Here is a 132,438-nt window from a genome sequence, read left to right on the forward strand (position 1 = left end):
GAGCAAGATTCCACTAAGGAGAGTGGCGAAAATAGCTATAGTATGAAAATAGCTATAGTATGCTATGGATAAAGATTCGGTCAAGTATAATTAGGTCAAGTAATGTTCAGTGGCCTTAGATTCATGTCATATGTATTGTATAATAATTTATGGTTGAGATTCATTTAAATTATATATTCATTTCAATAATAAAAATAACAAAAGTGATAATTATTTTTATTTTTTAATACTATCAAATAAAACAATTAAGTGTACCCTAATTAATATTTTCAAGAAAAAAAATAAGACTGACAGAAATATGTGGACTTCCCGATTTTTTTATCTGTCAAACCTCGTACTTGTATTGGATTTTTTATATTATACTAATTTTAAAGAATCCGACATTTTTGAAAAATCTAAATAAATATATTTTTATAATTATTTGAAAACCTCCAGCTAAGTATTTTTTAAAAAAATAAAATTGTATTATCATGTTCTTTAGTTAAATTATTATTTAGAACTCAATTATGTTTTTAAAATTTGTCTATTCTTGGAGATTACTTCAGAATTTGGAGAAAATATGTGTGAAAATTACTCACGATCAAGTTTGTCGGGTAAAAAGTCAGAAAGTTCGTATATTCTCGTCAATCTTAACTTCTTTTTCTTGAAAATATTGGCTTGGGTGCACATAATTGCTTTATTTGATAGTTTTAAAAAATAAAAAAGTTAATAACTTTTTTGTTTTTATTATTATAATTAATGAGTGTATAATTTGAATGGATCTCAACCATAAATTATTATATAGTACACACGGCATAAATTATAAGGTCATTAAATATTACTTAACTTAAGTATACTTGACCGAATCTTTATTTGGTTGCTATAGTATACAATTAATTCAAAGTTATATATTTATAACATTTAATTTAAATTAATAATTTATTATTATATACAATTTTCCTGTTTATATAATAGTATACGTCTAAAATAATAAAAATAACCCCACAATATAATATATGATATTAAAGGCGCAGAAAGGGCAAAATATTTTCAGTTCCATTTGGTTTCAAAGCTGCGTTCTCTCCGTATTACACAAATTGAAAAGAAAGCTTTGACGCCGACGCAACAATGGCGGACGATGATTATGATATGGACGGAGGGTTAGTGCCGCCGTCCTTAATTGCTTTTATCTTGTTGAAATTTGATGTTTGTTTGGTTTTATTATGTGTAATATCAATTGATTTGCCTATTGAGTATGAACTTTTTTAGGGTTTAGGGTTAGGGTTTATGGAAAAACTTATTTTGGGGGTTTGTTTGATTTTACTGGTTCGTTGTTTAGCTTGTGGTCTAGGCTAGGGTTTTGCTAATTTGTGTTTTAGCCTTTTAGGTTTTTTTTTTTTTGAGTTTTTCCTACTGTATCTGGCTAAATAGTTGTTTTTGATGAATGATTGTTTTGGCTCTTCAGTAGATTTTGATGTTCCTTTAAGCATGGGAGAACTTTCGGGCTTATTCTTAGTCTATGATTGTTGATTTTTCTGTTTGAAGTGGTGAGGACCTAAAGTAAACTAGTAAAGGTGTCCCTTTTATGAAAGTTTAAGCTTTTAGAGAAACAAGGCAGTTCAGACAACTCAAAATGGTAACAGGGGTGGAAGAATTTCTAGTTTGGGTTTTATCGTCACAAACTAACAAAATCGTGTTGACATGAGTTAAGCTTAAACTGGAAAAATAGTCAGTGAAGATTCATGTAGCCGACCTCAACTTGTTTGGGATTGAGGTGTAGTTTTTGTACTTCCGTTTGCATGGTGCAAAAGAAAAGAAGTTAGACCCACATGTGAGGAGCATATTCCATATCCAAATAAACAAGTTGAAACTTCTCCACCATTTTAAGATTTTAAATGATGCGATTCAAACTATCTAACGACAATGATCTATATATACCTGGAAAAGTATTCTTAGCATGACCTTGTAGAATATGGTGGAGAAATACCCTTTAAGCATTAGGTAGAATGAGGTTGCTCAATAACTGCTTCGCGCCAAGTTCAACTTGTGTGGATTGCTGCTTTTAGTAGATCACTTGCATTGATATAGAGATTATTGTGAACCTTGGCTAGTTAGTTATTTAACTAGCTGCATATTGGAGTTATTTCACATGAAGAACCTTCCATCTCTTTCTTTCTCTTCTTTATTCTTGTTTTATCCCTTCTACGAATTTCTTATATGACCAATGCCCCACTCGCTAAATAGGTGTAAAGAAAAGCTACCTGAAAAAAGCAAGAATTGGAGAGGATGATCAGCTGTGCTTGAAGGTCATTTAGCACTGATGTTACTAGTGTCCTTTTTTTGCTCAAGAAATGCTTTGTATTACTAATACGACAGAGTGTTCAAATATATTTAAACATCTGAGTATTTCAAAATTGCAGCAAACCTTCTCAGTGTATATATTGCTTTCTGAAGTGCATGCTTGTATAAACTCAGCAGCTTTTTACTTTTTTGGTTTCAAGCTTTCCCTAGATCACTATATGCATTGGGTAGGGTATTGACCTTTCCTAGTAGCTATTTTTGTGGTTAAACTCGTTGGTGACTTGGTTTATCTTTTTGTGGTTTTTTCCCTTGGTGTTTATGAATATAATTTACATTTGATTTTGGTAAATGTCATTGGATATTGTACCTATTAGGCATCTTATCTGTTACATTTGTGCAGATACGTGGACGAGCCAATGGATCCTGAACCTGATGTAAGATGATTTATCTTATTTGTAATCCTCATTATTAGTATGTTTATGCAGGATAAGTATATGATGAAGTATTTTTCGTTATTGTGCTTAACCGACAGGAAGGAGCAGAGATTGAAGAAGATAATGGCAACAATGACGACATACCAGATCCCCTGATGGGTGAAGGTGAGGAAAAAACAGAGCAGCAAGAACCTGTGGAACGACCTCGTAAAACATCAAAGTTTATGACAAAATATGAACGTGCGAGAATCCTGGGAACTCGTGCACTCCAGATCAGGTCATTTTGCTTTTTCCTCAATTCTGCTTTTGACAAGGCCTTACTGTATAGTTTGATAACTCGTAAGAGATGCAATAGATATGTTCTCTGACTTGGTGAGTTGTTTTTTCCTCGAGCAGCATGAATGCACCTGTGATGGTTGAGCTGGAAGGAGAAACTGACCCACTTGAGGTAAGCCTTTTTTTTAAAATGCAGATTGTGCAACATGTCTATTTGGTGAAGTTTGTAGATTGACTGATATCTTTTTTGTCGAAATTCATTTGTGCTAAAAGATTGCAATGAAAGAGCTCCGAGAGAGGAAGATACCATTCACAATTCGCCGTTACTTGCCTGATGGAAGGCAAGACTATCTTCGTCTTTAAGCATCTGTTACTATATCTTCCTCTTTCCTTCCCTCATCCTATTCTTGTCGTTTCTCGCTTAAAATTAATTTCATCTTGTGTTTTATTAGTTATGAAGATTGGGGAGTTGATGAATTGATTGTTGAGGATTCATGGAAGAGACAAGTCGGAGGAACTTGACAGCGGAAGTCCCTCTTTGCTTGTTACTGCAGACTTATTAGGAATGTTATCCGTCGTTTCTGATTGTCTTACTCTGCTGAATTGTTGCTGACTTAATATTACTATGAATATATTTTGGAAAACTCAAGTGATTAGTCGTATGGGCTGTTTCTTTTAGTACAAGTATGGGCACCGAGTTTGGTACGCCTTGCAAACGCAACGGAGATGATTGCCAGTTGGGTCCTAAGACTCCACAAGTTTGTTAAACACCTTTTAAGCAGTTCTTTTGTTTTAGTAGTTTCTTTCTCAAGTCTTTAGAGATGCATTAATCAGGTTGTTGCTGAAATCCCAAAGGTTTTTTATTTTTTTTGCTAAAGCTTCGTATCGCGCTAGCTTGCTTGGCTTGTGCTCATTGCAGTCATAGTAGTACTTTCCTGTCACCCCTTTAAAACTTTGATGAAATGCAACATAACATGTTGTAGCTGCCCCCTCAAAAATTAGAGTCACTGTTAGTCACAGTTTAACATAATTTCCATTTTAAGTTTAATTGTCCATGTAGATGTCTTTATTACTATGGTGTTTATGCTGGCTTGTGCATATTCAAAATACTACTACTAGAATAGAACACACCAGACATTCTGTGAGAATTCTGACTCGGCCACTATACATTTTATCTTGTCCTCAGTTGATATATACATTCTTCAAATATTTAAGCTTATTTAAAGTTGAGCACACATGTGTTCTACGTGACATACAAATTAGTTTGAGTGTATCTCACATGTATTATCATATAAAGCGTCATGGAGGAGCATTTAATTGTTTTTGAACGAATTAAAAAGAAAAGTGTATTACATTAATTGAGAAAAAGAGAATAGTTAATAGATAGACAATCCCTCAAATTTGAAGCAGAACTAACAAAGCTTAAAACTCAAACAAAAACCTAACAAATTTCATAAAAATGTGAATGAAATAGTAGTAATATTTTCTTCTCAACAACTGCATTTTGTTACCAATCAATTTTTTAGAGATGCATTCACCAAATTGTTGCTAAAATCCCAAAGGTTTTTTGCTAAAGCTTCGTTTCGCGCTAGCTTGCTTGGCTTGTACTCATTGCAGTCATAGTAGTACTTTCCAGTCACCCCTTTTAAACTTGGATGAAGTGCAACATAACATGTTGTAGCTGCCCCCTGAAAAATTCGTAACGGAAAATTATATTGTATATAATGTCATGATTTCACATATATTAGATATTGAATCCCTTTAACACCTTCACGTATTACTCTTTTTTTAAAATGTTTTGAATACGATTAGTGAAAATCCTGGCTCAGCCACTGGAATTCATTTTTTACCTGTGGGACATTCTTCCACAGGATACAAGTGAAAGCCCTAAAAATTCCTGTCAAACAAAATCCAAGTGATTAAAAAATTATAATATATCACGTTGGACCTCTCCTTAATGGGCCCTACAGAGCGCGATCCGAATTGTAATCCAAAAAAATAAATATTGTGAAATGTTTAATACATACTCATCAAAAGAGCAGAATGCCTCATGAGGGGAGTCATAATTAGTCCTGGATGAACTGAATTGACAGTTATATTTGCTCCCTCTTCCTGTATTTGATGATATGAAATAATTAACAGTTTAAACTTTTAGATGAGACAGTTCACAGAGGGTCTAATAAACATCGAGTTTAGTTAATTACCTGTAAACGGCGCGAAAGTTCATTGGCATGTAATATGTTTGCTAATTTGGATTGAGCATATGCTAGTTTGTTTTGATAACTATTCAAAAAAAAAAAACAATAGATAGTAAGTGAATATATTATTAATAGGTTAGTATCTGTGTTGCTCTGACTCTTTAAAAATCGTGCAAGTGTGTATCAGATCCTCTTAAAAGTAGTCTTTTTTGATGGATTTTGATACTGAAACGACAATATTTTTATAGAGTCTGAGCAACGTAGAACGGTTATATACCTGTTTTTTTTGTTTATCTTTTGAAATCTTATTCCTCCTTTGTAAGGGCAAATATGAGCTACTGATGATAAGTTCACAATTCTACCCTCAACACCACTAGATTTTGATGTTTCCTTCATTTTGTCTAGTAGAAGATTAGTCAAGTAGAAATGACCTGAAAAATCCATTTAAAAAAATGAGTTTCTTTTAGAGGTTTGCTAACTACGACAACGTTTATGAAAGTCTTTCATTTGCTTCTCTTCAATAGAATTTTGAGTTTTTTTATATTCTTCTTCTGATGATCGATTCAACCTCTGATGAATAATGAGCATAACAACCCTATTGTTCTGAATGAGTGTGATAAGATTTTCGAGACATTACTATTTTACTATGTTCAACTCTACGTACATACACTTCTATCTATAAAGTAACAGAGTTAGACAGAGTATATATATATATATACCTAGATGATTTGTTGCGAATTGCATCTCAACGCCGTCTTCTGAGAGTTGAAATGGACAGAACATAATACCTGCATTGTTTCTGTTTTTTTTTTTATTTGCAAAAGTCTCATTAGACAAATATGTTCTGTTTTTTTCCAAAACTAAGAACTCAATTATAACGCGAACAAAGAGATGTAGCAAATTACATTAAGATGTTGAGAGGAAGATCAAGTGCTTTGAAATTATCAGCAAATGACTTGACAGATCTAATTGAGCTCAAGTCAAGCTTCTCAACATCGATACGAGCATTTTTGTTGTTCTTGAGAATGGATTGTTTAGCCTCATTCGCGACCTCCATATTACGTGCTGCAATAATAACATGAACATTCCTCATTGCTAAAACTCTTGATGTTTCCAAACCAATGCCACTCGCGCCTCCTGTTTAAACGAATCTCAAAGTATGATACAAGAATTTGGATGGAACAACGTCTTTCGTGGACAATGTGGATGAGATTATAAAGAAGATCGTCATGAGTATAACAAGTCAACAACATATCCAGTGAAGTTCAATCTCGAGTAAAATGTAAAATAACACATAACATAATGTTTGGACAATGTGGATGAGATTATAAAGAAGATTGTCATAAGTACAGCAAGTCAATAACAACATACCCAGTGAAGTTCAGTCTCAATTAAAAGGTAAAAATAACACATAACATAATGTTTGTTGATAAAAACTATGGTGTTTAATTACCTTCTGAGATTGTATTTCTTGATGTAATTATTCATTTTCTGCTGAAAGTGTAAATCTTTCTTTTCTTAGATCCTATGTTCATATTCCTCATACAACAGAAAATGTAATTTTTAATTGTTCAAGAGTTGGTTCGTTAAAAGTTTTAGCGATCCTGAATGTAATAATATATACTCAATAGTTTGTAAATATACTTACAGCAATAAATATTACTGTTAAAAGAAAAATATAGTAGAGGACAAAAAGTCAAATAATATTTTCATATGGATATATTAAATCTTGAATATTCTTAACGAAATTTTTAATTTCGACACTACTAGATCTATTCATTAATAAATAAAAAGAATTCAAAGATTTAATCAAATACATATATTATTTTCCCAATTCTTTTTATCACCAAAAGAAAAATCTAAAATCCCAGCTAAAGCCCTTTTTGTATCTATTTTATGCTTGCTATTAGATACTATTTAATATCTAAAATATTTATTCAAAAATTAATAAATAATATACCTCTATTATTTATTATTTCTTAAAATATATGTCAATTCAAAATCGTAAAAAGTATATTAGAGGACAAAAAATAAAAAAAATAACTATTAAATTAGAAACATCACAAAGTTCTTTGAGAATCTTTGTCTAGACAAACTTTAAGACTGCTGAGTTCCAACACATAGGGAAGTTTGTTTGGCCCCTCAAATTAAAGTCTCCAAATTGAAAATAATAAAACAAAAAAAATAAGAAAAGTCTAATATAAAATATTCAATTTAAGTTGGCTGTAGGTGAACTAATTAAAGAGTGTAGCTTTAATAGAACTTTGCATCCAAACACGGCCTTATTTATTAGTAATAAATTAACATGCATACGTCAATATCATTATGAGGTCAAATACATTATTTGATATTATCTAATAAATACAGTAACCTACATTTGCGGGGCAATTATTTTTTCTAAGAGAATTCAAAATACGAAAAATTAAATTTTATGATTTTTTTTGTAAAGTTAAAAAAAAAATTTGTGTATATTTAAAAAATTATACAATGCTATCTGTTAACACTCCTTCTACAAGAAAATTAAATACCGCATATTATTGAAAACTTGAGTTATTTTACCTCGAGGATTAACTATCATTTAATATATTTTTCTCTTTATTTTTGTCTATTTAACCAAATTTCTAAAATCAGCTTAGTTTGAAAAGAACTCTAATTATTTATTTATTTTTGAAGCAGTTTGTGTTTAACAAATAAATTTTAAAAATATTTTTGAGCAATCATTACTTATTAGCATCTAGCCAAGCTTTTTAAAGAGTCCGGAGCCTATAGGATACAAAATATGAACAAAAATTTCAAAACGTCTGCAGCGATTTTACTTTTTTCGGTGGAGTAAATCGCTGTTGATGCAGCGATTTTGTCGTTTTTGTTAATATAAAATTTTATATATCGTTTTGAATTTTTCATTAATATTTTGTACCCTTTTGGCTCCGGACTCGCTTTTTAAAAGTGTTTGGGGAGGAAACTAATTTTTTTAAAAAAAAATTAATACTTTCTGAGAAAAATAAACACGTTTAACCTTCTAAAAGATTGACCAACACATTAAGTCAGAATCAAAATCAAATCAACCAAATACGAGGGAATGAAAATATCCCGGTCCATGAATGTGTATGCTCTAGTCCAAAAAATGGCGATCGATTAACAAAAAGAATCACACATAAATACAGATGAACTCCTTATAAACCTCGAACAATGTTCCTCCCTTTAAGTTAAGTCAAGAACCTAATTTGACACAGAAATCACCCCATTACGAATTATCCAACCCTTTCCTTTACTAATAAACCTAATATAAGTACGAAATACTTCTTACACCGAACTTTATCATTTTTTAACAGTATATAAATCTCGAACAATCTTCCTCCCTTTAAGTTAAGTGAAAAACTAATTTGACACATAAATCACACCGTTACGAATTATCCAACCCTTCTCTTTACTAATAAACCTAATATAAGTACGAAATACTTCTTATATCGAACTGTATCATTTTATTATCAGTATATAAATCTTGAACAATCTTCCTCCCTTTAAGTTAAGTAAAAACCTAATTTAACATATAAATCACACACTTAGGAATTATCCAACCATTCCCTTTACTAATAAACCTAATATAAGTATGAAATACTTTATGCATCGAACTGTATCCTTTTTTATCAGTGTATATAACTTAAAAATGATAGTATATATGGTAAAAACCTGTGACTATGGCTGTGAGATTAGAACCATCAATGCCATGAGTAACTTGCTCAGCAGTAGAAGCTGATCCAAAACCACTTGGACCTGGTTTTCCTGTTATTGACCTCAACATATTTCAAAAATAAAAATTTAACACAAAAAAAAAAATTCAAAGAAAGGAAAAAATTTAGAGTAGAAGAGAGACAAGCAAAAGCAAATTTTGTTCAAAATATATATTTAGAGATGTAATGAATCTTTTTTTTGTGTGTGTGGTGTGGGGGGATGGGGGGGGGGGGGTATGGGAACATATATAGATAAATATCATATAAAGTGTTATTTTAATATTAAAACGGACCGTGGTGCAATAATAATTGAAATATTTTATTTTTAGCTAGAGATTTTAAGTTCGATTCTTAGGTATGGAAATAATCATGTTGGAAGCGTCACCCAGCGAAAAGGCCCTACAGTGCGTGATTGGTGACGGAGACACCTTATAACAAAATTATATTATTTAGGGGAAAAAGTCTGAAATATATTTGAATTTTAATCAAAATTGTTGCTACGATACCAAACTTTGAAAAAAAGACATTTCACCCCTGCACTATTGAATAGTATATTTTAAAGGTATATATGTGTGTCCATGTGAACATAAAAATATACATAATTATAAATAGTAATGTGTCCACATAGGCACATATATATCTTTAAAATACAATATTAAATAGTTCAAGAGGGTAAAAGGTCCTCCATAAAATTTGATATCATAATAGTAAAATTATATTTTTTTCAGACCCTTTTTCCTATTATTTATATATGGTTAATATAATTTTTTTAGATATATACAGTAGATGTTGAACCTCTTCGGGTACTTCATGTGTCTATTTCCTCAGATTTTAAACTCCTTTATTGAAAATTTTTATTTCGCCACTGTGCACGATCCAGATTTAGTCAAGGCAAACTCCGAAGATATGACGGAAAACCAAAATAAGTGTTTTTTATTCTTAATTTTCTTTAAAAAAAATAATTTTTTTTTTTAAAAAAAAAAAGTAGTTGATGGTAGTGAATTGTGATGTAGAAGATCACGTTTAAATTTAATGTGTAAGTCGGTGACTGCCTCTAATTATTTTCACCAACCTCTCAACTGTTTTCTTGGCTTTTGGGTTCATATAAATAAGATTATAATTTTATTTATAATAATTATAATTTAATATGATTTTTTAGGAATATAGTTTATAAGGGTGAAAAGGTAGGGTCTTTTTTATAATACATATCTTGAAAATGTTTGAATTAAATGATAATATGATTAATTAAAGAACTCAAAGACAAATTATTTTCTCAATTTTATCAAAATAAAAGTTACAAATTAAACTAGAAAGTAAAAATAAAAATAATTAATTATTATAAAGACAAAAACTTAATTACGATCTATAGTGTAAAACATTAATTAATATCTTTCGTAAAAAATTTATAACATCACACGTATCCGTTCAATCTATGCCTGAAATCCCAGAGACACATTTATACTATACTAAGGTTCTATTATCCCCTGAACTTGCTTTAGAAGTAATTTTCTACCCCTTTTTGACCTACGTGGCACTAGCTTATGAAAAAAAGTCACCAATGTTTGGCCCACAAGATAGCGCCACGTAGATCAAAAAGGGGTAGAAAATTATTAATAAAATAAGTTCAGGGAGGTAATAAGATCTTAGCATAGTATAAGTGTGTTTCTGAGATTTCGGGCGTAGATTGAGGAGTTACTTGTGCATTATCCTTTTTATTAATTATAAAATGGTCCATATTAATAACAAAAATCTTACCAATGCCATTTTCAACGTAGTCATTTTCATACGATGAATGTTTCCTAATTTATATATATCCTTTTCTTACCCATCCTGAAAAAAAATTAGGATGGATCGTAATTTTATTAATAAAACAATATGTATTACTCCATATATATATCATATAGTATTATAACTGAGATGAAGTTTTACTATAAGCCAGGTCGGACTGGTTTAAATCTAACCTAATCAATTTAATAAAAATCTGGCTCAACACTAAAAACGTATAGGATTGATGGGACCCAGAAAAGGGAGTTTGAGCAAAACACAAGGTTAGGTCTGATAGGCCAACTCAAATGTGAAATGGTACACAGTCAAGCATCGACCTGACTAACCTAATTATATCTCTTAATGAGTTAGGGGTTGGATCGATCACCCGATCACCCCCTTTTCCACCTCAACACCCTAATGAGTTTGGCCTGAACCAACTCGAAACAGATAAAGGCTCTCTTTTATGGAGCCAGGCCAAATCTCTCTCCTCCCTCGCCCCACCGAACCCACCCATTAGAGGCATAGCTATAATCATCCTAGAGTGCTCAACTGGACATTATTCGTCAAAAGATTATATTATATTATATATATATATATATATATATGTCAAATTCTACATTTAAAATATTGGAATGAAGAAGTTTTGAGTTTAAACCTCAAATAGCATAATGTTTTTTATTTTATTTTGACAATTATACACTATTATTTTCGAACATCACTAATAATATTTCTGACTCTGTCACTGTCAATAAATATGTCCCCGTTGACACCCTAACTTTATGGTGCTCATTATAAATTATAAAACATATATGTATGGGCAAATTAAATGTAATTTTCATTGTGAAATGTAATAAATATACAGTTATGGCTATGCAATAAATGAAAAAAAAACATAAACTTATGGGTTCAAGTTATTACTATGTATTCTTTTTATTTTAATTTTTGTGTCTTACTTTATTACAAAGAAAAAAAAAATTCCTCCATCTTCAAATAATTATCGTATTTTTCATCACATACCTACAAAATAACAATACGAGGATTTTTGTAAGAATTTCAATAATGAAATAATTTAAAATTGAAGTCGAATTTTATTTAGATATTATTAATAAACACTTATTTTAATTAAAATTTGAAAAGTTCAAATTCTATAACCAAACACCTAATTAAATCAAATACTTTTGACATCCCATTAACTTTGTCAAACAAGCTAATTAAATATCCTTAAATTTGAAACTTCATAATCAATTATCAAAATAATTATTTTATAACCACATAATAAATATTGGGCGTTGGTGATAAAGGAACTGATTTTATTTATTATATCTATAAGTACTACTAGCATTATTATAACACAAATTTGGCAAAATGGGCAGCATCTATAAATGTTGTGTAAATTATTACACCACTTTTCAATAAATAAATTTAAAAAAAACTATCATATATATCATGTTCATAGAAATAAATTTTTGACAATACAAGCTAGCCAGTATTAAATTCTAATTACCAAATCTATCAATATGCACATGCTTTGTAATATTAGTCACATGAAATTATAACCAAAAAGTAGTAATCTATGAACCACCATCTAAGGTTATACACGTTTTTGCTTTTTAATCGAGGGTCGATCGAAGATAATTTTTATATTCTTACGAAGTAAACGTAGAATTTATACATATTATATTTTTTTCAAATTTGACTATTTATTTTATAGTAGTCTTTTCATTTATCTGTGCATCCACGTTATGCCTTTTTTTAAGATTTCATTTTATGAAATTATACTGAGTATATTTATTATTTTTAAAAAAAAAATATTACATGAGGGGTAGGGGAAAGGAGACGGTTGTGGAGATTACAAAATGAAATTAAATTCTCACCAATAAAGTAAAAATTTGTATCATGTTATAAATGTATATTAACGTTCTAAATATTTGCTATTATCTCCTATTTTTTCCTAATTTTAAGTAGGTAACCAATTTAAATCTATTCATATAAATGTGTGCCTAATAACATATAGGGGAGGCAAGTAAAGTCTATTTCTAGGATAATTTTGTTGAAAAATCAACAATTTGAATTTTTATTATATGGATATTCAAACAAGGAAATAATACACTTATAAGATAGTGACATAAAAGAATGACTTTAATAGGATTCAGTATTGTTATTAAAGGTTATCAATGGTTATAGTAAAAAATATAATTATGAGGCTAATAGGATTAGAAGACGTACGACATCAAGGAATTTTCTCAAAGTCTTAATCACTAGACTAAATGTTTAACTTATGTAAAGAGATGTCAATTTATATACATGTAATTTTGCGATAAAGAGGTATCACATGACACCCCTTGATCACCACGACAAAAGCAATTTTTAGCGGCAATAAATAAAATACATGAATAAAAAGTGTTAAAGTCTTTATCGGCATTAGTTAAGTGTCATTAGATCTAATGTCGCTAAATAAAACACATGAAAGATCAATTGTTTACCACACATGCGCTTAGATTGGATAGGGGTAAAAAACAATGTGTTGTCTTGATGTTCGTTCATGTGTAACAATCGTAGTATTACTTCTGTAATTTATTGTCTTTCGCTCTTTGCTACCATTATTTTATTGTAATTTTTATTATATCATTATATGTTGTCTTATTATTATCTCTTATTTTTTATATATTTATTACTTTTTTTATTTTTAAATTAAAAATCTATCGAAAAATAATTCCCTCTATCTTTGAAATAAAGATAAAATTTATTATCTTCTATCTTCTTGGTAACACTCTATGTACTACAGAAAATATTTTTAGACAAATAAAATAAATAAAAATATTAATTTAAAAATTACAATATAAATTCTATAAAATTTTAAACAAAGAATGGGCGAATTAATAAAGGATTTAAATCAGTCGATACAAATGGCTTAAAGAATATCTACTTCTAGTCCAATTTCATTAATTATTCTGCAAAACAAAAAATATTTTTTTAAAAAAATATAGTTGATCATTTTATTATTTGACCCCAAATATTGCATATATAAATTTAAAAAATGGAAATGAGGAAAATAATTATCAAAAAAAAAAATTAGTACTTCAATATAAATAAATTATTAGACAAGACATACTAATTTTAAAAAATATCTAAAACATTAATCAATATGTAATTTATTAATATTAGCTTTTTTGTTCTCCTCAAACTTTCTTAAAAATTGTCATCATTTGAGATTTAAAAATACTGATATAAAACTCTATTAAAAAGAAGATAATTTTCAAAAAAAAAATAATTAATAAGTATAGTTACGTTTTAAAATTTATTTTGAACCATAAAAAATATACTAATTTAAGATATATAATTTAGATTTAGTAAATAATTATTTTTGTGAAGTATAAAAAATTATAATTTTGATTAAAATTAATTAATAAGTATATTTTAGATTTTAAAAATAATTATTTATTTTGACCTATAAAAGAATATCGATAATTAATTAGCTCAACTGTATCCCTCGAACATTACAAAATTATTAATTGATGTGGTGGTCCTGGAAAACAAACATTATATTTGAGTTATTTTTATGTGTCACGATCGGAATGAAGTCAGTCAAAATTTGAAAAATAAATACACGAATTAGTGGAAGGGGGTTTGATATCTATAATGTATATCTAAAAAATAATTTTAATCATTATTTTTCATCGAAGGGATTCAGAGGAACCCCCTAAATATATGTAGCCTCCTCTGTCACGATAATACTGAAAAATATCATTAACATTTAATGTTTATATTAAATTAAGTAATTTAATTTTAAGAGTTATAAGTTAAAAGTAAAAATACATATCACTAAAATTTATCCAAATAATTAAGTAACTTCATTTTCATCCATCTTGGTCCAATATTAGGAATAATGTCCAAGTACCCCCTCAACCTATGCCCGAAATTTTAGAGACACACTTATACTATACTAAGGTCCTATTACCTTTCTGAACTTACTTTATTAATAATTTTTTACCCCTTTTTAGCTTACGTGGCACTATCTTGTGGGCCCAACGATGGTTGACTTTTTTTTCGAACTAGTGCCACGTAGGCTAAAAAGGGGTAAAAAATTACATATAAAATAAGTTCAGGGGGTAATAGGACCTTAGTATAGTATAAGTGTGTCTCTGGGATTTCGGGCATAGGTTGAGAGGGTACTTGGATATTTTCCCCCAATATTATATATAGTTTCACTAATATTCAATATTTTAAACATTTTTTTTACTGAGATATAAATTACTAGTGAGGTTCCATTTGAATTAGTTGATTAAAAGTTGTTGATAAGACATCAAGAGTTGAAATTGATTAAACAAATAAATAACGGAAAAGGTTTAAAAATATCCTTAAATTATTCGAAATAGCTTATATCTATCCTTAAGTAATATTTCGTTTCAAAATTTACCCTTTCATTAAATTATTGGGTCAAAAGTATTCTTCTTATTAACGAAAAGTTGTTAAAAGTCACGTAAATGTCACATGAAATGAACTTGGGCCGTAGGTTTGTCCTATCCTTTGTGTGATCTGGGCTTATTGCTTTGGGCTTTCATGCTCATCTTTGTAGGAAAAAATGAAAGAAGATGAATTTGGCACTTCATGACAATTTGAACCAATAAATTGTACAAAATAGAAATAAAGTAAAAATTACGTAAAATCTCATAGTATTAAGAGCTAATTACATCATATTCTCTATTATTTCTAAAATTACAAAAAGTTCTTAAAAATGATGGGATCTCGGATACATTGGGACATGTGTGGAAACATAGCTCACGGATGTATTCGAGAGGAGAGAGATGTATCTAAGAAAAGAGAGATGTATGATGTATCTGAGAGGGGACATGAATGTATCCGGGAGAGAATTTTTTAATTTTTTTTAAATTGTAAATTTTTTTTAGAGATAATGATAAAATAAGATATGTATTTAGACAATTTTTCCTTGAAAAAATGTCATGATATGTAATTTCTCTCTTTCTTTCTATATATATAGAGATATGTTTTTTCCATCTTCAATTCATCCCTTGTATATATTGTTTATACAACTTTAATATATCAAATATATGAATTATGTATAAATTAGCATCTTAAACAAAATAAAAAGACATGTTAATTCGATACATGTTATTTAACAATATATAATGTTATACACAATTCAATTTGTAATATTAATAAAATATTACATTTGGATTTCAAATGAAAACGGAAAAAAAAATGGTTCATGTATTAAAAAACAGGGATAATTGTATAGAATGACAAATTAATAATATAAAATAAATATAGTAGCTACCGTTTGATTTAGTTGTGTCCCATTGCAAACTGTTTGTCAATTTCTCTCTCCCTCATATTCTCGCTCGTCACTCTAACTCTCTCGCTCGCTTTTTGTCGCTAGCCTCTCTCGCTTTATACAATAGAATTGTATAAATTGTATTTCTAATTGTATAAAGCGAGAAAAAATTGTATATACACATACAAATACATATATTTTTGTTTTATACACTTATAATTATACAATAAAAGTGCTCCCCTGCCCAAGTCTCTTTTGCCTTTCTCTCTTTTTCGTTTTATACAAATTCAAATTGTATGTAATTTCTCTCTTTTTCGTTTTATACAATTCGATTCAAATTGTATATTTTCTGCCCAAGTCTCTTTTGCCTTTCTCTTTTTCTCATTTTATACAAATTCAAATTGTATATAATCGTCCTATACACTTATAATTATACAATTCGTTTTATATACTTTGTTATATACACTTCGTTTTATACAATTCTCTGCCCAAGTCTCTTTATCTTTCTCGTTTTATACATTTCGTCTTATACAATTCTCTTCAATTGTATATGTGTAGCGAATTATACAGTTTTTATGTTTGCTATGGAGCACAATTAAGCAAACTTTGCTATAGCATACAAATATAAATTTTATGTTTGCTATATGTGAAAGTTGTCCTAAAAAATATCATTCATTTGTTCGTATATCTCTCAATTCAACGCACACAAATTTTACTATATCAATAGTTATTTTGACTTTTATATATATATATATATATATATATATATATATATATATATATATATATATATATATACACTAATGTACATAAAACATATAATGAACGTATCGTAATAAGTTTGATCATGATAATTATAAATAAATAAAAATACACAAAAAAATGTATAAAATGAATTTTATTTTTATATACATTATAGTATGAATGTACACCTGAATAAACAAATATATGATCAAATATATCCATCTGAATACATGTCTATTTCGCACTAAATTTTTATATTCATCATATACACTAAATATATGCATAAACATATGATGCACACCTAGTAATAAATTTAAAACATTGCAACTGAATACACAAACAAAATATACAGAACAAATAGTGGATACATTATAATGCAATGAAGGTATTACATAATTTTTTGACTGTGATTTAAATTAAAATTAGTTGGGATGGCTCTCATAATTATCATTGAATTTCAACGGGAGAGGGTGGGGGTTGTATCTATGAGTGGAGGAGTGTGTGATAAAATTATCATGGTTATACACTTTATATACATCATTGTATGTATACACCCAATGTATATAAGGTGTATAAATATTGCATAATGGATATAAATTATGCATATTTAGCGAAGGAAGGGCTAGTGATGGAAGCGAATCTAGAATTTCTAAAATAAAAATGTATTAGGTGGAAATTGATCTCTGGTCAAGGTAATAATTAAATATTAAATTAAGTGCACAATTTAACATTCTTGTAGTATGATGAAACAAATAATATTATATTTATTGATAAAAATATACATAAAATATCTCGAAATATAATGATCGATCAAGGCAAGGAAATAATAATAGAAATAAAAATATACAGTTATAACTAATACTTCAGAAATGAGGAAACAAAACACTCGATTGATTACCTAGAAACTAATTATTCTAATTTTTCAATTTTCTTATCGTCCTATCAAGGATGATATTCTCGGGGAACTGAAAATGCGTCATATCTTGCCTAATCACCCACTCTAATACTTCTTAAACCTAATTGCTATCCCTCCACAAACCCTTGACGACCAACTTCTCACGCTTCCACATCTCCTCTTTAGATGTGTATATAAACTATCTCAATCTTACTTTCCGCATCTTAGCCTTCACGAGGCCCATTTTTACCTCTCTTGATGATAAATCTTCATTAACTGATACTAGGAACCGATTAGGTAAAAGAAGAAGCATGACATGAGATAAACGACAAACAAAATTTCAATAATGTATTACTACTCGATCCCTCTTAATAACCTCAGACATTCATCTTTATATCCATATCTTTGCATACTCATCTTTCGAATATGAGATTTTTCGACTAACCAACACCGTTACCACCGAAATAATTAACCATGTTCACCATGTGGGGGAAAAAATAAAATTATTTGTATGTAAAGTAAAAAGACAAAAAAAGGTCTACTTGTAATCCAGTCGATATACAACTCATCTCTTTAACGGTGTCGGCCATTTTTCTCTCTTTAAACCCCAATTTCTCCGGCCGATCAGTTCTCCTCTTTGTTGATCTCATTTTTCGATTCTCTGATCACTTTACAGATCCGATTTCGAGTCACTTCCGAATCGGATCCGGGTCAGATGGCGGCATCACGGAGGCTACGAGATCTTCAAGCTCAACCGGGGAACAAGATCTGTGTTGATTGTTCTCAGAAGAATCCTCAATGGGCTTCAGTTTCGTATGGAGTTTTTATGTGCTTGGAATGCTCCGGTAAGCATCGGGGACTTGGGGTACATATCTCGTTTGTCCGATCTGTTACCATGGATTCATGGTCTGAGATCCAGATCCGGAAAATGGAGCTTGGTGGTAACGAGAGTTTCAACAAATTCGTTTTACAGTATGGGATTCCGAAGGAAACTGATATTGTTACCAAATACAATACAAAAGCTGCTACTGTTTATCGTGACAGGATCCAATCCCTAGCTGAGGGGAAACCCTGGAGAGACCCGCCGGTTGTTAAGGAAGTTCTGAGGGGATCGGCTAGTAATAATGGTAGTAGACCACCGTTGAGCAGCGGCGCAAGCGGTGGTGGCAGTAGGAATGGTGGATGGGATAGTTGGGATAATAATGATGATGGAGGGTTTAGTGGTAGTAATACTAAGGATATTCGGAGGAATCAGACGGTGGGAGATTTTAGGAGTGGCGGTAGTAGTGGTGGTGCACCAGCTAGGTCGAGGTCGACTGCTGATATCTCAAAGGAGCAGTATGAGGCGTCAGCGGCGAATAAAGATAGCTTTTTTGCGAGGAAAATGGCTGAGAATGAGTCCCGGCCTGATGGGCTTCCGCCTTCTCAAGGAGGGAAGTATGTTGGGTTTGGATCAAATCCTGCCCCAATGCCTAGGAATAACATGAATCAGCAAGGAGATGTTTTTTCTGCTGTTACTCAGGTTATTTACCTTCCCTTACATTTTACATGTTGTGATTTGATTGAACAAAAGTTATATATTATACTAGTGATAGTTGAAAAGTAATCCGAGTAAGAGACATCTGATTAAAGTTAGAACTGCGAATAGTTAATGAATTTGTACAAAATGTGCCAATCATTTTGAGATATATGGAAAGAGTGCCGTATATGTTGGGACATAGATATCTTGTGGTTATGCATGTAAGAGTGAACTGCGTGTACCTGTTCTGCTGTGTTGTTTTATGTCTAGTTTCTTATAGCTGATTGAGTTGCGATGTGGCATGTGTAGGGATTTGGTAGGTTATCTATGATAGCTGCAACGGCAGCACAGTCAGCTGCAAGTGTGGTTCAAGTGGGGACAAAGGAGTTGACTTCTAAGGTAATTTGATTCGACTTCTGGATTTAAAATTAATGGTTATGTAATTGTGTTCTACTTTACATACACATACTGTTTTTAGTTCTCGAGATATGTCTTGATTCCCTTTTTTGGGTCAAGCAAGCCTCTCTTGCCACTAGCCAGCTCTACTTTATAAGGTGCTCTGTTTCTAACTTTCTCTGTTTCAATTTCGGTGGCCATATTTGTTCTTGTCGTCTAGTTTGTGACAATACCTCGTAATTAGACTTTACTAAGAAAAGGACATCCTTGTGTTCTTCCCATACTATCTTATTTGGTACTAATTGCTGTTTTTGGAAGCTATCTATCATCTGCAGAAAGAGGATCATTTCCTCCATTTCCCTATCATTTCATTCGTTTATAAAAGCAAACTTAATGACTGAGATCTGAATAATTATGATTAAGACTTTCATTAAGTGCAAACAAATGAAGCTCCAGTATTATTAGGTGAAGTCTTGAAAGTGGGGAAGTATACCAAGGGCACTAGAGAAATATGGGGACTTATGCAAAGATCTCTGGTTGATGTGACTGTTGATAGAAGAAGAGTAGAAAATGGAGTAAATAAGTTATCCAAAATGGACAATAGGATATCCATGTAGTTAGACGATCTGCATGGACTCAACCCAAAAACCAGCCAAAAAATTTTTTATGCAAAGAGCTCTGGTTGATGTAACTGTTGATAGGAGAAGAGTAGAAAATGGAGTATATAAGTTTTCCAAAAATGGACAACGGGATATCCATGTAGTTGGACGATCTGCATGGACTCAAACCTAACACCAGCCAACAAAATTTGTATGGCCAATAAAGCCATAGTTAGACAATCTTTATGTTGGCCGTAGTTAGCTTGTAATGGTCAATCTGCACAATTCAAGTCCATAGTTAGACGGTCTTTATGTTGGCCGTACACACTACAATCAGCCACCTTTATTCAGGCTTTGAGCCGATTAGCTTTGTGATGCTCAAATATGTGAACATATAATTTCTTAATTAGTTAGGTCGTTGTATGTGAATATCCACTAGGATTTTCTTTAATTTTAAAGGTTGCAGAGTGAGGTATCAGATATTTAATTCTATACAGTGACCATGTAAATATTTCACTCAGTTTATTAGTTCTAGGGCTGAAGACAAACTACCTCCCGCAGAGATTTACGCAGTCTTCTGCTATTTCATGTAAACTGGGTTAGTGCTGTTTTCTATATCATCTGAACAGAGATTTAGGGAAGTAAATAAATGATTATCTTGGGTGCTATATCATAAACAGTGTCCTTGCATCTGCAGTCTCACCAATATTTCTGCATTTCTCTGCTATATTGTTACACACCTTATGTGGTGCTTATAAAAATATGTAACATCTGATACCTGTATGGATCAGTTCAACCCTTTAAATATGCAAGTTCCTTTTTTGTTCTGTTTATTTTCCATAAATCGTCTGGGAGAATGGTACACTTGCATATGTGAAAGAAGGGCACACTTGCATGGAGTTACTTAGACCAATGTAGTCCCTGTAGTTCCTACGATATATATCTATAGGAGAAAACAGTTGCTATTTGATGGATATAATACATTCACTATCACATGTTTTGACTGAACCGGAGTGTACTTCTATTCTGCTAGAATTATATTATTTTGGTGTATACGGCCATTCTCTCAGTTGGAGTCTATAAAGTTTACCCTTCATTCCATAGGCATGAGAATTGCCATTGAATAAATCAATTGGCTATTCTCATCTGAGTTGAAATTCTCTCTCTGAAGTTGTTTATGTGCTTGTAAAAGTCTGCTCTTCAGTTTTATTTATTTATGTTTGCTCTTTTTTCTCAATTTTTCATCAATCATATAGTCTACATTTTATCTCTGGTATGTTGTTTGCAAAAGGAGCAGTTTAGTTAGATGATAGTTGAGATGCGTGTGCCAATCCTATTCTTTCAGGTAAAAGAAGGTGGATATGATACCAAGGTTAATGAAACTGTCAACGTTGTCACAGCAAAAACAAGTGAGATTGGACAAAAGAGTTGGGGTATCATGAAAGGAGTCTTGGCCATGGCTTCACAGAAGGTAGAGGAATATACCAAGGAAAGTCCAGCCTGGAAGAATGATAGCTGGCAACGAGGTGAAAGTGAAAAGAATGGCTATTATCAAGACTTTAATCAGGATCCTAAAGGATGGAATGCTTCTGGAGGAGCCCAGTCTTCTGGAAGGAACGTTAATTCTGTCAGCTCTGGGTCGTGGGATGATTGGGACAATGAAGACAAAAGCAAAGTAAATCCTCCAAAGGCGGCAGCAGCACCCAACAACAAGAACGATGACTGGGCTGGATGGGATGATGGTCAGGATGATGGATTCGACAATCACTACCAGAGTGCATCCAACAATAATCATGCTGCTGTTCATGCTGGAAAATCAGATTCCAAATGGACCGATGGAGGTTTCCTCTGACGGCAGTAAATGTTATAACTTCCTTAGTTATTTTTTCCTTCGAGATTCAATTTTCTCCATGTCTTATTGGGAAAAAAAGGAATTGTCTGTCTGAATATAGTTGATATTTGTACCATTGCCAGCAGCAGGTTGTGTTAATCGCTCCTCCTGTTAAAGAACAAAGAGCCTAAAGCACAAACAGAATCAGACTCTTGTTGAAGACCATTATTCGGGGCTAAAAAACGTTTAGGTTACATTTTGGATTTGTAAAGACCATTTTTGTTTCTGTTTGTTCTATATATTGGAGATTCTTGATTATTATGTCTGATTTCTGTGTGTTTGCATATGGAAATTTAAAAGATGTTGGATAAATGGTTTTGGCAGGTTAACATCTTCATCTGGCTCATGAATTGTGTGTTTACAGGGTTTGATGTGCTTAGGCTTTTGTAGCCATCTATGTCATTCTGTGTGATGATTCAACTAACCTTATGCTACTTCATGCTATAACTGAAGTTAACTTGTCGTTACTATCTAATATTGCCAACCAAATTCTGCATAATTATGCGATTTGATTTTATGCACATATTACATATTTTTCGTAGAGTTAGAGGTTTTCTCGGAATCATAATGTAATTTTTAGATGAGATAATCACAGAGAAATTAAGACTTATTTATTCATTCTAAACATACAGATGAGACACGTTGATATATAAAATTAACTACTACTATTCTTCAAGTTCAACTGCTAGAACTAACACCAACACAATAACATCATATCAAACAGAGTCTGCATGTACACACGCCTTATCCCTTTTCTTCGTGAGATAGAGAAGTTATTTTCGACAGATTCTCGAGTACGAAAACAACTTACACTAATTCGATAATACCTTATTATTATTTCAAATGATTCACACAATATCCTTATCAATGAAGTTACTAGCCACTTTTGAGTTCCCAAACTTAGCTTGTTGTTGATGTTGAATGACTAGAACAGAACTTTTTATCCCTTTGTCTGATGAAGCCAATAAATTAGCCAATTGCCCTAATTCTGAATTATTCAATTGTTGCTCATCAAATAATTTTGCCATTATGCCTTGTGGAAACTTATTTTTATTATTCCCTATTATCATAAGTTCAAACTCTCCACTTTTTCCAATTTCCAACACTTCATTCACCAAATTATTTGCTTCTTTCTCAACATACAAAATTTGTTTACCCCACTTCATCTTGAATTCTGCAATAGTAGAATCATCCAAAGTCCTGTTTGGAACAAAAAAACACATATACAATTTCGATAAATAATTTATTCGACGGTTAGAATCAAACGTTTATACCATCATGACAAAAGGCTATAGCTGATATCATGGACACAACTTTATTTCTTAACTAGGTTCACCAAATAAGTGTCATGCATGTTCAATCATGACTACGACTAGGGTCAACTCAGCCCTCTCGTGGACCTTGCCATCGGTAGGTCATGCCAAAAAGCTATAGCTGATAGCATGGACACAACTATGTTTCTTAAATAGGGTCACCAATCAAGTGTCGTGACTACGACTAGGGTCAACCCAGTCCTCTCGTGGACGCTGTCATAGGCAAGATATTGACGTTATCCAACACTAATAGACAAATGCATATATAGAAGAGTTGATTTTTACCTTTCAACTTCATCAAAATTAGTACTTCCATGATGAATGAATCTTACTAATGTAACCCTAATAGCAGGATGTTCAACCATTCTACTACAAATTTCCAAAGCTTTACTACAATCAGCTCCACCAAAAAACACAATGCAAATTCTCATCCCATTATTAACCAATTGTAATCCACGATCAACCACCACCGCCACCGAGCACCGCGCTTGACTCATCACTCTCTCGTTCGCCATCCTCCATCCGTGCCCTATATGATGGGATGTCATATTTAGCTCATGAAAATATAATTCAGATTTAAATTTAACATATATCTATCGACTAGTATCATTTTGATATGGTCCAAATTAGTCATCTAATGTTCGAGCCAATTTAGGCGCACTAACATATCTACCCTACAATTAACCATAAAGTTAACATATAATCAAAACATTAAAAAAAATTGAATTTTTTTTATTGTGTTTTATTTGTTTAATGTAATCATGATATAAATAATAGAAAAAAAAGAACTTATATTGTTTGATTTGACTCAACTCATTTGTTAGTTTGACTATCTTTTAACATGCTTATTAAATGTCATTCAATCGACTCATTTGACACTCTTATGATCTTACCTGCATGAATCTCCACTTCTTCGTTCCCTTCCATTTGCCAATATTTATCAAACGGCAAAATAATCAATTCGACTCGTTTTTTCTCCGCAATATGAATAATATCCTCATGCAAATCCGATAAACCCGAGATAGCCATTGTGGGTCGGACCATGACCTTTCCTAGCGTGCTATACGCCTCGAACGCCGCACCCACTTGATCGGTCGCGTCATCTCGGAAAAGCACTCGGCCGATGAACGGAAAGCCGTTCTTTCGGGCACGTTGGACCATCGATATAGATGAAAGTCGGTCGGTGAATTCCACAAGTCTCATCACATAGAGTTTTGTGATTGAGGCGTAGTTATTGTTATTTTTGTAAGACCTTAGTGACTCGATGAGGTTAATGAGTGCACGTGCATCCCTCGGGCCACGTAAGCACGCTAGGATTCGAAGATTGTTTTGTTTTTTTGTCTTTTTTTGTGGTTTTTCGATTTGAGGATGTTGTGTTGATGATGGTTTATGAATAGCCATTACTATAGGAGTTGTAATGAAGGTTGTAAAAAGTGCCATGATTACCAATATTGCAAACGTCTCATCGTCCAAAACCTAAAAATAAAATAAAAAGCTTAGTTGTAATATATATATAATTGTCAAAAATAAATATATTAAAAGAATATATTGCATTTTATTATTTTTAATCAATACTTAAAAAAAGAATGACAGTTTTCTACCTTTAACAATTTTTTACCCTTAACGATATATACTCTTATCACTATAGAAAAACTTGGGACATGTCTAAAACGTAGTACATAAGTTTAACAGTTTTTTATATATGTGCGATAAAAGTTTCTTTGCTTTTTTTAATTCTATATCTGGTCAAACAACATCGTATAAATCGAAACACATAAAATTAAAAAAAAAAACTAACCTTTTTTTCCTTGCCAATATTTAGAACAATTAGCTCCACCAACCCTTTTGTATTCATCAAAACTCCAAGTGCTAAAGCTTCCCTCATTGGCATTGAACACAACATTATTCCCACAATAAAAGTCCCAAAAACTTTGCCTACACAAGCTGTGGACACAACAAGAACCACAAGTCCCCAAGCCCTAAAACTATGAATTTGTGAAATATTTGTTTTAATACCACTTGATGCAAAATAAAGTGGTAATAATAATCCAGACACAAAATCTTCAATCCTCAAAATCAATTTTTCTGAAAAATCCCCATTTTTTGGAATGACTAATCCAAATATAAAACCTCCAAATATTGCATGTATACCAATAAAATCAGTCATAAAACCAAATAACATAACTCCAACTAGGGTTAAACATAGGTAAGTTTCTTCAACAATATTGTTGTTACCATTTGATGATTTTTTTGCCACCAAAATCATAATTGGCCTAATAATTAGGAACATAAAAATCACAAATCCAATTCCACTTAGAAAAACCCATAGTGAAATTAAAGGACTATGATGAACTCCTCCTCCTCCTCCTCCTCTAGCTAGAGCAACAGCAAGAGCAAGTAAAATCCATGCAGCAACATCATTGAATGCAGCTGCTGCCATAGCCATTTCACCGATTTGTGTAGTCAGTAACCTGTCGAGACATAATATAATTAAAACTCCTGACATGAGCGATGGTCTTAGATAATTCAAGTATGACCTCGCAGACACACAGTAACGTATGCAGAATTTTTTTTGTAAGCATATGTAACAATATTAATATCATAGGAATAAAGGACAATTCAAATATAGTAATAAATGAAAACTATATCCTTCGCGAGTTTTTGAAATTAGGTTTTTCCAATTTTGCCCTCCAAACCTAATTAATCATGTAGGAGTTTCGAGCATACATGATATGATCAAAGTAACCAAAATTTTCACTAAGAGAAGTCAGAATATAAAAAAAAACCACATAGAAAAATAATAATATAGTATTATACAAATAAAAAAGTAGTCTATCGATCGATCTGCACAGTAAAATTTTCTAGGCTCCACCACAACATATATGTGACATCATTTTTTGGACATATATAGATCTAGGTTAACCCCTAAGGCCCAAACCACCTTCATATGTAGAGAGAGCGTGTGTGTATTACTACAACAAAAATAACTTTTAGCGGCATTAAATATTGATACTAATAAAGAGTGCTAAAGTTTTTGACGGCATTAGTTAAGTGCCATTAGAATCAATGTCACTAAAGGCTTTAAGGACATATACACAGAGTGACAATTGCTGCTAAAAATACATATTAAACGGCAATTAAAAATTAAATGCAACTAATGGTCATTTTTGTTGTAGTGTATGCTGACTTTATCAACTTGAGATTTCAGATGAGATGATCGTATAATTGAACAAACCTTAATTCCGCGAGGATTCGAGCAAGAACAGGAAAGGCAGTGATTGAAAGTGAAACACCAATGAACAAGAAAAATTCTCCATATCCAACACTATCAATCCCTTTGATTATTTTTCTTAGAACAAAAGCAACCCCAATGCTAAAGAAAAAAGGCAATGAAATTCCAGCAAATGCTATTCCAATTGCTTTTTTTCCACTTTTATGTATGGTGTTTAAGTCCAATTCAAGGCCAACAAGAAATAAGAAAAATAATAACCCAATGTTTGATACACATTCAAGAATTGGAGTACTCCATGATGGAAATATCCAATTTGTGAATGTTTTGTTCCTCCCAAATGCTGATGGCCCAAGCATAATCCCTGCCTAAATAATACAAAAAAAAATAAAATATTATGTCACATAGATCAATATATAATATTATACAAACATTATACATGAAGAAATTAAAGCATTTTATATCATGTATAAACCTTGTATAAAAATGTAGGGGAAAATGATAAATATATTCCCGAACTATTGTAAATGGTACGCCTCCGTCATACTTTTGAGACATTGGTGCTTCTGCCGTCCAAAAACTAGAGCGTATATACCCTTTATTCTAACAGACATACACGTGTTATAATCTTAAACATTTATCAACGGATAAGATTGTGCCACGTGTTCCTATTTAGTCTTCCGTCAGAGTGGAGGACATATATGCTCGAGTTTTTGGACCGAGGGGGCACCAATGTCCAAAAGTATGACAGAGGGTATCTGCATACTATTTACGATAGTTCAAAGGTATATTTGTCTTTTTAAAAAAAAAAGTATAATAGTGTACGAAAGGTGTTTATAAACAAATATGAGCTATAAACCGGGTAAAAAAAAGCTCAAAATATGAGTTACGTGCCGTAAATATTTTCTCCTAGTAGACAAATCCCACATGAAAAACGTGGATTCAGAATTTAAACTTGACGTGTTAAGCATTTTAATGTTTTTTAACACATATATATCCATGCTTCGCAACCATATGATAAGGGACGATTGTGAAAATGTTTGATTACACAAAAAAAAATAATGATGTGAGACCATAGTACATAACATTCTTTAAAATAAAACGAAATAAATATATACTGACAGTGTATAAAACTTACGAGGATCTCCGCGACGACTTTAGGTTGGTGGAGGGGCTTGAGAAGGAAAGCAAGTAATCGACTAAGGAACACAACTAATGTTGTTTGAATAATTAATAATGGAAAAGCATAGTGTAAAGTATTTTCTCCTTGCCATATTCCATCTGATGATATTTTTATGGAATTAGTTACATTAAAACCCATGATTAATTATGAGAATTATATTAATTCTTCAAAAATAACCTTAGTTTGAACTATATAATACACAATGTGTTATGTGTATATCTTCCTAAGTTCAAGTTTTTGGTTATATTGAAAAAAACTAAGCCATAGAAAGGGGTATTTATAGTGGAGAGAAAGACCCCGGTTTCATGGATTCAGTATTTTCGACGTGAAGTATAAATTTATATATAATAATTTTATTAAAATTGTAACAAGATTTAAATTCATAATTTTAAAAATATAATAGGTTTAATATTTTTTTAATTTAGTGTTTGATAGTCGTATTAGAGCCCCACTAATTTGAATTCGCGTTGCATACGGCCTCAAGTGCTCCATACCAAAAAAAAATTCATGCTAAAGATTCTAATTTGAAATCTCTGATTAATAGACGAGCAACCTAATAAGTTCAATATTAAGAATTCAAAGATTAAATTCATAGAATTTAAATCGATCCTCGACCATACTAAAAGAATCTAATTATTATTTTCATTGGGTGGGTCTTTTTGTACAATGCAATATACTGAAATATATAATTAGTGGTATATCATTGTCACATAAGTTATATTTTATCTAATAAATTATAATTTAAGGATTTAAATGACCACTTATTAATGTAATTTATTATCGGATCATTGTAAAACATTTTTTATTTGTAGCTTTAAATTCATCATAAGGTTAATTAGCGTAGAAATGCTATATAAGTATATAAAAAAATATTTTTTTCTAAAATTTTCATTATTTTCAAATTCATTAAATATTGGCTTTAAAAAAAAGAAAAAAAAAAGGTGTGGTGTTTTCGGAAAATCATATGTAAGTTCAATTGTCATGTCACTTCTTTTAGTTATGAAATAAATTAATATTAAAATGAGATACATAATTATTTATTTTACTGTATTACAATAGTATTTTTTATGAATTGTGCTGTAATTTGACAAATTTAGTGGTATTTAATTGTTACACGTGTTGTACAAAATTGGTTACTACTGTCTTTTAAATTTATATGGCATTATTCGAATTTTGAGGATGAAATAATTTAATTTTAATTGTAAATTTGAATATGAAATTTTTAAATTTTTTAAAATTAAATTTAAAATTATGTAAAAAATATTATGAATCAAATTTATATGACATTATTCGAATTTTGAGAATGAAATAATTTAATTTTAATTGCAAATTCGAGCATGAAATTTTTAAATTTTTTGAAATTAAATTAAAAATTATGTAAAAAAATATTAGGAATTAAAACAGTATTAAACATATACAAAACAAAATAAGTATTTATTTATTTATTTCTAATAGAAATTTGACACAACAGAAAAAATGATGAAATATTTGATCCACTATGTTAGTGGAAGGTCGTAAGAAAGAAATTAATGATTGAACAAAAAGTCAAATTTAAAGAAAAATTTAAGCGATTAAGTAAATTTATTCTATTTAATTATTTATCATAGCTATAATTTGTTATAATTATCATTTGAAATTAACATTATACGTTAATTATGTGGGCTGACTTCGAGTTTTTATAATTAGTCACGTTTGTTTATGTATAATTCGTCAGAATATATAAATGTTTATGTATAATATACAATTATCTAACCGATATACATGTAGAATTGACATCTCTCCCACTCTATGTCCTTCTCGCTCGCCTCTCTCCTCCCTCTCCCAATCTTGCTTGACATATATACAAATGTATATGCATAATATACAATTATTTAACTGATATATATATATATATACAATCAACCTCTCTCCCACTCTCTGCCCAATCTCGCTCGCTTCTCTCCCCATCTCGCTCACCTCTCTCCTCTCTCTCCCGATATCGCTTGCCATATGTGCAACTATATATATATATTTAAGAATCTGACCAATATACATATACAGTTTACCTCTCTCTCAGTCTTTGCCCTCTCTCCTCCCTATAAAGTATAACTACGAATTGTAATTATTAACTATAGCTGTGGAGAATAATAAAACTTTTTTGAGTGGGTTATATGTGAAAGTTCCTCATTTAAAAACAATAACTAATAATAAAACTCTCTATTAAATTAAAACTATTAGTATTTATTTATTTGAGGACCAAATTTGATTGTACATCTTTCATTCTAATGATTAAAATTGTAGAAAATTGCATCACTTATGAATTTATAATCTGTACTTGTTGAACATTAAATAGTGGATGAATGTGACTGCACTAAATATAAATTCTTTATTTTCTTCCACACACACACAAAAAAAAAGTAGTAGCAAATTTTTGTGGATAGTTTTTGACTTTTTTAATATTTCTATATCTCAAAAAAGTTCATGAAAGATTGGAAAATTGAATCAAATTGAAGAAAAAAATCAATATTTTTAATTTAAAATTAATAAATTTAATTTCTTAACAAGTTAAATAAATTCAAATCGAATCACGAACCCCTCCCCAACTAAATCCATACATAGAGAAAAGTAATTTTTTTTTGTTTTGAGAATTTTTATCAACCACAAAAAATTACAAAGTGGAAAATAAATGTAATGATTTCTCTATATTGTCCTTTCATTTTCAAATAGTAAATTGCTCAAAAAAAATTCTTTTTTCTTTTTATAGTGGACATGCTTGGAAGATGAAATCATCAAGAAGAAAAAAACAATTAATAATTGCTTTATTTATACATTATTTCTTCTAAAAATGGACAAATATAAGCAAAAAGAAGTTTTATTTATTTCTCTTCACTTGAAAAAAAAAACATATAATGTACTCAAAAGACAAGAAGTCCAGGATGTGGGGAACCGATTATTTTTTTTAAAGAAAATAAAAATAATAATTCTTATAAGAAATATTTTATATAGTTTTTTAAAATGCAGAATATAAATTATCTAGATTTTTCTTTAATATTCAATTTAATATAGTGATCAACGAAAATCATGATAGATATAATAACTCTTTAGAGTTATTTAATACACAAGCTATTCAATATTTATACTGACGGAAGGTAAAAATCAAATAAAATAATCAAATTTACTTTTGGTTAAACTTGGTTGATACATAAAATTATTCGGTGAATAGGCTATCGAGTATTTTTGTATTGAAGGACCATAACAATCTCGATAGGAAAGCCTACATGACAAGGAGGTAACAATCAACCATCTACTCTTGAGATTCATATTGATCGATGGATCTTTGAACAAGAAAATGGTATTCACACTAGAAGACAATATATGACCATGACATAACAATAACATACCAACTGTAGTAGAGATCGAGGGTGAACTTACCCCTACTTCGTGAAGACAGAGAAACTATTTCTGATACACCATACATCATATACCATGATGCATTTGAAAAGTAGAGTGAGTTTACCCCTACTTTGTGAAGACGGAGAAACTATTTCTGATACACAATACACCATGATGTGTTTTGAAAAGTTTTTTGCTTTCAGATATACCAAGATACAGTCTAAGTGAACCTATATATTAACATAACTAGCTGCATAAATGAGTTAAACATCATAGCTTGCAAGCTGTTCTAAGAAACAAAAAGATATATCTGTCTAGTAAACATGCATCCAAAAATGGCATTAGTAAACTGTAGAGCCTTTACACATTTTTGTACAAATGTGCCACTGTTGCTTATGCCTCCCCTTCAAGTTCCTGAACAAAACATTGACAGAGAGAGTTAAGCGAGAAAATCCGCAACTTTGATTATGGAAGGGAAACTAAATAAAAGTAAACAAGTACACAAACAAAGCGGGGTCTTGGAAGGGTAGAGTGTATGTAAACCTTACCTCTACCTTTGAGAAAGTAGAGAGATTGTTTCTGAAATACTCTCGGCTGAACAAACAGTGAAACAAAGGCAATAACAGAAACTAAATAAAAATAGAGTTTTTTTTCGCCTTTCAGTTTAAGTTCAGAAACTGATTTTCTTCAAATTTTGCTTATATGCATCACGGCGAACCATACAGAGAGGACTAGTAAGGAATCTTGTCAAGAGTTGTGGAGTACAAATAATAAGTTCAGTTCTTTGAAATCAAATACAACCCTCATGAGTCCTTTCGCTTTATTTGTTGCTCTGTCTTATATTAGCAATGATAAACATCCACTTTAACCAAAAACATAACCAGAGAACATGTATAAAAGATGTACAGAGTTTATAAACTTGCTGGTTAACAAATATCGAAGTTACTCCGAATACTTCCAAAAAGTATCAACATACACTCCAACTTTATTAAAAGCGAAAAGCACAAAAAAGCTCCAAAATCCTTTGTGCTTTAAGTGCAAATAAACCATGGCGTCACAAACTTTTTTGTTTTTATGCCGGAGAGTTCTTAACAATAAATATATTCTTTCCTTTATTTGATCAGATCAAAAAGAAACTTGACTTTTACTGACTAAAGGTGCAAATGGAGAAAAAAATATAAATAGATGTGTAATCCAAGATTAATAATCACAAGCATGAATAATAAATTTATGGACAAAGAAATTGAAAATACATTGTCATAAAGTAAAATATCAATTTTTTAGTGTCGCATCTTCAAGACTGCACTCATTAGCAAAGAAAAAGTATGTCTTAAAGCCTTGACGACACTGAAGCGCCTATAAAGTGAGGCGAAGCGCTCTACATGTTTTCTGCCTCGCTTCAGGGCCTAAGTGTGCTTTTAAAGCGCCTTTGACAACAATTAGACTCTTAGGTTGTTTTGTGAAGATTGCCTGATTCAAAGATGTTAAAAATGAATACTTAACATACCTTTACATTTCCACTAGACGATAGGAGCTTTAACTTTCATCTGCGTTGCCGTCTCTTTTTTGATGGTTCAGATCTACACACTGCCAAAGCCATAAACATCCAATAAATTACATAAGCAACAGGCATGAAAAGTACAACTGTGAGAATAGCAAAGGAAAGATCTATTTCACAAGTAAATTATAGGTTAGGGAGCTGGACGAAAATTTCTTCACTCCTCACTCAAGCAAAATTCTTGATATGAATCATCTCATAAGGAAAATAAAGAGATCGTGCAGCACCTCTAGATAGATAATCCAGATTCGGGTCGCCTTGTTTAACTTCTGTAACACTCTGATCCTGAAACATATATAAGGGTAGTTATAAGAAGATGGACCAATTTTGAGATACATGTCTCCTTAATAAGAGCAAATGAGCATACGCCTGAAAGGAGATACACAAATCAAAAACCCTAAGTACTCCTCCATACACCCGAGCTTAACATATTCCAAAGCCTAAAAGTTGATAAATCTGCTTCAAATTAGGCATAGAATCAAGTTGCTTAGAATGAAAAATGCATATGACATGAGATGCCTGTAATAAAAGAATCTGTAGCACCTTAAAGTGCATAAGATTAGATGATAGCCCAAGATTCATGGCCGAGTTATATAAAGGTATATGCAAAATCTGATGACTAACCGCATCATAAACTGCTCTTTGATTGCGCCAAAATGCCATTGGAGGAAGTAGCACTCTCCCTACAGAAATACAAATGCAGGCAAAGTTTTTACATTATATATACATAATCATAAGCAAAATTATTTTCTCTGAGAACCCTAGAAATAGTTAGCTCTGATGACCAATGCACCTGATCTAGATCTGTTAAAACTCAAAGGTTCAGGAGAGACAATTCGAACTGCCTCTTTCCCTTGCTGAGGACTTCCCTAAGTAAACAAAAGAAAAAATAAAAAACTTAAAAATAATCAAACATATAACCAAAAATAGGGTGTGGAATTTGTTTCAAACAATGATGATCAAGAAGTATAAAAGGACACATTAAGCATTGGAAGTTGCTATCAAGTTCACACTGTTCCCAGGTATCAGTTGTTCAATTCGATTAACCAATTATAAAAGCAAGGGAACAAGAAAAGAGATTCCATAATACAAACTTGACCATAAAACAAAGAAATAAACAGCTAAATGAGGAAAAGCCAAGAAAGATAGGAGTATCAGATCTCTTTTGGGACTAAGACACCCACCCCCACCCAGAAAACAAGATGGAATTGCTTGGATTGTGTTCACACAAGCAGATGCCATCACTGTTTTTAATAGCTTTCTTCTCATGTTTAAACATCATACCAGCTCCATATTAACTTACCTAGAAATCTCATACTAAAAAAACTTGTTGCAAATTTAAAAAGAAATATTAGTTTGAGAAACACCTAGAACCATGGTTGCTGGTGGGATAGGAATCCCTAGACAGAGAGAGGGTACGAGCTAATCTTTGACTAGAGGGAAAGCTCAGTGTTTTGGACGGCGAGAGGCGACAAAAGGCGACAAGGACCTGCCTCGCCACGCGGCGAGGCGAGCAGCGAGGCACTTGCCTTTTTGAATTAAGGCGCCAATTAATACCAAAGATTAAAAATATTTAATTGCATATATAAATATCCAAAATCTTAATAGTAATAACACATATTAGCAAATATTCAATTCAAAAACCAATAGTAGTAAAACTTTAAAGACCAAATAACTCAAAATACAATACTAAAACTTTAAATGTCTATTCTTCTTCAAAACTATCCGACTCTTGAAGAAAAGAACTCAAGAAGAACTGAAAAGATCAAAAGAAGAAGAAAAAAAAGAGGTATACCTCAGGTCCTCAGTGCAGCAACAACTCGAAGATGATGGAGAACAAGAGAAGAGATGCGACCGGCAAATTTTGACAATAGAAGAGATCGCGAAGGGAAGAGGAGTCGGGGCGAAGAGATTGCGAGGGGAAGAGGAGTCGGGCAACAGCAAATTTTGAAAATAAACAAAAAAAACCCTAATTTTGATTAATATTGTTAAGTCAAATCTTTTTAAAAAATTTAAATCAAAAAGGCGGCGCCATTTTTGTCGCCATTAGCTCGCCATACCTCGCCATGGGTCGCCTTTTTTGGGTCGCCTCGCCTCAGTGTGGAATGGCGAGAAGGGCTCGCCTCTCGCCTTTGGCGATGAGGCGCTCGCCATTCACAACACTGGGAAAGCTGGCCAAAAGCATAGAGCGTGCATGCTACACTCAGGTATCTCATGGAATTAGTCAAGGTGCGCACAAGCTGGCCCACACACCACGGTTATCAAAAAAAATCCTAGAATCATGAGGATTATAAAGGCTCAACATCTGTCAAGCTTCTAAAACACTAATTTATTTTAGAACCTGTTAAAAATGTAAACGGGGAGTGCACTTTCACAAGAATGCATAATGTAAAATTAAGATAACTTTTCTATGAGCGCCTACTTACATATGACAATTTTCTTTTTGCATTTTCCGTGCTTGAACTTTTAAAGTGAGTTGTTCGATTAACATCTGCAGTTTGCTCCTTTGCAATGCTTGAAGAACTGTTTGTAGAATTAAGCATGTCCAGTGACCTCATTGCTGTTTTTGTCTTCTTTTGTACAATAACTTCACTTGCAACTTCTCCATCATTCTGATTGTCCCTCATCAAATTGTCTTCCACTTCACAGTCTTTTCTCCCATTATGATCCAGTATTGTTTGCTCCTTCGCAATGCTTGTAGAAGTGTTTGTAGAATTAAGCTTGTCCGTAGACCTCGTTGCACTTTTTGTGTTCTTTTGTACAATAACTTCACTTGCAAGTTCTCCATCATTCTGATTGTCCCTCATCAAATTGTCTTCTACTTCATAGTCTTTTCTCCCATTATGATCCTGTATTCTTTGCTCCTTTCCAATGCTTGTAGAAGTTTTTGTAGAATTCATCTTGTCCGATGACCTCGTTGCTCTTTTTTCCTTCTTTTGCAAAATAACTTCACTTGCAACTTCACCATCATACTGACTGTCCCTAATCAAATTGTCTTCTACTTCATAAACTTTTATCCCATTATGATCCAGTATTGTTTGCTCCTTTGAAATGCTTGTAGAAGTGTTTGTAGAATTAAGCTTGTCCGATGACCTTGTTGCTCTTTTTGTCTTCTTTTTCACTATAACTTCACTTGCAACTTCACCATCATTCTGACTGTCCCTCATCAAATTGTCTTCTACTTCATAGTCTTTTATCACAAGATGATCAAGTACTGTTTGCTCCTCTGCAATGCTTGTAGAAGTGTTTGTAAAATTAAGCTTGTCCGATGACCTGGTTGCTCTTTTTGTCTTAGTTTGTACAATAACTTCACTTGCAACTTCTCCATCATTCTGATTGTCCCTCATCAAATTGTCTTCTACTTCATAGTCTTTTCTCCCATTATGATCCTGTATTCTTTGCTCCTTTCCAATGCTTATAGAAATTTTTTTAGAATTTAGCTTGTCCGATGACCTCGTTGCTCTTTTTTCCTTCTTTTGCAAAATAACTTCACTTGTAACTTCACCATCATACTGACTGTCCCTAATCAAATTGTCTTCTACTTCATAAACTTTTATCCCATTATGATCCAGTATTGTTTGCTCCTTTGAAATGCTTGTAGAAGTGTTTGTAGAATTAAGCTTGTCCGATGACCTTGTTGCTCTTTTTGTCTTCTTTTTCACAATAACTTCACTTGCAACTTCACCAGCATTCTGACTGTCCCTCATCAAATTGTCTTCTACTTCATAGTCTTTTATCACATGATGATCAAGTACTGTTTGCTCCTCTGCAATGCTTGTAGAAGTGTTTGTAAAATTAAGCTTGTCCGATGACCTGGTTGCTCTTTTTGTCTTAGTTTGTACAATAACTTCACTTGCAACTTCTCCATCATTCTGATTGTCCCTCATCAAATTGTCTTCTACTTCATAGTCTTTTATCACATTATGATGCAGTATTCTTTGCTCCTTTGCAATGCTTGTAGAAGTTTTTGTAGAATTCAGCTTGTCCGATGACCTCGTTGCTCTTTTTTCCTTCTTTTGCAAAATAACTTCACTTGCAACTTCACCATCATACTGACTGTCCCTAATCAAATTGTCTTCTACTTCATAAACTTTTATCCCATTATGATCCAGTATTGTTTGCTCCTTTGAAATGCTTGTAGAAGTGTTTGTAGAATTAAGCTTCTCCGATGACCTTGTTGCTCTTTTTGTCTTCTTTTTCACAATAACTTCACTTGCAATTTCACCATCATTCTGACTGTCCCTCATCAAATTGTCTTCTACTTCATAGTCTTTTATAACATGATGATCAAGTACTGTTTGCTCCTCTGCAATGCTTGTAGAAGTGTTTGTAAAATTAAGCTTGTCCGATGACCTGGTTGCTCTTTTTGTCTTAGTTTGTACAATAACTTCACTTGCAACTTCTCCATCATTCTGATTGTCCCTCATCAAATTGTCTTCTACTTCATAATCTTTTCTCCCATTATGATCCTGAATTGTTTCACCGGTAGTCTCTACATAATCATTTTGATCTAAGTTCTTTAGATCTTTAACCTCTGCAGGTTGCAGAGAAAGTATTAGCAGACCACAACAAAAACTTTCAGACGTACAAATAGGTTCATAGAGTGAACTTACTTTCTGAGCACCCGGATGGTTTTTCAAAACCAAGGGCATAGCTTGCAGAAGCCTTACCTTTAGAATCTCTTCCTAAGAATTTCTCATTGAACGTCTCCCATTGAGGAGGAAAACCAAAAAGAAACTGTTCAATCACCTGTGAAGACAGAACCACTGACAAGAATTCAAAGGACCGCCAATCGCCAATTATAATTATCGAAAATCTCTTTTTTCTTTTCTTTGTGACGGTAACATAATTGTCTGGATGCCTTTGGTCAGCATATGATGATTGCTAAAACTTCATCAAACAAAGAAATCCCTGAATTCAAGTGTAAAAAACTGCACCAAGTCCTTAGAAGTACTTTTTTTCCAGATTTTTTCCAGGAGAGATGATAAGGAAAAATAAACTACTAGCACTTTCTTATATTGATACATTGTCTGTGTTGGGACTCCTAGAACCTTTTTATTATTATTGTTGTTGAAGTTAGTATATCAATTTCAGCAATAAGTAAATGCTGGGACGTATTTACAACAAGAGGCTACATTACGTATTGTGTAATAAGCTCAGACAGACAATTATAGCACCTATATCATTTGCAATAGCCATGTTATACCAAAAAAAAACAAGATATACATCTGTATTTAATGCTAATAAACTACAAATAATCGGGACTCCTAGAATCATTTGAGAGACTATGAATGATGATGATAATTCATCCATCATTCACAATTTTTGGGAATTTCTGTACAGAAAACAATTTTTTGTCCAGATAATGCTATTTCATTCCTGATAAATCAAACTCATTGACACCCTAAAATAGTTGATCTAACCTTTACAACAAACTAAAAACTATTCTACTATAATGAACTACCTATTTAAGCTTTGCTACTTTTCTAACCAAGTCTGATGGAAGTGTTCTCTGTCAACTCAAAGAAAAAAAACAGAAGACACGCCAAGTACGGGAAAAAATATTTTCGGAAGGACACACCTCTCCCTTCCAATTTTTTATTTTCTACCTATCAATAAAGGCCTTCTGATGAATCATAGTTTTATAAAATGTAGTATAGTAGAGGAGGTTAGCATCGAGAAGCCTTGTAAATATGCTACAACAGTAGAGTACGTATACTGAATTAGCTACTCAAAAGACTTAGCTTTTGATGGAGTACGTCTACTGAAGTTGCTCTAGGCAATAGCTTGTCTTTCTCTCTATCTTCTTCTATACTTCCTAACCTATCAGTAATTACTTCTATATTCTATTATCATTGTGCAGTACCAGCATAAGAACCTAAACAAGTATGTTCTTTCTGCTATTATTTTATTCCTTTTCCTTTTAAAGTCAAGAGAAACCACAGATCCTTACTGCAATTTGATAGAGCGTCCATCTTTGTGATGGTAGTCTAATCAAACAATACGATTCATTGGATAACACGAAACAAAATAATCTATTTTGTAGCAAAAAAAGAGGAGGATTATATTAAATTCTCATTTTGCAATCAACAAAAAGATTTCATGGGCAAACAGCATGCATACCTCAGATGGAAAACCATTTTCCTCTGAACGACTTCTATTTATGAAGCCTTTGAGGACAACACATATCCCATCAATGGTCTCTAGATTAAAAACATCATATATCTTATGAATTGGTGCAGAAGTGAATCCTCGCAGAGCTTGACCCCTACAGGAATATAGTAGAGTGATTAAAAAAAGGATCTGAGTGCAAAATGCCACTTACTGAGTCAGCTATAACAGAAAACTACAGAAAGGCTATGTCTTTGTTCGCTTCTTTAATTATAATGAGGTCTTAAGTTGAAAAACTCCGGCTTTCCCAACCAAATATAACCACGTACTACTTTTATAAATTACTTGGCCTCATCATCCTTTTACTTCTTTAATAAGATTGCCAATTTGCCTATTTAAAAATACCTAGGTCCAAGGTGACCAAGAAACTTGCATGACAACATAGTAAATCCGAAATCACAGAACCCCAAATACGTAAAAACAACTATAAGCTAGCGTTTGACAGTACATTTCGGGAGTACATTTTGAAAATTTATCTTCAAATATCTATGTAACCGCAAAATTTCATCAAATTCTTCAAATCTTTTTAAATACCAAAAACATCAGATTTTTCCAAGTAAAATGTATATCCAAACACAACTTAAAATATTCAAAAACACAACTTTACAACAACAAGAACATACCCAATAAAATCCCACAAATGGGGTCTAGGAAAAAAAAAACCACAACTTGAAAAACTAAAATTCTCAATGCTTCAACTACAAAATCTATGGCCAAATGGGAGCTTCAAAGTTGCAACAAAACTTTGAAAGCAATTAAAAAAAAAATAGGAAGAGAAAGTTCACTCTCGAGAAGTGCGCCCAGCAACGGCAAGGGTTCTTCCTTGAGAATCTCTTTCAGCCCTAATAAGCCACCAATCTTTCAAACTGACCTGTTTTTTTTTGGTCAAAAAACTCAAAATTCAGTGATAATAAACTAGAATCAATTTTTAGGGATTGCTACGAAAAGACACACTCACTGTTGGCTGAAAACAAGATTTCGATGAATTGCTGCTTTTGGGTTCCTTCTTCTCTTCAACCCTTTGAGTTTGACAAGTTGAAGGAGAAGCCATTGCCACTCTCCTTCTTCTTCTTGCGCGGGAATGTCACTCTCTCTTCCTTTGTCACTCAAATCCCCAACAACCCCTTTTGGTGCTATTTTAGATACATGCGAATATTCGAAAGGGCAAAAGTGGAATTTTTAAAATTATCATCTTTTTTGGTTTTAAACTTATTTTTGTTGTCGAATTTAATTTTTTTGTTTTTTTGATTCCGAACTCATATGTTGTATTCGAATATAATTTACATGTATTTATAAAGATACGGTCTTTCTGACTCGTCTTTCTCGTTATGTATTTATATTTCAATATGAAATATCCACGTATATAGTACTCCCTCCGTTTAAAAAAGAATGATCTTATTTTCTTTTTAGTCTGTTTCAAAAACAATGACCGCTTTCCTTTTTTGACAACAATTTAACTTTAACTTTTCACGTGGCATGTTTAAGATCACAAGATTAAAAGGTATGTTGATACATTTGACATAACATTAAATTAGAACCATAAAATTAAAAAATCTTCTTTCTTTTCTTAAATTTCGTTTCAAGTCAAACTAGGTCGGTCAATCTTTTTTAAACGAAAAAATATCAAGAGATATATGTTTTGTTGTTGACCTTGCATTTAATTAGAAATTATTAATTTCTGAAATGATATATTATTAATTATTTCAAACTATAAGAATGTTCGTGCAATTAAGTAATTTTACCCTTTTTATTAGTTATTAGATTAACAGAAGATTCATTTGAATTTCGAAGAAAAGAGTCTGAAAAATATTTTAATTTTGGTTAAAATTGTTGTTACGATATTAAATTTTATAGAAAATCTTTTATCCCTAAACTATTTAATAGTATATTTTAAAGATATATATGTACTTATATGGACATATTACTATTTATAATTATTTAATTTTTTTTATATCCACGTGAACACGTATATTATTAAAATACACTATTAAATAGTATATGGATAAAAGATTCTTTTCAAAGTATGAAATCGTAACAATAATTTCGATCAAAATCCGAATATATTTCAAACTTTTTTTCCAATATTGAAGACTAACGGAAAATATTGGTCTTTTGATTATATGACTGGTCACTTGTCAAATGCAGGAAGAAGGAGAATAAAAGAGTTCAAACTTACTGAGTGAAAGAACTAGCATAAAATAACACATCTTATTAATTCATTTTCGAAAACATCCTGCGTTCACACAAGGTCCAAGAAAAGGAAAGCATTTTTATTAGAGAGGTTGTTTCCGAAAGACAAACAAGAAGGGCACACTTTAACCCCGCAGATGACAACATAGACATGTATAGACCAAAAAGCTAATATGAAGTCATGAAACTATTGAAATTCACACATCTTTAAAACTTAGCAATAGAAAGTTTCCTCATTTCACTTATTTGGTGCTGTGCTTTTTCTCCTCTGTGGATGTGTCTGTGGCATGGAGAGTATGTAACTGCATCGTTGAGTTTCGCGGTAGAAGTTTTTGGTTGGGATTATTCATATTGAACCCCAGCCACCACCTCCTGGGGTAAGAATCTGAAGCATTTCCCCAGCCTGTACCTGAATTGTGTTTTTACCACCAACATATACCTTCCTTTTATCTTTGGTGATGAGGAAATTAGCACCGCGAGCTCCATTTGCTCCACCCATAAGCCCCCTCGGGGCATGCACACGTCTTTCTGAAAGGATACTGACGATGACTGGCCGCTTGAATTCTATCTCCCTGATAATGCCATCGCCTCCTTTATGTTGTCCAGCACCACCACTATTCTCTCTTATTCCAAACTTATGCAATATAACTGGGTATCTTTGCTCAAAGATCTCTGGATCTGTCATGCGAGTGTTGGTCATATGGCACTGGACTGCACTCGTCCCATCCCAGGTAGGTCCAGCCCCACTACCGCCTCCAATTGTTTCGTAGTAACCAAAAGTGTCATCACCAAAGGTTAGATTATTCATGCAACCCTGTGAACAAGCACAAGCTTGGAATGCAGTGAGGACGACATCGGTGACCCTTTGTGATGTAAGAACATTACCACCCACCACAGCAGCCTTGTCACTCGGAGAGAGAAATGAACCAGGAGGTATATATATCTTTACAGGAGCCAAGCAACCTTGATTGAGAGGAATATCAACATTCACTAAGCAGCGTACACAGTAAATTACTGCAGCAGCTGTTACTGCTTCTGGAGCGTTCCAATTACCATAAACCTCTGTGCTGGTCCCGGAGAAATCAAAAAATGCTTCACCCTTCCGAGAATCTATTGTAAGCTTTAAGTGTATGGAAGACCCGTCATCCATGTAATCTTCCTCTTCGATAGTCACTAAGTCACCCTCTCCAGACCTTTTTGATTCGGAGGAAACTCTCCCAGCAACAGATTTAAGCATTTCTCTCACTGCTTCTTCAGCATTAGCCTGCACATGGTTCATGTATGCCTGTACAGTTTCCAGACCGTATTGCTCAATAAGCTCATTAATAAGGGTAATTCCTCTCTGATTTGCAGCTACTTGTGCGTGAAGGTCAGATAAATTATCCTGAAGCCTGCGGGATCCTGGAATCTTATGAGTTGATTCTTCAGAACTGGGGTAACAAAGAAGCTTGGTGATTCCTTCTTCCTGAAAAATGCCCTTCTCAACAAGCTTGAATGTTTTTATTGCTGCTCCTTCCTCCCATATGAACTTTGAGAAAGGTGGCATACTTCCAGGAGTAATACCTCCAATCTCTGCATGATGCCCTCTACTTGCGACAAAGAATATCAATCTACCTTTGTTAAAAACAGGTGTAATAACAGTTATATCAGGCAAGTGGCTACCACCAGCAGAAGGATGATTGGTGACTAAAACATCTCCCTCATTTAGTTTATCACCCCAGTACTTCAGTTGCCATCGAACGGTGCTCGACATAGCCCCCAAATGAACAGGAACATGGGGTGCATTTGCCACAAGCCCACCATCAGGGCCAAAAAGTGCACAAGAAAAGTCTAGCCGCTCTTTAATATTTGTTGATATAGAAGTCCTCTGCAAGGTGCGCCCCATCTGTTCAGCTATTCCCATAAACCGGTTGTTGAAAATTGACAGCTGTACAACATCTGCAACTTTTTCATCTACCTTCGCCGTACTGGAAGTCGACTCTATCTCTATTTTAATGTTGCCATATTTAGTAACAATGGCCTTGCAGTTAGGTTCAACAATGACAGTACTATTTCCATTCATGATAATTGCTGGGCCAGGAATAACATGCCCATATGCCAAATTTTCAAGCTTGAACAAAGGAGTGTCATTCCATCCACTCTCAAAGTATACCTTGTAGTGACTTTCAATTTTAGGGGCACCAGGGGCAGAATCTAGGGGTCGAGGCTTCAATATGTTAGTGACTCCAACACCGCGAACCCTAACATCACATATAACTATACTCCTGTTTTGAAGTTTAAATCCATATTCCCGTTGGAACAACTTGACAAATTCAGCAGCATAATCACCTCCTGATCCATCATCATTGATTGGTCTCTTTACCATGATTGCGGTGTCTGTTCCCTCGTACCTTAAGTTTAAGTATGTTTCACTGGTGATACTTGCTTCTCCGAACCCTTGCTCATGCAGCTTTGACTTCACCTGCTTCAGCAAGATAGTTTCTCTGCGACAGGCTTCAATCACAGAATCAGGACCATAAACCGCTGAATATGGCTCTTGTGCCTCTTCTACCACATCAGCTAACCCCATACCATATGCACTTAAGATCCCACATAACCTGTGAATAAGAACCTCCTTCATTCCAAGTGATCTAGCAATGGCACAGGAATGTTGAGGACCTGCACCTCCAAAGCAAGCAAGCGCATGGTTGCTTGTTTCATGTCCCTTCATTTCTGTCAACTGTCGTATTGGACGACACATGGTCTCATTGGCAACATTCACAAAGCCTTGTGCTATCTCCTCAACTGTCATGTCCCTTGCAGATGAATCCTGGCTCTTTCTGTAGGAATTGATTTGCCTTGCAAGTTTTTCAAACTCTTCCCTGGTGGCATCAATATCTAATGGCTGGTCTTCATTGGGACCAAAAATGGAAGGGAAAAATTCAGGAATGACATAACCTAAAATAAGATTTGCATCTGTAACTGCTAGCTGCCCTCCTTTCCGGTAACAAACTGGTCCTGGATGTGCACCCACTGAATCTGGTCCCACCCGGAAAGAACCAAACTGAAATTTTAACTTTGATCCACCACCAGCAGCAACTGTGTTTACATCGAGCTGAGGTGCTTGAATTATTGCACCAGCAACCTGGGTTTCTATAACTTGTTCATAGCTACCAGCATATCGGCTAACATCAGTGGAGGTACCACCCATGTCAAAACCGATTAGGGCCTTGTCTGTTTCAATCCCGAAGAGTGTCTGAGAGTAACCAACTACACCACCAGCAGGACCTGACAAAATTGCTTTGTGGCCAGAAAATCTATTTTCTGGTGCAAGCCCTCCATCCGACTGCATGAATAAAACATTCAACTTCCCTTGTCCTTCATCAAATTTGGACATAAAACCTGACAAGTATTCTTTAATAACGGGAGTCAAATATGCATCTACACTTGCTGTAAAACCTCGAGGAACAGCTCGAACCATAGGAGTTAAAGCAGATGATATAGATACATGCCGGAAGCCCAAACTAAGCGCTAACTTTTCCAGAAGTATCTCATGATCTGGGTAAGTATAAGAGTGAAGCAAGACCACAGCTAAGCAACTAATACCCTTTTGCAGCAAAGCATTCAGTAACGGTTTCAGAGCTTCCTCATCAAGTGGCTTTACAACCCTGACAAGCTCGCCCGAAATACCTTGAACAAGTGATGGAGAAGAGTTCACATCTACTCCCTCCTTATCAAGAACCAGCTCAACTCTCTCATCAACCTCTACAACCTCCTCATACAGATTTGATGGTTTTGATACAGTGAGGTCAAATATATGTGGACGAGCCTGGTTACCAATCTGGAGCAAATCCCTGAAGCCTCGAGTGACACACAGTGCAATTCTCTCCCCCTTCCTCTCCAACAATGCATTTGTTGCCACGGTTGTACCCATCCTCACCCATTCTATCTTATCGGTAGGAAGCTTTGAACTACGGGGAATTTTCTTTCCAGTAAATTCCTCCAAAATCCTCCTTATTCCTTCAACTGGAGCATCATCATAATTAGAAGGATCAACTGACAACAACTTCATGACTCGACCTTCGGGTTTACCAGGAATGTCTGCATAGACATCAGTAAAAGTGCCCCCTCTGTCTATACAAAATTTGAGTTTGGCTTCACTTTGACTACCCATGCTTTCTATAGGAAGAGCAAGAAATGACTTGATTATACAAAAAATATTGCAATAACCTGGTATATTGCCAGTAAAAGAGAGTTAAAAAGGGCTTTTGGTCACAAGCATGACAAATTCAATTAGGCAAAGACTAGTAGCAAAATAAACACAGCACCACTGCAGACTATGGACCACAAGAAATTGCAAGAAGAGGAGCATCAAACACTGTTCAGAAGGGAATCAATATATGTATTCAATTGCTTGAATGTTAACATTCTTGCATATAAGAATCAATGAGGCAGCAATCATAAAAGGAAAAAACCAGGAGAATCCCTTAAGTATGGGCATCGGAATATTTTGATCCCTCATAAATACAGCTGAACATAAAACATTACTTATGTTTACAAAAGTGAACAGCTTTGGTTCAAGCTATAGCAGATTTCTTAAAACTAACAGAAAAAAGACACAAACTAACAGTACCACCTGTTGAGCTACCGTAAAGAAGACTTAAAGAAACCTTTTCCTAAATTTTCCTTTTGTAAAGAGGAAAATCCCTAATTCCTTATTTGGCTTTTGGCGCCAAAGTGCAGGGATAAAGCAAAGCAAAAAAAAAAAAAAATATAGCACAAAGAAAAAGTAAAATTGTAATAATCTAGTTAAAAGGCATTAAATGAGAAAAGAAAACCCATTTACAGCGGGAGAGCTTCAACTTCTTCCCAAACTTTTCTTCTTGCACCAGAAACAAAGAAGCGTATAATGCATCTCAGTTTTCACTGTGAACAAAATCTCTATTTAGTTGCTACAGACCCACTCTCATAATCGCGTGGCCACCAAACACGATTTAATTGAGAGAGAATTTCCAAACTGATATACTTAACCTTAAAATTGCACAGATAAAGGATTGAAGCACAATTTTCCTTCGATTGAACTTCAATCCATTTTTTATTATATCCTTCCATGATCCATTAATGGAATCCATACATCTATCGTTGATTAATGCTCATTGCTTCTAGATTAGCTCTTTTGTTTCTAGGGACTTTGGGAAGATTGTCTTTGGGAGAAAGAGTGTCTACAAGTCCTTTAATTTCTAGAATTTTGGAAGATTAAGGAGTAAGTGTCTACATATCGGCTTTAGTTTAACTGTGTCTTGTGTCTTTTCTGTTATATGTTGGACCAAAGCTGTCCACTATTACAAATATAAAGGATCTTTTATGTTCAACTAAAAGAAGTATCCTGGTTTTTGCGTAAAAAGAAAAGGAAAAGAGCATCAAACACTGTAACTGAAGGTTAAGATGATGAACTTAAAGTGCTTGAGTTTTGAATATTCTAGCATATGAGAATCAACAAAGCAAGCAACCCAAAAACAAGAAAGTGAGGGGGGAGCATAAAAATTATGACTTTTTAGTGAAGAGCATCAAACACTATAACTAAGGGAGAAGATGTATGCACTCAACTACTATGAAAACAGCAAGCAACCAAAAACAAGAGAATTTCCCCCAAAAAGTAATCCAGTACATAAACTCAAGTGCTTGAGTTTTGATATTCTAGCATCTGAGAGGCAATAAAGCAAGCAACCCAAAAACAAGAAAGTGCAAACAAAAACAATGATATTCTAGCATCTGACAATCAAAAACAAGAAAGTGCAAACAAAAACAATGATATTCTAGTAGCTGAAATTCAATAAAGAGAATACGTAAAGAAATGAATAGGGAGTCTAACTCAGCCCCAAAAGCTAGCTCATGAAAGCAGAATTGCTCGAGACCATATAAGTTGACCACTCATCTCATCACCTAACCGATATGGCAACTTTTTTCATTCTTCAACAACATAAAAAATTACAACTTCATAGTGCATCAAACACTATTAACTAAGAAAGAAGATATATGAACTCAACTGATTAAGCATCAATACACTTCCAAGAATCAAAAACAGCAAGCAACTCAAAACAAAAAATTGCCCCAAAAAAAAACACACAAGGGAGTGGGAGAGGAGATATACACAGTCAAGAACTTGAGTTTTGATAATTTTGAATCTGAGAATCAATGAAGCAAGCAAAACCCAAAACAAACAAAATCCACATATGGGTTTGCATCAATTCAAGTGCTGGAGATGAACAAACAAAAATTAACAAATGGGTCTCAAACATTACGCCTTAAATCTCAATATAGCTACAACCCATCAAAATTTCCTCAACTTTCAATCAAATCCCAGATATATAATGAGCTAATTATCACTGAAAAAGCAAAAAATAGTACCTCAAATTCAACGACAAACTGCTTAGTTCTTCAACCTACAAATCCAAAAACGATTCAAACATATGCTGACTATAACTAAACAAGAAGCTGATATTCAATCACTGTATGAAACTTCGAGGAAAATCGTGATGATGATGAGGAAAAAGCATAGAGTGACGAGGCTTTGTATATAGAAAATAACAAAAATATAATCTAGGATATAGTAATGTTATTATACTAATATAAATAATGAAATAAAATAATTTTGAGACTATGTGATATCTTAAATCAAATATATATAAAGTTAATTTTAAACTAAAAAAAATTATTTTCAAATTATTATTCTTAGGTTTTTACGAATTTGTTGATTGAGGTTCTAGATTCATTCAAAAGTAAAAAAAAAAATTAAGTTCTATTATGCATTAAACGATCTTATAACAGTACTTAATGAACTAATTAATCAAGAGCGTATTTGGTATGAACAAAAATATTTTGTATGAAAATATATTTTTTTGAAAAAATTGGGTAATTTTTTATTTATCTTATAGTATTTGATAAGTAACTAAAAGAAAATACTATTGAAGTGTACTTGAACTGTTATGAAAATAATAAATTATAATAAGTTTAGCTGCTTTGATATAATGATTAATAAATTTTAAGCTTGAGTTATTCTTAAAAATTAACTTGTAGGAAGAAGATTACTCAAATATTCAATATGTATATAATTAAAATACCATACATAATATGCCTTTGTTTGTAGAATAAATTGACAATCTATTATATATTTTTATTATTTAAAAATGAATTTAATATCATCCTACGAGGTATAACATCACTCTCACATTATGTGATGTAACACATTTGCTGCCATATCAACGATATGTCAGCGCCATATCAGAAATTATAATTTTTTTATATTTTTTCTTAATTAATTAACTTTTCTTTTGTTAGTCATATTTTACATTAATTAGTTTCTAATTGATCAGTAAAATTCTCTTAATAATTATATTTTCTTCATTGCAAAATTGCAAAGAAGAAGCTTTGTACAATGGCTGCTAAGAAAATTTTTCTAAATTCGAAGTTGATTCGTGTGGTGAAAGAATTTCCTTCGTTTCAAAATGAACCTTGAGAAGACTCCTTAGTTTCTTCCATTGATTGACCATGAAAATCGAGATTCAATTGCTAATATTTTTCAGATTCGGACACCATTATTATTTATTATTTTTTTTATGTTCTTCATGGAGGTTAAAAGATAGGAATAATAGAAAAAAAATTCCCCTTTTCAATCGATCATTCATCTAGTTTTCTAAAAGTTTCACCATAGTTCCACGACTGAAAACCCCCAAACTTTAATTACCCTCCGATGACAGAGTAAACAGAAATCAAACCCACAATCTTAAGTCACTAGTACTATTTTGATTTCTTATTGAAAGGTTTATGGGGTAAAAAGATGATGCTTTTAAAGTTATTTGTTACTACATTACTTTTTGTTACTGATTCATTTAAGCTTGTTGGGGGTGAAGAAGATGAGAAGGGCGAGATATGAAGAAAAAGAGATTTTTGTGTGTGTGTGTGGGGGGGGGGGGGTTATGAAGGAGAATAGTTGTGGTGGTGGGGTATAAGGAGAATTCTGATTTTTTAAAACGTGTTTTTTTACTTAAATAATAAAATGACGCGCATAATTTATTTTTATTTTATTTTATTTTGCCGCGTCAGTTTTAGGGGTAAAAACATTCACTTTTAAACAGTATAGGTGTGTAATAGGTCATCGTAGTAATTTGAGTGTTTAATTGACTTTTCGATATAAATTCAGGGTAATCTATGCCTTTTCCCCAATAAAATATCATTAAATTAATATAGTCATGACCATAAATATTATTGTCTTATAGAGGTATATTTAATTGATAAATATTTAATACATAATAATTTGTAAAGCATTTTGAGATTCAATTAAGGCTAATTTTTATTACATTTATTTGAAAATTGAGCTTCAACGAAATTAAATGAATCCTCTTGTGAAACGACATTCACCTTTGAGATCATAATTAATAATTTCGATTATCACAACAAAACGAATGTCAAAACTCTGTTAGATTACCTTGATAAAAATGATATATGTTCAATGATCTAGAGTTTAGAAGAAATTATTTATACAATAGCTTTAAAACCAATTACCTATAAGGAAATACTAGTAAAACTCTTCACATTTTTTTTGGGTACGATTCAAGAATACAATACCAATACTTTTGAATGCAATAAGAAAAGTTAGAGATGAACTTTAATTAGATTTAAATTTAACAAGCAAAAAAAAAAACACTAAAAGTCATATTTCATAAATTGTCGTAGATATATTTGTAACTTTAAGGAATTATTAATCTCTAATATTAATGAGAGCATATATTTATTCTCTAAACGGTCTTCTAAAAATATATTACCTTATCAAAATTAGTTATATTTTTCATTGGCCCAAATTAAAATAGGAGAAATATCATCGTATAAATCTATTAATTTACTGAGTACTAAGAATAATGAATCATAGGTTTCTAAATTACAACACAATTTTTAAGAGAAAATTACACGGTTAAGCAAACTTATACTATTTAATTAGTCATCATAATTATAGTTTGCTACAATTACCACTCACGTCTAACATTAACCATTAATTACGTGGATTGACTTTGAGTTTGTATAATCATACACGTTTGTATAATTCGTCACATTTATGTAATTCACAACTAACACTTCTTCGTTTGATTTTGCATTTGTATATGACATGATTTCCTTTGTTTTTTTTTTCAATTTTATCACCATATACATTCAAATTTTTTTTATAACTTTTTAAAATTTGCATAAACGTGTAGTTTGGAGATTTCGTATAATATAATTTATATAATGTATTTGTATAATATAATTTTTATAACTATTTAAAGTTTATGTTTGTATCAATTCGTTATTCAAGTTTTATCATATTTGTATAATTTTAGACATTGTATTACTTAACTATACAAAAACAAGCGAATTATACAAACGTACCAGCGAATATTATAAAGGAGACGCGAATTATACAAATTATTGTCTTCTCTCTCTCCTCACTCTCCAGATATACAAATACATATGTATATTAGTTACATATATACAATTACCTAGCTGATATGCACGTACAATTCACCTCTCCCACTCTCCTCCCTTTTTCGCTTGCCTTTCTCCTGCTCTCCACCTTATAATATGTAGCTACAAATTATAATTAACAAATTACAGTTATGGAGCGTGATTAAGCTATTTTCGAGTGACTATACGTGAACGTTTATTTATTAATACAAAAAAATTGTCATTTAGAAATATAATGTGGCTGTAGTTTAGTGGTAAGAATTCCACGTTGTGGCCGTGGAGACCTGGGCTCGAATCCCAGCAGCCACACGCATTTCTTTTTTTATACACCAAACTCTTAAAACGACGCTGTTTACCATACTAAGACTAGAAAACGACGTCGTATGACATACTCAAACAACTTAAACGACGTCGTTTGGTTACCCACCCACCCCGCATCGGCATTAGGTTAAATAGCTCCAAAGTCCGATCTGAGGAAGTGTTTCACTGACACTCTCGGAGGAAGAAAAAATCGAAGATCGTAACTTTTGGGTTCTTCGAATTCTACACAAATTTCACTGTAAGTTTCATGCCCTTGAATTTTTTTTATTTTTTTTTCAGAAAAGAAAGTTCTTACTTTTTGATTGAGCTGATTTTGATAGGCGATTTGTATTTTAGGGGTTAATTTTTTGTGATTTATTGTTGTTTCGTGCAATTGAATGGTTGATCTGTTGTGATTTCGGTAATTCGATAAGGAACGAGGTATATTGGAAGGAGAATTGTTTTGTTTTGTGGGTTTTATGAAGGAAATGGAATTTGTTGTGATGTGAAATGAGTTATGTAGAAGAACTAGATTATGGATCAAGGGGTCTGGAGGGCTGTGAAGATGAAAGAGAATGTATAGGAGACTTATAGGTTTCATTTCTATAGTGGTTAAGGAGTTCTGCGAACAATGGAAAGAGTTCAGTAGGGTTTTTGTTTCGTTTTGATGTGACATAAATGTAAAATGTTTATAAATTATGTTTACTCGGGCTCTTCAAAAATGCACCTGCTTTTGAAGGGTCCGACACACACCCAATGATATTGTTGAAGAGTCCGGGTAACATAGTTTATAAGTGGGAAGTGTTAATACCTCATTCATTTGTTGGTGTTTGCTTGACATGAAGTTTGATGGCATAGAAGGGAATTTGGAGTAGTTAGGTGGTGCCGTGGTGTACAGGGGTAAGTTGGTGTTCTTAAATATTATCTTTGTGAGTTTGGAAGAGTGAAAGTGTTGTGTAAAAATTGGTGAAGTGAGTGATATTTAGTCGGAATGAAGAAATCTATAGAGTATACTGGCTTTATACACCTCAAAAGATGGAAGCCACTTTTAGCTCAACTTGGATCATACAGCTCAAATTGCTGGTATAGCTTAAGCAGGGTTCAGGCTTTTCTTGGCTTCTATAATTGCCTATGGTTCAAAGGGATGGATTGCTCAAGGTAGAATTTCGAAGGACATTTTTCACATTTCATGTGTATATGATCCTAATTAACAGTTAAAATCAACTGGTATCCAAACAGGTGCATTGGATTCAAGCTTAAGAACTAGGAGTCCAAAGAATTAAGTTCCTCCATCTATATAGGCATTGAATTGTTCCAACCAATAAATGTCTGGACTAAAGATATAAGAATGGAGACCATGCAGGATAAAACAAAAGAGAGGAAGAGAGATGGGAAGTATTAAGTATTTGTTTTAGGATAGTTGGAAAGAGAAGAAGGTAACGTGTAATTTGACAGCAACACTTAATGTAATTTGTTCATTAGCCTAAAGTTTTGTTAGGCTTTATAACCAACCTCACTAAAGGATGTTTTGGACTTTAATTGAAGGAAAGGGAACGGAAAAAAAGGAGAGGAGAAGAGAAGGGTAAGTTTAACTTTATTGTCGAATTGAGTTTTAGGAAGAGAAAGCAAGGCAGGAGAAAAGAGGAGATAGTGCCATGTACCATTCATCAGCTCCAGTTTTGCAAGTCTCTTGCGTTCGCCGATATCTTGGTTCTCAGGCACTCATTGCCCAGCAGATAATACTCCATCTCTCCACTAATATATCTCTAGCCTCTTGTTTTTTTCCCCCTATTTTTCTCCATCTAAAATGAGTGCTTATTGGGTCTGTTGTCCTTGTTCTTTTTTATCCTGGCTATTTCTCTGTTGCCTTTAGCGTTTGTTTAGGGTCTGTTGAACAGCTCGGCTGACTTGTCTCCTTGAATGATTTGTCTTCTAGAATGTTAGAAAACAGGTGTTAGTTTGAGTGTGGCTGCCAAAAACTTGTAAGTATGAACTCTAAAGTTCGAGTGATTAAGGATTTCAGGATGGTAAAGTGAAAATGGGTTGTCAAGAAAAGAAACTTAGCAGCCTAGAGATGTTTTAACTTCAGTAAGAATAACGTAAATTTAGAATAGATAGTTGCTTTCTAGTGACCTTATCTTTTATTTATCCTTTTCTGGAGTGTTATTGTCCACATATTATGCAACAAAAATATGGTGGTTGATTTGTCTAATATGTTTGTTCATGAATGTTGCAGATGATTGACGACCAGGACCTGGGTTTCTTTGCCAACTTTCTTGGTATCTTTATTTTTGTGCTGGTGGTCGCTTACCATTATGTGATGGCAGATCCCAAATACGAAGGCAATTGAAAGTCGTTACGTTAGATTTAGCTTGGGCAAAAACAGTTATGTTTATTTGCCTTTGGCACAGCTCTATATGATAGATATTGAATTTTGATGTGGCGAAACAGTTATAATTACTGAGCATGGACTTGTATGTGACTGCTTCTATAATTACTGAGCATGGACTTGTATGTGACTGCTTCTGGTCCATAGAAACTTGGCTTAAAATAGAGTAAACGATGTTATCTTTTCCTTTCTCCCGTTGCTTAATATAATTAATGTTTTAGAATATGGTTTTCTTTGATATGTTATGACCATAAAATCATTCATAGTTTAAATTGACTATAGAGTTATGTGCTTGATGAAATGCAAAGAAGATTCAGAATAATATATTGCCTTAGAATATAAGGAAACTAGAGACAACTATATTAGATCTACAACATTATGCTTTTGTGTTCCATTGATCATATGGATTTGCAGATTCTTATGAACAAATTGGTTCACCCAAAGGATCTTCCCACTTGACCAATTCTTTTATCGCGTTGTCGATGTTTCTTACTTCCCTCTCCAAAAAGCTCATGCAAAACTCTAAAGAACACAAACAACCGACAATCGTTCCTCTAAGCTCTATACCTGCAATGTCCCTCACTTTACCACGAACCTCGTTTGAGTTCTGAAGAAAAGAACTCAGTATCATCTCCATCTCTTCGTCGTTTCTATAACACATGACATCCCCCCTTGGACACGACGAAGTCCCTTCTTCAAGATCGTTCAATATATTCTGCTCTGGCTGTATCTGAGAAGTTTTTAACAGTCTGATAGAAATAGTTTTCTCAAAGGAGCTCACTGAAGAGCTTAAAGCATCATTAAAATGCTGTAAGTTGTTGTTTATGTATTGTTGAAGCTCCCTTTTATCAGGATAATACCTATCGAACGATTGAGACAGGAATTCGATATCACAGGACATGAAGAACAGAACATCTGCCATCTTTGACAAAGACATTTGGAGCTTTTGGTAGCAAGAAATTGGAAAAGGAATAAACCAGAATCTAGGTTCCAAGACTGCATCTTTAATGAACTTTTCCAAGTCTTGAACTTGAGATTTCAGATTCCTTTGCTTCTCCATTAACCCCTTTTGTCTTGAATCAACTACCATGTGTTTACTGCATTCTTTGAGTGTTCCTTGGATTAGATATAGATGTTTTTTAACTAAAGTTGCTGAACTTGTTGGCTGCAGGATAAGTTCAACAACGACGAAGCAAGCTAGTCCAATGAAGGCCTCGGTGAGTCTGTAAATTGCGAATACACTAGGTGGACCATAACTTTTTCTCCCTAAAATCAGTAGTGAACCTATCACTGCTGCTGTTCCCCCTGCTTGAGTGAACATCCTACTATGCCTTAAAAATGTGGTGAAAATTATCCAAGGGAGAAGAGATAAGAACCTTATTTGCGCGACTTTTTGAAAAATAGTACAGGCAAGTACACCATAAACTGATCCTATAGCTGTTCCTTGTGCTCTTGCATTTGCTTCTGTGAAAATTGCCTGTTTCCTTGTAACAAAGCTGAGGGCTATTGTGAGGCCTGACCAGTAACCATTTTCAGTATTAAATAGCAGACCGAGCAACACAGCCAGCCCTAATGAAAATGAACACTTGAATGCGAATACCACCATTCTCTCATTGATTATAGGCATAGTCCTATCAATGCAGATTCGTCTGCAACATGACCTGTTACTACTAGTATTACTACTACTACTACTACTACTCTCTGTTGTGGCTCTGAGTCCTTCGTTTATAGGTGTGATCGTGTCAGAGTCACTCGTGCACATTCTGAAACAAGATAAGAAGAAAAGTGCTGCTTGATCTTGTTTTGTTGGTAAGATTGGTTCATTAGAATGCCTAGAAGAGTACTCCTTCTCAAACTCCCCTTCTGTTACTGAATTATGTGGTAAAAATGATCTATCTTGCCCCATTATTTGACCAAGAAACATCATTACATGATGTGTGACTTTAAAAAGCTCTTTATCTATCATTCTTGTAGGAAAAATTGGGCAACAAGTTATGGCCAATTCCATTCCTTTCATTGAAATATCCATGTTTTGTAAACCAAGTCCTGGATCTGTGAAATTATGATTCAAGTATCTCAACCAAGGTTTCTCCCATTGCAAACCTTCCTATAAGTATAAGAGGGACATTTAGATTATCGAACAATAACATGTTTATCTCACGTATCGATACTGAACTTTATTTACGTTAAGCAATAAAGTCATAAAACTATTTTATAACATATGAAAGTAGAGCACCATAAAACTATGGAAAAAAAGGACAAATATACCCCCGAACTATCCCAAATGGTATGCAGAAATCCTCCGTCATACTTTTGGGACATTGGTGCCCCTACCGTTCATAAACTGGAGCATATATGCCCTTCACTCTAATAGAAGACTAAATAGGGACACGTGGCGCAATCTTATCCATCGATAAATATTGAATCGCTGGATAAGATTATGACACGTGTATGTCCGTTAGTATAAAGGGTATATATGCTATAGTTTCTGAACAGCAGGAACACCAATGTCTCAAAAGTATGACAGAGGGTATTTGTATACTGTTTACGATTGGAAAGGGGGGGGTATATTTATGTTTTTCCTCTAAAACTATTGTTACTCGCATTTTGAAGTAATTGAATTTTACCTACTATAACAGTAAAATCATCTTTTCAACTATTAACAATTAAGTCAGGATAGGTTTTGTCATTATAATCGGTTAAGTTTAGTGATTTTACTGTTATAATGGTTATTTTAATGTGAAAAAAAATAATTTAATAACTTTACTGTTATTGTAGATAAAGTTCAGCGACCGTATTTAGCTTACCTCCAAGAATTTGATAGTATCAAGAAGCTTAGTTCCTGTATCAGTAAAGGGCTTTGTTTGATAAATTAGCTCCATGGTTATTTGATCATCTTGAGTATGAATGGCTTTCAAATATAAATTTATTCTTCCTGTTGCACTTTCTGCATATATTTGGTATAATTTTTTCACCTGTCATAATAAATCAATATTTACTATATTATATGTATATATAAACATTAGCAATTAATATAAATGATTTTTTTGGCAATTTTTTTTATGGTCTAAATGAATGGAATTTATGTAAATTTCTTCTTACACTTTAGATTGTTGAGGAGTTATATGATGTGAAAATCTTTACACGTTTTTCATGATACTGATATGACATGATGATGTTATTATAAAAACAATTATCGAAAACATTAAATGAAGTAGTGCAATAACTATATATATGTATAAAACCCCACATATATTTACTCAAAAATGTGCATCTCTTTCTCATTCCCCATGTTTATAATTTTTAATCAAACATGATATTAATATTTGTGAAGTTTATATTATGGACCATAAAAGAGTACCATACCAATTAAATTAAATAATATAGTCAATCAAATTGTCATAAGAACAAGGGCATTTCTATCTATCACACACACAAAAAAAGAAAGTGCAATGGGCATATGTCAAGTTGAACATAAAAATAACTAATTTTGTTCGGATATTAAATGAGCAGGTTGGACTGAATTTGAAAATATTAAAATGAATTTAGTTAATAAATTGACGGTTTACTGACCCCCTCGAGTGTTACTTAGTCTAACATGGTTTGAGTTGAAATGGCGAAATGTAAATATTAAAATTTTGTTTGTTCTTTGAATATCTAATACAAAATTTCTTTTTATATTATGATTGTATATAACATATCAGATTTAAAAAAAATGTATTTTTAAAAATATCCAGATAGAAGTTTTCCATGGATCAACTTGGATTGTATATTAGTCCAATTTTAAAATAAGATGAATTAAACAGGTTAAAAATAAATTGAGTTAGTAAAATAAACAAGTTAAAAACCGTTCAAACCTAAATGGATTGGACAGATCATGGTTTTATGAGCTGATTTTATCATATCTGATTTCACGTAATACTTTTTCTCTCTCTCCCTCTCTCTTCTATTGCACTATAGTTGAGTAATTCTTCAAAGAACTTAAAGTTCGAGATTAAGATATATACATCAATCATAGAAACAATATTACTCAATGAAGTCATGACTTATAAAATAACGTCACCATTATACGATCAGTTGTTCAATTTCAAAGTTAAAACTAAAATAATTGATGTAATTATTTATTAAAAAAGAACATTGATTTATAAATATTTACACCCTAAAATGGACCTTGCCTAGAAGATCCAAATTAACCTATAAACTTCATTGTTGTAGTTTCATGTCCGACCAGACTAAAGACATCAACTTTCATTTTCAACTTGTAAATTTTATAAAGAAAAAAAAATAAATAATATTATAACAGATAAATTTATACCAACTTTCAGCAAATTAATATAATATACTTAAATGAACGGTTAAAACATAGTGCTTATATATATTTGACTTTTCAACACCTTGAAAACCTTTGGTTACATCGAAAGTATAAAAAAATTTTAGTGGCAAATGATTTTTTTCTAACATAATATCATTATATTCAGAATCGCGTAAGATTGTAAATGTTAATATTTATTATTATTATAATATAATATAACGATAATTATATAATAATAAACACTACTGAAATAAGAGAAATTAATAACAGACAAGTTTTGTAGATAAATAACAAAATGTACCAGTAATCCTATTTAACAACGAATATTAGTAAAAGATTATGAGAATATAATTTAACGATAGATTAGCGATGAAGTTGATATATATACATACCTCATGATATGCAAGCCAAGGATAAGGTAGCAACAAAGCTATGATAGAAGCCACAACTCCAAGTGCAGTGCTAAAAGCAATTCTAAAAGGGTGCATCATAGGAGAATTGACATAAAGTCCATGAATAACAGCATCAACATAGACTATAACAAGTTGTCCAAAGGCAATTCTCTTGCACATTAAGTCGGTACTCTCCGGCAACGCCACCAAAAACGCGCTCACCGCCACCATGAGGGCGGCTACCTCGGGCGAGTAGTCATCGGTGGCGACATAATTGTGGATCCATAGGCCTAGCATGGAAAGTGGCATGGTTTGAAGTGTGGCAAGACATGCATGCCAACATCCCCTTAGGGCATGGCCTAACGTGGCGTCGGATACTATGAATATCGACGTCACGTAGGAAAAAGAAGGAAATGCTAGTTGCTTCGAAAGAGAAGGTGGACTATAGAGGGTGACACACCCTACTATAATGCATGCTAAGGCGGTTCGAATAGCTGAGTGTAGCCTCATCCACCACATGGCGCGAGCTCGTTTTGCCACCATGGTGGTTGGCATGATGAGGCAACAACTAATAATCTACAAGATTCACTTTCTACTGACAAGACAACCACTCTCTACCCCTATTGCCACTAGACTATGAACTCACCTGCCAGTAACAAGACGACTACTTCATGCATACCACCAAAATAAGCTAGCTAGCTAAAGATTCATCTACCAATTATAACAAGACTGACTAGTTAGAAAATTCACCTGTCAACAACAACACGACTAGTACTCGAGATCACAAAATGGCTAACCAGAAGATTCACCTGCCGCAACAAGACGACTAGTACTCTCACCACATCACAAAATGGCTAACCAGAAGATTCATCCACCAGCAACAAGACGACTAATACAACACATCACTAGTAAAATGGTTAACTAGAAGATTCACCTATCAGCAACAAGACAACTACTCTCAGCACCACACAAAATGGCTATATGTCATTCAACATGGTAGTAACAAGATGACTACTTTCATCAACACACCACTAAATGACTATGTATAGACTTTCACCTGCTAACAACAAGACGACTACTTTTTAGAAATGCTAAACAACTATATGGAGATACTATTCCAATTTCAACAGGTTGTTGACAAATTAGTAGAGAAGTGGTCCTCTCTAGGCCTTGAGTAGGAGAAGTATTTATAGTATTGCTAGTGTGTCACACTTTGAACAATCCAACTTTTTACATCAGTCAAAGAGTATGTAAAGTCGGTGTACATTTCACCCTTTCTAGATTTCATTTGTGGGACTATACTGAATATATTATTATTGTTATACTTATAACAAGTAGTGTTTTGATTATCAAATTCCAAACCATTGATTAAATTATTATGTCAATCAGAAATAATTATGTAGACCCTCAAACAGAACTTGTGAGGCTATGATGTATACCCTTTCAATGAGGCAACCTTTAAACTTTGTGAGCCTCTCTTATTTTACATTTACACAATAAACATATTGTTTTATAATTACTACATGCTTCAAAAACTTCGGAAACAAGAGTCTATCAGACCAGTTCGCCAATAAACAAAGCCATTTCTACTAAAAAAGATATAATCTTGAAGTCTCTATTATTACATCAATGAAAATGATGTATTTTCTTGCTTTACTATACTTTTTTTTTTCTTCCCATCTCTGGCATTGCACTTTTAATTTTGATAAAATCCAAAGAAAATGACCAAACACACTAGACATTTTTGGCCATTTATGAGGCACAACAAATTAAAGGGTAAAATAAAATTAGAGGTTTCTTCCAAGAGTATTGGAGCTAGGATTAATGTTAATTAACAAATCATCAAATAATTTAAAATATTCATAAGAGTGAGAATATGTGAAAATGACATTTTATTTTAATTTGAAAAGAAAAAGTCATTTTCCAATTATATTATATTTTGATGTATACATTCGAATACACTCTTTTTCTTTTAGGATTTGTAATAATTTGATAGTAGTATTGTATTCATTGATTCAAGAGAAAACGTTTTAATTTGATACTAAATTTCACAAATTCATTAAATTTGTTTAATTTGTAGCTCTTCCTTTTGGCAATCAAATAAATAATTATGTGATACGACAAGTAATCACCATTAGTACAACTAAGCTTTAATAATTAAATTCTATCAAAATTAAATAAAATGAAGCAGGCCAACCAATTAATTCTTCCCTCCTATAAGAGACAAATTCAAAATTTGAACTTTACGAACTTGTATCTTTGGTATTATAATCCCAAATATCAGTTATTAAATTTTAAATTTATTTTTTTGTGTATATTATCTGATATCTTTGACACAAAATATACAACGTTTAAACCAAAATTAACATTGAATCTTATTGGATCTGTATGTTCGAGTCTTCATTCATCTCTTGCATGCTAAAAAAGTGTCAAAATTTAAAAATAAAATTAATACTATTATTTTTATATTATAGCACCTATAATCCACACACAAATGTTAATTTTTGAGGCAAAATATAATGTTAAGAGTTCACAATGGAATTATTTTAATTGGAATTAATTCCCCTTTTTGCAAGGCATATTATAGTAGAATGGACATTAATGTCGATATATTCAAGTTGTGTGTCATTATTGTTCAATTATTCTCTCATATGCACCATGATTTGGTATATGGCATCTACACATCCACATACTTTTTTAATTATTTATAATTAGTAATCTGATAAAATAACAAAAAATTATTATCAATGGTTACTCCATTGATACTATAACAATGTATATGTATTACAGCACGATCAAATTCAGATTCACACAATCCAAAAATCGCAACTATATTCTATTTAATTTGGTTAAGTGAGACTCTGACCAAAAAAAAAACAAAACAATAATACACATATTTGAACAAAGTGCCTCGAGACGATGCCAAGATTTAAATTTTAATAAAATTTTAATAAAATGTACATATTCAGGGATAATAAAATGTACATATCGAATAGATATAAAATTTAAACCGAAATTAATGCATTCAACTGAATCTGTAACTGATATTCTAACTTCATCACTTGTAAGTATCTAGAGCCTATTGTCCCGTCTAATCCAAACTTGTGTCATGAAGTAGTCAGTGGCAGACGCAGGATTTTTGTGAAGGGTGTCAGGTTATAGTAAAAAAAAATACAATTTTGTTTACCCAATGATGTCAAGGGGATTTATTAAACTAAAATTTGACCTCTATATACAACGTAACTTTTCGACCCTAATGGTACGTTCGCCCCTAAGTTTCACCAATGAGGGTAAAACACTTTCTACAAAGAAGTTCTTAATTCTCACGACTCAAACTTGAGATTTCACCAGAGATGAAAGAAATCTAACTATTGAGCTTAGAAAGGTATTTTTGCAAACCAAATTCAGTACATACTATTTTGTTTTCTCTTTCATTCTTCTGAATGTTATGTATTACTCTTAATTTTTACATTCTTTTCATTGTTATTGTTCTTATATCTGCATTCCTTTGTTTCAAACGCCTTAGATATGCTTTATTTTAAGCTAGTGATCTATCGAAAACAACTTCTCTATCTCTGTATTATAGAAATAAAGTTCACATACGCTATCTTTTTCCGTCTCTAGCTACTTGTCAAACAGGCAGTGTTAGAAGTTAGTACAGGTGACTAGCCCCAATTATTAAATGTAGGACATTTTCATTGAACTTTCCTACTCAATTGTATTTCCCTCTTTGCTAGGGTATGTAAATTAAGCCACATAATCTTATTTTTATTATATGATTTGTACTAGTCCTGACATTTATCATTGTGCTGCATATAACAAAATACGTGGCTTCTCGAACTTTCCTCTATATTGATGACCAAATTAATTTTTCTCATTTATAAGGGTAGCAATATCAACTCACACTCATATTTCTACGGGTTGGGTCATAATCTGCCCAAATGTGACTCAACCTACACGACTTGTCTACTTGTAGAGCCAGCATTTATCAAAGTGGAGCAAAGAATTATATATATCACCTGATCTTACACGGGAGATCCCGAGTTGAGTGATTCTCCTCCAAAACAGTCTACATGACCTCTTACGAGAGGTCTCTTGAGCCGAGTGATTATCCCTCAAAAAACTGTTCATGTGTGATGTTCTGAAAACGAAAACATGTTGAGTTAGTAATTAGAACCATTGTGAGGTGCAACGAGTATGTGGACAGTAAGTGAGTAACAGAAGGAATGATACAAAAATATGGTAGCAGTGTCTTGTTGAGATTGTGTATATATTCGAATAATATGAAGGAATTGCAGTAAGAACAGAACTCAATGTTTAGATGCAGATATCATTCGATTTCCACATATGCAAAGAATGAACTATAACTGATGCAGAAAGTTAAATAAACAAACAAACAACAACATGCCTAGTAGTCCGGAAAGAGTAGGATGTACGCAAACCTTACTCCCACCTTTGTGGGATAGGGAAGTTGTTTTTGATAGACCCTCGACTCAAAAGAGAAGTTCGCGAAGCAGTGTTGCAAGAAAATATGATAGCAAAATAACAAGATGCAAGACAAATGAAGCAACAAATAGTAATACACATTGAAGAATAAGAAACTATGCGACAACTAAAAGGAGGAGAGATGAGGCTAGGCCTCTGTCTCTACCACATAAACTACGACAACACTCGACTACCTACATAAAAGGAATCATTTTTCAGAGGAAAAGAATAGTTAATTTAAACATTTTGTAGAGGAAGTAACTAATAATCACAACTTACTTACCTCGCATATAACAGATGCAAAATTAAAGAGAGAATAATATGTTTCTTTTGACATTTTTCCTTTCCTGGCAACGAAACAACACCTATCAAATAAAAAGATCTTTTGACAAGCTTCTTCCATAAACTTCACCTCTAAAATACTAAATTTTTGAATGATGAATACATTCAAGAACAAAAGAGAGTGACCATGTACCTGTGTCCTGCTCCGCATTGCGATGGTGGAATGGTAGAGGTGTGCCTAAATTGGTTACGACACTACCATTGATTAAGAGAGAGTTGAAGACTAGTGTTCTAATCAAATGAAATGTCTACTGTCACCAATTCAAAATGTCGAAGGAACAGAAAGCATATGGGTAAGCAAAAGATTTATTAAATAGACAAAAAAGCAAGCACAAATTAATGTAAACATCACATAAAGAAAGCCACCCATTTACAGTGCGCTTTAATATGTAAAATCTATGACATCTACCAAACTATTCTCATCATTTACAAAATATAACACATATAGAGTGTTTAAAAATTCATAAACTTGACGATTACTTACTTCTAGTTGTTTTACATAGTTTCCAAAAATTATATTTTCAATTAGTTGGTTACCAAAAATTTGTTTCCCAATCCTTTTCTTACTAGAACTAGGAGTAATTACAACAGCTATTCAAATATTCCATTAGAAAAGTTCCCAAATTTTGTTTTTCCATTACCTATTTTAAATAGGATATCAACGTATATATGTGTGTATATATATATATATGTGTGTTAACCCTTTGCTTTCATCACATAATCTTTTACTCCCCAAGGTTTTTCAAATAACACAACAATGGTTGCTTGTATTTCATCATTAGGTCATGATCAATATTCTTCCGACAATTTCGATGAACTTTTCAACCTGCGGCGTTACAAGAGGTATTTAGACTTTTCTTCTCATGAAGTTAATGATCATCTGGACAATCACAGCAACAAGAGACTCAAATTTAGTCAAGATGATGGATTTTTCAACGTCAAGAAGAGAGTACTTGAATTTAGTAGCAACGAACTACAATGCCTAAAAATAGAAGCTGGATCTTTATACTTACCCAAAGACAATCCAAAGAAGCCACTAGGTGAAGATGCACACTTCATAGATGAATTATTCAAAACTATTGGTGTCGCGGATGGCGTTGGTGGCTGGGCGAAACAGGGAATTGATGCTGGAATATACTCAAGAGAACTTATGAAGAATTCACATATTGTTACATATTATGAAGCGATGAAAGGTCATGTGAACCCTAAAAGGGTTCTTGAAGAAGCAAACGAAAACACAAATTCAAAAGGATTGTCTACAGCTTGTATTGTAACTTTTAACTCGGAAAAAGTACTATAGATGCTGCTAATGTTGGTGATGGTGGATTTTTCCTAATCAGAAAGGGAAAAGTTGTCAATACAATAACGAGTATTTGGGTGTCTATAAATTGGGAAACTGCAATGCCGATAATCCTAGCATTACTCAAGAAATGGAATTAAACATCTAGAAAGATGATATTTTGATGGTTGGGACGGATGGGATGCTTGATAATATGAATGATAGTGAAATTGAAGAAATTTTTGGGAGAGCGATCAACGAGAAATTGAAAGCAAAAAAGTTGACTAAGAAAATTGGAAACGTTGCATTGTACAACTCATTTGATAGATTTGCAGATACACCATATGCAAGAGAATCTAAGGACGACATAAAGGAGGAAAAATTGATGATATTACTGTTAATGTTGCTTATATACAATAAATTCAATTTTGATGTAACTGAAAAATAGAATGTATTTGTTCCGTTGCCTATTATGAAGCACAAAATGTAATGTGCAAGATTTATTGTATAATACAAATGTTATATTTCATGTTTCATTGTATTTTGGAACTACACTGCTATTTTGGTATTTCATAAATTTGCAAGATTTATTAATTTTAAAAGAGCACAGTATTTTAGGACCCACACTAAAATATATTGTTGGAAATTTTATATGTTCTTACGGTTCTCCCATGATGAGCTAACTTTTGGAGTTGAGCTATGTCTAAGGTTCATTTCTTTATCATGGTATTAGACTGAAGTCCATCCTAATTTATAGTTTCCGATCCTCCTCTCCCCCCCCCCCACCCCACAAAACCCCCCAATTATATCCACGCTCTAGACTGGAGCGGATCTAGCCCTTGAGGTATGGGTTCACGGGAACCAATGACTTTTATTCATTCCCTGTATTTATTAAGAATTCTACAAAATATTTATAAATTGACCGTGAACCCAGTTATTATTTTACGTTAACTTGAAATCATTAATATGAACCCATACACTTCAAAACCTGGAACTGTCTCTGGCTCCGGATGTCAAATCTTGGGCTGTGTGGGGGTGTTAGAGTCCCACATCAGTGAGTTAAGGGTTACTTGGTCTGCTTATATAGTTTTGGACAATCTCTCATAAGCTAACTTTTTGGTTGAGTTGGGCTCAAGATCCATTTATTTACGGTAAAAAGAACTTAAATCATGCATTTTTCCTAGGTATAGATAAAGACAAGCTAAAATTTTCCTACCTCAAAGGAGCAACGGGTAGCAGTGATACTTCACATGTACTGGCATAAAAGATCTTAGATAGCCCTCTATCTCTCCAGTAACGAACTTCTATCCCTTTCATCAGAGGATCCCGTCCATGGATGATTATCACTAGCTCTCTTCTGTTTCGTCACGGGCCCTGATGACTTTCCAGAGAAATCTGATGAAGTTTCTTAAGCTTTATTGACATTTTCTGCTTCAGAAAATGCAACCTCTTCTTCACCTCAGTATCTACACCTGTTGAACTTCAATTTGTTGAACATCTACTTTCACCTCTTGAATTCGATATATTTTCAAAGACCCTTACAAGAAACTTCTGCTGCAAACTTCTTAACTGATTTGTTTCCTTCAGTAGTATTTTCACCTTATCGCAGTTTCAACTACGACATCTTTATGAAACGCTGAATAGGTTAACCTTGAAGACTCCCACTTTTGTTTTAGGCACAAGCTATTCCGTATATTATTCTAGGCTAGTTCTTCTTCCTTCTACAATTGTTGCGAAATCAACAATGTGATAAAAAAATTCCCAATCTTATCATTTTGTTTCACAGTCATCCGACGATAACTCAAACGGCTCATCTATATATTTCTTTTTTACCGTTATCCCCTGGTAGAAAAAGAGCATTTTCATGATCTTTAAAGGATTTTGATCAGTTTTTCCTTGACATGTTGATCAAGTAGAGCTGATTGAATCTCCAATACCAACACTAAGGAAGCAAGAGATGCATGAGCAAACAAACAAATTACGAGGAACCTGGCATCAGTTATAGCTGACTGATCTCCAGATCCTTCTCCTTTCTTGTCATGAACTGAAATGTTGACATAAAATGTGGACATAAAGGAAGAGCTGCACCAGCAAGAGGATTAAGAGAAGTCCTGGAATCACTAAGCTACTTTTCAGTTTGATCATCCATTTGAATCTAGCTCCTGCACTGACTGGATTTCTCCAAACAAATACCAAAATAAAAGACTGGCACCAACATTTGTGTGGCCATAAAAGCTTCTCATAAAGGATAAAAATGAGAAGTTCAGATTAAATAGTTTTCAAATTAGAAGTTGTTCTTTTATTTTGAAGGAAAGGACAAAAGCAAATGTTGAAATAAAACTGGAATGGAGGGAGTATCATTCATATACTATTTGCCGCAATACTATTGTCTACGCAAGAGGGAAAATCTGGACAGAAGTAGCCATTTACTAATTGGTCCATGGAAGGGAGAAACATCAATTGTGCCCTCAGGGCTTAGATGCCCTTTCCTGCGTGAAATTATACATTGGATGAATCTCTTATTGGAAGATCAGATAATTACCAGAAAAATCATACCACATTCCAGCTTGATAGCAACTTAGATAGTTCAGCAACTATAGAGCTAAAGAGAGAGAAACAAGGTTCAAACAATTTACACTTTGGTACCAAAGATGCAATATAGCATTAACTGCAAAAGGTTCATCTTTTGAATAACTTGCTTACCTTTTCAAATAGAGAAAACCCTTTGTGATTAGGAAGAACTATTTTACAGTTTATGATGATAGGAGGAAATGGTACTAGGCTATTGGTAACTACTTAGTATGGGTGTGCAAAGACTAGTTTAACCGATAAACCGAACTGCAAACAGGTTTGTTTTAGCAATAACATATTTGACTTTGCTTCTGCATGTAGTTTGTGCAGAATTTTATGCATGAAGTTCGTGTATAGATGAAAAATTGCAAATAAGAAAGAACAAAAAGAGAACTAAAGGAGCATTTTCTTATTGGTTTAAGCCAAAATCCGAACTGTTAAGGAGCAAAAATTGATTAACCGAAAATTGTTAACGAATATCTTATTGGTTTGGTTGTCGGTTTAGAATGTTTACAAATCAAAAACCGATAAACCAGACTGAACACCGACCAATAAGCACCCCTACTTAGTTACAGACAAGGAAAAACTTGTGTTGACAATAAAAATGATAAGACTCTGCACTTCTGTAAATTATATAATGCATAAAAAAACTTTACAAGCGCTATATATTTGGGACAGTTTAACAAAGTAGCACCGCATTAAGAAATCAAGTGATGTTATACTCAAGCTAACATTCCAACTCATGGGGATTGAGAGTGTCAGTTCATTATTAGCAACTAATACTGGTCTTCAACCATTACAGGTTCCAACAAACGAATGTAGGTAACTTAGGACATACAATCGGTGAAATACACTACACTGTACGCACTATGGAAGCCAGACACAAACCTTATGCTGTGGAACATTCTCTCTGCCAATGAAGATAGGAACTTGTTTTAACGCATGAAGTTTTGCATCTCATATTTGGTGACTAATCTTCACATAAATTAGTTGTTCACAACTTCATTAGACCTTGAGAGAAGGCAAACAAAAAGAATTAAGAATGCTTATTCATTATGCTGAACAAACCTTGTTGCTACTGTCTAGTTAAGAAGTTGAAAGATGCAAAACATCAGATAATGAATGCTTTCTAGCACAAGAAAAAAATTACTTTACTATCATATTAACATCAACCAATACATGTTCTAGCACATGAAAAATCACTTCACTACTATATAATACCACTAAAAAAAAGAAAAAAGATAAAGAACACATATTTCAAACATTAGTGTCCAACATGTTACGTTTGCGCTTACAACGTTGACGGTCCAAAAGGGGTGAATAATGCAAAGGATAGACAGCTCGACAAGTTGGGCAACTATTGTTCTTGGATAGCCATGGGAGGAGACACCTTGTATGAAACATGTGCGAACAACAAGTTGTAATCATGTCATTCCCATCTTTAAACTCTTCTTGACAAACAGGGCAAGTCTCATTCATTAGATCTTTCATGCTGATAGCTGGACTTGAACACCAAGATCTATAACATGGCGGGACCTCGACAAATCCACTGGCTACATCCGCCGCAATAGGTGGTTTCATTGGACAACCCCCACCTTCACCTGTATATTCCCTTAACATGTCAAGATACTCAAGGACATCCTCAGTGTATTCACAAAATGGATCATTCCTATCATCAGCAGCACTCACATTGCGCACAGTGACGACCCCCTCCTCTTCCTTGTCGTCAATCTCAAACCGGCGATACAATGGGACATCAGGAGGATACCCTGTGAAATTGGGGGACGTGTCAAGATCAACTTTATCAGTAAAATTGACACAGCGAGTCTGGGAGATTTCAACGACGACTACGTAAGTCGGCCTTGGCAGTGGCAATAAAGCTTGAGAATCTTGAAACTCAGTGAAAAGGCAAAAAGAGATTTCATCCCCCAATTGTTTGATAGTTTGCGGCAGAAACTGAAGAGTAGCAGAAACAAGCAAGGAACCCAATGACGTTTCTCCATTCCGTAGCTTTGACAGGTCAAAAGGGATGACGGTAGAACACTTCTTTTCCTCAAGTGTGTAGCAACTGTACTTAGAGTTACAACAACCACATTCACAAGGTTGAAACATCATGAATGTACTTCTGATTATGAACAAGCATAAGCCTTCGGACTGTGAAATCTGGTTCCTCGCTAGCTTTTCGTTCCATAAGAAAAGCCGAATTGACTTGCAGTGAGCAGTTTCAATGATTCTCTCCATTGGAACTTGTTGACTTTGCTTATCAGAATGCAGAGATAAGCACTAACAGAGAAATACTTATAGAGCGCTTAACTTAATGAAGTTTCCTAAAAAGTTACTTGTATATTACACGTATGCATAGTCGAGTTAATCCTACTGTCGTTCCAATCCAAGTTCCATAAAAAAGGATTAACTTGTCCCATGCCAACTTGGATGGCCCATCATATACTCCCTGACCATTTTATTTGTCATATTTTTTGTTAACTTGATACTTAAGAAATTATGTGTTTTAATTGTCATATCCTTATTTATTATTTTTAATTATTTAAAATATTAATGTCTTTTCAATAAATAAAAAGAGGTTAGTTAATCCAAATAATCACAATTTTGGATTATGTGTATATGTTATTCACTTATATTTGTCGATGTTCATAACTTTCAAAAATAATTATTACCAAGGGCAAAATGGAAAGAATGTACTCAATCATATCCTCGCTTTCTAAAATGACATTTTGGACTATATATATTTAGGGCCCATTTAGCCATGTGAGAGGAAATCATGATTTGAGAGATGAAGCTGAGTACCAAATGCTTGATAAAAACAATTAGCAATATCCTTTTTGAGATAAAATATTAATTCGAAGTATGAAATGTATAGTGCAAGCAAGAGGCAAAATCTGGACAGCAATCTCCTTCTATTGATTGATCCTTAGAAGGGAAAATATTTTACCGTTGCCCCCATGTAAACAGACATTAATGCCCCTTCTATAAGAATATGCCAATGGTTGAATCTGTTGTTAAAAGATGAGACATTTACATGATAAAATCATACTCACTCCCATCCCAATTTACGTGTCTTAGTTTGACTGGACACGGAATTTAAGAAACTTTTGAATCTTGTGGTCTTAAATTAAAGATGTGTGTAGGCCTTTAAATCTTGTGGTCTTAAACTTGTCATGTAGAATGTTGAAATTGGAGACTTGTTAGTTATACAAAGAGACATTCTTTTTGGGACATTCCAGCTTCACAGTAACCAGTTACATAGATAAGCCATTATAAAGCTCAACAGAGAGAAACTATACAGCTTAGCAGCTGAATTACAGGAGTTTATAGTTTAGTACCAAATATATCATGGCAAAGATGGGATAGAATTAACTACAATACTCAGGTCCAGTTAATTTTAACATTAACGGCCATGACTCAGGGCTCATTCAGACTCTATTAAACTTGCACTTAAACTATCCACTATAATATTCATATGATTAAGATGAATATTTAAAAAAAACACTTGTGATGATTGGAGAAATACAGTTTACACAGAGTTAAAGTAATCAAAAGCAGATGCAAACCTTATTCATGGAACATTCCCTTTGCATATGAGATTGGAACTTGTTATAAAGTTTTGCATTCACATTCGCTTGCATCTCAATTGCAGGGAATAATCTTCACATAAGTTGTTTGTTTCCAACTTCATTATACCTTGAGAAAGGCAAACAAAAAGAATTAAGAATGCTTATATCATTATGCTGATCATACCTTGTCACTACTGTCTAGTTAAGAATTCGAAAGAAACAGAACAACCAGATACTGAATGCCTTCTAGCACATGAAAATCATTACTTCACTATCATATTTAGTAGCCAACACATTATTTAGCAAATGAAAAATCCCTTCACTACAATATGATACTACCAAAAAGAACACATTTTTCAAACTTTAACCTCCAACAAGTTACCTTTGTGCTTATAACATTGACAGTCCAAAAAGGGGTGAACAATAAAAAGGATAAACAGCTAGACAAATTGGGCAAGTGTTGTTTATTGGGAAAATCCCACGTCACCCGTATACTTCCCATAACATGTCAAGATACTCAATCAGCAGCACTCACCAGGAAGATACCCGGTGAAACTGGGAGAAGCATACTCTTGAAATTCAGTGAAATGACAACTATTTTGGACTACATATATTTAGGGCCCGTTTAGCCATGTGAGATGAAATCATATGAGATGAAGCTAAGTACCAAATGCTTGATAAAACAATTAGCATTATCTTTTTTGAGATAAAATATTAATTCGGAGTATGAGATGTATAGTGTAAGAAAGAGGCAAAATCTGGACAGCAATGTCCTTCTATTGTTTGATCCTTAGAAGGGAAAATATTTTACTGTCGCCGCCCCCATGTAAGCAGACATTTATGCCCCTTCTATGAGAAAACATAATTGGTTGAATCTGTTGTTAAAAGATAAGACATTTACAAGATAAAATCATACTCCCTCCCGTCCCAATTTATGTGTCTTAGTTTGACCGGACATGGAGTTCAAGAAAATGTTGAATCTTATGGTCTTAAATTAAAGATGTGTGCAGTCCTTCAAATCTTGTGGTCTAAAATTTGCCACGTAAAACGTTGGAATTGGAAAACTTATTAAAAATAGAAAGAGACTCCTCTTGGGACAGATCAAATAGGAATAAGACACTTGAATTGGAATGGAGGGAATACTACAATCCAGCTTCACAGTAACCAGTTACATAGTTAGGCATTATAGAGCTCAACAGAGAGAAACAAGACAGCTTAGCAGCTGAATTCCAGGAGTTTATACTTTAGTACCAAATATATCATGGCAAAGATAGGATAGAATTAACAGCAAAACACAGGTTAAGTTAATTTTAACATCAGTGGCCATGACTCAGGACTCGTCCAGACTCTATTTAATTTGTTGCACTTTAAGCATCCACTATAATATTCATATAATTAGGATGAATGTTTAAAAAGAATACACTTGTGACGATTGGAGAAATACAGTTTGCACAAGTTTAGGTAATCAAAAGCAGATGCAAACCTTATATGGTGGAACATTCCCTTTGCATATGAAGATAGGAACTTGTTTTAGCGCACGAAATTTTACATTTTGACCTTCGCTTGCATCTCATTTGCGGGGACTGATCTCCACATAAGTCGGTTGTTTCCAACATCACTATACCTTGAAAAAAGACAAATAAAAAGAATTAAGAATGCTTATATCATCATGCGGAGCAAACCTAGTCAATTTGAAAGAGACTGAACAACCAGATACTGAATACCTTCTAGCACATGAAAATCATTACTTCACTATCATATTTACATTAGCCAACAATTATGTAGCAAATAAAGAATTGCTTCACTACAATATGATACTACCAAAAAGAACACATTTTTCAAACATTAACCTCCAACAATTTACCTTTGTGCTTATAACATTGACAGTCCAAAAAGAGGTGAACAATAAAAGGATAAACAGCTAGACAAATTGGGCAATTGTTGTTTATTGGGAAAATCCCACCTTAACATGTCAAGAAACTCAATAAGCAGCACTCACCAGGAGGATATCAAGTGAAAATGGGGTAAGCATAATGTTGAAATTCAGTAAAAAGGAGAAAAGAGATATTGCCCCCCAACTGTTTGATAGTATGCGGCACAGACAAACAAGAAATCCCAAAAAGGCTTCTTTCTTCCGTAACTTCGGTAGATCAAAAGGGTTGCAGTAGAATACTTCTTCCCCTTATTTGTATAGCCCGCGAAAATATCACGTATTCATAATTTGAACATAATCATATAAGAATACAAAAAAATTAGGATGCTTAGAGCTACTATCGAAAGTTAAAATAAAAGATGAAATATAATTATTAAATAATAAATAAAAGAAAATAAAAAGAAAATAGTAATATAATAAGGTGATCACGCGAAATTAATTGTTACCTAACGATGAACTTAAACGATATGATACAAGTAGAATTTAAATAACAGTTCAAACAAACATTGTATTTAAACTAATAATATAATATGAGTAACAACCATCCATCCAAATAACGTCTAAGATAATGATGCGATTATATCAAGTCGATTGTTACATAAAATGGGTTTCTTTGTTATCTAACAATGAATTTGAATGATATAATATGATAAAATTTAAGTAACAATCTAAACAAATATTATGTTTAAATTAACAATACAATAAAATACATCAGTTAACAACCGTCCAAACATAGTGTTAATGGTGAAATATTTATAAAATGCTTAACTCAATTAAGCTTCCTGAAAAGTTACTGTATGGGATGTTTATATCAAAAAATTAATGGATGCAAGATATATATTTAAATGTATATAATTATTAATTGTTCATAATTAATTAATTGACGCACATAATTATTACATTAAATCACTTGATCGTGTTATAATTTGATGTAAATATTATAAGTGAATAAGTATTTATGTTATTAAATTATCATCTTTATATATTTGTTAAGAACCTTGAGCGAAAGTCAAAACAACTAGCCCGTAATTGATAATTTGAAAGAAACAAAACAATTTTATTTCAAAAGTGTTAGTTTGGAGTTGATATTAAATTTTGATGATTTAACAAACTTAGGGATCTAACAAGGAATTCGATCCTTGTTATTGGAACTGCTGACAATGAAATGAATGATAAACTCAATGTGAGGTATCCTGGCGAGTGCTCTCGTCTAGATACAAATGGGGTACACTGTAAGGTTGTCATGTTTGGTGGTAGGTGAAAAGTGTAGTGTCCTACACCAATAGGAAGAGCGGACGAGATTTTATGTTTCAGTATCTCACAAATGCAGGGACCTAGTCCATCGCAGAGTTTTCTCATCAGGTGCATAATTGAGCACAGCTGTAAAAGTTGTCCGCGTCAGAAGGTTGGTGAAACGTAAGCGTACTACACCAATCAGAATAAACTCAGTTGTTTGTTCGATGATCAATAACTCAAAATAGCAAAAAGGTTTTTTCTTCATTGTCCTAATTTGACGGAAACAAAGTACTCAAACATCTAAAATTACATGTCTTTTCAAATTTAAGCCGATCCTTGATCACTCTTTAACTCGATCTTATTAAAGGAGAAAGTAAGCACATCAAGGTTTAATGTACTAGTTGGTTGCCGAATATAACTTGGAGATGAAGATGACCTTTTACTGGACCTCGAGGATAGACTTAAACTTGAAACTGTCTTAGAATCAAAGAGAGGCAAAATACTATAACTTATGAAGATCTTGGTTGTATCCTAACTCAGAGGCAAACTTATCTCAAGATGAAAAACTGAAAAGTTGAATCGATTTGTACATTCATGTATTCCTTCCCCCTTAACTAACTAATGTCTCGGGTTCAAGTTCTGAATTTGACGATCCAAAATAGGGGAATAATGCAAAGGATAAACAGCTCGACAAGATGGACAAGTATTTTTCTTCCATAGCCATGGCAATAGACACTGTATATGAAAAATATGTGAACAGTAAGTTGCAATCACTTCTTTTTCATCTCTAAACCCATCCCAACAAACAGGGCAACACTCATCTACTAACTCATCAATGCAATAAGCAGGACTAGCACACCACGATCGATAACATACCTGAACTTCAACGAATCCTCTAGCTACATCAACTGCAATAGGTGGTTTCGTTGGACAAATCCCGCCTTCACCAGTATAATCCCTCAACTTCCTGAGATACGCAACAACATCCTCGCGATATCGATTATACGGATCATTCACAAAGTCAATACTACTCACACAGGCTGCTACATCGTTCCAGTTCCTTCGAAATCGACGATGATTAGACGGGACATCAGGAGGTATGAAATAGGGCGGCAGAGGCAAATCAAACGGAGGACGAAAATCGCAACAACGAATATGTGAGATTTCGAGAACTATTACGTATGTAGGTCGTGGTGGTGGGTTAAGAAAAGCTTGAGTAAATTGAAATTGTGTGAACAGAGAAAAAGAGATATCGTCCCCCAACTGTTTGATAGTTTGCGGCAGAAATTGAAGAGTAGGAGAAACAAGCAATCTGCCTAATGATGCATCTTTGTTCAGTAACTTCGATAAATCAAACGGGATGACGGTACAACGCTCTCTGTCTCTGAGTTTTTTATGCTTGTAATCGAATACACGAGGCTGAATCGCGGTGAATGTACTTCGAATATAACAGATGCATAAGCCTTCGGAAGATGAAATCTGATTCTTTGTTAGCTTTTCGTTCCATAGAAAAAGGCGTATCGCTTTGCAGTTAGCGTGCTCTTCAACTCTCTTCTCCATTGATTATCAGAATACAGAGGTAAGCTCTAATGGCGGAATATTTATAATTTCGTAATTTACACGCACAGTTCAGGTACTCCTAATTCTGTTCAAATTCAAATTCAAAAATTAGTACTCCCTCCATTTTACAGACATGGTTTGATTTGGCAACGAGTTTAAAAATATAACTTTTGAATTTTGTGGTCCTAAATTAAAGTTACGTAAAGTGTATAAAATTGTTCTTTGATCTTGTGTCGTTAAATATGTCACGTGAAAAACTGAAATTAAAATGTTACAAAAAAAAAGTCATTCTTTTTTTAAACAGATTAAAAAATAAAGGAGGTTATTTTTTAAACGGAGGGAGTAATAAGTTAAACAAATTTGGAAGGTTATAAATCCTAAATTGTTTAGGATTTGGCAATTGTTCTCCTAATTCTAGTCAAATTAGGTCGAGCATTATTATAAATATGGGTATTATTATGAGATTATGAAATCAAAATCTGATATTTGTTCTCCCCTTTATCTCTTTATTAAAAATTCTGGTTCCGCTACTGGTATAGCGTATAGGCATAATGAAGAGAAAGTTTAACAACTTTAAGAGAATGGAGAAATTATAGGGTTATTAGTGGTCATTTAGGTTGGGTGCAATCAGTTGCAGTAGATCCTACTAATACTTGGTTTTGTACAGGTTTAGCGGATCGTACTATCTGTTGGGAAAGACAAGGCACTAACAAAGAATGCCTAACAGGATAACAGCGGAAGAATACCCAAGTCTATACTTTCCCTTCTCGATTTGAACCAAGAGAAGACAAACAATCACAAGCAATATGATAGTAAGGCAGCAAGTAATTCAACCAAACAAATATAACAAGGCAATAATAAACCAATCACACAAGACATCAAGATTTACGTGGAAAACCCTTCGATGTGAAGAGTAAAAAACCACGGGACCAAAAGTTCCACTATAATCACCAAGAGTTACAATATTGTTCTCCAAAATTGGCCACAAAACAAGTGTCAAACAACGAGCAACAACAAAATAAGATTGCACCAAATCTAGAGAATTAAAGGAGCAAAATCACCAATTTCGCAGCTATTGTTCACGACAGCAAAACTGAAGTTGCAGGACACCAAATCCAACTCTGTCAGTTCCTAATCAAAGATTGAGATGAAGATAATATGCTGTCCAAAAATCAGCTCAATCGGACAAGAAATGAAGCGGGAATCGCAATTTGAAGTTGACTGTTAGGGCTGAATTTTTACTGCGAAAACTGCTCTCTTTCTCTCTTTTTGGCTGCTGAAAAAAACTCTCTGTGTATATAAAAATAAGACCTAAATAGGCTTATGTTTGCCTCATAAGAATGGGCTTATGGGCAAAAATGGGTTGGTCCAAATTGAGCTTTTATTTACCATATAGGAAGGGAAAAAGACCCATAACCCAACAATTCTCCCCCTCGCGACTATGTGGAGGAGACCGCTATCCCGGCGACCATGCAACAATCTTCAAACTTCCCTCTTGGCAAAACTTTAGTCATCATATCGGAACCATTGTCATTTGTATGAATCTTTTCAAGCTCAAGCAACTTAGAATCCAACACATCTCGAATCCAATGGTATCTCACATCAATGTGTTTAGACCGACCATGGAACGTAGAATTCTTGCCAAGATGTATAGCACTTTGACTGTCACAATAAAGCACATACCTCTCTTGAGCACAACCAAGTTCCCCCAAGAATCTCTTCATCCAAAGCAATTCTTTACAAGCTTCAACGACAGCAATAAGCTCAGTTTCTGTAGTAGATATAGCAACACATTTTTGCAACCTAGATTGCCAAGACATAGCTCCCCCTGCAAAAGTAACCAAGTACCCTGAAGTAGACTTGCGAGTTTCAACATCACCAGCCATGTCTGAATCAGTATAACCACAAAGAATAGGCTTCCCTGTACCAAAACACAAACTCAGACTAGAAGTGCCACAGAGATATCTCATAACCCACTTCACAGCATTCCAATGTTCTCTTCTCGGATTAGAAAGAAAACGGCTAACAACTCCAACAGCGTGAGCAATATCCGGTCTTGTACAAACCATCGCATACATACTACCAACAGCTGAAGCATAAGGAACTTTCTTCATATCTTCCTTCTCATCATCACTAGAAAGACACTGTTCCGTGCTCAATTTGAAGTGCATAGCTAAAGGTGCACTAACAACCTTAGCTTTGTCCATGCTGAATCTGCGAAGTACTTTCTGAATGTACTTCTCTTGAGATAATACCAATTTATTGTCCTTTCTATCACGGACAATCTGCATGCCAAGAATCTGCCTTGCTGGTCCTAAGTCTTTCATAGCAAAAGACTTACTCAACTCTTGCTTCAACTTCTGAATCCTGCAAGTATTATGACCAACAACAAGCATGTCATCAACATAAAGCAACACAATAATAAAGTCACCATCAGAGAACTTTTGCACAAAAACACAATGGTCTGAAGAAGTCTTCTTGAAGCCCTGCTGACTCATAAAAGAACCAAACTTCCTGTACCACTGCCTGGGAGCTTGTTTCAAACCATACAAGCTCTTCTTCAATTTGCAAACATAATTCTCTTTACCCTTGACTTCAAAACCTTCCGGTTGCTCCATATAAATTTCTTCATCTAAGTCACCATGGAGGAAAGCAGTTTTAACATTCATTTGCTCAACCTCTAAATCTAGACTTGCAGCCAAGCCTAGAACCACACGAATAGATGACATCTTCACAACTGGAGAGAATATCTCATCAAAATCAACTCCCTTTTTCTGATTAAATCCCTTGACAACTAATCTAGCTTTGTACCGTGGAACTGGATTACCATCTTCATGTTTCACCCGAAAAACCCACCTGTTTTTCAAAGCTTTTCTGTCTTTAGGTAACTTAACCAAATCAAAGGTATGATTATCATGCAAGGATTTAATCTTATCTTCCATAGCATCAAACCATCTTTCTTTTTCTTCACTTTCCATGGCCTCATCAAGACTCTCAGGTTCTCCCCCGTCAGTCAAGAGTACATGCTCATTGGGAGAATAACGAGATGAAGGAATTATCTCTCTATTAGATCGTTTGAGAGAACTCTCTGGAGCATCTATAATTGGTTGTTGGACAACCACATCATCTTGCACTGGAGCATCAACAACATCATGCCGGTCATTCTGAACATGATCACCGTCTTCATTATAAACTTGATTTTCATCATTATGAAGATTTTCTTCCGGTGCAATAGTCAAAGGAACTGGATCAACATCAACTAAGCTCTCACTACTCTGAAAATCAGCCTTGTCAGCTTTGTCAAAATCTTCAATTGTTTGGTCTTCAAAGAACACAACATCACGGCTTCTAACAAGTTTCTTCTCAACAGGATCATAGAAACGATAGCCAAATTCATCTTGACCATAACCAATGAAGATACACTGCCTAGTTTTAACATCCAACTTTGACCTTTCATCCTTAGGAACATGTATAAAGGCTTTACACCCAAAGACTCTAAGATGATCAGAAGAAACATTCTTACTAGTCCAAACTCTGTCAGGGACATCACCATATAAAGCAATAGCAGGAGATAAATTGATAACATAAGTAGCAGTATTAAGTGTTTCTGCCCAAAAGGAATCTGACAGCTTAGCATCTGAAAGTATACATCTAACCCTCTCAACTAGAGTTCTGTTCATCCTCTCTGCTAAACCATTTAACTGAGGAGTCTTTGGAGGAGTTTTCTGATGCCTAATACCCTGCTCTCTGCAATATCTATCAAAAGGACCAATATATTCACCACCATTATCTGAGCGGATGCATTTCAATGTCTTCCCTGTTTGTCTTTCAACCAAGGCCTGAAAACTCTTGAACACATCAAGTACTTGATCCTTGGACTTCAAAGGAAATACCCAGAGTTTGCGAGAATGATCATCAATAAAAGTCACAAAGTAAAGTGCACCACCATGAGATCTTACCTTAAAAGGACCACACAAATCAGAATGTACCAACTCCAGCAAATCAAGCTTTCTTGAAGGCGGATGACTCTGAAAAGAAACTCTTTTCTGTTTACCGGCTAAGCAATGAACACATTTCTTCAACTTTGCTTGTTTCACTCCAGAAAGCAAATTTTTCTTAGCCAAACTATCAATCCCCTTCTCGCTTATACAACTCAACCTTCTATGCCATAACTCTGATGAAGTATCATTCTCCACCAAATTTACTGAGTCTCTGGACATGGAGCCCTGAAATACATACAAGTTAGACAACTTGTCACCACGGGCCACAACCATCAAACCTCTAGTAAGCTTCCACTGGCCAACACCAAGTGTATTAACATAACCCTCATCATCAAGATATCCCACAGAAATCAAATTCAAGCGAACATCTGGAGCATGCTTGACATTATTGAGAACTAATTTGGAACCATTGTTACTTTCCAAACAAACTGTACCAATGCCAATAACTTCAACTTCATGATTATTGCCCATTTTCAACGTTCCAAAATTACCTGGAGTATAAGAAGAAAATAGTTCCTTCTTTGGCGTGACATGAGAAGTAGCACCAGAATCCACAAACCAGCTAGACTCATCACGAACAAGATTAATGGCATTTGCATCACAAGAAACAAGAAGATCATCATTAGCAACAACAGCAACACGATTTTCATTATCGTCTTCTCTCTTTTGTTGTCTCATATCTCTCTTGTGCTTGTAACAATATTTCATGATATGCCCATTCTTGTGGCAATAGTCACATGTAATATTCTTGTATTTAGACTTTGACTTGCTTCTACTTTTACCTCTATCATTCTGACCTCTGGACTTGTTTCTCCCCCTATCTTCAGTAACCAAAACATCGGAGTGTGAAGCTGAAGAAGATGAGGCTTGAGATCTTCTTCTCATTTCTTTATTCAAGACACCACTCTTAGTATATTCCATGGTTACAACACCACTGGGAGCAGAATTAGTCAAAGAAACTCGGAGAGTTTCCCAAGAGTCTGACAGAGTATTAAGAAGCCAAAGTCCTTGTATCTCATCATCAAACTTTACACCCATTCCGGACAGTTGGTCAAGAACACCCTGAAAATCATTAATATGATCAAAAATAGAAGTGTCCTTTTAATACCTGCTATTCATTATTTTTTTCAATAGGAACAACTTCTTGTTGCCAGTCTTCGAAGCATAAAGTGTCTCGAGCTTGTCCCACAAACTTTTGGCATGTGTCTCATTCACAATATGATTTCTAACATTATCTTCCACTCATTGTCTAATATAACCACAAACCTGCAGATGCTCAAATTCCCATTCTTCATCATTTAAAGGCTGAGGCTTATTAGAAGCAAACACACGTAAATGCATCTTCTTGACAAATAGAAGATCTTTCATCTTGTCTTTCCAAATATGATAGTTACTACCTTTTAAACACACCATTTTACTCATATTTGCCTCCATCATTCAAATCGACAATCAACAATGACCAATGCTTTGATACCACTTTGTTGGGAAAGATAAGGCACTAACAAAGAATACCTGACAAGATAACAGCGGAAGAATACCCAAGTCTATACTTTCCCTTCTCGATTTGAACCAAGAGAAGACAAACAACCACAAGCAATATGATAGTAAGGCAGCAAGTAATTCAACCAAACAAATATAACAAGGCAATAATAAACCAATCACACAGGACACCAAGATTTACGTGGAAAACCCTTTGATGTGAAGAGTAAAAAACCACGGGACCAAAAGCTCCACTATAATCACCAAGAGTTACAATATTGTTCTCCAAAATTGGCCACAAAATAAGTGTCAAACAACGAGCAACAACAAAATAAGATTGCACCAAATCTAGAGAATTAAAGGAGCAAAATCATCAATTTCGCAGCTACTGTTCACGACAGCAAAACTGAAGCTGCAGGCCACCAAATCCAACTCTGTCAGTTCCTAATCAAATATTGAGATGAAGATAATATGCTGTCCAAAAATCAGCTCAATCGGACAAGAAACGAAACGGGAATCGCAATTTAAAGTTGGCTGTTAGGGCTGAATTTTGACTGCGAAAACTGCTCTCTTTCTCTCTTTTTGGCTGCTGAAAAAACTCTCTGTGTATATGAAAATAAGACCTAAATAGGCTTATATTTGTCTCATAAGAATGGGCCTATGGGAAAAAATGGGTTGGTCCAAATTGGACTTTTATTTATCCACATAGGAAGGGAAAAAGGCCCATAACCCAACACTATCAAGATATGGGATTTAGCAAGTGGTAGGCTAAAGTTCACGTTGACGGGGCATGTTGGGCATGTAAGAGGCATTGTTATTCGCAACAAAAATATGTTCTCAGCTGGAGACGATAAACAAGTAACATTTTGGGACCTCGAACAAAATAAGGCAATTCATTCATTTCATGGTCATCTTCATGGTGTATATTGTTTGGCTATTCATCCTACAATCTATGTTTTTTACACAGGGTCTAGGGATTGTGTATGCAGAGTTTGGGATATTCGAACTAAAACAAACATTCATGTTTTTTCTGGACATGAAAACACTATTTCGTCTACTATGACTCTCCTCTCGCATCCTCAAGTAGTTGTAACGAGTTCTCATGACTCAACTATGAAGTTGTGGGATATAAGGTATGGTAAGACAATGGAAACACTAACTCATCACAAGAAAAGTATACGCGTTATGGCTCGAACGAAGGTTCAACCTGGATTATCTATAGATACCGATGTTGCTATATATGCTCTCACATATGATGTTACTGGTACAATACTTATTACTTGTGAGGGTGACAAGACCATAAAAATGTGGAAACAAAGATGAAATATGGTGTTAAAACGTTATATTGTTTGTTGTCTTTGATGCTGACTTGTGAAGTTTTAGCTTAAAACTAAACGCTTATAATCATTGTTTCAAGTTATTCAAACATTTCAAAACTGCTTAAAGATTATTTTAACTTAAAAACATACAAAATAAGTGATATACCGTGATTTCGCGGTATTTTTAATGTTTTTTCCTTAAGTTTAGTATGTGTCCAAAAGCATTTTTGTATTGATTTTTATGTAAGTTTCTCTTTATTTGCAGGAAATCTGTCTAAAGATGAACACGCAGAAGTTTTTGAGCAAGAAATGCAGAAAAGTTACCATCTACGGAGCTTGTGACGGTCTGTCGTGCTTGTGACGGTCCGTAGGTGGCATCGTAGTGAAGCTGCTGAAGGAAGATGGGGAAGTCTGACCAAGTGTGGGGTTACGAAGTGCATGACGGACCGTCCTGCTGGTTCGTCGTGATGATTAGAGAAGTAGTCCAGTACCCAAATTCCAGGAAGTTTAAGTGTTATGGAACGGAGACCCTCGACGGACCGTCGTTCTTGAAACGGTCCGTCATACCTGTTCGTCGAGGGTAATAAAGAAAGCAGCAGAAGGATTTGTAAAGTATAGGATGACGGAGGCCATGACGGCCCGTCGTGACCATGACCCGTCGTGACCATGACGGCCCGTCGTGACCACGACGGCCCGTCACTAGGTCCGTCGACCCAGCCGCGTTTTGACAGATTTCCAGCAATTATAGTCCTTCATTTATTAGGTTTTTGTTTTTTATAAATAGTTGGAAAAACCTCGTTTTTGGGGCTAGACTCTTGGTTATTAGATACTTTTATGATAGATTCTTTGTTAATAGAATTTTTTGGATATTAGACTTTGGATTGTTACACTTTTCTCTGGAGTTGATTGTTGGTGATTTTGTCGATTAATCAAGTAAATTTCTGGATTTTATTCTTTCTCATTGAAGTAAGTGCATGAATTCTTATATTATATATATAAATATTGTGACTATGACTATGAGTAACTAAATTTCATAACTAGGGTTGTGGGAACCATGGGTGAATAATGAGGTAAAATCTAACTAAAATAACAATTCTAGAATAGTGTCTTGCATGTATTGATAATTCTTTTGTTTAGAAGTCTTTTTAAAGGATGGCCAACGTTAGAACTCGCCTTAATGCTACTTGCCGGACCAAGGAGGTAGATAATAGGAAAAGAATTATCAACATAAATTTAGTGTATACTATCTAATAGGCTAGTATTGATTGGTAAGAGGTAATAACTTAGTCAAATATCGAATACAATGCTTAATATGAGGTAAAGGTAAGGGTTAGTATAGCAACACACGTAGCCGGACCAAAGGTGCGGAGTGAAATTTTCTAAATGCCGGACCAAGGATTTAGAAATACATAACTTATCATTTTGCATGCAAGATACTACGGAAGAATTGTTATAGTTAGAATTATCAAGTTAGGAGCATGTGGGAAACACTTAAATCCTAGTTACTGTTATTAATTGATTAAACTCTAAGGTTTGATTCGGTTAGTTGGTTACTTTAATTTAGTTAGTTATCTTTAGTAATTTAGAAATAAAAACCCCCCTTTTATTGTCTTTTGTTTTTTAAGAAAATAATTGACTAAATAATAGTAATAATAGATTAAAGTTAAGTTTGAACTATTTTCCTCATGAAAACGATCCCAACATCATTAGTTAGGTTCTTTATTTGATACGACCGCTTTACTTCTTATTTGAGAAGTAAGTTTAAGCGTTATCAATAAGTCAATTCAAATGAACTATTGTTAGCAACTCTATCTCAATCTTTGATTAATTGAAAGTTACCTTGACAAGTTTTGATTCCTGATCAAAATCAACTGATCAGCATGTCTCAAAAAATTTCACCTTTTCTTTGTTGATGAGCTGACCTTCTTTGTTAAAGCTAAAAAAAGAATTACAACACCATCTTAGAGAGCTTTAACTAGTTCAATAATGCCCTTGACCAAAAAAAGGATGTTAATTTAGTATAGTTTATTGAATTTGATATCTAGATTATATGAACCAAACCAAAATAAAACAATATCAAGATGATGTTTATAAAAAATTATATGAACCACAAATTTTTTTGTAAGCTCTGAATCTTATTATATCATAATATATTATACTTGTACAATCTTTATCGATATCATGATTTTACGCTTAAAACTATGTGTCTTAATATTACTAAATGCTTAAAAATTTGTCACTAAGATATGTGCTACAAATAAGTGAGAAATATAGATGTTAAAAAGGGAAAGATCAATGGTAACAACTAATAAAGAATTAAAAATATCAATTGATCCATTTACCCTCAATTTCAATTATGATTGTTATGTATTGTTTCATAATCTATCGTATTATTATATTTATTGTATTGTATCGTATTATATAATTCTAATGAATACACTATTTAGATCGTATCGTTCTTCATCGTTACACAATGTCACAAATTCATAATTTGAATGAATCTACAACAAAAGTAGGGTACGGGTAGAATTACTATTTAAATGTAGGATAAAAGATGAATCTGATTGGATTTCGAACATCTTCCCCATGCCCAAGAGGGATGGACGTGTTCGCGTATGCATCTATTTTTCTCAATAAAGCATGTTCCCAAAGATGATTTTCCGCTGCCGAACATTGATTTGCTTGTGGACAAGACTTTTGTTAAAGTATACCTACTACTTTTTTCTGGCGTTTCAAAATTCTCGTCGTCGGCTTCCTCTCCCTGTAGGATACTATTGTTGCATTTAACCACTCAAAATAATTCAATTAGGCTCTATAGCTATAATTTGTCAATAACAATTCGTAGCTACATGTTACAAGGAGGAGGGAGACAAGCGAGATTGAGAGACGGAGGAGAGAGTCGAGCAAGATTGGAAGAGGGAGAAAAGATGCGTGAGAGGGCAGAGAGTGGAGAGAGGTCACTATTATTTGTATATTGATTAGATAATTGTATATATGTAACTAGTATGTATATGTATCAATGATTATATTTGTATATATGCATTTGATTTGTATAAGTACGAGGTACAAATGTATAATTTGTGTTTGTATAGACTGTGTTTGTATAAAACGAGAGAGACATCAAAGAATTGGACAGAGAAATTTGTATTTGTATAATTATAAGTGTATAGGGCAGAAAAACATGTATTTGTATTTGTATATTCAGTCGCTCCCTCACTTTATACTAGCACAAACTATACATTTGTATTTGTGTAATTTGTATCAAGTGTTAGAGAGACTTATAGAAGAGAATCTAGAGAGAGACTGGGCAGTAAGATGAGAGAGGCAAGTGAGAAATGACTGAAAAAGTAGAGAGAGACAAGCGAGATTTCAGAAAGAGAGGAAAGGGATGAGGGAGAGGAAGAAACAATATAATTATAGATAGAAGTAAGTTCTGAATTGTAAATAATGTAAACCAACAACAACACCAAATATTTCATTTCGTAACATATAATTTTTATTTTTGTTGTGTTATAAATGTAATAATTTTGTATAGTTATGCTATTTATATAACCAAAAAAGAAACAATTACTTTTATTTTTACTATAATAAGCCATAAATAGCCAAACTATATTGGCCAAGTGGGAAGCAACAAAAACTAGTCAAATCTGGCTAGCGAGATTAAGTTAAACGAATCACAACCGTTAAACCATCATATCAGAGATCCAACGGCTACAAACACATTCTCACAGTGTTAGGGTTTCAGAACATTCTAGAATTCTACTCCTTATAAAGTCTCGTCTTCCTCATTTCAGGCTTCCTCCTTACAAACCCTAGTTCCTCAAAGCTCATTTTACTGCCTCTCCTTTCTTCAAAAACTCGCCGACACTAAGCGAAGGAGAGATTTACAGTAGTAGATATGGCTGGAAAGGGTGAAGGTCCAGCAATCGGTATTGATCTTGGTACCACATACTCTTGCGTTGGTGTTTGGCAGCATGATCGTGTTGAGATCATCGCTAATGATCAAGGTAACAGGACTACACCGTCTTATGTTGGATTCACCGACTCTGAGCGTCTCATTGGTGATGCTGCTAAGAATCAGGTCGCTATGAACCCTATCAACACTGTATTCGGTAAGATCTCGATCTACTCTTTTTACAAGTTTTTCATTTCATGATTCATTAGTCTGTGTATGTTTATACTCCTGCCGTCGTTCTAATCAGTTTAGCTAACTATATGTGATCTGTGATTCTGTATCAATCTCTGTTTTTCATACTGTTGTCCATGTTTTGTTGATTGATTATCATTTTAGCTTGCTTTTCCTGCTAGATCTGACTAGATTTACTGTGAAGCTCTAGTTTTTACGTTCCGAGGGTAGATAAATATTTTCATGCGTACTTGTGCAGTTACTAATTATTTGGATACAGTTTTTCTAGATCTAGTTCTTTTTAATTAAAATTTTGATATTACGTAAGTAAATGTAATGTATTAGTCATAATCTACAAGGTCCATGACTAGTATGATAGCTACTAGTTTGTGATATTGTTTCCGCTTGTGTTATGTGTCTCTGTCTTGTGTATGATAAGTTTATTGGGACTTTTGGAAGTTGTGCTACTTTGATTAGTCCAGTGATATCTATAGATTCATGTTTTTGTCGATAATCAGAATAAAGTTTAAGATCTTGTCGTTGTAAGTTTACCTACTGTAGATCTCCAGTTAGATCCGCTGGATTTTTATGAAGATGATTAGTGATTTTATTTCTATGATCTAGTATTCGCTTGTGCTCATAGAGTTGAATTGACCATATAATTTTTGAGTTTATTTGCACTTGGATCAATTTGCTTTTCATATTGTAAGCTTAGCTCTATATAAGAATCTGCATAAAACTAAACTATTTGAAGATTTGTAATTGTTCGAGGTTCTTTTTCTGTGGCATATCTTGTTTGACATGTCCGAATGGAGTTTGAACCTGTTTGTACTCTATCTAAATTTTGACATGTATATTTGAAGAATCATAAAGGTTGCAATGCTAGATACTATGCACACTTTATTGTTTTATCTATGTTTATTTTTGTGTGAAGTTGTCAGGAGAACTGACTTTGAGAGGTCTGGTGTGGCTTGGTTGTAAATTTCTGATTGCTAGAATAATTACATATTATGATAGGCATTTTATTGGTCAGTAGGCTGTGGTTGGAAAATCTAATTTTAAGTAATAAGTATTGTATTTAAATTTGTTCCTTCAAGTATTTAATATTTGGTAGAGTAAATTTTTTTAGTTTGTAGGGTTTATATATCTTGAACAAATTTATTTATGATGCAGATGCAAAAAGGTTGATTGGTAGGAGATTCAGTGATGCCACAGTGCAGAGTGACATCAAGCACTGGCCATTTAAGGTCATTGCTGGACCTGGTGATAAGCCAATGATTGTTGTCAACTACAAGGGTGAGGAAAAGCAGTTTGCTGCTGAGGAGATCTCTTCTATGGTGCTCATTAAGATGAGAGAGATTGCTGAAGCTTTCCTCGGTTCCACTGTCAAGAATGCCGTGGTGACTGTGCCAGCCTACTTTAACGACTCTCAGCGTCAGGCCACTAAGGATGCTGGTGTTATTGCTGGTTTGAATGTTATGCGTATTATCAACGAGCCTACAGCAGCTGCCATTGCTTATGGTCTGGATAAGAAGGCAACTAGTGTTGGTGAGAAGAATGTGTTGATCTTTGATCTTGGTGGTGGTACCTTTGATGTATCTCTCCTCACCATTGAGGAAGGTATCTTTGAGGTGAAGGCTACTGCTGGAGACACTCATCTCGGAGGTGAGGACTTTGACAACAGGATGGTCAACCATTTTGTTCAAGAATTCAAGAGGAAGAACAAGAAGGATATCAGTGGTAACCCTAGGGCACTTAGAAGGTTGAGAACTGCTTGTGAGAGGGCGAAGAGGACCCTTTCATCCACTGCTCAGACCACAATTGAGATTGATTCTCTCTATGAGGGCATTGATTTCTATTCCACCATCACCCGTGCTAGATTTGAGGAGCTTAACATGGATCTGTTCAGAAAGTGTATGGAACCAGTTGAAAAGTGTTTGAGAGATGCTAAGATGGACAAGAACTCTATCCATGATGTTGTACTTGTTGGTGGCTCCACTAGAATTCCCAAGGTTCAGCAGCTATTGCAAGACTTTTTCAATGGGAAGGAGCTCTGCAAGAGCATCAACCCTGATGAAGCTGTTGCTTACGGTGCTGCTGTACAAGCTGCAATTTTGAGCGGTGAAGGTAACGAGAAGGTGCAAGACCTGTTGTTGTTGGATGTTACCCCTCTTTCTCTTGGACTGGAAACTGCTGGAGGTGTCATGACTGTGTTGATCCCCAGAAACACCACTATCCCAACAAAGAAAGAGCAGGTCTTCTCAACCTACTCAGACAATCAGCCTGGTGTGTTGATCCAGGTCTATGAAGGTGAGAGAACTAGGACCAGGGACAACAACTTGCTTGGCAAATTTGAGCTCTCTGGTATTCCCCCTGCTCCCAGGGGAGTCCCTCAGATCACCGTGTGCTTTGACATTGATGCCAATGGTATCTTGAATGTTTCTGCTGAGGACAAGACTACTGGACAAAAGAACAAGATCACCATCACCAACGACAAGGGTAGACTCTCCAAGGAGGAGATTGAGAAGATGGTTCAAGAAGCAGAGAAGTACAAGTCTGAGGACGAAGACCACAAGAAGAAGGTAGAGGCAAAGAATGCTTTGGAGAACTATGCATACAACATGAGGAACACCATCAAGGATGAGAAGATTGCATCCAAGCTGCCTGAGGCAGACAGGAAGAAGATTGAGGAGGCCATTGAGCAGGCCATCCAGTGGCTCGATGCCAACCAGCTTGCTGAGTCTGATGAATTTGAAGACAAGATGAAGGAGTTGGAGAGCATCTGCAATCCAATTATTGCCAAGATGTACCAAGGTGCTGGCGGTGACATGGGTGCTGACATGGGTGATGATGGGCCTGCTCCTAGCGGTGGCAGCGGTGCTGGTCCTAAGATCGAGGAGGTCGACTAAGCTGTTTTCGCTCCTCAATCCTCATGTTTTTGGTTTCGTCAGTTAGTTTTATCCCCAAAAACTCCATTTTAAGTTTTATCCCCGAAAACTCCATTTTATTATTCCTGCATTGTAGTTTTTAGGTAATGGTGATACTTTTTGCGTATTTTGGCTTGAACTTGTTTATCAAGTATACTATCATTTTTCGAATTCATAATTTCAGATTTTGCTAAAAAGCTCGGCTGTACCGTTTGATCTATCTATGCCTTAAATATTCACTGTTTTATTTGTCTGTGACCACTCACTCTAATATTTGATGCTTGTGGCTTCTAGTTTTGGCTCTCTTTTTGATCAGTGGCAGGTGTTATTGAATATAAAGCAGTTGACTATAACACGTCTCTCTACCTATTCTAGACATGGTTAAGTACAGGATTTGTTTATTGTGAAGTGTCTGTTAGTTGATATAATAATAATATTGTTTACTCCTACGTTTGTGATAAAGGAAATATCTAACCATGATAATTGGACGATTAGTGATCTGAAAGGTCGATTTTCCATTGATAGCTCTTGTATCGTTTAAAGGTTTTTTAAGTTATCCCACTATGTTAATCCAAGTGGAATATGAAATTAGCACGTAGTTCTTTTGACTGTTCCTCATACATACAAAATATTAAAGGGAAAAAGTAGTATACTCAAAGAGGGGACCAAGTTGCCACCATTGACCACACCACACCTTTAGGAAGTTGATGATGACATGCGCTATTTATTGCACTTGTACAGAAAGAAGTAAAATTTGACTCAGCTTTCTTAATGGTCACATGCTGAGCTGACCACAATTACTTAATTCTAGGAGGGGCACAACCAATGACTCCATTGCCTTTGGTTTGTGGTCCTTAGATACAAGATAGGCTCTCCATTAAGGTTCATTTGGGATTGGGATAACTCTTTTCAACACATGCTCTTCTTTCATTAAGACATTACATATTAACAAGTTAAAACTTAAAAGTAAATCATATTCGAATATAGAATACCCTCTACATAGACAGACCGAAACTAGCATTGAATATCATACCAAATAGCGTTGCAACAGAAGCTACAGCTAGTATGGCAAAACCTACCAACAACACCTAGTGTGTGCAAATAGATCATAAAATTGCATAAACCAACATCATATGAAACTTAAGTTGGTGCACCCTTTCACCAAACAGGCACATCAGTACATCTACACTTAGGTCAACATGAGGTCGTTTCCTCCAAGGTGAGGACGGAGGCATACGCGAACTTCATGTTCTTCAGGTCCTTCACAAAGTTTTGGTACCAACATCTCTAGCACAGTTCCTGATTCATCGTAGTATGCTTCAATTTTGGCATCTTCTGGGATTCTTGTTGAAAGAGGAATTTCTCTGACAAACTCACCTGGAGGGCAGTGTTCTGAGGATGACTCGTCAAGCTTGAAAGTTCTGTTTTGTCTGTTGATGAATGGCATACGAGATGTGCTTAAACAAGATACCTTTATTATACCATGTGTGAGTGTGTTTCGCCACGAAACTTTCACCCTTTGAAGATCTACAAATGGCAAACTGAGTACGATTAAGTAACCTTGTTCATCTTCATATATGCTTTTTGCAGCTGTTACTGGCCCGTAGACATCCCTCATCACCCCACTGAAGTCATGTAACCAATGCGGTTCGGTTGGGTGAATTTCAAGATCTGGAGTTTGATAGGAAGGAGGATTTACTTGCAGGAAACACTCATCGTCATTTCCGTGAGGGAAGAAATCCTTTTTCCTTTTCCCATTCGCAGGTAGTAGATCCATTGCGTCCCCGTTGCTGTGACTCGATGGCTGAGTTAACAAATTAAGCCCTGATCCATTAGCCAGTTTCTTTGGATTGGGATGCGGGTTACTCTTAATTGGCGGGAGGGGTCTCTCAAGTTCAAATTCAGTGTTGGGGAGGTTTCTCCATGAACTGTAATCGCTTGCTTCGTGAGGAATACTGAAGTTGAGTTCCCTACCTGTGAGTTCCATCCATCTTTTGCGCTCCTCTTCATCAAGAACCATGAGACTGGGAGATGAAACAACCTCAATACCATGAATACACTGAGGATTCGATAGCCCCCTGTAGTGCTTCCTCTGCATTCTATGAGATCGAACAAAACCTTTGTCAGCACTAAAGGGAAACGGGCGCTCCCCTTGACGAGAATGCCCATTCATGTAACTCCGAAGCTGCATCTTACCGAGTGCATTCTCAGGCCTTTCCTTGAAAATCCACATATACAGGTTCTCCATGTCATGTTGAACCATGAATAGATCAAGCTGGAGATCAGATTTATCAAACCCGGAATATCCATTACTATCCCTTACCATCTTTGCCTTCGATTTCTCATTTAACACAGGCCTAAAATAAAAGCTAAAGAAAACCCAAGCACCCCAAATACTATCCAAACGTTTCGCACATTTCCTTCCAACTTTAGACGCACTAATAGAACTTTCAGTCTCATAAACCTGTGTACCAAGCCCGACATCAAGAATATCACAATGTTCCGAGTTCCATGGCTGCGAAGGAGGGCTACGCTCAGCTGATAAAGGCAAATTAATATCAGGTGGACATGTTATGACTACTTGTCTATTCATCTCAAGGTCTAACTCATCATGTGAAGAAGATGCACTCGAATCCATGGACAAACGAGTCGAAGGATGATGATTCTCCATCGACAGCCAATATAACACCAAGCAATATCTTCTATCTCACAATTCCTTCTCTTTGGGAGACAACAATTGCTAATGACAAACTTCAATACTAACAAACCAGAACAACAACTTGAACAAAAAGACTAAATCTTTACAAACACAACTACTATACTGAAGTTTTCTCTAACAACAAAAAAACCTATATCAAACCACCACTAAAACAAACAAAACCCCAGATTGGAAAATCAGCAAATACCCAAAATAAAAAAAAGGGAAATCCCACACAACCCCAAATTCTTATACAACAAAAGAATGAACTTTAAGGAACAAAAATCCCTATTTATATGACAAAAGCCCAAATCCAAGAAAATCAACTCTGTAAAAGTACATAGGCTTTTTTTTTTCCAACACAAACAATATAAAAATTGAATCTTTATCACTATATAGTATAAAAAGATAATATTTTTCTTTCTTTTTTTAATAACAAAAGGTGTAAATATAGTGGATGTACAGTAATTACCAATCTATGAAGCCAAAACCCAAGAAAAGTACCAAATCTGAAGTGATTTTTGAAGAATACCTTAAAACTGCAGGAGCAACAAAGAAGAGAGAAGAAGAGAAATCAATGGTCCAAATTAACACCCCCATCTTCTTCTTTATCTCTTTTTTTTTGTTTTTGTTTTTGTATCTGACTGAGTCTTTGTTGTCTTTCTCTCAAGAATTCGTCATACATACACACACAATACAAAACGGGCAAAAGGGGACGGAGATAGAGATATATAGAGAGAGAAAAGTGAATATAGAGAGAGAAAGACAGAGACCCAAATGGAGAAGAAAGCTGGAAAATGGGGTCTGTGAGGTTTAGGGGACAAATTTGTTGGTTTCTGTTGAGATTGACACAGAAAAATCAAGAATCATCACCGTTTTCCAACCGTGTTTCCTTAATTGTATTTTTTTTTATTTTCGTTGATCGAACTTAAATACGTGATCACAAACTTTTATAGAAATACGAGATTTTTAATATTTTTTCTTGAAATTATTGACAATTTTTATAAAAACTTTTCTATTTGATTAATTGAACTTAATTATATTCATGATCGGCTACATGTGGAGAGTGTTTGAAACATAATTGTAACCGTTAAATCAACCGTAAAATTAATTTATCGGGATTGAGTTAACGATTTAACGGTTGGAAACATATTAAAATTCAATAAAATAAACGGCTTATTAACATGAAGCGGATTATTCAATTTCCTTATCAGAGAAATCGTTAACCCAATAAAAGTTATCATATTTACATTTTTATTTTAGATATAATAGCCTCATTTAATATTTTATCAAGATATATAAGAGTAATTATATATATATTTTTTTGTTAGTCCTAGCTCCTACAGGCTAAGGTTGTAAAGACATTAAAATCAGAAAAAACACAGAAGATATGTACATGAAAAATATGTTTCAACTTATTGAGTCATTGGCAAAGTGGAAGAACAATGAAAATGGGACAACTAACTGAAAATTTGAATCAATTTATCCATTTGATTTTGTTGCTGCTAAAAAATTATTTTTTTGATAAAATGTATTCATCGAAAAAAGAGAAGATATCGTTGATATTAGAGGTTAGACAGTACATCCATTTGATAACTGTTAATCCGTTATGGAATCAGCCGGTGTTTTATAGGTTGACTAGTGAATTAGTAAATCTAAAATGTCTAACTGTTTTCCAATGGTGTTTCCTTAATTGGGTTTGGTCACGTAACAAGGAATTTCAAATTCTTATAAAAGTTTGAAACTTTTAATAAAATATCGCGAGAAGTATTGAAAATATTTTTTTAATTTAACGTGAATTATTTTATCTTGAAACTATTGACAATTTTAAAAATAATAAACTTAATTATATTCATGATCTACTACATGTAGCGGTATTCGAAACAGAACTGTAACCGTTAAATCAACCATAAAATTGACTTATCGAGATTCAGTTAACGGTTTGACAGTTTAACGGTTGGAAACATATTAAAATTTAATAAAATAAACGGTTTAACGGTTGGGAATATATGAAAAGTTAATAAAATAAACAACTTATTGGTATAAAGGTGGATTATTCAATTTCCTTATAAGGTAAATCGTTTTGGAAACATATTAAAATTTAATAAAATTAACGACTTATTTGGATAGGGTGAATTATTCAGTTTCCTCATCCGATAAACCGTTAAACTATTAGGAGTTACTATACTTACATTTTTATTTTAGATATAGTAGCGTTATTTAATATTTTACCATAATGTATAAGAGTAATTATATGTTTTTTCCTAACTCTTATAGGTTAAGTTGTAAAGCCATTAAAATCAGAAATTCACTGAGGATATGTACATGAAAAATATGCTGCAATTTATTGAGTCATTGGCGAAGTGCTTATACCCACTCAACAATTGTTAATCCTTATAGAATTAACCGGTGTTTTATAGGTTGACAAGTGGATTAGTAAATCTAAAAATTGATATTCGATAAGTCTAACTGTTAAGCGAAATTATCTATTTCGTCTGTCCGATAGCGGCCATAGTCACATCAAAATTTGGCGCGAATTATTTTATCCTCACACTATTGACAATTTTGAAAATACTCCTCTACTAGACTAGTTGTACTTAAATACGTCTCCGAATATCTAAATGACATAACAAGTAATTTCAAACTCTTGTAAGAGCGTGAAACTCTTAATAAAATGTCAGGAGAAGTATTAAAAACATTCCTAAACTTGAATTTAGGAGTGTATATTTCATTCATGTAACAAAATCATGGATGCATTTAGTTTAAGTATATATATATATATATATATATATATAAATTGTTGAAATTAATTTATTTGATTAGATATGAATATTAATTGTGAGTAAATTTTTATTATTTACATTACAAATTATGAATTTGCTAATTAAAGTAACAATAACATATTCAATAATGATATAATGAACACACACATTTTTAAATTGAAAAAGAAATGCATAGGATCGAGAATCGATCAAATCTTGTCTTGGGAGCAAAAAAAAAATAATTTTGTACACAATAGTTATAAGAGAAAAACGATTTGAAAAATGCTTTTATTTCGATTAAAATTATTGTTACGATTAAATTTTATGGAGAATCGTTTGTCCCCTGCACTATTTAATAGTGTATATTAAAGGTATATATCTGTTCACATAAACACATTACTATTTATGATTATGCAATATTTATGATATATACGTGGCCACATATATACCTTTAAAATATATAATTAAATAGTGTAAAGAATAAAAAATTATTTTTAAAATTTAATATCGTTATAACAATATCGATTAAAATTCAAATATTTCAGACCATTTTTCCTATAATTATAAATGGAGATTTATTGATCAATAATGAGAATTGAAAATTGCTCCTCTTACTTAATAATTGAGCCTTTAATCAAGTGGATCATTAAGTTTTTTATTTTATTTTTTATAGTGTGAATATCAACAAATTACGTTAGATCGGTTTTAAAAAATATGTATATAAAATATTTAGTTTTATAGCAAGTTATAAGTTCACGTGTTTCATATATTTGCCTTTATATAAATTATTTTTTAGAATTAAGTTAAATTCAAGATTCATTTCTTTATATAATTCCAGACCAATATTTATTTCAATTAATATTTATCGATAATGAACCTTCAGACTAAATTACTCATGAATTAGATATCCAATTTTAAATGTGAAATACAGTATCAAAGAGTATCACATCAAATAAAAAAAATTATTTTTTTATTTGAATTTGGACAATTCTTCTTGTGAGATTTTTTTTTACCTACCCTACATGAAGAAATATTATTTTAAAAGATAAAATCTAAAACGTGAGAAAGCACTGAGTTTTTTTTTGTTTTTTTTATTTCTGACTCTTAAAAATGAAACATATTAGAAAAACATTTTTTTTTAATAGAAAATAAATGTTATAAGATGTGCATCCTTATTAGGACTATCACCTTCTAGGGAGCTAAACGATAATTTATTTTAATGATTAAATAACATTATATTATAATCAATGATTAAAAATGGTACAAAATTAAGATAAGTGAAATGACTGATTGTCCTTGTGCTTTTAATTACAATAATTAAGGGAAAGTGTACTATGTTTATGTTTGATTATCATTTTACAATCTTTCGTAAATAAAATATGTATAAGTTATGAATTAATTAATACATTATTTTATCCAATATAAAAAATAAAATAATAAGTACAACGAATAATCAAATTTTATAAATCTCATCTCTACATAACTGATCTCTATATGAATAACTCTGATCAGCAACCAATAGAAATTATTACATATTCACTTTAACAAATGCTCCCTTTTTAATTAGATGATTATTTAATCAAATTTGAGTTTCAAAGTGTTACTAACTTTTTTTAGTAAAATAATATATTAATTAATATCGTTTATAAGTGGAAATCTAAACTAGATAAGTAAAAGGAAATAGAGTAAATATCACTTTTAATTAAAAATAAATAAGGAACAAGTGGAGAGAAATGTCAAAATGTCACATTTCTTATCTATTATTGATAATAATACTTAATACTCGTCACTACTTATATATCAAAATGTTCATCTTTTAAATACAATTATTTTCCACTTAAGCTTTTGGTCCAAATATTCATCTAATAATGAGTTCACTTTCTTATCTTTATTTAAAGAAAAAGAAGTAATAATATATATATTAAGGTCAAATAAATGTTGTTTGGAATGCAAGCAAAATGAATTTGTGGAAACATGAATCATTACTACTTTTTTTTTTGTTGGGGTGGGGGGGTGGGGGTTCCTTTATTTTTTATTTTAAAAATATTTAATATGTAAAATGAAGACTATACTAGACTATATTAATTCAATATAACTTGTGCACAATTGAATAACAAATTACTTTTTCTAATATAATTAACTTGCGAACAATGTAAAAATAGATACTTACTTAAAGTCTGATAGAGTGTATAAGAATGATGCTTAAATAATAACTCGTAAAAAAACATAAATTTCTATGCAAATTCCTTAAACCTTGTCCAAGTTATGTTTTGGATCCAAAATCCAAAGCCCAATATTCAACTATATGGGCTATGAAGAGAGTCAAGATCGGACTTGTAAAAAATTTGAGAAATAACAAAAATAATAGATATAGTAAGGTTTGGTAGCTATAGTTTCGATAATTACGCTTCATAATTATAGTTTTGTTTGCTATGAAAATTGCAATTATATATATCTACCTACCAAAAAATTGTACCCTAAAGTGCTCTAACTATGACTTAATTTCGCAAGTCATAAATTTAGAGAAACTTTTATCTTGTTCGATATAAATTGTATAGTATCTAATTCTCAACGTATGCCTCACAATTTTCCTTCAAATTAGAACAACGCTAAAGTAAGTCGTTTCAGTAAATAGCGATTTACTTTCAAATTAGAACTTCTCAAATCTCCATGCATATATCAATTAGTCAATTTCCAAATCAGATATCGAATTAAAAAAAAAAAGACAATTCTACCAAGTAATGCAAATTCAAATCATCATTTTGTTCCAAAATAATAGTCATTTGGAGTTTATATTATATACTATTTTATGGTAACTAAAACGTGCCTCTAACGCTATACATAATATATACTAACAAATTAAAATTCCAAGTAAGAACTTGTATATATGTAGACAAATATATAATAAGTACAAATACTCAAGCCTTACTTGACTTACAAATTAAACATTCCAACTATGTTTGTCATAATAAAATCAAAACCTTATTGATCAAATCATTCTTCAACAATGGAAGAAGAACAACATCATTATAGAGAACTCGAAATCAACCCTGTTATAGTTGGCCTTCTTGGTATCATAGTTGGCGCTATAATCGTCGTTATTATACATTTTATAATAATATCATGATGTAAAAACAATTCATCTGATCCTCCAGAGCAAAACACGACTATCCCAATAAGTCAAAGTCAAGAGACGTCTAGTAGCACGAGCACGAGTAATTCAATGGTGCAATTGATTGTTTTATCGAGGTACAACAAAGATACAAAAGAAGATGTGTTCTATATGTTTAGGTGAATTTTTGGAAGGTGATGAAGTTAGGGTAATGTCTCAATGTATGCATATTTTTCATGTACCATGTATAAATGTGTGGTTACATTCTCATCGAAATTGCCCGCTTTGTCGTGCGGAGACTACGTTATTGGCTCCTCCGCATCAACGTTTAATAGGTTTGTTGTCGGAGTCTCATAGGCAAATTCATAATTTAGAGTCTGTGGATTCAGAATGAGCATATGTATATACAAATGTTTACGTTCGTTTTTGTTTGTATACATCTTTGTATTTCCTATATATGGGCCTAATAGAAATGATCCAAATGACCATTTATATGGTCCACAAACTCCAAGCCCATCACCTTTTAAGAGATTTCTTTCCATGGATTTTCGGAACGAATTGTAATTTGGTAAATTATTGTTTGTTCTATTTCTTTTTTGGTATGTTTTAAAAACAATATTTACTTTTTTTTTAATCACTCTTTAGTTTTAATTTTCTAGGCAGAAGCTGACCCACATGAAAAGTTAAGGGTGTACATGCATTCGTTAAAATCGTAAATCTTTTTCTACACGTATACATGTATATATACCTGAAAAATTAGCAGAAACTGAAATATAATTAATAGTGCAATCATGAGTCATAAAGTAGTAGAGCCTTGTGTTACTACTCGCTAGTATATTAGCCGAAGGTACTACCCTGAAACCAACGTTCAAATCCAGCTAAAGTCATATTTTATTATTTTTGTTTTAAGTTTAGATTGATGCACTCAGGTCTTTAAATTTCTGATTCTTGACATTTTTAAAAATTACATAATTAAATTATATTTTATTGCATTTTATATATTATTAATTTAAAACCATGAAATTGAATTTATTTTTATTTATTCTTAATCTTCATGTCAAGTTAAAATGAGATAAATATATTGAAACGAATATATATATAAGAAAATGTTTATCTCATCTCATGTATGATGTTTACACTATTTTGTCGTTTATTTTCACCCTTTTAATAATCCTCATTAATATCTCAATAATTCCAAAAAAATAAAATTATTTTTAGAATATAATATTCTCATAATGCATTGTACACTTGTCTTGAATTCCCAAAACCATACAAAATAATTTATTTTTTTTAAAAAAAATGGCCACTATACTTAATAATAATACATAATCAATTAATATCATGCCCAATTCCTCTACCACTAAAAATTTCAAAAACCTCTCCCTTCACCGGCGCCGGCGTCTTCAACGGAGCTCCGACATGTCCCCTTTATTTGCAATTGTCTCACTGATCATACTTATAATCATACCGACTATCGTATTCGCTTTCATCTACGCTATGAAACACCCGGATAATGTTTTCCGGCGAAGCTCCGGCGAAACTTCCGGTGAGTCGACCACCGGAATTATTACACAACATACGGATATGTTATCGACTGTGAAGTATGAAAAAAGAACATCGCCGGAGAAGGAGGAAGATCCCGGCAATGAGTGTCCGGTGTGTTTGACGGCGTTTATTGACGGAGAAGAAGTTAGACAATTGATGACGTGTAAACATATTTTTCATTTTTCTTGTATTGATAAATGGCTTTGTTCTAAATCAAGTTGTCCGGTTTGCCGTGCTGCCGTTACCGTTAAACGGCCTAAACGGCCGGCGGTGAACTTCGACGACGATTTCCGGCAAGGTTTGCCGGATGCTGCTGCGTTAGTTTGATTGTTGTAATGCAATTTTTACATTTTGTTCGAGTTCAACTGAATTTATTACTTTTGACAATTATTATGTATATATTTATGTGAAGAATTAGATTATTTATGTATTTATTCTTAATTTAATGATTTAATCTGAATTTATTACTTTTGATAATTATTATGTATATATTTACATGAAGAATTAGATTATTTACGTATTTATTCTTAACTTAATGACTTAATATTGGATATTTATAAGTAAACACGTTAATTATCATAAAGTAAGTAGATACGTGTATTTTACGAGATGAATTTTATACGATTTGTCACGTAGTGCAAGTGTATTTCACACAATTTATCATATTTAACGTGTTTATTTATTTGTCTAATGTTATAATTATTTAAATGACCATTAGTGCACACTTAAATTGAAGAACATAAATATCAGTTAAAAGACATATTTATATATTATATCTTTTTAAAATTTATATTTTATATTTGAATTCAATTAACTTAATAAGTGAAATAATTGATTTTCATAGCATTAAAAGGAAGCACTCTTTAATGATTTTATATGAATTTTTAGAACTTAGACTTCTTATTAAAGAAAATAAATATATATTCCTAGAAATTTAAATTGTTCAACCAAATAATATATATTCCTACTTTTATGGAGAAAGTGAACTAATCACTTTAAACAAAAAATTTCACATGTAATAAGCTTCACACTAGTTTAATTTCAATTTATCGATATTACACTATACAAATTTTAATTAATAAGATAAATAAATTTTAAATACTAATTAAAGAAGGATAAGTAATTACTAGTAACATACTTTGTTGCAATTTGAGTTAATGCGTCAAATGATCAAAGTTTATCGACTTAACAAATCGATTATTTAGCTATTGGTCTAATAATCCGTGTATAGTAAAAAAAGTAAAAAAATAGTGAAATCGAAATAAATTAGTACTTGTGTAATTCTCAAATGAATAAAGTGGGGTATTCAATTAGTCCAAATAAATCATAGAGAAATAAAGGAAAAGGGTGTAAAAAATATTTCTAGTTTGATCGAAATTGACGTTACGATATCAAATTTAATGGAGGATCTTTTACTTTCTGCACAATTTAATAGTATATTTAAAGGTATATATGTGCTCATGTGAACACGTTACTATTTATATTTATATTGTTCAAGAATACGTTATTGAATAATGCAAAAATAAAATGTTTTTTCTAAAATTTAATATTATTACGATAATTTTAATTAAAATTCGAATATATTTTAATTTTTTTTTCCGAAAAATAAAAAATAATTTTTTAAAAAAGAGGTGAGGTCCATCACGGTGAAGTGACAATGTGCCAAATCCAAAATCATTTTGAAGTTTGCTTCTTTCCATAGTCCAACGAACTCCAAATTATTATTCCGTTCGTTTTATAATAAGTGATATTTTTAGTCTGAATATATTTCGTAAGAAAATTATTAAACTCCTAAAGAGTAAGTAAAATTCTACTAAGTTATTCTTAATCAATATTTTTAAAAAAAAAGAAAGCTCTTTAATCATTTTTTATTATATAAAATTATCTTTATTGAATCAAAATAATAATTAAAAAAAAACTAAACAACACAATTTATTATTGAAGGGACGGAGCAAACAAGAAACATTTCAAAAGTAATATTTTTCACGTTTGAATTATTTTGACAAATTTTTTTATAGGAAAACAAGTATTTTAAAAAATCACAAAAAATGACACTTCCCTAGTAAAAATATAGTAGAGGCGGACATGATATGATATGATACAATACGATATGATATTTGAACGAATGAATAACTCATATATGTGGTAAAAGTAAAAGTAGGAATGCACGTGATATGGTATGGTACGATACAGTACGGTACCGTATGATATTTGAAAGTTTTGATATTGAAATTACGAAATTCAAGTTTTAATTTATTATATCATTATCATATCAATTCAATTCAGTATATTGAAGTTTGGTTTTGGTATTCCATGGTACGGTATATCGTTAATCATAGTTAGTTCAACTTCTACTAATATATATTTGTATAATAGTTATGACTTCAACTATTAAAAAAAATGTTTCAATTGTATCATACTAATATATTACACATATATATTCAAAATAAAGTAAAAACAAGTCATTTTGTTCATCAGTTACATTTCAATTAAAATAGAGTATTCACATTTAAACTTTTAAACATTTAGTTAATACTAATCCTAGATTGCATATATGTGTGTATTATTCATGTAATTATATATTTCGATATAATATTTAATATTTCAATATTTTATTTTTAAATATAAAATATCTTACTAAATATTAAAAATTAACTATATATTATATACCATAACAAATATCATATATCATAATTATAATATTAAAATCTATAATATAATATAATAATTCAATATATATCATACCATGTTCGTCGAGATAAAAATAAAAAGTTAGGTGTGAAGTTGATTTAGAAAAGTCATTTGAGTTTGGTATGGTCTCTAAGCTGCTAAACTATCAAAGTTCATAAATACACAATTCTATATTTTAATTCATATCGTTTAATTATTTAATTTACCGCTTGTTTTTCACAAGCTTATGTGTTGCTTTATTTGTCTCATATTAATTGATTATTTTTTATTTTATATATTTTTTAAAATATTATATAAGTAAAAAATAATTTTACTAATTCATCAATTTAAAATATTTTGAAAATTGTACAAACAAATTTTATTAAAAATAATTAATTACAAAGGTTATAGATGAAAATTTTAATTAATGTTTTCTTGTTTTATTAAGACGGAGAAAAAATATGAGAACTATTTTTTTACTATAATAATTAATTAATATGAATCGAAGGAAGTATAATCTAATCATCGACTCATGTGTCCTTAAATTATGTGTACTGTTTCAACAATATCATTTTACATATTATTAATAGGATCACAAATATATTTACTCACTATATTTTTTATTGACGTTAACTCAATGTTAATAAAGTATAATAGAAAAAAATATATTGTCTTTTCTTGATTTATAAAAATAACAAGTAAAATAGGACATTAAATTAGAAAATATTTTATAAGTAAATAGAAACGAAGAGGAAATTAGAAAGCTTTAGTGAGAATTTGTTTTCCACCATCCGTTTTCTTAATAAGTTAGTTTACGAACAGTTAATAGTTGACAAGCATTATTAAATAGACAAAATATAAAATAATAAATTTACTAGAGTATATCAATTATTATTCGCGATAATTACGCAACAAAACAAATTTTATACTATTTAATTACTCATCATAGATATAATTTGCTATAATTACCACTCGCGATTAAAATTATACATTAATTACGTGGATTGACTTCAAATTTGTATAATTAGTCACTTTTGTATATATATAATTCGTCAGAATATATAAATACATATGTATAATATACAATTATTTAATCTATATACATATCCAATTCACCTCTCTCCCACTCTCTGTCCTCTCTCGCTCGCCTCTCCTAATATCGCTCGCCTCTCTCCTCCCTCTCCCAATATCGCTCGCCTCTCTCCTCCCTCTCCCAATATCGCTCGCCTCTCTCCTCCCTCTCCCGCTCTTGCTTGCTATATGTACAAATATATATATATCTATATATTTATATAATTATCTAACCGATATACATATACGATTCATATTTCTCCCACTCTTTTTCTCCTCTTTCTTTGTCTTGCTCGCCTCTCTCCTCCATATAATATCTAGCTACAAATTATAATTATCTAACTATAGTTATGAAGAGTAATTAAACTATTTTTAAATAACTATATGTAAAAAATTTCTTATTATTTTATGTCAAGTTAAAATTTAACAAGTAAATCCGAACAAAGATTTTTTCCTTTATTACTAATAAAAACCTGGAAGATATTGGTGACAGTCAACATGTCATTTCTTCCTCTTTGAGCAAAATCCCAGTCACTATCCAACCTCCATCTTTAACCTGCATTTTCCCCCTTCAAATTCTTCAAATCTAAGCTAAACACAAATCCCAAACAGTAAAACTAAATCAAGAACCCAAAAATTATCTTTTTTTTTTCACCAAGAATCAATGAAAAGAGCTCACATTAGATTCATTCACCATAAGAAATGGTCAACACCCATTGTTGTATTCACAATCTTTGTTGTTATACTCGTTCTTACACTAATTTTAACCAACCCCACTTCCTCATTTAAGCCTAAATCATCAACCCCACATTCAAAATCACTTCTTTATGATGAAATCTTGCCTGAGTTGCCTCGATTAGCTTACTTGATTTCGGGTACTAAAAACGATGGAGTAAAGATGAAAAGGCTGCTTCAGGCAGTGTATCATCCGAGGAATTATTATCTGTTGCATCTTGATTTGGAGAGTTTGGATAGTGAGAGATTGGAGTTGGCTAAGTATGTTAAGTCGGAATTTGTGTTTAGGGATTTTGGGAATGTTAAGGTTGTGGGAAGATCAGATCTGGTTACTTATAAAGGTCCTACTATGTTGGCTTCTATGTTGCATTCCATTGCTATTTTGTTGAAGCTGCCTAAGAGTTGGGATTGGTTTATTAATCTTAGTGCCTCTGATTATCCCCTTATGACTCAAGATGGTTAGTACTCTGATTCTTCCTGTTGTTACTTTGAAGGGATGTGATATGTTTGTAGTGTAAAAACTATATTTGGTGCAGATTCTTCTTTTCGAGGACATGGCGGTAGATAAGTGGTTATGATGGGTTAGTATGTAGTTGAACTTTGTCTAAGGTTAGTAGGTAGTTGAACTTTGTCTAAGGTTAGTAGGTAGTTGAACGTTGTCTCATTTCCTAGCGCAATGTAGGTAGTTGAACTTTGTCTAAGGTTAGCAGGTAGTTGAACGTTGTCTCATTTCCTAGCGCAATGTAGGTAGTTGAACTTTGTCTAAGGTTAGTAGGCAGTTGAACGTTGTCTCATTTCCTAGCGCGATAGGATTGGTGGTAGTTTGGTGTATTGTACCTTTTTCCTTGTTTATACCAGTAGACAGTAGTAGTAGCATTTTTCTCGTAGTTGCCTGTTTTAAGACTTTTGTTACTCCTTGTTATTTACTATTGTTCAATTATCATATTAGTTGGTTATTGTTATTGCTCCTCTTTTGGATGCTATATTTTCCGAATTACTTTCTATGTCCGATTTACTTATGTATTTTTCTTTTAGCTGATCTGATGTTTGTTACTTGAGCCGAGCCCGAGTGTCTTCTAAAAATAGCCTCTCTACCTCTGAGGTAGGGGTAAGGTCTTGCATACACTATGTCCGCGGACCCTGCTTATGGGACTACACTGTCTGTTTTTGTTGTTATTGGTTTGAAATGTGTAGATTTGTACTAAGTCTGCACTAATTGTCATGAAGGAGCAGTTAACGGACTAATACTTTGTACCTACTGACTGAAAATAGTGGATCTATACTAATGATGCTGATTTGATTCAAATGATGCTCCTCAGCAGGGCAGACTCACAAAATTTTAAATTGATTGGCTCACCCTACTTTGTTGTTAAGACTTGATAGGAAGTGTAGTTTCTATAAATGGATGTTAGGAGTAAGGGGAAGTTAAGTTGCTGGAAAATAGCTTGCTTAAGTTTGATTGAGTTCATACTCTATTCTCTTTGTTTTCTTTATAAGAATAATAATTGGAGGGTGTAACTTGTTTTAAAGTGCACTAACTGTTCTTGGCTAGAATTGTATATATTGTTGAAAGTGTTTGAAGTATGTACATTTATACTATGTCCTTATTGACATGACAGAGTAGTGGATGTAGTAATATCTGAGTTCGCCCTGACGAGTGCTGATAATGGATTTGATCAATGCTGTTCCTCAGCAGGACTCTCAAAATTTTAATTTTTTTTGCTCAGCCTAGTTATGTTCTTTGAAGTTGATATGAAGTTGCTAGGCTATACAGGGTGAATGCAGGACTAAGGAGAAATTAAGTGGCTGAAAAATAGCTCGCTTAAGTTTGATTGAATTGATACGCTATTTTAAGCTAGAAGTTGTTTATTGGTACATAGGAAATGAGTAATATTATTAGTTTAGTTAATTACTTGAATGTTTGCACTTCTTAATTGGAAGGTTTTGAAAGAATCTATATTACATGCTTATAAGTTTTCTTCAGTTGATTATTCCTAATATGTTACAGTTAGGAGAATATTGTCACCACACTGAAGTCTTTGAAAGAAATTTAGTTTATTTGCTAATACAGGTGAATATAACTTCTGCTAAAGCTTTGTAATTTTGAGGTCCATGTCCCAAGTATGGTGTATGTAAGGAACATTAGACAGTCGACAAGATTAAATGAGTTCAGTAGTTATTATAATTTATATGTGTATGTGCTCTGTAACCTTAGAACTATATTGTTTTTATCAAATAAATGCAAAAGCATCATGTTTAACTTCTACTTATATGGTGAAATGCTAAGTCTAATGATTTTCAATGAATTTAAGTCTGTTCTATTTCGCCTCGAGTATTTAGTGAAAACAAAAAACCACTAGCATTCTATCAGTTCTTAATCTTTTCATTCTATTTCTTTCCCAGGTTTATTATTGCTATCATTTTCCAGCTTCTTTAATAGTCTTAGCCAAAGATGATCACCGCTTATTGTTTTCTTTTGATATGGTCAATCTATTTAGCAATTTCCAGCTTTCAGTAATGGACATTTGTTACAATTATCTGTATGCAATCTAATCTCTTTTCTTTTTCTTTCAGATATACTCCACATTTTCTCATACTTGCCTAGGGACCTGAATTTTCTTGAGCACTCAAGTAATATTGGTTACAAAGAGTGAGCATACTATCACTTGACTATGGTTTCATAGGATCTCTCTCTTTTTGAGGCAAACAGATCTTGTCTTTGATGACTGCTGTAGAGTAACTTTCCGTTACCTATTCTGTTTTCTAGGTTTTCAAGGGTGAGACCTATTATAATAGACCCCGGTTTATATCATCTGAAGAAATCTGGTGTGTTCTGGGCTAAGGAGAAAAGATCTGTGCCTGCTTCTTTCAAGGTGTTCATGGGTACTGCTCGAAAATTTGCTTCCTTTTCTGGATACACACATATTATATGCATGCATAAGTGTGTTCTACATTATAGTGATTCATTTTTTTTACTCCACCGATAGATAATTGATTTGTTTTTTGGGAAGGTAACTGGGAATAAAATAGAGATCAGTAATCATTTATTCATAAGTTCTCTTAAGGTAGATAGCAGAATAAAAGGGTCCTAGCGATAAGTTTCTAATGAAGGATTGCAAGGGCAAATGAGAAAAAGGCAGAGCTCTTAGGGCATTCTGCAAGCAGAATAACATGCTTCCTACTGGTATCTAGTGTTAAATTAACAGATGTTGGACAATGATTACTTTGACGTAACTTGGATGACACACTTCTTCACCTTTTTACGGCAGTGAGGAGGGGGGAGTCAGGGTGTAGCAGCCTGAGTAAGTGGTCGTGGGACTAGAGTTTCATCATCTTATCTGAGTAGCCCTTTTAATTAGCCATTTTTCATCTTCTGTTGTGATCCCATTACTTGTTACCTTCTAATGCAAAACACATGTAGATGTCAGGATACACAAATTTGGACTCGGAAAGTAGATAGCTTTCAAGATGATTTTCCAACAGTTTTCTCATAAATGCTGTATATAATCAAACTAGGAGTGAGTTTGCTGGATCAGGAATCTGCTTTCCTCTTGATGATTTTGTATCAAAATGATATTCTTGATGCCTTTCAGATTCTAAGCAAAATAGTGTGGCAACAAAAACTTGTGTAACATAGATAGATGAGGTACGGCCATTCTTTTGATGATTAATTGACACTTTTTTATGCTTTCCAACAATAAACATATATATATATTAAGGAGCGTATTCTAAGGTAGAATTTTTGTTGAGTCCCATATCGGTGGGATGAGGAGAAATTGGTCTCTTGTCAGGGTCTTGAGCAATCCTCACCTTTTGAACTAGTTTTCAGGCTTGGGCTTGAGTTAGGTCTAAGGTCCATAGCATGGTACTCGAGCCAGACCCCAAGATGTCTAGTACTAGGCGTGAGGAGGTTTTGAGTCCCACATCGATGGGATTAGGAGAAATCGGTCTTTTTATATTGTCTTGGGCGGTCCTCACCTCTTGAATTGCTTTTGGGGTGCTAAAAGATACTACTACTACTCAAATAGTCATATAGCTCAATGCTAAAACTGTTAGCTCCTTTTTTTTCGTAAAAAATTGTTTCCCTAATAGTCATTTGCTGTTTTGTTTTCACTTCCAGGATCTGAATGGGTGATGCTCTCGAGGCCATTCCTTGAGTTCTGTATTTGGGGTTGGGACAATCTACCGCGCACTCTTCTGATGTACTACACAAATTTCTTGTATTCTCTTGAGGGCTACTTCCACACCATTGTCTGCAATCACAAAGACTACCAGAACACGACAGTGAACCACGACTTACATTACATCAAATGGGACAATCCCCCAAAGCAGTATCCTATCAATTTAACACTGAAGCACTTTGAGGACATGATCCAGAGCGGTGTCCCCTTTGCTCGTACTTTTGCTACTGATGATCCAGTTCTCGATAAAATTGACAAGGAAATCTTAAGAAGGTCTCATGGCGTGTTTTCGCCAGGGGCTTGGTGTGTCGGAACTTCTTCTTTAGGTAAAGATCCTTGTATAGTTTATGGCAGTGTAGATGTTGTCAAACCATCAACAGGCTCAAGAAGCCTAGAGAAACTTGTACTTAAGCTCCTTGATACTGAAAATTTCAGGTCAAGACAATGTAAATAAATTATACAAAACTCTTTTATTGCTCTTGAAAATATTTCTTCTCTTTTTCATACTCTTTTTGCCTCTTTGCTTTGTATAATTATTATTTGACATGATGAGAATCCTTTTGTTTGTTCTTTGGTTATAACAACATATATACCTAATGTGATCCATGACTGGTTTGCGGAGGGTGGTGTATACGTAAACTTGTAAAAGTTGAGAGATTGTTTTCGATAGACTGTTCAAGAGGTCCACCTAATGTTCGTATCAATTGACTCACAATTACTCCTTTGCCACAACTCACAAGTTAAAAATCTTAAAATTTATGTTACTATAAGAACTTATTCGATGGAATCTCATAAATAGGGTTTGAGGAGGGTGATTGTATGCAAAATGGCATTCCTAATGAACTGTTTGTGATCGACCTTCGGCGTATGTTTAGCATATCTAGAAAAAAACATATAATAATAAATAAGTCACACAGAAAATAATGAAGAAAATACAATAGCAATAACAATTAATATGATAATCAAAACGAATTAATTATAGTATGGAAAAAGAACAAATATATCCCGAACTATCATAAATAGTATGCATATACCCTCTATCATACTTTTGAGACATTGCCGCCCCCGTTGTTAAAAAACTAAAGCATATATTCCCTTTATACTAATAAACATACACGTATCACAATTTTATCCATCGACCCGATATTTATCAATATCAAATCGATAGATAATATTGCGCCATGTGTCCCTATTTAGTCTTCCGTTAGAGTGAAGGAAATATAAGCTATATTTTTTGGACGGCAGGGGCACCAATGTCCCAAAAATAATAACAGAGGGTATGTATATGCATACTATTTACGATAATTCAGGGACATATTTATCCTTTTTTCCCTTGTAGTAATTAGTATATGATAAGAAAAATTAGACAACACTCGAAATACCTGCTAACGTGTATACATAATTCCGTAGAGTATATGTGAATCTCCTCTTCACATATTCAAACCATCTCAGTACCGAACCGATCAACCGAGGGTCAAAACCGTAAAAGACAATAGAGAATGAAATAGCGGGAACACAAGCCTTTGACTTTTAAGGTCATGTTTGGTCAAATTGTCTGTTTTTTTTTCTTTTCTGGTACTAATAATAATTGTCTTTTTTTTTCGACCATTTCAGTGTTGTTACTGATTCTTGTCTTCAAGGACACTCAACTATCAGGTTCTTCACTTTTTTTCCCTTTTTTTTTATTTTTTTAGGATAAATTATTTTAGGGTTTATTTTTGTTGTTTGAGATTGAAATTCAATTGTGAAATTTGGTACTTTTATATCTCAATTGATTTGTTTTGTAAATTGTGTTAACCAAAAAAGGGGAAACTTTACTAAATTTCAATTGATTGTTGTTTAATTTGTAATTTCTGTAATAATGTCTGATTCTGTTACACAAATTGAGGTTGCATTTTGGATTTGTGGGTATTAATGTAGAATTTTATGAGGTTAGTAACTGTTTCATAAGTTTTTTTTTCAATCCTACTGTTTGATTAAATGGTAAAAAACACATTTTTTTGCGAGTTTCTTATCTAACTATCAGTTGTTTCCTTTTTTTTTTTCTATTTGAACTATACCTTAAAACTATTTAGGCCAATTACTAGTTTTTTTTTTACCTGTCACTGTCTAGTCAACTAGGTGTGTTTTAATACGTAGATGTGTATAGTTTTGGTAGAAAAAGGGAAAAACGGATAGTTGCGGTGTGAAACTCGTGGAAAAAAAAAGATAGTTCAGGTGTGTTTTTGACCATAGTAAGGTTAAACGTTTACGAGTTGAAAGTCTCGTATATGGTTCTTAGATGGGGGGGAGTTTTATGATTGGTTTGAAGAATGTCTCAAGATTCAAGCAATTGCGGATGATATTATAAGTAGTATATTCATGTTCCTCCCACGTCGTAATATATTTTTATTGTTTGTTAATAGTTATGCTTATTTGTTCTTTTAGTACAAGTAGCTATTTGAGTTTGCTATGAATCTTTACTATTGTCCAACCGTTGGTTGAGGCTTTTGCTTCGTATCTTCTTGCTTGCAATTGCAAAGAATTGTACTAACTGAGTTGTTCTGGTCGACCTACGAAAGCATCAGTTAAATTACTGTACTGCATCAATTCATAATGAGTTGGGGTTAATTATATTTTTATCCTTTGTATCCTCATGAAGGAGTACGAGAGGTTAAATTGGTGTACTAACTCCACGATGTCATGTTTTTTCTCCTTTTTTTGTCACAAGGAAATCTGCTTGTATGATGGATGGCGAAACCTCTGCAAGCACTATTCAAGGGATCAACCGGAGACGTTCTGAGGGCAAGAGTTCATTTCGAGCCACAGCAGATTATGATGACAAAACATTGCATGTTAATCAGCATAGACAGACTAGGTGATTTAATTAACTGATAAGTACTTTTCTTTCTCTTTTATTTTTCTGTATGGTTATGAAGACCTATAAATGGTTTCTAATTCCTATATATGTTTATGAAATTTTGTAAAGTGACACGGCAAAGCTGAAGAAAGGCTCAAAAATTGTCGGAGGAGGTCTAAGACAATACAGTATAATGGGTCGGTGATAATCTAAGGAATGCTTAATGTCCTATACATATGGCCTTTTGTGGGTAACTCCTTTTGTTCTGGATAACGATTTCAATTTTTTCATTTTTAACTTGTCAATTTGCAGTTTGTAAGAAGGTGGAAGATAAGGGACGAATCACATACAGTGAGGTAAGTTTGACCCTTGTTCTGCTAGACTGAATGACCTATACACTTGAAAAAGAGTCTTGCGAAGGTAGACCTAGTCTATACACTTGAAAAAGAGTCTTGCGAAGGTAGACCTAGTCTATACACTTGAAAAAGAGTCTTGCGAAGGTAGACCTAGTCTATACACTTGAAAAAGAGTCTTGCGAAGGTAGACCTAGTCTATACACTTGAAAAAGAGTCTCGCGAAGGTAGACCTAGCCTATACACTCGAAAAAGAGTCTCGCGAAGGTAGACCTAGCCTATACACTCGAAAAAGAGTCTCGCGAAGGTAGACCTAGTAGATATCTATCCTATACATCATAAGTATCAAACCTTCTCAGTCTTCGCAACATTTCTATCTTCATTTATTTTACTAAGAATTACCTCCTAGTATCTCTATTCTACTGCATATAAGAAACGATCTCTCCAACGCATAAATGGTTGTGCTATTTATGAGTAAATGACTGCTTGGATTTTTGAACTTCAATTTATTGCTCGCTCAATGAAATGTTGCAATATTGAACATTATTCGTCATGCTTAACAAAAAGCCTATATGAAAATTGCTTTTTTGGTAGAGATATGGTGGTGTTGAATCTTAAGCTAGAAGAAAAACATTGTACCACCATATATATTTTAGGCGCTTACACAATTCATCCTTGCTAATGTGAAAACTTACCTTTTCTCCTCTGTCTTGATTCTTGTTCGTCTTTCTGGATTTTCCTAGTATATGCATATGACATATAGATTATCATTCTTGATATATAGGTTGCAGACGAAATCATAGCCGAGTTAATGACAATGGAAAACAGTTCCTCTGTTCCCCTTAATGAGGTTAAGTAGAGATCTCAAGACGTTAATTATTTCTTTTCTCCGTCAACTATGATTTGAATAGAATGCTTTATAACCTTTCCAGTCAGATGAGAAGAATATACGCAGACGAGTATATGATTCGCTCAATGTCCTTATGGCCCTTGACGTTATCGAAAGAGATAGAAAGGAGATCCGCTGGAAAGGCCTTCCTAATTCAGATGCAAGGGACATGGAGGAAACTAAGGTTAGCAGGTAGCTTGAGATTTAAAAATTTATCATCATCTCTCACTATCTTTTGTATGTATGCATAAGGCTTAAGCTTTATGATCGTACGCTGATGGAAATCTTGGACTGTTTGAAAGCGGTTGCTTTAGTTGCTAAGGGTGAAACTGGAATTGTGAGATGCCTAAACTGCATTGATGAGCATAATGGCAGTCTAAAAGTATATATATATATATGTGTGTGTGTGTGTGTGTGTGTGTGTGTATATATAACTGATCCTAGTTGTATAAGAATGCTTAATTCCTTGGCCTCATTGAGAAGCGGGCCTGCATTACAACTGATTCCCACATTTCTGTATAGACTCACCGTGTCTTTCGATGATATTATATAAAAAATCTGTATTTTTCCAGAAGGGGCATGCAGAGTTATTGGCGAAGATTGGGAAGAAAGCTGCATATCTGAAAGACTTGGAAGAGCAAGTATGTTCATTGTCTACTCCTTTCGTACCAAATGTCATAAGCTCTTCAAATAAACATCGAAAAAACACTACATTCACCTAACTGAATTGTGGCAATGATCTTTAACTTTCTGCACATATTGGGAAAGCTTGCAAGTCTGCAAAATCTTAAGCTGCGGAATGAACAGTCGTGTAAATCTACAAATGGCCCTTCACAAGGATTCTCTTTGCCATTTATACTTGTTCAGGTATAAGGCTTTAATTTTTCCTCTGAAATTACTGCATCTAGTTATTTTACATGGTAGACACTTCGATTATGCAATGATTAAAGTTAATGGTACTTAATTATATCTTTCACGTTCTAATTTACTACTTGTGTTATTGATAGTGTAAGATAAAGTCCTTTTTTTTGTCAAACGGCGTAGGTTTATAATCAATTTTGACTCGTATCTTTTAATTTACTTTTTTATATTAGTAATGTTGTGCGTTAAATTCCCTTTAAGTCTTTGACAAACATTTTAGATTTGCAAGCAATTTTATAATGTTCAGTTTGATTGGTTTTTGTTTTTCTTACTGTTCATGAGAATGATTTTATTCCCTATCTTTCAAATGATGTGTTATTATGTCCAACTCGTTGGCTGAGACACAAAGCTCACATAGAGATATGAAACAAATAATATTCTTATTAACTTCCAAAACACCTTCACAAAGTATGGGGATAAGGCTACACATACATCACCCTTCCCGGATCCCACTCGTGGAATTAGACTGGGTATGTTGTTATAGTTACTTCCCAAATAATTTTGCATAAAATGCATGTTGGTGTGGAATTTGTTACGAGCACGTAGAGATATCACCGAAAGCATGAGTTAGAGGCCTAATTGGTGAGTGTTTGGAGTTGGAACCACCATTCGAACTTAGGATTTCCAAGACTGGAAGCACCCTACTTGTTTGACACATCACTTGCAGTTCACTCAGCTAGTTGTTTACTCCCTTCGTCTTAATTTATATGACACTGTTTGACAAAGCACAAAGTTTGAAAAAGAAAGGAAGACTTCTGAATTTTGAAATTTGTGGTCTAAATCAATCCCGTAGGCATTGTGTGGCAATAAATCATTTCAGTAAGGGTAAAAAAGGAATTAAGGTTAAGTTATATCTAATTATAGAAAAGTAATATTCTTTTCTGGACAAACTAAAAAGGAACGCGACTATATTCATGGACTTTGATATAGGCATGGGGGGTATGTATCAACTATCAGGTACGGGGCTTGTAAGTATCATTATGTACATTTCCAGTGTGTAGCAACAAGCTGTTTTAGTATAACTTTTACGGTTCTGTACAAAATACTCACACCACCTCATACTAATTTAACACGGTTACCTCAAGACAAATGGATAATCCATGTTCACCGTAATTATTGGAAATATATGCGACTTTCTGTAAACTACTCTACTCTTGAACTTCTGAGAAGTCTATGACTACATGCCTATAATTTGCAGAGTTTCCTGTTTAACTTACCAAAGAATTTAGATACGGATAGTGACCTTTCTGACTTGTCTCTTATTTGCCAAAATACTGATATAGACTGCTCCCCATGCTACGGTTGAAGTTGAGATCTCGGAGGATATGCAGTTGGTCCACTTTGACTTCAACAGGTACGTGAACATATTCAAACGCCAACTGATACTATATCGTTTGGCATGTGATTAAAATTTTGTGTACAGTAAGAATTCGTTGTCATCCTCATAGGACCGATAATAGATTCTCCCCACAAAAGAAAGCAGCTATTTATCATGCAGCCTGTTTTTTGCATTGTTGTACTAATTGGATTAGAGTTGCAGAAAGACGATTGATATCAGAAGACTAAGATACTTCGTAGGTCGCATAGGCAGATCTCCTGGGAGGGGTGGTGGACGGTAGTGAATCTTCACCTTCAACTTTAGTTTGAACTTTTCAATAGTGAAAAAAAAGGGCAGCCTGGTGCATAAAGCATCCTGCGTTAGCAAGGTTTAGTGAAGGGTCGTACCCAAATGGATGTAATGTAGACAACCTATCCTAGTGCAAGCATTAGTGACTACTTTTACGACTCAAACCCGTGACCTATAGGTCACATGGAGACAGCTTTTTACCGTTGCTCCAAGGCTTCCCATCAGATTTCAACTTTTCAATATTTAGTCGATCCCTGCTGGCTGTGGAGGTCTATATTGGAACTCCAAAGCCTTCTGTCACTTGGAAACCTATTAATTATCGTGTCCATGATCTTTGACGTTAAATGTAAATAGCAAGTTGGAATTTCAAGAACCTACCAAAGGAGGAGTTCAAATCTGGAGAAAGATGATAATGAGAGGAGAAAGGGGATGAATCACATATGTTTCTCTGACTCTTCAAAATTGTCAACGAGTGCGTCTCGGAATCTCCAAAACTAGTGTATTTATGGAGAATCCGACACGGACGTTGCATCAAAAGTGAAGAGTTCGAGCAACTTAGTGAATATGCAAGATACCATCTATCCTCTTCCGTCCCGATTTAGGTATCCTTTGAACTCGATTAACAATGTAAGAGTCATATTTTATGATTTTAGATGAAAGTGGATCCAAAAATGAAGGTAATGTTGCCTTCTTTTTGAAGAATTTAAGCATTATTTAGGAACTATTAGAAGCATGAAATGTATGGAGAAGTGTTAATAGAGAGAGAATTACAGGACAATCCAAGACGAAAATAATGCCATTACATTCTTTTTCCTCAAGTCAAATCTTAGTTTCCCGACCATAAGTGGTTAGGATTTGCATATCATTGTCGTCATCATCATCATCATCGTGAAGAATAAAAGAATTTCTGTTCAATATTTCTGCATTATCTGTCGTAGAAATCCAGATTCAGTTTACTAGCATTTTCTTTTTCGTGTTCTTTCTAAACATGACTTCTCTTGTTGATACTTTGGCAGCGTTCCTTTCTCTTTGCACGATGATGCTTATGTACTAAAACTGATGCGCAACTATGAGCTCTTGGAGAGTGAAAGTGTATCTCGAACATCCTAAACACACTCATCGTGTAGCTACTCCTGATGTCGCTTCAGGAGGCAGCTGATCGAACTCTGGAACTGAAACATCTCGAATGATACTTTGTCAATCTACGTAGTTTCTCCAGAACTCGTCACGGAGTATTTGTACCTAACAGGATACATTAGTCATACATGGCATTAGCACAACTTATGTAGAAGTTAAAGAGCTGGTATTCATCTTTGTTGTATTTTTGCAATCTAAATAGGCTGACACCATGCCTTTTTAGTTTTCTGGAAAATGATGGTATAAGAATTTGGTGTATAGAAATGTTCTTATTGTATCATCTTATGTTTTCTTTTGGGCACATCGATTCGACTGCTGCTTAAATTTGTCAGTAAATTTTATTTAGACACTTCAATTATGACTTGTTCCAGTTGATTACCTAAATACATTATAAGTGTTCTTATGCTCAAATTTATCATTGGTCTTTAGCGGCAATTAATTCGCTAAATATGTATTTCCTCTGTCCCATTTATATGTCAAATTTTTACTTTGCACTTGCATTAAGAAATGATGCAACTTTATCTTTCTACACTTATTTTTTTTTTAAACTCAAGTTTTCAATCAATGAATATGAATTAATTTATTTTGATTAATATTTTTTTTTGAAACTCAAGTTTTCAATCAATGAATATGAATTAATTTATTTTGATTAATTAATTTAACCAATGAACATGAACAATTTACTTAGCTTTTCTAAGTTGATCAAATGTATATTTTCAACGCTAATAACTCAGAAGGATAAAAAAAAAGAAGGAAGAATATGGTAATTTATGTATTGATTTTATGAAATGACAAGTATTATGAATCAACTATTTATAAAAAAAAATTCACATATAAAGTGGGACGGAAGGAATACTTTTTAAGGCAATTAACACTTTCTTACATGTTTCTAAAGTCTGTTGCGACGTTAAATCTAATGATAATTAACTAATAACTAATATATGCAGACATTTTAGTTCTCTTTATCAGTATGCATATTTATTGCTGCTAAATGTTATTTTCATTATCGTAAATAAATTGATTTAGAATTTGTGTCTCAAAATACAAAATTCATAAGACAAGAACTGAATTTTTTTTCTTAAAAGAAGTTTCTGAATTAATAGTGTTTTTTTTGTTTACCACACTGCTAAGTTGCTTAGCCCAAGAGACCTTTGAAAATTATAAAAATGTGTTGTAACAATTAACTATCACAATATGTCTGATTCTTTTTCACTTTTTTAGAATGTGAAAGTGGGCTCCTTCTCTCTATTAATATTCATTTTTTATTATCCAATATTGGTAGGTAAAGCCTACAATATTAATTATATATTAATTAAAATATACTACCATGCACAACAGTATGGGGTGGGGGGGTGGGGGTAGAAGAAAGCACATTTGAGAATGTTTGTCTATAATAAGGACCTTTTCTTTAATTAATTAATTCTTAATTTGGCTTTATTACTTTTATTAGTATTATATTTTATATATCTTAAAAACATACACTATGTTACTCATCTTATGTAATATAGTCTATGCATGTAAATGGTACATTCATTAGTGCTTTATAGATTACTGATTCGAGCCGTGAAAATATTTCAAACACTCTTTGATTTTATTTTAACGACACAATTCATGTTATAAATAAAGACTAATGAATTATATTTACATATATATTATGTTGTTGAGTTTCCTCGATAAAATTTCGTTAGAATAATGCTAACTTTGTCTCTATCCTAAACCCTACTTTTTCAAAGAGCACTTTGTGTAATATATTTGATGCCCTTAATTTGGATTAGAATTAAATTAGTCAATTGACTAATACAGTAAGGTTATATAGCATTAATATTATAAGTACCTATTTAGCTAGTTGTTAAGTCTGATTACAAATTCATGCAAAAAAAATACATTGTTGTATTAATATCATGAATATAAGTTTAATAAAAAAATTAGAAAATTAAAAAGTGCATCTTATTTAACAATAAATTAAATTATAAAGTGTTAGGGACACATTTTACTCTAAATCTCTCTACATATATAATCTTGTTCCAGACATGTATCCCATAATAACACTACTTTACCCTGCATGCAAACATGATAGATTTGACAGTTATAAATTTAACTTAATATATATAATAATTTTAGTTTTAAATTTTATATTTATATTAATTTTTTTAATTTAATATATATAAATAATTCATCCAAATCTCTTGTAAGCCAAAAAAAAAAAATTGTCTCAATACACACAAACTTAAAAATTCCAAGCTCTCTCCACTCTTCCTTTATCCCCTCTATGTCTTAAAAACTAAGAGTTCAACATAATACAATAATTTTAATTCAAACTCTAAAACTATATTATAATTTTTATTTTATATGTGAATAATTCATCCAAATATTTCGTAAGCAAAAATAGAAATCCACCCCCTCCTCCCTATATATATAACAAAGTTGTCTTTGTATAAATTACGATTACTGTGAAAAATAATTACTCATATTTGTTGTATACATTGAAATTTTGTGGGACTCTACATGATGTGTTCATTTATAACGATAGGGAACAAAATCATTCTCTAAACCCTAAACCCTAGTTCACGTCTATATAAAGGGTACTAAATTTCCTTAAAAGGCATCTCGAAAATTTCATAAAGAGATTAAGATCTCCAACACTCCGCAAATTGATTGATTATTCATATAGAGAGGTCAAATCTGAATCATCCTAGTTCGAGAAATACGCCACTAACGGCCCTGGGATCATGGATAAATCTTAGGGGAGTAGAATTAAGAGATCAACAGAACTGTACATGTTTCTACAGATTTTATTTGTGTGGTTTATTTATTTTCTATAAGTTTAAAATTTGTTGCAAACAAATTGACACGCTCAGTGGGACCAAATCTGTCCTTCATCTCTTCTCTCTTAAATCAAATCTGAAAATCTGAAATTGCAAAGGTGGAAGAATGATTACGTACTTCAAGCTCCGTCTTTGAGTTTCATCAAGTCTACACTCCGACAAGGGTACATTTGTACACATTAAAATTTTGTGGGACTCTACAAGATGCGTTCAATTCGAGTTGGGACTCTTCAAATTGTGTTCAACTCGAGTTGGGATTCTTGGAGGCTACTCAACCCTAAAATCTAGTTCACGCCTATATAAAGGGTACTAAATTCCCTTAAAAGGCATCTCGAAAATTTCACAAAGATATCAAGATGTCGAATACTCCGCAAATTGATGGATTATTCATATAGAGAGGTCAAATCTAAATCATCCTAGTTTGAGAAATACGCCACTAACAACCCTCGAATCATAGATAAATCTTAGGAGAGTAGAATTAAAAGATCAACAAAACTGTACCCACTATCTTGATGAATAAAATCATGTTTCTTCAAATTTTATTTGTGTAAGTTATTTATTTTTCATATATTTAAAAAATTTGTTGCAAACACTTGTATTAAAATAGCCAATCTACACGACACCTCTTGAAATAATAAAACCCTAATTTCCTGAACTCTGTTTATATAAAATATATTTCGTGTATCAGACTGCCTTACAAACCAAAGTAGGGGTGGGGTTAATTAATTTAATTTAATAAGAAGCTTAAAGGTTAAGAAAGTAAAGATATTACTAGTAGTACTACTACCACCCCCTCTCTCGAACTACTAAAAAGTAATAAAAATTACAAAAAATGGGACATATAATAGTAAGAACAAACTATAGGTCCCAAAATTAATTTTTTTTTAACTTAGTTATAATGTCTAGTAGTATATATATGCTACTACCATAAAGCCTTTCACTTTATTTTGAGCTCCATTATTATTCTCATCAAAATATTCCTCTCTAACTTTCCTTTTTATCTTTCTTCCTTTCCCTTTGCCAAAATTGAATACTACTACATCTTCAAATTTTTTTATTTTTTTTTATGTGATTCTCCACTAACAAAAAACTTTATAAAAGAGAATTTTTATAGATCATATTCAAGAATTTGCTATGAATTTTTCTTCAATTCCAGCTTATCTTGATCCAGCCAACTGGCAACAAGTATGTTTTTAATTTTATTATTATTATTATTATGCTTTTATCAATTGTTTCTTTGGCAAAAAAGCATTAAAGATAATATTCCTCACTTTTTTTTCTTAATTATTTTTAAAAATTCTTCCTTTTTTTTTACTCATCTTTAAATTTCTTTGCATATACTTAGATATATAATTATACTTTTTTTTTTGTTTTCAGCAAAGTGGAAGTACTATTCAAAATCATCATCATCATCAACAACAACAACTTACATCTGCACCACCGCCGCCAGTACTACCACCTGGTCCTCCAGTAGTAGCACCACTGCAACCTCATGGCGGCGGTGGTGCAGGTTCTATTAGACCAGGCTCGATGGCTGATCGAGCCCGGATGGCTAATATAACTATGCCTGAAACAGCCTTAAAATGCCCTAGATGTGATTCAACAAACACTAAGTTTTGTTACTTCAACAACTATAGTCTCTCACAGCCTAGACACTTTTGCAAGGCTTGTAAAAGGTAAATAATAATATGACAAATATTTATTATGTAAGGAAAAATACATGTATTAGCTAGACGAGCTAAAATAATATTATTTTATTAGTTTTTATGAGAAAATGATTGATTGAGAGCATTTCTCTTTAATATTTTCTAAAATATTTCTAACAGGTACTGGACTAGAGGTGGCGCTTTGAGAAGTGTACCCGTGGGTGGGGGATGCAGGAGGAACAAAAGAAGCAATAACAACAACAAGAACAGTACCAACAACAACAACAACAATAATAGTTCTAAATCTCCGGCTTCTAGTACTAGTACTGATGGTCGTCAAGGTACTAACAACTCGGGTTCTTCAACTACAATTTCATCTCATAGTAACAGTTTTTCGGGTCCAACATCAGCAGCTAGTTTGTTAGGGCTTATGTCCCCTCAAATTCCGCCTCTTCGTTTCATGTCTCCTTTAGGTCAATTTAGTTCTGATCATCATCACCACCACCATTTTACTCCGAGTAACCATATGAACTTGAATTTCTCTACAAGTTCATGTGGTAACATATTAGGTGGGACTACTGAAGGTATGATGGTTAGTAACAACAACTTGCTTGGTACTGGTACTGGTGCTGGTGTTGGGGGTCATGTTGCTTCGCTTTTATCAAGTGGAAACCTTGAACATTGGAGGATGCAACAACAATTCCCTAATTTCTTAGGTGGATTTGATCCATCTAATTCGCCTTCTTCTTACCCCTTTCAAGGGGGTGTGCACGAAGCAGTACAATACCTTGGTGGTGAGAGTACGAGTCAAATTAGTAGGCCTAAAATCTCAACCTCAATGCTAAATCAAATGGCCTCCGTGAAGATGGAAGACAACAACAACAACAATAGTAATCAAGATCAATCAGCTTTATCAAGACAATTATTAGGGATTCAAGGAAATAATGAAAATTGGAATACTAGTGCTAGTGCTTGGAGTGATCTTTCAGCTAGTTTTAGCTCTTCTTCCACTAGTAATGCCTTATAATTATTGAAATTCGAGCCAAATCTTATACTATCTTCTTTTATCGCTCAACGGTCATTCAGAGGTCTTAGCTGGTAATCTGATTGTCTCACTAGTCGATATGTTTTATCATCAAAAGCTTCTAGTGAAGATTGAATTAACACGAAAAATCGGAACAAAAGAATGTCAATCAATCATCTCAAAACCCTAGATTTGGTAGTTCTTCTTCTTTCTTTTTTTTCAAGTGTTTTATTTAAATTTATTTGTAGTTTGTTTATGGTAATTTATTAGAACATGTTTGGAGTGTACTTTTTTTTTTTGTAGCTTTTGTGTAGACATGAAGGTCTAATTTTCAATATTGTAATTTGATTCTAGGTGTTGTTGGGCTGTAAAGATGATCATATGGCTAACATTTCTAATGGTATATCATCTTCATGTTTGAAATTTTATGAAGTTTTTTTGTATTTTCAATATTATGTGTATATTTCATATGGTGTTATATGGTTTAATTTCTTCCTAATTCTCACATTACTACAACATTTACTTCTTGCATTTATTATTGCTTGGTGTAATCCAAGTTAATTCATCCAAATTATAAATCTATTGATGAGATTTTATTAGATATTGATAAATGCTTATAATTATCTAGATATTAACATTACAACAAATAAGATATATTTAGTGGCTATATATTTTTCTTTTAGTGGAATAATTAATTATATCATTATCGCTAAATAATTAAAATAGTTTTTTTTATGTTTTAGCTGTGAGAAATGAATTAATGATCCATGATCTGAAGCAATGTTGTTTAAATAATTATATTACATAATTAAAAAAATCTCACTTGGTAATTAAATTTGGATGTTTAATTAATTACCTGCCTTGTTTTTCGGGATTATTAATTCCACTAATTACGGGAAGCTATATATAATTATTTTTTACATGTTAATCAGTGTACGTTAAATATCTTTGTTGTGGTTGTGTTTGTCTTTGAAAGTTTAATGACTATTACGAAGATATGTATATTGATATTTGACGTTTAAATTTTATTTAATTATTTGAAATAAAAATATGCGATAATTTAAAAAAAATATGAATGTAAAAAGGGCAAATATCATTAACCTTTCCTCGTGAAATTATAATTATAACTGATGTACACAATTTTTAATTCTGAGATAATTTATTCTGCAGTTTTATCTCAAGTCAATGTAGATAAATTAAATAATATTAAACGAAAGAAATATTAACTTAAAGTTAGTATAAAAATTGATGAATATTTAAATTTTAAATTCGTCTCGATTAAATTAGTAGTATTACTATTGCACAAAACGCGTCGGTGTGTAAGCTTTTGGCACTTCATGATATGATTGTGATTCTTAAATATTAGTAAATTATTCTGTTTGATTGGTGCATGCTAGTCACTTCATTTTATTCTGGTATTTCAATATTTTTCTTTTATTATATAGTATATATTATATATTTTATAATAGCTGTAATATATGAGCTGAAATGGAAAGGAAAAAAAAAGAATTCTAAGAAGCAACTTTATAGAGATTCAGTTGCTTCCAGCTATATATACTAAAAGATATATAGTTTTCTCGTCGTAATTTATATGATACTGTTTAATTTAGTATAATATATTAAATGATATTTGTGTTTTGAAATAATTGTGAAAATAAATATTTTAAAGATATATTATTATAAAAAGAAAATAATAACATAAATTGATCAGACAGAATATATCAAATAAATTGAGATGGAAAATATTTCATGAATGTGTTGAAATAAGAGAAAATAAAAGGTTTGAGTTTTCGAATGGACAAAATTTTGTTGAAAGCGTAATTCTGAATGAGTTTTATAGTATTTAATTCAAATTTAATCAAAGTTTTAATATAAACTCTAAATATCAAATTTGAGAAAGAAATCAACCACCAAGAATAATATAAGAGACCTGTAATAACAATTCTTTTTTGTTTATTGCAAACTAATTTTTACCTTATTGTAATTAAGTATTTTATAAGATCTCAGGCATTTTCAATTTTAAGTTGATTCGAATAATTAAAGGAGATAACATTTTAATCTGATTAACTTGACTATCTAATATACAAATGAAAAAAAATTACACACAAAAGTACTAATTGAAATACTTTATCATTACTTAAAATATTCAGTTAAACCTTATTTTTATTCAAACGTCTAAATAAAAACTACTTAATAAATTTAACTATCTAGATGTTAAAGCTTTATATATATATAAATAAATTATATTTTCACTTGTATTTGGCAACACATAAAGCTAGTTTAGGCTATCACTTTATATAGGAAAATCTACCTAGAACATGGTAATTGTATGATCATTGTCCCCAATAAATTTATATACAATAAATCAATCATTTGTTATATATAATTCCCATAATGATAACTGAAACATGAAGACAGTCAAACCAATGCAAAAAATAAAAAAATAAAAAATTTTGGGGATTGAGTAAATGATTCCATAATAATAACAATAATAATAATTATTAATAATAATAGTAGAGTAATATGTCCTCTTTTTAAATATATTGTATCGCTATCAACTTTATACATTTTTTAAGAAATTATGAATAGAAGATAATAATGCTATATCATCTTTTAAATATAGCAATAAAAAAACGTATTGAAAAATATAATTATAATTTTAACGATAAAAATAATTAAACAAAAATAATATACGAAAACTAAAATAATAATAAAAAAATTTGTGATAAAAAAGCAATGATGAGAAGATAGTCAAAGAAGGTAAGACAAATAGTGGGACAAACAATATTTTTCTTAAAAGACTCGAAATCCAAAAATATGCCCACAACACTAAAATCCTTCTATTCCCAAACTCCGAGGTTCTCTTATGTTATAACCTAATTCTATCCAATTCAATAATTTTAATATTTTATTTTATAAAAAAATATTGAAATATTTTAAAATTTAACGTAAATTATTAGTGCTTATTTCGAATATGTTGTTTATCTGTCATCACTATAATAAAAATGATTATTAGCGATATTTAATTCTTAATTGCTGCTAAATATGTATTTTTAGCGATGATTGTCATTTTTTATATATGTCTCTAAAGCCCTTAGCGATATTGATTCTAATGACACTTAACTAATATCGGTAAAGACTTTAACACTCTTTATTAATGTTAATATTTAATGCGCTAAAAGTTATTTTTGTTGTAGTGTACATGACATAATAAGTCGTCTCAAACTCTTGTAGGAACATGTGACTCTTAATAAAAAGCCGAGAAAAACACCGAAATTGCCCCTAAACTTGGTGAGAATAATAGGGTCAAGTTACAAGATCGCAGATGTATTTAAGTTAGTAAATTTAGTAAGTAAATATTTTTAAAGTTATTAATAGTTCTAAAATAAAATTAATAATTTACATTATATTTTGAAGGCATTTTCAATAATTTCCTCTTTATTAATAAATTTAACATTATATATTTGTTGAATTCTGTACCGAATTTGCCCCCAAGAATTTTACCCTAAAATTTGAAAATAAAGATGAGGGAAATCAGTCAAAAGAGAACAAAAGAACACTACTCTGAAAGACTGGAACAAACGTTGTTACGTGGTGTACATAAATTTATGATCTCTCTGTTAATATTATTTTTTAATATTTATATTTCCAAAATTTAATTGCGATTAATTTACTTTTCTAATCGTACTAACCATGTTATAAATTTATATAATTGCGCGATAATCGAGGAAGAATATAGTATACTATAGATATAAGTGTTTGTTCTAGTTCTTTCTAGTAATTGGATCTTCTCTTCTTCTTGATTTTGACAAAGTGGTCTAAAACTGGTGTTATTTTGTCATGCTTCTGACAAAGAAAATATATGATATAGGGAGACCGTATCTTGATAAACCTAATAAAATAAATTATTTACCTATATATGTAGATTATATTATTATATTTCTTTAATTTTTTATACTTGCTTAATTTCATTATTTTTGAACTATTGATAGTTTTATAATTACTTCTGATTGGTTTTTCATTTTCGTAAAGGATATAATTGACAATTTAAAGTTGCATATTATCTCTTTCCTGCTATGGATTCGGTGGACAAAGGATTCCTACCTTGATTAACATACACCTTTGATCTAATAATATGCGTGAAATATACTTTTAGATTATCTTAAATTTAGAGATGTTTTCAGTATTTCTCTCAATTTTTTATCGAGCAATTATATTCATACAGGAATTTAAGATCATTACTTGCTATATTATATAATAGATTAGAAATGTATCTAGAATTCAAAAAATTTCAATAATTTAAAAATGAAACTGATAATTCTCGACTGAAATTATAACAAGAAAAGACTAAAACATGTCATGTTTGTGTGGCAGTATAATAATCTAATTTTAGCATGTGACCATATAGTACTTTACAGTGTTTTTTTTATTTTTATTGTTACTAATTAATTAACTTCCCTAGCTAGAGCTCTTCTTTTCTTGGGAATGTTCTCTTACTTTCATGCTTTACACAGTTTCTTCATTCTTTTGACTCAACTTGAGACATTGATGGTCACTTATAAAAGGTAATAATATATTTAGTATAATTTTATAATTATGTTTAAGAAAGATGACTTATACATTTGACTTATTACTATTTTGTTAAAGCAGAGTGAGTTTTTGATTTTGACTCTCGACTTAAGTAAAAATTATCAAAAAAAAGTTAAGCCTGGTAAAGCAAATGCAATGGTTATGCCAACAATAATATAAAAGAAAACAGATATCTTCTCATTAGATTTTGACGTATGAAATTACTTACATTGACTAAATAGATGGAATAAATGCAGATAGGATCATTCAAAGCAGACTAGGCAACAATAAATAATAAGCTACCCGAAGCAAGAAAAACAACAAGTAATACAAAAGCGAAAGAAACATAAAAATACTAAAGAAGCTTGCATTTAGTAACGAACGTCGTTGCGAGTCTATTGTTATTTTGTTCATTGCTAACAAAAATCAATCGTCTATTTACCGTCGCTAAGTGAATTTAGTTACAAAATTTGTTTTTTAGCTACAAAAATATTTCATTGCTAAATTCAATTTTTTAATATCTACAAACCTTCTATCATAATGCTCGATATCTATTAAGAGACACTTATGTTAAACGAGATCACAAAAATGATAAACTTTTACTAATTAACAAACATGATAAAAATAAAACTTGGAGAAAAGTAGATGTATGTTTTATAATAATTAAAAAATTTATAATACACTTTTTTAAAAATATCATAAATGAAAATACTTAAATAATGTTAAAATCATAAAAGTCCAACACAAAGTTAATAAATTATTAACCTCAGACTTCTTTTTTATTTATACGTTTAAACTAAAAAAAATATATAGGATACAAAAGTAAATTATAATAAAGTATTCACAAACTAGATCACATTAAAAACATTAAATAAATAAAAAGAGGTACAATTAATATATTACAATTACAAATATAAATAAATAAATAACTTTTGTTGTATACCAAATTCTGCAAGCACTATACTGTGTTTAGTTTTCTCTTAAAAAGTGAAATCGTCAATGAGAAGCTAAGAATCTTATTGGAACTTTTTGTAAGAGTGCCTCTGTTACGGTCTCGTATTAGGGTAAAACGCTTTTTAAATAATAATTTTATATTTAGTAAAATTTGAGATCGAGATCTTTAGTTAAGAATAAAGAGATAATATTATATTTATCAGTTAGTAATTTATATGTAATTTATAATAATTCGAAATTTCCAACAAAATCAACTTATTTCTATTAATACTATATAATTTATTTCATTTGTCTAAATTTAATTCAATTCGCTGATTCAATATATGATTTTCTTTACATTTGTTTCGATCAATTTATCAATCAATTTTGATTTTTTTTAATATTTAAAGATGTATGTATAGATCATGTTTATAAATTTACGAGTAAAAACTCAATTTACTTCTGATATTTTGCTCCAATAACAAATATAGTAGAAAAACTAATTGCTAATTAATTTTGGTTTATTATAATGGTGCTTAATTAGAGTATGATTAATCTCATAATGTGATTTTGATATATAAAATCAAAGAGAAAGTATCAATGGAAAGACTAATCACTGCTTTAGGGAGTCAAATATAATGGCTTATGGATTGGCTAAAATAGGAGCAATTAATCACAACATGTCTTTTAATATTTATAGTCTGTTTAATCAAATTTTTAAAAATCAACTTATATAAAAAGTCTTTTTTTTTAAAAAAAAAAATACTTTTGAAAAGTAATGCGTCGGATAATAATTTGTATTTTACTAACCAATTTTTAAAAATACTTTTTTTTCCTATTAGAGACGTTTAATTTCAGATTAAAAATAACCTTTTAATTCGTATTCATATTTACGTGCAAAAGATTTTTATTATCTTTATTTCATATCAATCAATCAAAAAAGAAAAATTAAGTAGTAACGTGTGAAATAAGACAATTTTTTATGAGAATTGAAAAGTCGTTCTAACATGAGTAAATTGCTATACATATTAAAGAGTTTTCTATTTCTAAAGCTATATTTCAAAACTTTTTATTAATAAATATAAGGATTCAAACCATTTCAACATGCTTGATAATTATACATTCAATTGATATATATATATATATATATGAAACTATATGAAAAATTCATATAATACTAGAGCCAATGATCTTCTCGTCTTAAAATTAGATCATATTTCTCTCTTTTTGCTCTTACGAGGGCTCAACCTTGGGATCGTTTATTTAAATTATATATTTATCTTAAAAAAATTTAAATTTATATTTAATCTGACTCCATCTCGATTAGACTATCAAAGGGGTGGTCTATCAAAGACACAATTTGAAAAGTAAGTAGATAGCATCCTATGTAACATCTTTTTCATCTTCTAAAGAAGAGTTAGCCTTGACCACAACAGCACTTTTAATATTTTCTAGAACTAATCTTTTAAAAAAATTAAATAAAAAATAATATTTTTTTGTCCACTTTTAATGTCATATTTTAAAAGTTAATTTAATTAATTTTTAAAATTATATTAAACTATAATAATTCGATATATTAAATAAAAAATTTTAATTTTTAAAAACTATACAAAAAATATTATAAATTCCATTTTTTTCATTTTATATGATGAAAAAATTTATCGTAAAATATTGATCAAAATGATTATCATTTAATTATCTGAAAAAGAAAATTATGATAATTAAAAATGGACGGAAGTAATATTTTTTATGGATTTTTCTTTTGAGGTAAATTCTGGGGCTTTCCTAATCTAGAACTCCATATATATCTCAATAAGTGGCACTTTTTATTTTTATAAATTTAAGTTAATGTAAATTTTCATTAGTATATCATAATATGTTTTTTCCTTGTATTGACATTAAAAAAAATTTGTAATTTATCAAAAATAAATCTACAGCTCAAAAATAATTGTTATTTTCATAGGGAAAATTTATTAAATAAATATATTGTAATAGGACAATTTCTGCCTCAGCAATGTCGAGTCCTAGCTATAGTGCATACTCCACAACATATATATTAATTTTTTCTCTCATAATTTTTATATTATATGGTTATAATTTATATATGTTCAATATTGAAAAGTGGCCTTGTGTGCTAGTGATTTGTCGTTTTCTCAATAATAATAATAATAATAATAATAATTTATATATAATGTGTATGTGTTTGGAAAATTCGTATTATTTGTTATCGTCACTGTTTTTTTAATATTATATTTACTCACGACTAGTATTTTTCAGAAATAATTTCTTTTAGCTTTATTTATATCACTTTTTAAAACTCCACTTGGAGAATACTCTTACTCAATATGTTGTTTGTGTAAGTTCGTTTGAAAAATTCATATTATTTTGTTGTTGTTACTGTTTCCTTTTTATATAATTTTTGATTCTATGTGTCTGGTTTGAAATTACGTTATTCGGGTCCAATTTTTTTTTCTATCTTTACTACATCAATTTTTTAAAATTCTATTTTGTACAATATTTATAATATAATATTTTTACTCAATATATTATTGTTATATATATATCGTAATTGAACAAATTCAATAACACATGTAAGTTGTTTTTTTATTTTATAAGTGGTCAAATCCAAGTAGCACAATATATATACAGTAATATAATAATTAGTGGTTACGTACGTTTGACCTGTTAATATCAAAGTTGTAGTAGAGTTGAATCATATAATTGCATGAATTGCATGGATGCTTACGTAAAATAGCACTTTAGGTTTTATTTTTTTTTAATTTTTATCTTCAAGTTAATAATTATTTTACAAAGTTGTTTGTCTTATTAAGGCCATTATGATTCCTTATCTGTTTCTCATGCACACGTTCTAAGATAATGTCCTCTTTTTTTTTTTAAATATAAAAACTAGGAGAAATGAATATATGTCGGTGAACTATCCTAAACGGTATGCAGATATTTTGTCATATTATTGGGATATTGGCGTTTTGCCGTTCAAAAATTAGATCATATATATATAAGGACAAGTGGCGCAATATTATCCATCGATTCGATATTTGATAAATGTCAGGTCGTAATTAGATAAGATTATGATACGTGTATGTTCGTTAGTATAAAAGGTATATATGTTATAATTTTTTGGATGGAAGAGACAGCAATGTCTCAAAAATATGACTCAATTATTGAAAATGGATCTTGGAGATGACTTACCAATTGAGCCAACTCCTCTCATCAAGACTAATGTGCGATTTTACTGTAGCTATAGTTTAAGAAAATTATTGTTCAAAGTTATAATTTATCTAATTCTTGCTATTCGCCTGATTTGTATAATTTGTATTATTTGATTTCTGATTATATAAATTCAGAATTTTGTGCATTTTACCCTAGCTATTTGTACGCGATTTATGAAAAAAATAATAATAAATTACCTTGTTTATATATTGACAAGCGAAATATAGAAACAAATTTCTGTGAAGCTCAATTATCAAAACTATAGCTATAGAGACTTATTATATCTGTTATTTTCGATATTTTCTGAAGTTTTCAACGACGAGAATTATCATAACAAAGATGGGCCGAAGACCCGAGGGAATAGCTGATCCATTTAGGATGGATACTGCAACCTATTGGGCCAGAGGCCCAACAAAAGGTAAACCTTCTAATAATTTACAAAGCCAAAAGTTATATTTTTATCACAATAAATAATCTTTTATAATAAGTTAAAAACAGAATTTTAAACAATTATCATTGAAAGGTTTTCTCGTGTTTTATTTACCAATTTCCGAAAAATTTATCTTTTGTGGATTTTTTTTTCAAAAGGATGGTATATTGAGAAGTATTTGTAATATAATGCACCATAAATTAAAGTTGATATGTCATATCGTCAATATTATTGTACATATAATTGTTCCAAAAAATCATTTTTCAAGTTGATCATATACGTCATTACGTAGCCAAATGAAATGTTATCATCCAAGATATAAAGTTAGAAAATGATATTGATCAAAAGCAATGAACTATATATATCAAGAGGACCATTAGATTTTAGAATTTAAAATGTAAAATACCCCTACTTGCACCTTGCAATTCTTTACAATATGAGATTTGTACATATATAATTTACAATAAAAATAATCTTTTTTTTAATAATAGTATGTATATTAATCACACACTTATTATATACTTTATATACACTAAGTATATATCGGGAACAATTAAGAACTAAAGTTGGCTAATAGACAAAAGGAGTTGCTCGAGTAGTAAACACCGTTCACCTTCAATTTTGAGATCATGGATTTGAGTCGCCAAGGGAAAAAAAAAGGTGGAAGCTCTTGACTAGGGAGGAGTTAAAAAAATTGACTCTACAATATACGTTTGTACGTTGAGAAAAATTTATTCACTTCATTTGTCACAGTATATATTAAGTGTATAAATAATGTATATAGTGTAAACAAAATGATTAGGCATAATGTATATATACTAATTATAATTTGTAGCCAAATAAATATCAGTGTTAATTTTCGTTGTGAGCTTTGTTAAGCCATTGTATATATCGTAGAAATTCATATTATTTTATGATTTAATTGCCAAAAGAATTATATAATTATATAAAGTACTTTGTAATGGACCACAAAATCGATTGGTCCTATTGGGGTAATTTGTGCTTTTGCTCTTATTAGGGTCGGTCTTTAATTTTTATTCTGACGATAAATAATATGGTGAAATAATTTTTTTTGCTTCCGTTATTACTCACAAGTTATGCACACCCCCTCCTTCCGCTAGGCATAATTTTGTTTCCTAATGATAAAAATTAAAAAAATAATTTATTTATAAAATAAAAAATTATATCAAATCATTTAAAAGATAAATTATGCGATTAAATGGTCCCTAATGCATATGATTATTCCAAGAAACCAATTTTCATGTTGATCTAATTATATGTCATTAGGTAGCTAAATCAATGATATCATCCTAGATATAAAGTTTGGCTAAAAAATTTTTTTGACCAAAAGCAATGAATAAACTATATAATATCAAAAGGGCCACTAGATTTGGACTAAACATAATCTTTTAATAAAATTAAAAAAAAAGTGCTACTTAGATATTCCATGTGGCAAAAAGAATTCCATCTTACCAATTGAAGCAAAACTTTTTCCAAACATTGATAGTGATTAGCACTATAGTAGCTATATATAGCTATTTCAAAATTAATATAACTTATAGTAATAATAATAATATAATTCTTATCTTTTCTTTTCTTTAATTATAACATTTTGACTATAAAAGAAAAAAGAATCTCCTTTACCTATAATTTTGGCCTTTTTTGTCTATAAAAATTAGGGTTAGGAAAAGAAGCAGTTGATTATGTCATTAGAAAATCACATAATATAAAATAAATTCTCACAAAAATATAAGAAAACTTTCTAATCTTTTAACCTGAAAGTACAATTATTATTATTTTTCACCAAATCAATAAAATATCTATAAAAATAACCGCTATACTTTTTCGAAAAATAAACAAGTAATATTTTTTTCTAACTAGTGGACAAAATATAGTGTATCTTGACTTTTGAGTACGTAGTTGAGAATGATATGAGAAACACTTTGAATTAAGACAAATTAAATGAACCATACCTTTAATTATTAGAAGTAGACATGCATCATTCATGTACTTCTTTAGAAGGGAAATGACATAGATTATTCGTGAATTTTTCTCGAAAAGTTTATTATATGTTTAAATTATTATAACGATATATAACATATCACATGAAATATATATATATATATTGTTATACTTATGTTATAATAAGACTAAATAATACATGTTATAGAATACTGAGTTATTTATCTTAAGGATTTAAAGAATCAATTCCGTTAACTATATATTTTTTTTCTAATAATATAAATATTTTAGAAATCATAAATTCGCAAACATTTTATATGTAAATGAGTTACTTGCTCTCTACAAATACTTTCATTGTTGATGTATGTATAGACCTATTTGTTTGTCCAAATGTGTACACTACCTATAATCTACTATCTTTTTAACACTCATAACTCTATTATTGTTGAGTGTGTTGTTAATTTTCTATTTAAAAGTAGTCTATTTTAATCAGAGTTAGTTTAATTTAAATATGATTTGAACGTTGGAATTTTTATTAAAAA

The 132,438-nt window shown here is 32.4% G+C and overlaps 15 protein-coding genes, 1 long non-coding RNA gene and 1 other non-coding gene across 31 annotated transcripts; 10 read left to right on the forward strand and 7 right to left on the reverse strand.

Moving 5' to 3' along the window:
* The first annotated feature begins 915 nt into the window (after positions 1–915).
* LOC101259186 (DNA-directed RNA polymerases II and V subunit 6B) lies at positions 916–3,788 on the forward strand. Its single transcript, XM_004246397.5, has 6 exons — positions 916–1,139; positions 2,681–2,714; positions 2,813–2,991; positions 3,111–3,162; positions 3,264–3,331; positions 3,443–3,788. Exons 1-6 carry the CDS (start codon positions 1,108–1,110, stop codon positions 3,510–3,512), a joined length of 435 nt encoding a protein of 144 aa, XP_004246445.1. The 5' UTR covers positions 916–1,107; the 3' UTR covers positions 3,513–3,788.
* Positions 3,789–4,322: 534 nt separating this feature from the next.
* On the reverse strand, positions 4,323–9,123 carry LOC101258297 (short-chain dehydrogenase TIC 32 B, chloroplastic). Its single transcript, XM_004246394.5, has 8 exons — positions 8,879–9,123; positions 6,094–6,325; positions 5,908–5,987; positions 5,466–5,619; positions 5,195–5,273; positions 5,018–5,102; positions 4,841–4,887; positions 4,323–4,678 (listed from the first exon to the last, which is right to left on the reverse strand). The coding sequence occupies exons 1-8, from the start codon at positions 8,988–8,990 to the stop codon at positions 4,505–4,507; spliced, it is 963 nt and encodes a 320-aa protein (XP_004246442.1). The 5' UTR covers positions 8,991–9,123; the 3' UTR covers positions 4,323–4,504.
* An 8,826-nt stretch (positions 9,124–17,949) lies between these two features.
* Positions 17,950–22,291, forward strand: LOC101251611 (probable ADP-ribosylation factor GTPase-activating protein AGD6). The gene is made up of 3 exons (XM_004246370.5): positions 17,950–19,140; positions 19,447–19,536; positions 21,478–22,291. The coding sequence occupies exons 1-3, from the start codon at positions 18,334–18,336 to the stop codon at positions 21,982–21,984; spliced, it is 1,404 nt and encodes a 467-aa protein (XP_004246418.1). The 5' UTR covers positions 17,950–18,333; the 3' UTR covers positions 21,985–22,291.
* Positions 22,292–22,615: 324 nt separating this feature from the next.
* Positions 22,616–27,996, reverse strand: LOC101249848 (cation/H(+) antiporter 20). The gene is made up of 6 exons (XM_004246364.4): positions 27,704–27,996; positions 26,572–26,933; positions 25,135–25,807; positions 24,230–24,812; positions 23,622–23,865; positions 22,616–23,223 (listed from the first exon to the last, which is right to left on the reverse strand). Exons 1-6 carry the CDS (start codon positions 27,884–27,886, stop codon positions 22,872–22,874), a joined length of 2,397 nt encoding a protein of 798 aa, XP_004246412.1. The 5' UTR covers positions 27,887–27,996; the 3' UTR covers positions 22,616–22,871.
* Positions 27,997–31,297: 3,301 nt separating this feature from the next.
* LOC101260076 (kinetochore-associated protein KNL-2 homolog) lies at positions 31,298–39,971 on the reverse strand. Of its 4 annotated transcripts, none has more exons than XR_011211615.1 (10): positions 39,808–39,971; positions 39,635–39,720; positions 38,802–38,946; positions 37,292–37,427; positions 35,105–37,212; positions 33,472–33,542; positions 33,303–33,361; positions 32,906–32,963; positions 32,628–32,707; positions 31,298–31,534 (listed from the first exon to the last, which is right to left on the reverse strand). XR_011211615.1 is itself a non-coding variant. In XM_069288929.1 (10 exons), exons 1-9 carry the CDS (start codon positions 39,898–39,900, stop codon positions 32,664–32,666), a joined length of 2,748 nt encoding a protein of 915 aa, XP_069145030.1. In that variant the 5' UTR covers positions 39,901–39,970; the 3' UTR covers positions 31,298–31,534; positions 32,628–32,663. The 4 variants fall into 4 exon arrangements, 3 of the variants coding, with proteins under 3 accessions (XP_069145030.1, XP_069145029.1, XP_069145031.1); XM_069288929.1 differs by having other exon boundaries at positions 33,472–33,547; positions 37,349–37,427; positions 39,808–39,970; XM_069288928.1 differs by having other exon boundaries at positions 33,472–33,547; positions 39,808–39,969.
* Positions 39,972–41,038: 1,067 nt separating this feature from the next.
* On the reverse strand, positions 41,039–47,672 carry LOC101246654 (5-oxoprolinase 1). Of its 2 annotated transcripts, none has more exons than XM_004246353.4 (2): positions 47,427–47,672; positions 41,039–45,197 (listed from the first exon to the last, which is right to left on the reverse strand). In XM_004246353.4, the coding sequence occupies exon 2, from the start codon at positions 45,190–45,192 to the stop codon at positions 41,386–41,388; it is 3,807 nt and encodes a 1,268-aa protein (XP_004246401.1). In that variant the 5' UTR covers positions 45,193–45,197; positions 47,427–47,672; the 3' UTR covers positions 41,039–41,385. The 2 variants fall into 2 exon arrangements, with proteins under 2 accessions (XP_004246401.1, XP_004246400.1); XM_004246352.3 differs by having other exon boundaries at positions 41,039–45,248.
* A 3,078-nt stretch (positions 47,673–50,750) lies between these two features.
* Positions 50,751–50,822, forward strand: TRNAH-GUG (transfer RNA histidin (anticodon GUG)). Its single transcript has one exon. It is a non-coding gene; the product is annotated as a tRNA-His (tRNA).
* Positions 50,823–50,991: 169 nt separating this feature from the next.
* Positions 50,992–53,425, forward strand: LOC101263346 (dolichyl-diphosphooligosaccharide--protein glycosyltransferase subunit 4A). The gene is made up of 2 exons (XM_004246411.5): positions 50,992–51,072; positions 53,050–53,425. Exon 2 carries the CDS (start codon positions 53,050–53,052, stop codon positions 53,161–53,163), a length of 114 nt encoding a protein of 37 aa, XP_004246459.1. The 5' UTR covers positions 50,992–51,072; the 3' UTR covers positions 53,164–53,425.
* A 75-nt stretch (positions 53,426–53,500) lies between these two features.
* On the reverse strand, positions 53,501–60,214 carry LOC101256621 (uncharacterized). The gene is made up of 3 exons (XM_004246828.5): positions 57,907–60,214; positions 56,010–56,177; positions 53,501–55,309 (listed from the first exon to the last, which is right to left on the reverse strand). The coding sequence occupies exons 1-3, from the start codon at positions 58,459–58,461 to the stop codon at positions 53,621–53,623; spliced, it is 2,412 nt and encodes an 803-aa protein (XP_004246876.2). The 5' UTR covers positions 58,462–60,214; the 3' UTR covers positions 53,501–53,620.
* LOC112942199 (uncharacterized) lies at positions 54,283–56,256 on the forward strand. Its single transcript, XR_003248283.2, has 3 exons — positions 54,283–54,419; positions 54,934–55,011; positions 55,981–56,256. It is a non-coding gene; the product is annotated as an uncharacterized lncRNA (long non-coding RNA).
* On the reverse strand, positions 59,994–74,975 carry LOC138338243 (uncharacterized). 8 transcript variants are annotated; one of them, XM_069289021.1, is made up of 6 exons: positions 74,201–74,975; positions 71,639–71,779; positions 70,153–70,282; positions 62,867–62,911; positions 62,675–62,756; positions 59,994–62,047 (listed from the first exon to the last, which is right to left on the reverse strand). In XM_069289021.1, the coding sequence occupies exons 1-2, from the start codon at positions 74,882–74,884 to the stop codon at positions 71,774–71,776; spliced, it is 690 nt and encodes a 229-aa protein (XP_069145122.1). In that variant the 5' UTR covers positions 74,885–74,975; the 3' UTR covers positions 59,994–62,047; positions 62,675–62,756; positions 62,867–62,911; positions 70,153–70,282; positions 71,639–71,773. The 8 variants fall into 8 exon arrangements, 7 of the variants coding, with proteins under 7 accessions (XP_069145122.1, XP_069145126.1, XP_069145123.1 ...); XM_069289022.1 differs by lacking the exons at positions 62,675–62,756; positions 62,867–62,911 and adding exons at positions 65,229–66,183; positions 67,472–67,594 and having other exon boundaries at positions 61,378–62,047; positions 74,201–74,947; XR_011211685.1 differs by lacking the exons at positions 59,994–62,047; positions 62,675–62,756; positions 62,867–62,911; positions 74,201–74,975 and adding exons at positions 65,834–66,183; positions 67,472–67,594; positions 72,155–72,292.
* A 10,326-nt stretch (positions 74,976–85,301) lies between these two features.
* LOC101247151 (heat shock cognate 70 kDa protein 2-like) lies at positions 85,302–88,933 on the forward strand. Its single transcript, XM_004246354.5, has 2 exons — positions 85,302–85,795; positions 86,983–88,933. The coding sequence occupies exons 1-2, from the start codon at positions 85,582–85,584 to the stop codon at positions 88,716–88,718; spliced, it is 1,950 nt and encodes a 649-aa protein (XP_004246402.1). The 5' UTR covers positions 85,302–85,581; the 3' UTR covers positions 88,719–88,933.
* A 709-nt stretch (positions 88,934–89,642) lies between these two features.
* Positions 89,643–92,511, reverse strand: LOC101254022 (uncharacterized). The gene has a single exon (XM_004246378.5). It carries the CDS (start codon positions 91,405–91,407, stop codon positions 89,926–89,928), a length of 1,482 nt encoding a protein of 493 aa, XP_004246426.1. The 5' UTR covers positions 91,408–92,511; the 3' UTR covers positions 89,643–89,925.
* A 6,294-nt stretch (positions 92,512–98,805) lies between these two features.
* Positions 98,806–99,180, forward strand: LOC101256321 (RING-H2 finger protein ATL33). The gene has a single exon (XM_004246827.5). The coding sequence runs from the start codon at positions 98,806–98,808 to the stop codon at positions 99,178–99,180; it is 375 nt and encodes a 124-aa protein (XP_004246875.3).
* A 3,893-nt stretch (positions 99,181–103,073) lies between these two features.
* Positions 103,074–108,016, forward strand: LOC101255423 (beta-glucuronosyltransferase GlcAT14C). Its single transcript, XM_004246383.3, has 4 exons — positions 103,074–103,787; positions 105,904–105,979; positions 106,097–106,212; positions 107,450–108,016. The coding sequence occupies exons 1-4, from the start codon at positions 103,259–103,261 to the stop codon at positions 107,962–107,964; spliced, it is 1,236 nt and encodes a 411-aa protein (XP_004246431.1). The 5' UTR covers positions 103,074–103,258; the 3' UTR covers positions 107,965–108,016.
* A 1,034-nt stretch (positions 108,017–109,050) lies between these two features.
* LOC101254825 (transcription factor-like protein DPA) lies at positions 109,051–115,631 on the forward strand. Of its 4 annotated transcripts, none has more exons than XM_069289171.1 (10): positions 109,051–109,166; positions 110,221–110,367; positions 110,479–110,546; positions 110,662–110,705; positions 111,487–111,552; positions 111,635–111,775; positions 112,167–112,232; positions 112,360–112,458; positions 113,796–113,866; positions 115,156–115,631. In XM_069289171.1, the coding sequence occupies exons 2-10, from the start codon at positions 110,234–110,236 to the stop codon at positions 115,247–115,249; spliced, it is 783 nt and encodes a 260-aa protein (XP_069145272.1). In that variant the 5' UTR covers positions 109,051–109,166; positions 110,221–110,233; the 3' UTR covers positions 115,250–115,631. The 4 variants fall into 4 exon arrangements, with proteins under 4 accessions (XP_069145272.1, XP_019071358.1, XP_019071357.1 ...); XM_019215813.3 differs by having other exon boundaries at positions 109,058–109,166; positions 112,164–112,232; XM_019215812.3 differs by having other exon boundaries at positions 109,158–109,441; positions 112,164–112,232.
* Positions 115,632–118,949: 3,318 nt separating this feature from the next.
* LOC101255126 (dof zinc finger protein DOF2.4) lies at positions 118,950–121,259 on the forward strand. Its single transcript, XM_004246382.5, has 3 exons — positions 118,950–119,286; positions 119,479–119,777; positions 119,928–121,259. Exons 1-3 carry the CDS (start codon positions 119,236–119,238, stop codon positions 120,772–120,774), a joined length of 1,197 nt encoding a protein of 398 aa, XP_004246430.1. The 5' UTR covers positions 118,950–119,235; the 3' UTR covers positions 120,775–121,259.
* Positions 121,260–132,438: the final 11,179 nt, after the last annotated feature.

Source organism: Solanum lycopersicum, chromosome 9 (assembly GCF_036512215.1).
Source record: "Solanum lycopersicum chromosome 9, SLM_r2.1".
Lineage (NCBI taxonomy): Eukaryota > Viridiplantae > Streptophyta > Magnoliopsida > Solanales > Solanaceae > Solanum > Solanum lycopersicum.

What these genes read in the sequence shown, in the direction of transcription:
- LOC101259186 (XM_004246397.5), top strand. Translation starts at nt 1,108, where the DNA reads ATGGCGGACGATGATTATGATATGGACGGAGG. An exon ending in ACTCGTGCACTCCAGATCAG is followed by an intron (nt 2,992 to 3,110) that starts GTCATTTTGCTT and finishes TTCCTCGAGCAG; the next exon opens with CATGAATGCACCTGTGATGG. An exon ending in CGTTACTTGCCTGATGGAAG is followed by an intron (nt 3,332 to 3,442) that starts GCAAGACTATCT and finishes GTGTTTTATTAG; the next exon opens with TTATGAAGATTGGGGAGTTG.
- LOC101258297 (XM_004246394.5), bottom strand. Translation starts at nt 8,990, where the DNA reads ATGTTGAGGTCAATAACAGGAAAACCAGGTCCAAGTGGTTTTGGATCA. An exon ending in CTTCCTCTCAACATCTTAAT is followed by an intron (nt 5,988 to 6,093) that starts GTAATTTGCTAC and finishes AAAAAAAAACAG; the next exon opens with AAACAATGCAGGTATTATGT. An exon ending in GCATTCTGCTCTTTTGATGA is followed by an intron (nt 4,888 to 5,017) that starts GTATGTATTAAA and finishes TTTGTTTGACAG; the next exon opens with GAATTTTTAGGGCTTTCACT.
- LOC101251611 (XM_004246370.5), top strand. Translation starts at nt 18,334, where the DNA reads ATGGCGGCATCACGGAGGCTACGAGATCTTCAAGCTCAACCGGGGAAC. An exon ending in TTTTTTCTGCTGTTACTCAG is followed by an intron (nt 19,141 to 19,446) that starts GTTATTTACCTT and finishes TGGCATGTGTAG; the next exon opens with GGATTTGGTAGGTTATCTAT. An exon ending in CAAAGGAGTTGACTTCTAAG is followed by an intron (nt 19,537 to 21,477) that starts GTAATTTGATTC and finishes CTATTCTTTCAG; the next exon opens with GTAAAAGAAGGTGGATATGA.
- LOC101249848 (XM_004246364.4), bottom strand. Translation starts at nt 27,886, where the DNA reads ATGGGTTTTAATGTAACTAATTCCATAAAAATATCATCAGATGGAATA. An exon ending in CGAATCCTCGCGGAATTAAG is followed by an intron (nt 25,808 to 26,571) that starts GTTTGTTCAATT and finishes ATGTCTCGACAG; the next exon opens with GTTACTGACTACACAAATCG. An exon ending in AGAAGTGGAGATTCATGCAG is followed by an intron (nt 23,866 to 24,229) that starts GTAAGATCATAA and finishes CCCATCATATAG; the next exon opens with GGCACGGATGGAGGATGGCG.
- LOC101260076 (XM_069288928.1), bottom strand. Translation starts at nt 39,900, where the DNA reads ATGGCTTCTCCTTCAACTTGTCAAACTCAAAGGGTTGAAGAGAAGAAG. An exon ending in AATCTTGTTTTCAGCCAACA is followed by an intron (nt 39,721 to 39,807) that starts GTGAGTGTGTCT and finishes AAAAAAAAACAG; the next exon opens with GTCAGTTTGAAAGATTGGTG. An exon ending in ACCATCCGGGTGCTCAGAAA is followed by an intron (nt 37,213 to 37,291) that starts GTAAGTTCACTC and finishes TGCAACCTGCAG; the next exon opens with AGGTTAAAGATCTAAAGAAC.
- LOC101246654 (XM_004246353.4), bottom strand. Translation starts at nt 45,192, where the DNA reads ATGGGTAGTCAAAGTGAAGCCAAACTCAAATTTTGTATAGACAGAGGG.
- LOC101263346 (XM_004246411.5), top strand. Translation starts at nt 53,050, where the DNA reads ATGATTGACGACCAGGACCTGGGTTTCTTTGCCAACTTTCTTGGTATC.
- LOC101256621 (XM_004246828.5), bottom strand. Translation starts at nt 58,461, where the DNA reads ATGCCAACCACCATGGTGGCAAAACGAGCTCGCGCCATGTGGTGGATG. An exon ending in CTTGGCTTGCATATCATGAG is followed by an intron (nt 56,178 to 57,906) that starts GTATGTATATAT and finishes TTATTATGACAG; the next exon opens with GTGAAAAAATTATACCAAAT. An exon ending in ATACTATCAAATTCTTGGAG is followed by an intron (nt 55,310 to 56,009) that starts GTAAGCTAAATA and finishes TTATACTTATAG; the next exon opens with GAAGGTTTGCAATGGGAGAA.
- LOC138338243 (XM_069289020.1), bottom strand. Translation starts at nt 68,824, where the DNA reads ATGGAGAGAATCATTGAAACTGCTCACTGCAAGTCAATTCGGCTTTTC.
- LOC101247151 (XM_004246354.5), top strand. Translation starts at nt 85,582, where the DNA reads ATGGCTGGAAAGGGTGAAGGTCCAGCAATCGGTATTGATCTTGGTACC. An exon ending in CCCTATCAACACTGTATTCG is followed by an intron (nt 85,796 to 86,982) that starts GTAAGATCTCGA and finishes TTTATGATGCAG; the next exon opens with ATGCAAAAAGGTTGATTGGT.
- LOC101254022 (XM_004246378.5), bottom strand. Translation starts at nt 91,407, where the DNA reads ATGGAGAATCATCATCCTTCGACTCGTTTGTCCATGGATTCGAGTGCA.
- LOC101256321 (XM_004246827.5), top strand. Translation starts at nt 98,806, where the DNA reads ATGAAACACCCGGATAATGTTTTCCGGCGAAGCTCCGGCGAAACTTCC.
- LOC101255423 (XM_004246383.3), top strand. Translation starts at nt 103,259, where the DNA reads ATGAAAAGAGCTCACATTAGATTCATTCACCATAAGAAATGGTCAACA. An exon ending in AGTAATATTGGTTACAAAGA is followed by an intron (nt 105,980 to 106,096) that starts GTGAGCATACTA and finishes TCTGTTTTCTAG; the next exon opens with GTTTTCAAGGGTGAGACCTA. An exon ending in TTCTTTCAAGGTGTTCATGG is followed by an intron (nt 106,213 to 107,449) that starts GTACTGCTCGAA and finishes TTTCACTTCCAG; the next exon opens with GATCTGAATGGGTGATGCTC.
- LOC101254825 (XM_019215812.3), top strand. An exon ending in AAGACAATACAGTATAATGG is followed by an intron (nt 110,547 to 110,661) that starts GTCGGTGATAAT and finishes GTCAATTTGCAG; the next exon opens with TTTGTAAGAAGGTGGAAGAT. An exon ending in GTCCACTTTGACTTCAACAG is followed by an intron (nt 113,867 to 115,155) that starts GTACGTGAACAT and finishes ATACTTTGGCAG; the next exon opens with CGTTCCTTTCTCTTTGCACG.
- LOC101255126 (XM_004246382.5), top strand. Translation starts at nt 119,236, where the DNA reads ATGAATTTTTCTTCAATTCCAGCTTATCTTGATCCAGCCAACTGGCAA. An exon ending in ATCCAGCCAACTGGCAACAA is followed by an intron (nt 119,287 to 119,478) that starts GTATGTTTTTAA and finishes TTTTGTTTTCAG; the next exon opens with CAAAGTGGAAGTACTATTCA. An exon ending in TTTTGCAAGGCTTGTAAAAG is followed by an intron (nt 119,778 to 119,927) that starts GTAAATAATAAT and finishes TATTTCTAACAG; the next exon opens with GTACTGGACTAGAGGTGGCG.